The sequence below is a fragment of the Eleutherodactylus coqui genome, chromosome 9 (assembly GCF_035609145.1).
Source record: "Eleutherodactylus coqui strain aEleCoq1 chromosome 9, aEleCoq1.hap1, whole genome shotgun sequence".
In the NCBI taxonomy this organism is placed as follows: domain Eukaryota; kingdom Metazoa; phylum Chordata; class Amphibia; order Anura; family Eleutherodactylidae; genus Eleutherodactylus; species Eleutherodactylus coqui.
In genome coordinates this window covers 113,453,353-113,597,531 of record NC_089845.1, presented here as the reverse complement: position 1 = coordinate 113,597,531, position 144,179 = coordinate 113,453,353, and the positions used below count along the sequence as shown (strand labels likewise).

Here is a 144,179-nt window from a genome sequence, read left to right as displayed (position 1 = left end):
CATTCTGCCCTCTACCATGTGACCTCTACGGTGAACTTCTCTTGGTGGACACTTTATGGTGACTCTTGTGCCCACTTTTTTTGCGAAAGACAAACGTTGTATTTCTGTACTGATCAAACCTTCTCTCGTTGCTCCAGCCAAGAGGACTTCTATCCAGGACTTCTCAGCCACTTCTGACGAGGTCCAGCAAAACATGCCTAATAAACAGGGTGTACCACCTCGGGCATCACCTCTTCTGACCAGACCATGATGATGCTTTCTCCCCATCCTAACCAGCTGGTGCACAGTTGGCTGCTCCCTTCTTGGGTTCACCTGGACCACCTTCAGGGACTCTGGATTACTTTGGTGATCATGTGCAATTCTACAAGAGCCGGTTGTGGAGTCTGGCCCTCTTTGATGAGAAATGTGTTTTATTTTTGCCCCCCCCCTTTGTTTACAAGATACTTGAAGGGGTCACAAAAATACCCCTAGAATCTCAGTCTTGGAGTGAGCAAGGGAAGCTGTTTTGTGTTTCTTTTCTCTTTTAGTTCATTTTTTCCTTTCTCCACCCCTCTGTTTATAGTTTGTGCTGGGCTGTGATTAGGACTATTATCCCCACAGGTTTTTGTTTTGCCACTGCAGTCAAGTGATCCTGGGCGGGGGCCTGTAAAGGCACATATGTTTCCCTTATTTGGTGTTACGTAATTGTTCTCTGCTTGTTTACAGTTTTGCGCTGGCTTGTGCTTGTATCCTGGTATTATTGTTTTGCCTGGCAAAGCTTGTTGTTGGCATTGGTTGATGAAGGTCATAATTTTTTTTTCTTTTTGGCTAGATGAGTTGGACAGCCTGAGATAACCCCTTAATAGGACCGGCTAATGTGACTGTTGCCACACGTGTGCTGCAGCCAAACTAGACTTCTAGGCAGTTTCATCCAGTTTCTGCGTATTTGCTGGTTGCCGACACGGTTCTGTATCTGTCTGGTTTTACGGTAGTCGGACACATCTGGATAATCTGTTGATGAAATACAATTCTTCTCCTCGTGGGAAGTAACATTTGTATCATTTATATTGGCTGCTGCACGGGAACGGAATCCGTATTTGATTTTATATAACTTGTTTTGTCGGACCCCGTACATGATGTGGGAGAAAAGGGGCGTCTAAAACCCTTGTTGGGGTGCGTTCACATGTTGCAGAAGTCACACCATTGTTGCGGGTCCACAACATGTTACACAGCTTCTATTAAAATGGTGAAATCTGCTGTGGATCTGTACCAAAATCCGCCACGTGTGAACATGCCTTTTTTTTTTTAAATTTCAATGTCCAAACCTTTGCCTGCTACGCGTTGCTCATTCTAGCTCTACCAGTTCTACTCCTCCCATCTATAGAATGGCCCATAGAGGGGGTTGTCTGGAATGATAGGAACATGGTTGCCTTCTTTAAAGGATGAAGAGAGAAGGGGGAAACAAAATCGCCTTTCCTGCCCTCAGGCTGTCTGGGTATTGCAGCATGGATTCATTAAAATGAGTGGGATGAGCTGCAATACCCCATGCATCCTGTGCATTGATGTGGCACTATTTTGCAAGGAAAGGGGAGAAAAAAGGCAATCATGTCTTTATAATTCCAGACATTCTCTTCTAAAAGGACCAGAGGTTTCCAAAACCCACTGATCTGTGTTTTTTAAACTTGTGATCCAATTTTACTGGCTTTTTTTTTTTCTCGCTTTTTCCCGGAGTGGATGTATGCTTATTTACGTACACACATAAAACTCTGCTATAGCCTGTTCTTCTCATATGGATGTTTGTATATATGCAAACGGTGAATCCAAAATTGGCAAAAAGTCAAGGGGGGAGGGGGGGTCAACATTCAATATGTTTCTAGACCGTTTAATGCTCTGTTTATAGTGTCTAAAGGATCAATGGCAATAATGTGACTTGATATATCATTCATGTGATGTACAGTTGGTACATGGAATGAACATCAGTATTTAATTTCTCTGTACAAAGCGGATGCCGATAGCTGGAGGACCGCGGCCGGACGGACAATCCTACATACCCAGACTAGACGTTCTCTCAAGGAGTTACGATGTTCATTCCCTCGTTTGTTACAGATCTCTTCTAAAATGTGAAAAGCGGGATTTTTGGTTCCGGATGTAAATGGATGGACTTCCCTGATGATTGGTGCTCCTACTTCTGGTCCTATAAATCTAACGTTTTAGACCTGAGGGTTTTATTTTTTGGAAGGGCCATATAGTGTCAGTTCAGCAGGAAGCTTTTTGTTTCGGAAGCTCTGTACAGGTTTTTTTTTTTTTTTTGGGCCGTGCATTTAAGCTAATGAAAATTAAACTTGAACCAATGGTCATCTATGGTTTTTGTAATGACCGTTGGAAAGTGTACCCTTCGTACCGAAGTGACGATGATTGTGTTCCTGGAGTTTCAGGAGTTATAAATAAAATGTGTACAATAAACTTTCTTTTTATATACAAGCTTGTGTGGGTTTGATTTAATTCCCCTTTAACTGGGAGCAAAATGAGAACTCCACCATTTAAAAAAAAAAAAATTGTCAGAAGCCGTTTAGGGTTTGTTCACACGCAGTGGAGAAGGTGCGCCGTTGCTATGGGTGCGCAGCAGACTTCATCCCTTCTACTAAAAGGCTATGTTCACACGGGGTGGATATGCTGTGGGATTTCCACTGGGCAGTTGATAAACCGTCCTGAAATCCGCAAAAATAAAGTTGTGGATTTCGTGGGGATTTTCTCGGCTGTTGGTTTCTGTATGCAGATTTTTCACTGTTACTATGTTAAGTTCTGCTGCAGAAAAAGACGCTTCTATTCTGCAACATTAAAATCCCTTCTGTAAGCACAATTACACAGTGGATATTCTGCACTGTGTAGACAAAAAAATCTCAACCTCATTCATTTATCTGGGATTGCAAAACACTGCAGATTGTATGCCCAGTGGAGAATTGGCAGCTAACCCACGCTAAGGCCTTATTCCGACGTGCGTATATCTGCTGGGTTTTCACGCCCGGCCGATGTACGCTGTTCCTCTCAGCAGGGGTAGGAGCCCCCTCTCTGCCCCTCGCCACTGTTTGCAATGGGAGGGATGGGGCAGAGCTAAGTCTCGCTCCCTCACATTACAAATAGTGGAGAGGGGCGGAAGCTCAGTGCACTGCTCCCATCCCGCTTCCTTCTCCACCTGTAGAGACAGCGTATATCGACCGGGCATGAAAAAACGCGGCTGATATATGCACATCGGAATAAGCCCTTGAAATGCATTCACATGGGTGTTCCCCCCCCCCCCCCCCCCCCCCCCCCATGCTCCTTGAACGCATCGCCCATTGATTTCAATGGGACCTTAATTACAGCACATGGCTCTCGCTTGCTGTGTCCTGTGCAAGGTGGTTTCCCACTGAAATCAATGGGAAAACCTTTCCGATCCTTTTATTGCATGTGAAATTCGCACAAGAGGATCAGAATTTCTCCAAAACGAGGGTTTTTTTTTCCTTTTTCTCCTGAAAATTGCCTTGCATCCACGGTACGGCAGATAATGAGCATGCTATCGGGGTACACCCTGAAATTGTGGCTTTGCAGTTGGTTTCAGCCTTTTACATTACAAAGGCTGAAATCCTGTTGAGCAACATAATCGGCACCATAAAGGGACACCATGTGGATTTAGAATCTGCTGGAGTTTCCATTGACTCCTACGGGAACAGGAGTTAATGGAAACCTTCAGGCCTCTGCTAAAAAACTGAAGATGAAGAGAAATTTCCTCTTCTAGCATGACAATGACCCAAAGCATACATCCTAATCAACAAAAGAAGATCAAAGTTTTGGAATGGCCCAGCCAGAACCCAGCACTGAATCCCATTGAAAATCTGAAGAGGGCGCTACACATCAGATGCCCTCACAATCTGACAAATTTGTAGAGTTTATGCAAGGAAGAGTGGGCAAAGATTGCCAAGTCAAGGTGTGCCATGCTGATAGACTGTACCCAAAAAGTCTGCTGTCAAAGGGTCAACCAACAAAGTATTAGTTTTAGGGTGTGCATATTTATGCAATCACATTATTAAGAAAAAATAGTTGGGTAAAAACAAGAATATAGACAAACCCATGATGTAATAGGGGGGCAGGGAGATGAGGCAATAACAACATGGCTACCACACAACCTTTCAGAAACTGTAATGACCGCACTAATCTAATCAAAGTTTTAATCCCCCACATACCGGTAGTGGTGTATTAGGACAACAAACAGCCCCATTATGGCCTATGAGACATTGACTTTTTTCAAATCAAAACTCATTTAATTCCTTATCCTTGCAATTTCTGAAAACTTGTGTGGACAAGAATCGATATATGTAAATGCATGTCAATATACTGCCTTGGTGTAACTCAGACAGCAGGCAGAGCGCTGTCTGAGTGTCTTGTGTGCAACTTGCATTCACAGCCTTAAGGCTGGGGTCACACAGGGCCGAATCCTGCCGAAAATCTCACGGTTTGGCCGCAGCGAAAAAACGTGCGATTTCCAACGGGAAAGTGCTGCTTCAGAACCCACAGCACTTAGCCACGGGCTTTGGAGCGGCTTGGCTGCATGCTTTTCTGCTGCGTCTGGCGCTCCCATGGAGGAGAGTGTGGCTGCAACGGGGAAAAAAGATTGACATGCTGCGGCCGGGGAATCTGTGCTTCAGTGCCAGCTTCTGCAAGCTCTGCTGCAATGGATTCGCCGCCCTGTGTGGATGAGATTTCTGACAAATCGTGGCTGGCTAAGCTCGGGATCAGTGACCGCAGGCGGATTTGCCGCAGAGACATTGCGGACGGAATTTCCGCGGCAAAGCCACCCTGTGTGAACCCAGCCTTAGGCCTCCTGTCCACAGTTGTAGCGATATCACGCGGTAGATCACCACCACGGGAGCCCACGCAGGGGAGAGCTGACGGCTCAACGCGGAGAGCCATCTGACAGCTCACCTCGGAGAATCGTGGCAAATCGCAGCATGCTGCGATTTAAATCCCGCGAGCAGAGAATCGCTATGATTCTCCGCTCGTGGACAGCGGGGCTGCGTTTTTCATAGTAAGCCTATGGAAAGCATTCACTGCGTTTCTTACGGCCAGATTATCGCTGCGGGAAACGCAGTGAAAAATCGTCTATGGACAGGAGGCCTTAGGATACACTAATAGTCCCACTGATCGCATATTGCACCAAACAAGCCATGGGTGTTGTTTAACCATGTTGTAAGATGTTCAATTGAGCAAGTCTCTTTGATCTTAGCATCTAGCTCAAGACAGGAAGCGGAAGCCATCTGTTTCCAAGATCTTGCAATCAGGGATTATGCAACAATGCAAATACATAGGAAAGTCCTGGCAGACTTGTTGCCCAAACATATAGGGAAGGGGGGGGGGGGGGGGTCATTAAGCTGATGAAGTGGTTCCAAGGTGATAGAAGCATGAAGAAAATCAGCCCAAAAGATATGAATAGGGAACCAACATCAGACTGGCAGCAATCCTAGTGATAAGCGCTAGGACAACTGTCAGACACCACTATAGAAGTATAGGCTGTCTTCACCTAGCTGCAAAAATGTGCAAAATAGGCTAATAAAACCTATTGCAAAAATGATTAGAATCGCCTATTATGTGCAGGTACTCTTTAAGATCTGCATTGCAGGTCAATATTACACTGCAGATACACCATGTGGATGACATTTCTGAAAATCGTATCGACTTTACTGTTATTGTAATATCCTGTTTATTTTCCACATGCAAATCCACAAAGAAAAATATGTAGTGTATCTGTCCCATCCGAACATACTATGAAGGATCTGTTCATACCGCATTTGGCTGATATAGTGTGCATATATGCTGCATAATGGCTTCTATTGTATTACAATGTATATGCTAGAAGTAAATCTGAGCCCATGCTGAGCAGCTTTAGGCTGCAGACTCTAGTTTTGACTACAGGCCGTGTATACGGTCACGTCTTCCACATATACGCTCTGTTGAGAACATCTGGCTTTCTTGATTGGAGGGGGATGGAGGTGAGGACAGATGACAAATGGCCTCTTTCGCGCACTGTTCTTGCCGTGGCCTCCGTCCCCGGCTCTCTGAGATCCACATTCCTTGTACTGATTCCCAGGATTAATGTCAGGCTGCAGTATTTAAAGCTCAGGGATTTCATTGTGCCATACATTATGAAAGCGAACACCAGTGTTCTGCATCGGCTGTCTGCACATGAGTGTCAGGCCTTCTGTGTGGACTATATACGGGGCAGATTTTGCGCCATTCTGGCCTGGTATTACATATAAAGCTGTGCGCAGTTACCATATACACGCCTAGTCTTTTCATAAGGTGTAATTATGTGATATTTTTATTTGCAAACCCAGCATGCTGCTTCCTGGCGTACGTCTTTGATATTTTGTTGTATACCTTGTGACCACGATTGGCCTTGGTGTTTGTGCCACATCACACACCGGCATTTTTAGTAGAGGTCAGTATAGCATTTTCAAAAGGAGTTTAGTCACGCTGCTAAACTCCTTCCCACCTCCCTTCTCTGGCCGCTGTTATAGGCTCCCATAGGAGTCTATGGCAGCAGTTGTTTTCCGTCTGGGAAAGATAGTTCCAGGACTATCTTTCCTGCCTGTCGTAAAAGCGCCCAGCTGAAATGTGCTATCTTGGCCACTTTTACGCAGCGGAAAATCGTCTGATCTGATGCATTGGATTCAAATGCATCAGATGGTAGCGTATATCGTCCGGCCATGAAAATGGCGGCCGATATATGCTTGTGTGAATAAAGCCATAGGGAGAAGACTGCTTGTGAATCCCTGTTTCGCATCGGTTGCTTAGATCGTTCATCAATAGCTGATTGTCGAGGGTCTGCCGCTCAAGATTACCTGGCGATCAGGTCAGTGTCTTTGTGTACTGAGCTGTTTTGCTGCAGGAAGCAGATTGCACCGTACACTACGCAGTGGCCTGGATTGGCATTGCAGGATGCATCCCATTCACTGCATTTGGACTCAACCTGCAGTAGCATACTAAGGCACCTCGCAATGTATGGAGCTGTCTGCTTCCTGAAGCAAAACTGCTTAGTGCAGAAAGACCTCAGCCTGGGAAAACAGACGATTCCTGGGGGTCCCAAACAGCAGACCTCTGCAAATCTGCTGTTGGTGTCCCATCCTGAGGATAAGTCATCAATAACTAGTAGTGGGGCAACCCCTTTAACCATAGATCCTAAACTATGGTGAACTACATTTTATTTGAATTGCAGGGTGATCCAGCTCTTGTGTGGCTTGCCCGATGGGCAGAGTCCAAGTCATCAGACAATTTGTATCCACAGGCTTTTTTGTGTTATTTCCATTGAGAAATAAGATAAATTCTCTCAATGCACCTTTTTATGGCACCAAGTCTTAGCTGGATCTCCGGCCTTTGCTGGGAATGTTATTACATGTGCAGACATAAAACGGCTTGAGTGCGCTCACACCATCTGCTACTAACAAGATATGTATTCTAATGAAGGCCATAAATTACAATCAATAAGGAGAATGGAACAGCACTTCCATTTATCGCACCACTATATCCCACTGATGTTCTGTGCCGAAAAAACACAAGAGTAAATGCTGCTGGCTAAATCAGTTCACTTAACCATGTGGTTTAGTTCATTAGCAGGCAATTACGGATGCACGGTAATGGCAGTCAGCATGGCAGTTTACAATGAGCTACGTGTGCCCACATTTTAAGGTTACTTTGAGGTCAGTTCTTGCCATGGTTGCTGCTAGCGAGATAATTGTTCACATTTTTTTTCTGCTCTTACTGCAGTGTGGACTTGCAGCTGAAGTACGTATGAGCAACCTATAATAACTGGTTATTGGGGATCGCTAATCCCTATGCCAGCTGTGCCCACCCTGATCCAGTCGCAGATGAGTTACAGCCAAAATGGTCCCAATGGCAGACGTAAACCATGCTATTGCTTTAATATCTTGGAAGTAGCCGAGTTTAGAGCCGATCCCCCAAAGCACTGATTTTCAGATCACTGGCACAATCCCTTAAGATGTTGGCATGAAAGGTTCCTCTGACTGGCAGCTGTGGTGACTGACAATAAGAAATCTGAGTGCCCTAAAGAGCCCTATAAACATCAGATAAACGAGTCTTACCGTCTCAAAGATGTTGTCCATAGATTTAAACGTATCCCTAAAAGAGGGGATCAGTGGGGATCCGATCACTGGGACCCCCAGCAATCATGAGAATGGGAGTCCTGTGTCCCACCCCTTCCCTTATACCATCACCATATGAATGGAGCAGTAGTCAAGCAGTTTCATTGATCTCAATGGACTGCTGGAGATAGCCAAGCACTATTTTAGCCTTTTCTTTGTCAGTCCTATAGAGGTAAATAGAGGGGTTCATTCATAGGTGGGGGGCCATGGGATACCCATTTTTGTGATTGGTAGGAGTCCCAGTGGTCAAATCACCACTATTCAGACACCTATCCCTTATCCAGGAGTGCAGCTGGGGGAAAGAGAAAGAGGGGCATGTGCCCTGGGGGAAAGAGAAAGAGGGGCATGTGCCCTGGGCGCAATGATGGGAGGGGGGGGGGAACTAAGTCAGTCAAAGGATTGCTGCTGAAGATCAGTAGAAAATACTACCTTTAGGGCAGAAAGACCTTTGTGATGTGATGATCATGTTATCAGTCATACACACAGGAAGAGTCTGACTCCAAGCCATACTGTCGGAAGATTTTCTTGCAGTTTTTCCTACAGTACAGCAAATTAAGATCCTCATGAGCAGGTAAGAGAGATGTAACACTGTGGGGGGCATTTAGGAGGATTATTACTGTGTGGGAGAAGGAGGGGGAACGTAAATCTTGAAAACTGTGCCCCTGATATCTTAAGTAACACTCCTGGCTGCTACATTTGTTTCAATTGGTCACTTATTTCCATGTTTGCATGGCATTTTTCAAAGTGGAATCTGCACCAATCTTGTATATAAAACGCTAAATCTGTTTGTGTCGTATACAAATCCGTAATTTTTGTTGCCAATAATAACCAATCACCGCTCGGCTTTCATTTCCTATACTGCTGAGGTAAAATGAAAGCTGTGCTGTAATTGGTTGCTTTTCACGGGTATATCACCTAGTTGCACATAAAATCCACAATGAAATTCACATCTGAAGTCTCATTAGTTTTAATAGGAATCCGCACTGTAGTGGATATAGTGTGGGTTTTTCTGCAGGCGGGCTTGAAATCCGTGTGTGGAAGAAATAGATGTGAGATGTCGCTTCTTAACATGGATTCTTCATTGGAAATTTACACACAGATTTTTCCCATGGACTGTGCTAAATCGGCATGTAGATCTGCGGCAATCACACGGATTTCTGATGTGGATTTTCATTTAACTGTACCACCCGTGAACAGCTTAAGAGAGCCAGCAATGTAGTGGAAAGGTACCGATTGATTTTCACCAGCAGCCATGAAAAGACGTTGCACACAGGGGCTCCAGTCTGAATTTCTGCACTGGGGTCTGTGAGCTTTTGGCTACACCCCTGTGGGCTTAGAGTAGGGCCACAAAGTGGTATGGTGACCGTACAGCCAAGAACCGTGCAGGGATATCGTCTGGAGCCATTTCCAATCTATTGTAAAATGGCTGCAAAATTTTGCGGGTAATCAGCGACTTTCCCTGCAAGACCAAAAAAAAAATGAATTATAGACTACACCAGCGCATATTTCTGCTGCATCGTGGCTGCCCAGAAGCCACACTGGGGGGCGCTACCCTCAGATGTCCAATCCTGGCTACACAATGTAGGAACAGAATAAGCAAAAAACAAATGACATTCATGAATTGGTCAAGAGAAGGGCTTGGCACCAAACTGCAACTTTGCCACAGGTGCAGGAAGACCTATCTTATCTGTATTGACAAAAAAAGACACAAAAAAACTTGTAAAAAGAAAAAAATTCATTCCGTTCTTTTCATCGGTCCATGTGAAAACCGCCTGTGTGAATAGCCTAATTGGCTATAATGGGTCAATGTGCTGTCTGCAAAATACATGGACAGGAAATACACCCACGTCAATGGGCCCTAAGGCTGGATTCACACTGGTGTATGCATTCTTATGTGCGCCCTCCAGCGTCGGAAAAACGCGTGAACGGGCACACATATCTAACATTTGTGCGCCTGTTCAGATGGCACAGGGCTGGCGCATATACGCCAAGGGTGCAATGCCTCTCGCCAGTTCACCTTCTCTCTCCTCCCCTCTGGCTGTTTGCAATGGGAGGGGTAAAGGCGGAGCTAAGCTCCGGCTCCCTCCCCGGCCCTTGTCCGCACCCAGTAATGGGAGAGGGTGGAGCTTAGCTCCGCTCTCGTCTCGCCCTCACCTCGCCCCCTCCCATTGCAAACAGCCAGAGGGGAGGACAGAGAAGGGGGAGCGAGTTTAGCAGTCACGCTGCTAAAATATCTCCTACCTCCCTTCTCCGGCCACTGTCATTGGCTCCCATAGGAATCTATGCAGCGGCCGACATATTCTAGGCAGAAAGATAGTTCCAGGACTATCTTTCCTGCCTGGACGGGAGCTTTTACGCCGCGGGAATACGCCTGTGTGATCTGATGCATTGGAATCCAATGCATGAGATGGTAATGTATATCGGCCAGCTGTGAAAACTCTGGCCGATATACGCTCGTGTGAATAAGGCCTAACACTGATATAGAAATATACAGCAAAGGGTAAGATGATGTAACCGCAATTTCTAATGGTCGCTGTATGGAGTAGATGCCCAACTGCAGGATGCTTACACACACGGAATGGCCCTTTCATAATTTCAGGCTTTCTTGTATGGAAATTACACCTGTGACCTCGGAGTGCAGCATAAAATCAAGTAAAGGCCCATTTACACGGAGCGATGATCGCCCAAAGATCGCTCAAACGACAGTTTGAGTGACAGCTTTGAGCGATCATTTTGCATAAACTAATAAGTAGCTACTTAAGCGCTATTTAGTGTGCAAATGAAGCCTTAGCTGAATGCAGTTAATAGGCAGAGGGATCTTATCTGCTTTCAGTTCCTTTGTTCTCCAACGGAAAGCAATGCTATCAGCATTACCCGTGCAGAACTGCTGATAAGGCTGAATGACGATTTTTAGGTTGGCCTGAATTTAACGATCAGCTAGCAGTGCATGAAATGTGCACGATGGCCGTGTGTTTAGACACAACGATTATTGCTCAAATGATTGCTTGGTCAGATGAATCCAGATTTCTATTGCACCATGTTGATGGGAGGGCTAGGATTTGGAGCAGCATGGATCGATGACCCTTTCCTGTTGGGAGTCAACAGATCAGGCTGGTGAAGGTGGAGCAAGGCTCTTTTTAGACAGAGCAATTGTCGTTTGCACAAGCGAACAAATCGGTGACATGTGTGTTAGCTCGTTCGCTCTCATGCCGACTTTTTAGACAGGCAGGTTCATCATTGACTTGTTCAATCGTTCAGTGTTTCACATATAGAATGTAATTAAACTCAACGGGCAAGCTATGCATTTTATGCCTGCAGAAAATGAGCGACGAGCAAGAAGTGAACAATCCTCGTTCGTCATTGGCTTCCGCTTCAACCAAATGAATTATCATTCACTTTTGCTCATTTAAACAATTTTATTTTTATGATAATCATCTAAAACCACCTTACTGATGTGGGGAATGTCTTCTTGGCACACCGTGGATTCTGCGATGCTGTGGATGTGTGGATGGACTCTGCGATTCTGAAGTTCCGGAGGAGGTCCTACACGCTACTAGATGAGGACCTCTAGTAAAAGTGGCCATCTGGTGCAGATAATTGACTTCCAAAATCCACAACATGTTTGTGAAGAGAAAATGTAAATGAAATGTTTTGCTGCTCAAGAAGTGAAAGGCCGTGTTTGTTTAGTGAAATACCACAACTAATCAGCCAGTAAATATTTCTGATAGCGGCCCGACATAACGGGGAAGTTAATCATTGCATGTCTGTTACTCTTTGGAAAATACTTGTTTTCAGCTTACTCAAGGTGAAAGTCAAACACTTCCTGAATGTGCTCTAATAGTGAGATAATAGTCAACCTTTCTGAGTAAGAAAGCAACTACCGTATTCTTCAGCAGCGGTATGCCACCTCTCCTGACATGTACGTAAATACATATATCACCTATGAAGAAACTAGAATCGCCTATGAAGAAAAGGGTTGTCCGAGTTAATTATGGCAATACCTCTCCCCGCTCATCCCCACCGTTTGTTAATGACCTCTTTACAGGCTGCAGTCCTGAGCCGTCTACAAACAGACTGCTGCAGCCAATGCTGATCGTTGAGCGCTGTCATTGGCTGCAGCAGAAGGTTTGTGGGAAATCACAGACTGACTGCAACCAAACACAGCGGAGGCCGGAGCCGTCAACGGGGGACGAGTGTGGAGCGGGAAAAGGGGAATATCAGCGGATTTATTTTACAGCATGGGGGATGTGGTGAGAGGGCTTTACAGAATTTGAACAACCCCTTTTAATCCTCCTGAAAATATAGAACCTAATTGATAACTAGACTTTGTTTACAATTTCCATTATCAATGTTTCCCCAAGTTGTGTTTTTCTTTAAAGTCCAAAAAGATACTTCGTCAGAGCTAAGGGTTGGTTCACATTAGCATCGGAGGACGACCTAGCGGAGCAAGCTGTAATATTTTGTGCTGTAAATTCCAGCAAAATGCCAGACTGCTGCCTTAACCCTTTCCAATCCATTGTCTGACGTCTAAAGACATTCTGATTTAAGGCTGTACAGGTTCCGATGTCAGAAGACTTCCGGCAGGGTATATTTACTGTATATTACTGGCAGCTCTGTTGTCGAGGGCCTCTTCAGCATGTCCAATACTGCAGTACTGGCTCTAGCCAGCAGATGGTGCCATTGTATAATGGCAGAAAGAGAAAACCCCCCTAGGAAACCCTGAATCCAAAATTAGATTGTAAAGGGTTAAATCGAATGGACTCCATTTTATTCAGTAGAGGTTTGTTCTTCACCGTTCAGTTCCGTCGCAATAATTCGGCCAGGTGGTGCTGTTTTCTTGCTCCACAGGAAACTGATGCTCGGAGTTAAGGGCAGAAGATTTGTGGTCGGGTCGAGATGCATGTCTGTATTGCAGATGCAATAGCGTAGCCGAAATCTGTTTGTGTGTTCCCAGCCTTACTGTAAGTACCCTTAGTTCACTAGCTGCACGACTCCATATCCCAGAGGCCCAATGTCCACAGGCGGATCTGATTTGCGGAATCCGCATGGATCACCTGCGCAGAAGATCCGCAAATCAAGCCACACATAGTGATACATGGGCAAGTGAAGTAAAGCATGCAGATTTAATTTGCGGACCTCTTGGTCCAGAAAAAAATCGCAGCATGCTCCATTTCACTGCAGATCCTGCACGGAATGCTTCCATTGAAGTCAATGTAAACCATGGCCCATCCGTAGTGACAGCTGCGGACGGGCCATTGAATACGTGACCTCACCTAGCGACCGAGTGGCGTCATCTTTACTGCTCATGTGCCGGCCGGCATATACGCTGGCGCCTTCTTCCCTATCAGCAGTTCCTCCAGCAGTTTCTCTAGCCTTTCCTTCAGTCCCTGTTTTGCTAATACTCCGTTCCGCTGCTCCAAAATATGGTGCAAATTTTGGTACATACAGCGATTTTGGTGCACTTTTCCAGTCCATTCTCTATGGCATACTTAACCCCTTGGGGTGAGTTCCTTACAACTTTATAGTCCTAATACGTTTTGTATAAATCATTAATTTTGGTTGTTTAATGGGGACTTTTTTGAGTCCTAGAAAGTGAATTAATGTGAAATTAGAAGTGATGCAATGGATTGAAAATGTGATGAAACTTGTATCATAATCTGTGGATCTATTGCTAAAGGAAAAATGTTGTTCCTACCCCCCCCCCCCCCACCACCACCACCTAAAAAGAAATTAAGTGGGAGCCTTGCCCATTTCAGTCCTGTATAGCTTGCATTAAAATATTTCTGGAAATTCTATAGTAATCTTACTTTGTAAATATTCTCAAGTTTCTGGTGCTGCAGGTTAACTGTAACCTTCAGAATTGGGAATGTTGCGCTCATGAATTGTAGCATCTGAATTCAACTAGTAAATCTTGAGAATATGCTTAGTTGAGCATGAAAAGTTGCCTGTTCTCTGACTTCCTCCTGACCCCTTATGAGGCATGAAACAAAAGTATCTGGCAGATGTATTTATGAATGTAATATGTCATCATATCATACAGGAACAAACAGAACCTACCAATGTTAGTGGGATATCTCAGTAGCTACAATATGTTAATACAGCCTAATGCATAATCATCGACTACAGAATTAGATACTTTTTCCCAGCAGTTTAACAGTTTTTGCTTCCTTACTAAATGGGAAAATACTTGGTAAAACTGGCATAGTATGATAGGCTGAAAAAAGACACATGTCCATTTAGTTCAGCCTATTACCCCAATAATGTTGTCCAGAGAAAGGGAAAAAAATCACCAATGTGGTAGAAGACAATTTTCCTCATTGAAGAGAAAAAGTTCTATCCTGACTCGAAGTCTGTCAATCAAATAATCCCTGGATCACTGACCCTTCTGAAGTAATTAGCAACACTACCATGTAATATTGTAACATTTAAGAAAGGCGTCCAGGCCCCTTTAGAACTTTTTTAGCATATTCACAATCACCACGTCCTCAGGCAGAGAGTGCCATAGTCTCACTGCTCTTACAGTAAAGAACCCCCTTCTATGTCAGTGTAGTAACCTTCTTTGCTCTAGATGTAGGGGACGCCCCCTTGTTAGGCCTCATGTCCATGGGGAAAATCAGGCCCGCCGTGGATTCTTCATGGAGAATCCCACAGCGGGTCCCTCCTTTCCCGCAGACATAAGGCTAAAAAGAAGAATTTACTTACCTGTCCGGACGCTGCGGATCTGCCCTCCGTCGCGGCCGGATCTTCCTTCTTCGGCACGGCGGATGTGCTCGGCACGCCGGCAGTGGGCCGCGTCCATGCGCCGGGCACTCTTTTTTTTTATATATATATATATATATATATATATATATATATATATATATAACTCCTGCTCTCCCGCGCGTGGAGAGCAGAAATTCAGGCGTGAGTGTACCGTAGATCTGGATGGCTTCAATAGAAGCCTGCGGGAGCTGTCGCCGCGGGAGACCCGCACGAAAATGGAGCATGGCGCGTTTTTATTCCCACACACGCAATCCGCGCCTCAAGGGGAAAATAACATTTGCAGGTATTTAACTACCTGCGGGTGTCCAATGTATCCCTATAGGGCGCGGATCCGCGTGTGGGAAAAACGCTGTGAATTTAAAATTCTATTTTTACCGTGGACATGAGGCCTTACAGTCACAGTCCTGGGTATAAACAGATGACTGGAGAGATCTCTGTATTGTCCACTGATATATTTATACATAGTTATTAGGTCCCCCTCAGCCGTCTTTTTTCTAAAGTGAATAATTTTGATAATCTCTCTGGGTATTGTACTCCACACATTATAAATTTAGTTATGAGGACACGAGATAACCCATGTACGTGAAGCCCATGCTTTCCAATGGGTTCCTTCACATTGGCAATGTGTTCTCTGGTGATATCTTACAAGAGACAAAATTACAGCATGCTCCAGCTTGCCGCAATTTGCATTTTTTTTGTAGCCAATGTTTTCCTTTCGCATTGCACAAACTTGCAATCTTCATGCGGTGTGTTTTTAACATTTAAAAAGTCCTATTGACTTTCAAAATAAAAAATTGTGTGATTTAATCGCAAGCGGCCATGATGCGATGCATGATTATTCTCACAAAAAAAGCAGCGATATCGATGAAAAATCGTGGGAACACAGACACAATTTTGCAGCGATTTTTCTTGTTGCGAAATCGCTGTCACCCATGTGAAAAGGGACTTAAAGGGGTTGTGCCAAGTTTAAAACTTATTCCCTATCCACAGGATAAGTCTTTGAGTGGGATCCAACTGCTGGATCTTGAGAATGGTGGCCTGGTCTACCCCTGGATCAATGGAGCAGCTATTAAATATGTGTGCTGATGCTCCATTCATCACTGGACTGCTGAAGATTGCAGAGTGCTTTACCACTCTGGGCCAGAGGTTCCAGGGGGGCCCACGGCCATCCAAACCTACCTTACTGTAGGCGCCGTCTGTAACTGGCTGGCACTTGATCCAATCGCAGCACTTAGTTACACAGCACTGACAGTGGGGGAATTGAAGACCAAGGCAGGGAAATAACAGCAGCGAGAAGTCTGAAGCAGCTTGCCGCACCGCCGGGGAGAGCATTGCGCCGGGGACAGCATTGTGCAGGGAAACAGACGCGTTTTTTTTTAACCTAGTATATACTCGAGTATAGCTAGGCTTATACTTGAGTCAATAAGTTTTACCAGGTTTTTGTGGTAAAATGTATTGATTCAGCTTATACTTGGGTATATATGGGTAATTCAATTTTGGGATCCAGTGAAAAGGATGAAATAATAATGAAACCTACAATAAAAACAATTATATTAAAATGTGACATTGCTACAGAAATTCTTGAATAAGTGCGGTGTGGCATTGTTAACCCCAAGTTGGGGCCTCTCTCCACTGTACATGTGTCTTAAGATTAGGGCTAAATACCCATTTTGGCTTCCAACACAGGTCACCAGACAAAGATCTGTGTAGTTTTGTGACCTCGTAATTTAATAGAAGTCGACACAGGTAGCGGGTCAGCCACTGTTTTGTTAATTTTGTGCGATCTGCAGGTTACGATTATTTGTGAGCCACATTGACTTCTATTATATTTCGAGGGTGCAAGGATACATTGCTTTGTTTGGCTGCATGATTTATGTCTCAGCTATAGTTGCTGTCATTGCTTACAGTGTTGGTCGAAGCCACTAGAATCTTTTATCTATCTAATTCCAGGAATACAGTATCATGTAATTTAGAATGTTGTGGTCATTAAATAGTTAATGCAGCCCATGAGATAAATCATAATGCCAACCGCACAGGTCCAGCTCAATATATGAAGTAATTGACCTACACATATGACTATGTACGAGATTCACCGAGTAATATAATATTGCCTAATGCATGCTGTCCTTGACCGGCATGAGGATTGTGCCTCCGTCTTTCCACTTATTGCGGGGAGGAGGGGCGGCAGCTGTAGTCTTGTGGTTGGTTGTAAACTTACTACTGTCTCTGGGCAGAATGGTGGGGGACTGCATTAAATCCGAGTGCACTAGGCCCAGCAGCACTGCACTCCTCCTCGATGTGCACCCATGCTAACTGTCCATAGATGGGTTTGTGGAGTGCATCAGGCCTGTGTGTCTAGAATACAGCAAGTCAAATTTAGAATTCTCATTTTTCGTATTACAGTAGTTTGATTTTTGCAGCACGAAGAACTGAAGAAAATCTGGGATGATTCTGACAGTATAATGCACACAGTTGTGATATCTTGGAGGGTTAGAAAAAAAATTAACCCCTTAATGATGTGGCCCCTTTTTCTTCCCCATTTTCGTTTTTTCCTTCCCCCCCTTTAAAAAAAAATAAAAAAATACTAACTCTTTTATTTATCCATCAGGGTTGCTGTATGTGGCCTTGTTTTTTGCGGGACGAGTTGTATTTTTCAACGGTACTAATTAATGTGCCATATAATGTACTGAGAAATGTAAAAAAATTCTAAGTGGAGTGAAATGGGGAAAAAAACCGAAATTCCGCCATATATCTATCTCATTAAAAATGTCTATAGTCTCCCTGTTGCTAAAATCTGTATTTTGTCGGTAAGACGTATTTTGGAGTATCTCTGTGTACAGTTACAGGCAGAGAGCAGATGTGCAGTGAGAACATTAAGCGCAGAATCCACAACAAGGGGAGTTACAGGAGAGCATTGGCCGGGATTAGTTTAGCTCAGGGCTCTTTCCAGCTGTCACATGTATTGTACAGAATATTCACTATTTAACTGGATCTAAGGAGTCAGTTTGTAGCCATTAAATAGCAGCTCCTGCTCCACATTCCACTAATAGCAGGACCACGATTAAATCCTGGCCATTGCCTGGGGCTCATATTTTGAAGAGCTCAACAGTCTTTTCCAAATTAAGCTCTGTCCTTTGTGTATTCCAAGTGAACTTGGAGGGTAATAATTCTTCTTACTGCAAAAATAGATCACTACACCACTTTATTCTACATGTGGTTATTACATATCTGAGCATTCCTACCCCATTATGATAACAGGACCGGGGGGCCTCTCCTGCTGAGTGTGTCATCCTTACTTCTTAAGTCCAATGTAGATGAAATAATTAGGATAAAAACAACAGGAATGTTCCATTAGCGTAATTGTATTCATGATGGTACAAGTCAGGGAGTGTTTCCATGATCAAACTTGTCAGATAAATAATTAGAATGGCAAAGCTTTGTATTGGAGTTCCTCTTTAAAACTCAGGGTGGGACCTGGATTATGGCTCTTTATCACAACCTTATGGCGTGTATTAGAATAAATGTCTCTCTCTCCTCTCCCCTAAAGATCAAAAATGGAACAAGACAGGGTTGTCCGCTGTTCCCCTTCCTATATGTCCTAGTGATGGAATCTCTGTCCAATGCCCTCAGGAACAATTCCGATATCCAAGGATATAAAACTGGCACATCTGAACATAAACTCGCTCTGTTTGCGGATGGCCTTCTGATGTATCTTACCAATCCAAGGGTGGCCCTCATAGTAGCTTTGTCAGACTTTAGGCGCCTTGACCGGGTTAGCAACTTTAAAATTAATGCCCATAAATCTGAGATTTTAAATATAACTATCCCACCAGATGAAGTCTTGAACCTGGAAGCTTCCTTTACCCTAAAGTGAAAAGACGACCACATCAAGTACCAAGGGATTAATCTGTTCAGTGACCCCAATAATCTCTTTAACTTAAATTACAAACCGATCCTGGGTAACCTAAGGAGAGATCTCAAAAAATGGTGCCCCCTCACCATCTCTTGGTTTGGGAGAATTAATATGCTAAAAATGGACTCCCTTCCCAAATTTCTATATCTCTTCACAACCCTTCCACTAAATTTACCCAAAACTTATTTCGATAGGATTCGTCAGGTATCTCGGGACTTTGTATGAGGGGCTCTAGACCTCAGGTGAAATTCAAGACCCATATACGTCAAAAGAAAGCTGGAGGAGTGGGTCTCCCCAGTTTCTCCCTGTACCACAAGGCCTCAATTTGCAACTGTATCCTAGATATTTTACATAATAGATCATCCAAGCTCTGGGTTGAACTTGAATACGAGAACATCCCCTCACAACTAATAGGCTCATTCTGGCTCCCGCCTGCAGCATTTCGCAAAATTCCATCAATGTCACCTTTTATAAGTCGGCTTCTGGACATCGGGAACGGTTTTATGAATCGCCTTGGTCTGATATCTAGACCAGGCCCTCTCACTCCTCTGACCGGAACCCCAGATTTCCCCCTGATGTTTGAGGGGCCCCCCCCCTGCCTCCTGGGAAGACCCATTCTGCCCTGCGGATCAGGGATGTCATCTCCTCCTCAGGGGTTCTCCCTATGAATGAGATCCTCGGTAGTGGGGCTGCCAGACCTGGAAAGTGGCTACAATATCTTCAGATCAGGCACTTTATCCAGTCCCAGGGATCTATGGATGTTCTCCGGTCTCCTCTCTCCCAGTTTGAACAACTCTGTATGTCTCCCACACCGATCAAATCAGGGGGCTCGGTGATTTACCACCTCCTTCTGTGGGCAGAAGCTCACAACGATGCAGTTAGATGTGTGGGGAACTGGAAGAGGGAACTGGGGAAATCTTTTTCAGAAGAGGACTGGCTTAGGTCCCTTACACTAAGGCCTCATGTCCACGGGGAAAATCAGGCCCGCTCCGAATTCTCCATGGAGAATCTGCAGCGGGTCCCTCCTGCCCCGCGGACATGAGCGCTGAAAATAGGAATAAATGAGAATAAACTCACCTCCCATCCGCTCCGTTTCTTCTCTTCGCGGCGGCGCCATCTTCTCTGCGTCGCGGCCGGATCTTCTTTCTTCGGCTCGGCGGATGCGCATGATGACGTCGGTGACGTGCCCCGCGCATGCGCCGTCTCGAAGAAAAAAGATCCGGCCGCGACGGAGAGAAGATGGTGCCGCCGCGAAGAGAAGAAACGGAGCGTGTGAGTAAATTCCTATTTTAGGTCTCCCGCGGATCCGGACGGCTTCCATAGGCTTCAATAGAAGCCCGCGGGAGTCGTCCCCGCGGGAGACCCGCATGAAAATGGAGCATGGTCCAGATTTTTTCATGCTCCATTTTGTTAAAAATCCCTTTTATTGACCATCCGCGGGTATTTATCTACCCCGCGGGTGGTCAATGCATCCCTATGGGGTGCGGATCCGCGGGCAGGAGAAGAGTTAAAATCCGCTGCGGATTTTAATTCTTATTTTGCCCGTGGACATGAGCCCTAACTCACATCCTTACAATTTCATCCAAATTCCAAGAAACTAATTACAAGCTATTATCTCAGTGGTATAGAACACCCACAAGTTTGGGCAAAATATACCCCCAGACCCCAGACACCTGCTGGCATTGTTCTCAGGGAAGAGGCAGCTTCCTTCATATATCGTGGGATCAGAGGCGTAACTTGAAGCTCCTGGGCCCAAATGCAAAACCTGTAACAGGGCCGCCAACTATAATGCTTCATTCATAGTACTGGGCTCCCTACATGGAGAAGAGAGGTCTTATGGGCCCCCTAAGGCTCCTGGGCCCGCGTGCAACCGCATCCCCTGCATCCTCTATAGTTACGCCAGTTGTTGGGATTGCCCTTTGATATCCCCCCTCTGGCGTGATATAATAAACCTCTATAATGCGATCTTTAGAGACTCGGTGGTCCTCACACCGGAAGCGGCCCTGTTATCTAAACTCCCTGGCTCCATAGCCAAAAACAAATAAAACCCACCTAAATTCTTCCTAATAGCCATGAGACAAATAATTTCAAGGCTCTGGAAATCTTCCTCGACCCACACGAGAATCTTATGGCTGGAAACTATGGACCATATAGCCCAAATGGAAGAAATAATCGCGCACGACGAGAATAAAAGAGAAAAGTTCTACTCAACCTGGTCAGCCTGGATACTCTTCCGTAACTCAAAGGATCTGAAGATATGGCTTCAATCAGGCGTTGTCTCAATCTAATTTTTACTACTCCCATTGTCTATGCTGCCTTAATTGTGAGCTGTTCTAGCGATGCCGTTGGCACTCCCCACTTCTCTTCCCCCACCACCACCCCTTCCAACCCTCTTGTCTTTCTTTCAATTAATTTTTTCTCCTTTTCTATCCATCTTTTTACTTTTATATTTTGATACCTAGATAGATTTTTATCTTTTCTCATGAAACATTATTTTGACCACACTTAACGATAACAGAACCTGTGAGAAGTACACAATTTGATGTTAATGTATTTTGAAAACCTAATAAAAATACTTTGAACAATAAAACACAAGGTGGTCCTCGGAAAAGTGGTCCGGCACCACAGGCTTATAGAAGGTGTCTAAGAGAAAAGCTGCCTTTTATTGCCCATAACAACCAATCACAGCGCAGATTTCATTTCTTATACTGCTGAGGGAAAAGGAAAGCTGCATTGTGATTGGTTGCTAGGGGCAGCAAAGGCACTTTTTCTTTAGACAGCTTTCATAAGTGTGAGGTGTCGGGGTAAATTTCCATGGCCCACCCTGTATTACCTTAAAATTCTAATTGTCTTGCTGCATACAATATTTATCGTGTGTGTGTGTGTGTGTGTGTGCGCGTTTAGGATCTGTAGCAACCTGGGCATAAGCAGTCAGAGACAGTGACACTTGCGATAAAGTCTTTAGTCCAGGCTTGGCCTGGGTTTATTTCCAAGCAAACAAAAGCAAAATACAGGCCTTAACATCAGGCAAACATAACATAAATCCTGCTCGTCTGAGCACTTACTATACATGTAGCGTCCCTGTCTACACACTGGTAACAAATGGCTCCTGCACACAGCCAGCCAGGACTCTCAGACCTGCAGAGGTCTCAGCTCTCCCTAGGCCCTGTAGGCCCAGGCTTTATACGGCCTGGTACCAGCCCCACCTGGTACGTGGGAGTGACCATCCCACCCTTCGCTTTGGTCACTCCAGGAAAAGCCGGCCCGGATTATGTGGCTAGGAGCCACTTACTTGCTACACCGTGTCAGTAACTTAATGTTACTGACACCATACTGCCGGCTTCCTCCACCGAGCCCAGTCTGCTCGGTGGCACGTATCTGCCCAAGCGCTCCCCAGGGCAGCATAGGAGAGCATCCTAGGCGACACATACCTGCCCTCCAGCACCTTGCCGATCACCGTCTCACAATATATATATATACAATGTATATATATATATATATATATATATGTATATACAATTTGTGTATTGTAGTTATATACTGTACCTTATTATACAGGGGTATTCTTTTGCTTGATAGCTCGAACTTTCCTCAATAACTTTTCATTTCTGTCTGGTTCCCTATAAGAATTAAAATGGACGAACATTATGGAGCAGATTTATGAAAATTGTATAAATTTGCATAAATTTGTCGATCTGGGGTGCCCATGCCCCTCCCAAAAGCCCATCCAATGTTATGAAAAAGGGGTGGGGCCAACACTGGAGTAAAAACAGTTTTTAAGTGCTCGTCATTGTGCCTCCAATTTGGGGTGAAAGGGTATGTAATTGCAATGAGGGTGGAGCAATAAAAAAAATGAAGACACAGCAAGAACATAAGTGCGCATTCGGTGGAGCTGGGGGTGTGATGCTTACAGAGATAAATATTGTCCAAGCAAGAGAGTTTCCCTCGTGGGCACTGCAGCCTACAGAAACCATTGTGTCGGCCTTTGGGAGGCATTTCCATCAGCGTAAGACTATTCAAGGTAAGGGCTCCTCATGTTTCCATGCCCGAATTTTACCATTTGGAAGTGTGTAAATGCAAATGTACCTTTTTGGTTAAGAGACTGCGGAGGAAATTTACTAAGACTGCCATTTCCAACAGCAGTCTTAGACTAATTTCTCCCGGTCCAGTGCACACCTCTTATGTATTATGTGCATCTTTGCACCTCTGTGCCCTTAATGGAAATGTACATCCGGTCCAACCTGGCATTCATTTCTGCCATATTTTACACCAGTTTCTGGAGTAAATCATACATAAATCTGTTGGTCTGGAGCACGCCCGCTCCCAACAAGCCTCTCTCACTTTTTCAGAAAAGCGACAAGGCTGATGCAAAAAGTCAAAATGTTACAAATTTTTGGCACAAGTGCAGCTTACACACAAATTTCCAGGAATTAGTTTTTTGTTAGAGCAAGTCCGATGTCATCTTTCGTTCTGTGATGCACCGCACTGTAAGACACCTGTCAAGGCCTTCAATAGAGCCTTGGCCCAGAGATTCTCCTTTCCATTGATGCAACTTCCACCCATTCTGGAAAGTCCCACATTAAATCGATGAGTGAACCTGCCTGAGGCCTATTCCTCCAGACAGACCTCTACAACTTGATGCCAAACAATCATTTAACTCAGAGTGCCATACCCATGTACTCAGTTGAACAGCATGTGTTTGTTGGTCATGAATACTGGTGAACGGGTTTATTTAAACAACGTCAAAAGGCATTTCGGCATAAGTATGGTGGAGAGAGTGTATGACAAAATCCGTATTCACAAATTGGTGAAAAAAATGGTGATGAAGGTTATATTCAGCAAGATGGTGCAACATGCCACACAGCTAATGCGAGCATGAGGGAAACTGAAAGTTGTTTTAATGGGCAGTTAGTTTAGAAAAATCCGTTGCCTCCAAGATCAGGAGACATGACAACGCCTGGTTTCCTCCTGCGGTGTTTACTGAAGGGCTGTGCATACAGCAATAAGCTGCAAACAATTGACATTCTGGAAGATGAGATATGCTAGGCAGTTGCTGCCACTATTGATGTCACATTAGCAGATGTCTTTGCCAATATACAAAAGTGCTTGGATGCTGGAGGGGCCATTTTCAGCATAAGCTCTAGGCAGACTTTTTTTGCAACATACAAGGCAAATACAGATCAATTTTCATAGGGAACAATACAAGAATAGCAAAATTATTGAGGAATGATTGGGTTTTCTAGTAAGAGAATCCCGCTGTATATGTATATAAGACTGTTAGTTGAGCTCTTCAGACACTCTTCTTTAGGGCTCCTTCACACAGGTTTATTTTCACTGTTTTTAAAGCCTTAAAGGGGTATTTTAGAGACTGAAAATTCCTCATCAATCTGCTTTATGGGTGAAAACTGACAGATTGGGGAGGATACCAGCAGTCGGACTACATCTGATCCCAAGAACAGGGGTCCGGTTGGTCTTCGGGGGACTCTTGTTCCTGGGATCGGAGGTAGTCCGACACACTACCACTCCATTAATTTCAGTGACAGCGCCGAAGACTAAGGCCTGTGACAGCGCCGAAGACTAAGGCCTCATGTCCACGGGCAAAATAGGATTTAGAATCCGCAGCGGATCACCCGCATGCGAATCCGCATCCCATAGGGATGCATTGACCACCCGTGGGTAGATAAATATCCGCGGATGGTCAATAAAAGGGAATTAAAAAAAAGTGGAGCATGAAAAAATCCGGACCATGCTCCATTTTCTTGCGGGTCTCTCGCTGGGACGGCTCCCGCAGGCTTCTATTGAAGCCTATGGAAGCCGTCCGGATCCGCAGGAGACCTAAAATAAGAATATACTCACCTGCTCCGGATCTTCCCTTCTTCGCGGTGTCATCTTCTCTCCGTCGTGGCCGGATCTTTTTTCTTCGGGCCGGCGAATGCACGCGGCACGCAACGGACGGGCCGTGCACATCTGCCGGGCCGAAGAAAGAAGATCCGGCCGCGACGGAGAGAAGATGAAGCCGCGGCGAAGGGAAGATCCGGAGCTGGCGAGAGGTGAGTTAATTCTTCTTATCAGCGCTCATGTCCGCGGGGCAGGAGGGACCCGCTACGGATTCTCCATGGAGAATCCGTAGCGGGCCTGATTTTCCCCGTGGACATGAGGCCTAACAGTCTTGGGATCGGTGTGGGTCCTACTGGTCAGACCCCCACCGATCTATCTAAACGTGAGAAAAACATTTGGCCTCCAGAATACTCCTTAAGAAACACTGAGTGTTTCAAACGTTTTTTGTAGCTTTTTTTTTTATTTCCTAACAATACAAACTGGTCATTTTTCAGGCAGTTTCCAAGTGCATTTTAGAAACCTATGGGTACATCAAAAAAGAATCTGCTAGAAGCGTCAAAAGTTACAACAACTCTTGCTATGCAGTGCCTTTTATATTGCACTATAGAATTTAACAACTGGATGCAGAAAAAAAAATAGTGAAAACTTTGTGTGAAAGTGGCCATATATTGTGTAACCTGCAGACTTACAGACATGATGATTGTTCAGGAAATTAGAGGTACACAACTGATAGTTTGTGGTCAGTTCATGGAAGCCTGAACAATGCACAAAGGACCCACAATTACACAGGATATACACCCCTGAGCATTGGATGATAAGAAGCTTCCCATCTTTAAACAACTTCTCATTCTAGAAGGCTTTTCTTGGATACAATAATGTTCTGTATGGCCGTCAGTGAATGAGGTAGGACTAATAAGACAATGAAGAAAGAGCTTCATTGAAAGCCACACACAGTATTTAGTGTCAGTCAAGGTAGTTGTCTAAGTCTATCTCTGACACGTGTGCTTCTCTTAAGAAGCTAGAGAACAATCCTGACTGTAAGGGGCTTGTGACGTTGCTTTGATTTGCCGCTATAAGCTAAATGATCTGAAGAAGCTGCAGCACACACTGTGCCTGGTTAATAACCCCCCTTCCTTCCTCCTGTAGTCACATCTCCGATTAATGTAGCAAAGTCATCTTTAATACCAATCTGCTGTGATGGATTTCAGCGCTAATTCAAAGCTGCAAGCATGTGCATTCCGACATGGCCATGGCCAGACTCTGCAGACACCTTGGGGCAACTGTAGAGGGTGAAGATGGTGGGGATGCAGATTTATGTGAACGTAATGATTGCGACAGCGAACCAGGATAGTAACAAAAGACCCGGGCACATGCTGAATTTGTCAGTGGCTAGGGGACAGTTTGAGATCATTAGTTTATGCTACAGTACATGCTTCAGGAATGCTGAAATACACTGGCATAAAGGGTTAAAACCCTCTTCACTTTCAACATCAGAGGCATTGATCAATTTAGTTGGCCATAAATATTAGATAACTCTAGATAAAATATTTTGGGAATTTAACACTCGTTTTGTGTTGCCTAGGTCACATGTAACTGGTAATGTGCTTTTGCTAAGTATTAACTTTGGGTGAGCTGGTATTTTAGCTGTCTCTATATCCTATGCCAGTGATGGTAAACCTTTTAGAGACTGAGTGCCCAAACTGCAACCTAAAACCCACTTATTTACCACAAAGTGCTAACACATCAGGGGGCGGGGCTTATCACGACATATGATTTTACCCCCTTTGTTCTAAAAAGGACAGGGCCGCTTCAAAATAGACAGTGTGCAGATTTTAACTGCTTTTTGGATGCGGAAATGCTGAGAATGCCCTCAGCGGCAATTTCTGTGAAAAATTCTGCAGCATTCCCGCATCCAAAAAGCAGTCGAAATCTGCACCCTGTCTATTTTGAAACAGCCCTGCCCATTTCCGCTACATGTCAACATACCCCAGCAGTAACAGCGACACCCCACAGCGGTAATAGTGACACCCCCCAGCAATAATAGCGATCCCCCAGCAATAATAGTGACATCCCACAGTGGCCTCCAGTATAATAATGACCCCCCAGCGACCCCCCCAGCAACAATAATAGTGACACCCCCCAGCGGCCCCCCAGCAGTAATAATAGTGACACCCCCCCAGCGGCCCCCCAGAAGTAATAATAGTGACACCCCTCAGCGGCCCCCCAGCAGTAGTAATAGTGACACCCCTGAGCGGCCCCCCACAGTAATAATAGTGACACCCCCCAGTAGTAATAATAGTGACTTCCCCCCACGGCGACCCAGCGGTTCCCCAGCAGTAATAATGCCGCCCCCCAGCAGTAATAATGCACACCCCCACACTCCCAGCAGTCCCCCCAGCAGTAATAATGCCCCTCCCCCCGAGACCCACATACTTACCCCTCCTCCTTGTGGAAGCGCCGCTCCTCTTCTGTCTGATCGTTGGTGCACACTAACGTCAGTGTGCTGCCAGATGCCTCCTTCCCCTGCTCTCGTGGAGCCAAGTAGGAGACATCGGGAAACAGGGGAGGAGGATCCTGGCTGCACACTGACGTCACAGTGTGCGCCGGGATCAGCGCAGACAGCAGCACGCTGATGAGTGAATGCCTGCAGGGGAGCCGCAGCCCCTGCAGGCATTCACTAATGTGGTGAACGGCCGATAGTGACGCGTGCCAGCAGGGAGGGCTCTGCGTGCCGCCTCTGGCACGCGTGCCATAGGTTCGCCACCACTCTCCTATGCAGTATATCACTGCATGCATCACACCCAGTCATGGCATATTGTAAACAAATGTGTCATTGCATGCGTCGCATGCATCTGTTTGTTTTGATAAGTCTGGATCTGCCTGGAAATCTAAAGCATACTTTCTGTTTGCAGAAAGCAATCAAAGTATCTGTGTTGGTTTTCCCATTGCCCCGAGAGGTTGTATGTATACACAAAAACATACAAACACATTTGACGTGTGCAATGACACTGTTGTTTACAATCTGCCATGAGTGGATGTGATGCGTGCAGTGATAAGCTGCATAGGACATGCTTTTTTTATTCTATTACTTATTTAGCACTGACATATTCCACAGCGCTGTACAAGGATTGCCACCAGTGACAGTTCCCTGTGCCCAATGGGGATCGCAATCTACTTTCCCTATTTCAGACACACAATCGAGTTCATTTAACAGGTAAATAAACAATTCCTTAAATACATCACTGAAAAAAGCATTGGACAACGATATATTCTGCCAATGGCAAAGAGATCCATTAACTGAGCTCTCATTACTCCGTCTTTCACATTCAGTGTTCTGCATCATATATTCCCGGGTTAGCTACATGTAATTACTTAATGGTAAACTAGGGAGCAGCCGGTCACTAAAAGGAATTTTAAAGTCCTGATTTTGCACAAATGTGGTTATTGTCTAAAAAACAGCTAGTAGATGATACTATAAAACGTTTTCATGAAAGACCAGTATTCAGATTTTCTTGCATTACTTGAATGTTTTATTCTCTCATCTGCTTGGGTCACTTCACATTTTTTCCTATAAAAATTTGCAAAGTAGAATAGAATTGGAAAATACCAACCTCTACTATGTAAGACTAAAGCGGTTGGATGAGAAAAAAAAGCTATCCAGAAATAGCACCACTCTTGCCAATGTAAATGCAATACCAAATCGTGATCTCTCTCACCGGTGCTGAATAGGTTTGAGGGCACTAAGAACTCCCTTAACCCCTTGAGTGGCACGCCCAGAAATTTTCCGGGACGAGCTCCACTGCTGATAACGACATAGCCCGGAAGATTTCCGGGCTATGTATCGATATGGGAGCTGCAAAGCACAATGCCATAAGCTGTGACAGTGTGCTCTGCCTGCACAGTCCCACAGAGAACAAAGCAGGACATATGCCGGCAATCTCCTGCTTCTAATGTCCTGTTTTGTTTACAGGTTACTATAGAGACCATCGGCTTGTCAGAAGCAAGCCGATGGTCTCTGTTGCAGGGAGAGCTGCTGCTTGGCTGTCAGAGGACAGCTAGGTACCAGCTCTTACAGCAGAGATCAGAGATAACCTCTGATCTCTGCTGTGTTAACCCTTTACCTGCTGCAGCCCTTCTACGGCACACAAACTGCAACAAAAATGACCTGATAACTTTATTCTATGGGTCGGTACGATTACTACAATACCAAATGTGTATACTTTTTTTACTATAGCACTTGTAGTTTTTTTTTCAAAGACATTTAATTTTTTAAAATTATTTTCTGCTGCATCTTCTGCGCGCAGTAACTTTTTTATTTTTCCATCGACGTACTTGAGCAAGGGCTCATTTTTTGCAAGACGTCCTGTAGTTAACGTTGGTATTATTTTGGAATACATATGACTTTTTGATCGCTTTTTATTGCATTTTTTCTGGGAGAAAGGGTGACTGAAAAAGTGCATTTCTGGCGTTCTTTATTTTTTTTTTCGGATTACGTTCACCGTGGGGGGTAAATAATGCACTATTTTGATAGATCAGTGATTTAGGGACGCGGCGATACCAAATATGTATTTTTCTTTTATGATTTAGATTTTTTTATTATAGATATGGCAAAAGGAGGGGGATTTAACTTGTATTACTTTTTTTCCCCCAATCTCCCTACAAATTTTTTCACAAAAGTTATGCAATACATTATATATACCCAAAAATGATGCCATCAAAAAGTACAACTTCTCCAGCAAAAAACAAGCCCTCACATGGCCGTGTCAATGGAAAAATGAAAAAGTTATGGCTCTTGGAACGCGACTGCAAAATTAGTTGAAATTAAGGAAGTCTGTCACCTACTTTTTGATATGTCGTTCACTTTCTGCAGGCATAAAAACCATCGTTGGCTCGTTCACTCATCGTTCGGTTAAAACAGCGCTTGTTCAGTCCTTCTCATTCACTTATAACTAGAGATGAGCGAGCATGCTTGGAAAAGGCAGTTACTCGAGTGAGCATCACTCTTCTCGAGGAACTGCATTCTTGTCCGAGCAGGCTTAGGGGGGGGGGGGGGCGAGTCAGAGATCCGCTCGGACGAGAATGCAGTTAGTTACTCGAGAAGAGCGATGCTCGCTCGATTAACTGCCTTATCCGAGCGTGCTTGTTCATCTTTACTTATAACACTTTTAAACACGGCAATTTTTGTTTGAATAAGCGAGTGATGTCCCTGCTAATTCGCAGTTTTCTCATCGTGGAGAATCGCTCACTTCTCGCTCAGTGCTTCACATTCCTATGAGAAATACTGAGCGGGGAGTGTTTAGGCGTAACAAGAAGTGAGCGAGCCACTGATAATTTTTATGCAGGCTGAGGCCTCATTATATTAATGAAGAATAGCCATGATCAGGTCCCAAGCTTAATTACCGTTTTCTCACCCATTCACACGGAAGAACTTCTAAGAGCTTAAATAGAGGCAGCTGTCTTCTATCCCAGGCGCCAAATGCTGGTAATCTCCCTCCCTTTTTTTTCAGGTCACATAGGACTCTACGGGAGCTTCTAGCGTTTTTCATCAAAAGATAGGTCAAGACCTATCTTTTGACGTAGCATAAAAAATCCACGATCGAGAAACGGTCGCCAATGTTCTTGTTTTGACAGCGTTTTTTTTTTTTACATGATTGAAAATAGCTGTGCAAAAAAACTCGTGTGAATGAGGCTTGAAACTGAGCGACAAACGAAAAGCGAAGAAAAGTGCACAATGGCTTGCGTTTAGATGTAACGATTATCCTGCACTTAATTTGAGCAAAATTTTTGGGATTATCGGTATGTATAGATTGCCTTTATACAGTGAATGGGAAAAACTGCCCAATTCTGAATCATTTCTCGTTTGCATGAGCCAACGATGTATCTGTCTGTATAAAAAGACTGTATGAGTGAACAGATTAGTGATGACGTCACTTGCTCGCTCAAACAATAATCAACTTAATCAACTAAAAGGACATTGAGAACTCCCAGCCTGGGAAGAGACCCTGAGTGTGTCGAAACGTCGCCATTATGGAAGAATAAAATTATATTTGGATTTATACGCCTGGTATGCTGTCACTTGCTTCGTATATAGCCTGGGAAGAGGACCACACTGGAGTAAGAAAGGTGTGAATAGAAACCTGCATACTATGAGGGTACAATGTGATTGTTCCCAACAAGAGAAACCACGTAATCTTGTAGATATGATACCTTTTAATGGCTAACAAAAATACATGATGTTACAGCTTCTGAACCAATGCAGGGTTCTTCTTCAGGCTTAAACCTCTAGTTTTGTTGGTAATCCGTCTGAAAGCAATCAGCCAAAAATGAAACCAATGAAACTAGAGGCAATTATTTCCATAGGAATCAACGTAAATCCAATTAATTTGTTCTAGGCATTCTAATTTTCGGTGGGTGGGGCTTGAAATATAAACCCCCCTCCATCCCCTGAAAATAAGCGCTAGCTACACTACATGAAAAAAAAATTGCTCACCTCGCAGGCAGCGTCCCCGTCCCTCTCACTGCTCTCCAGGTGCTCCGGCAGGCTTCTGTATGAGCTTCATCGCTGAAACACCATTCTCTTCCTGACATTGGTTGAATACCCCGCCTCCAGGGAGAGAATGCTGTGATTGGCTCAGGAGTGCCATGGCTTAGCCAATCACAGCCGTTGCTTGATAAGCCAATCACAGCCATTCAGGGAATGACATTATTGTGATTGGCTGAGCCGCAGCGCTCCTGAGCCAATCACAGTATTCTCTACCTGAAGGCGGGGTATTCAACCCACATTACCAGGGTGAGAATGGTGTTTCAATGCTGAAGCCGGCACGGAAGCCTGCCGGAGCACCTGGAGGTCTGCGAGAGGGATGGGGACTCCGCCAGCACTAGGAGGGGCGAAATCATGGCTAGAAAAATTGGCAAAACTGGAACCTGGCAAAAGGAGGAGACAACAAAAGTAGAGGTTTGACTATATAAGTGAATGTACAAAGATTTTGTATGTATTTTTATTCCATTCATATCAATTTACATATGCAGATGTTGAAAGCAATATGGTCAGCTTTTGAAGTCTAGGGTTTATTAAATCATACTACCTTTCTACATAAACCTGTAGTATCTACTGGCACATGAAGGAAAACTGTTTCCAGCATTCTTAGTGCACATCCACAACTGGCCTCCACGCTGCAGATTGCCTGTGGAAATCTGCAGTGGTTTACAGTACAAGCAATGTGGATCAGATTTTAAGGAATATCATCTTCACGCTGCAGAAACAATCTGCAGAATACATTGACTGCAGTGTGGATTTTACATCCCTTGTGGATGAGCTCCTAGGCTCGGTTACCCTACATTTTACCTGTATCGAAAAAGTCCTACATAAATTTTAATGGAAACCTATGTTCAAAAGACACATATCTGCCATGGATTTCTGGCGTGGATTTTCATGTGAAGATACCATGTGTCCACATGTGGATTAGTCCCATTCAATAGGGCTTATTTGGGTACGTATATTCTGATGTGGATTGTGTTTCAAGAATTGACAGTCACACCCTACCCCTGGTGCCTGAGAGGGGCCCAAAGAACCCTCAGTAGAAGACACCAGTATTATACATAATGCATGGCAGATTAGTTCTGTTACAGATTTGGGACCCGGGAACATTAAGTTACGCATGTGCTAAGCACCATAGTAGCTGTGAAAAAACTCTTGGACTGGGGGTCCCCTGGCAGGGACTTCTGTAGACTTACCAAGGCAGAGACCGTGGGGCTCCCCAGCTCTTTCTTTTGGAGGACTACCGGGAAGCATTTGAAGGAGATACAGTCACAGACTGCTCCGCTACCGTACGACAGGTTGGAACATAAACTCGGAAAGACCACATTGTTGCTTGCTCAAGCAGAACTTAATTTACAGGAACTTCGGCAGTACACCGGTAGCGCTTCTGTGTGTACTTAGTTCACCCCATGTTAAACAGCGTAGGTGAACCATGCAGGGTTATGGGCTCAAATTTACAGCTCCCTGCTTCAGCTTAGTTTCTGTATTCAGCGATGGCCATACTCCGAAATCTAGCGTTCTCCCTTCTGCTCACCCGAAAAAGTATGGTGTCACTGTCCAGACTTCTGTTTATCCGTGGAGCTTTAATATATTTGGAAATGCCCTAGGTTATGGCGGTTCTGCCCCTACACTATGTATCCCCATTCCCGTCAACAACCTGGAGGCACAATATGGAACAGCTACAAAACCACCCATTTTCTTATTAATCCTAAAGTCCACAACCAATATAGTATGCCGATACTACGGTCTGCAACACAAGCATGAGGCAAAGGCTTTAAAAAAAACCTGTACCTGTCGCCCTAGTAGGAATGTCCATGAATGGGACATCAAATATAAATTGTAGTGCCAAGCCACCATAATACATTGTATGTACAGGAGATGTCAGATGGAACATGGTAGGTTCTCTGCCTTGCAGCTACTGAGTGGCAGTCACAATGCCCGAATCTGAGCAGTTCACCCATAACAAACATACTTTGGAGCCAGGAAAGATAATTATTCAGTAGCTGGATGTCCTCGCTGTGCCCCGAATAGCATGTGGACTCTTCCCTCACTGGATATAAATAGCTTGTTTTGCTTTGTCTAGTAATGAATCCTGGAGAACACACAGTGATGGCATTTTATCCCAAAGCAAATTGTGTTTAACTTGCTGTCACCCGGCTACACATTATAGGAAACCGTGTACAGCAAACAGTGTCCACATGTCACAGGTGGTGGCGTAGCAACACAGATTCAGGATACGATGCAGCAGAAGGAGTTAAAAAAAGTATGAAAAGTTTATTTGCAAACAGAGAAATGCAAGTAAACAATTCCCCTTTACCGTAGATCCACCTATCGCTAGCTTTATATAACTAGGATAGATAATAATACTCTATACATAATGCGTAATAACAGTAACATTTCGTGGACAATGACAATCACACTGGATAATTAACGAGGCAGTATGGCCAAAGACAATACAGAACTTCACTTTTGTGATAACCACCCCAACACAGTCTGTAAAAAACTTATTATGTAACCGCCTATTTCTGAAAATATTGGCTTCTTTATAGTAAACTATCAAGGGTGCCAATAAGGTTGACCACAGCTGTAAATGATCATTGGGCACCCACACCCTGGCACCAGTTGCTTTTCCTTGGACCACTTTTAGTAGGTACTAACCACAACATGCTGGAAACACCCCACAAGATCTGCCTTTAGAGATGCATTGGCCCACTCGTATAACCATCACAATTTGGCTCTTCTCAAAGCCGCTGGGTGCCATTGTCATGAGATAATCATAGTAACATACTGTGTAATGGTTCAGCCTATTACTCCCCAGTGTTGATCCAGAGAAAGGCAAAGAAAAAAAACAAAACAGGACGTAGAACCAATTTTCCTGATTTTAGGGAGAAAAAAATCCTTCCCGACTCCAATCTGGCAATCAGAACAATCCCTGGATCATCAACCCTTCTGAAGTAATTAGTGACTCTAACATATAAAGTTGTAATGCTCAATAAAGACATCTAGGTCCCTCTTAAATTCTTTTAGTGAGTTCCCCATCACCACGTCCTCTGGCAGAGAGTTCCATAGTCTCACTGCTCTTACAGTAAAGAACCCTGTTCTATGTTGGTGTAGAAGCCTTCCTTCTTCTAGACGTAGAAGTTGTCCAACATGCCCAGTCAACATTCTTCACTTCACCTATCAGTGGATTTAGGGCGAGTCCACATGCACTGGGCATTGTTTCACTGAAATATGTGCCAATATGCATTTTTTTCTGTAAATTTGCTCTGTTCTCAAATGGCTAACACTCTTCGTGTCTTTACCTGGAACACCGCACAGTCATTAATAATTCAATTTTGAAGCCATGCTGATTTGCTTGTATTATTTATGTCTGCACAGTTTTGTTTTATGCTTGAGCAGGACACAACTGATGATATTTTTTTGCTCAGGTCAGGCATCCATACCACACAGCATTTTTTAGTCCGGCTCCCATAAGTAACCATTGGGTCATCTCTGGCATCATTTTTTTCTGTACCATGCAGGAGGGAAGCAAAAGTGGATCACTGAACAAAGATAGTGTCTGTATAGGCAGTGCTAATCAAAGGTGGAGTGTTTGTTCTTTCTGTATCTATTCTCCTTGGAACTATATTAAACTGCAGCATAAGACACCTAGTGTGTGAACCATCATCTGGGTCAACAGGCGAGATGCATGAATTAGCAGCTGGTCTGTACATAAAACACACCTGCAAAGTAGCCACTGTTCTCAGAACATATCCGCGTATTGTACCTTATAGCAGGCGGCATAAGGCCATATGCAAGTTGTGGCTGAGAAGCTTGGGCACACCAGACATGAGACAGCACACGGACACTTGTCTATGTGCTGTCCAATATGCAACGACTCTGCACATTGAATGTGCTATTCTCGTCTGTACAAAAGGAAAGGAATAGGATTTCCGTTGATTTCTTTCACACAGACCATTGGTCCATATGAAAGAACGTTTGTGTAAGTAGTTTCATAGGTTATTATAAGTCTATGTGCTTTCTTTTGTCATTGCAGTACTCCAGGGTAGCATCTCTTAGAATCTCTTCAAACATTTTACAATAGAAGTTAGACTTAGATCCCATTTACACTGACAGATGACTGCTCAAAAGTCTCTAAAACGACAGTTTAAGTGACAGTTTTGAGCGATCATCTTTGTATAGTCTATAGTAGCTAAGTAGCTACTTAGGAGCTATGCAGATGGAGCGGGACATGGCCGCTATCGTTCAGCGAACAATACAGCTGTTTTGCATAAGAAAATAGCTGCATTGTTGTCCGCGCTTACAGCTCGCGTCCCACTGTAAACTACCAGCGGGACACGGGCTGAAAGAATCTTATCAGCACTGCCAACTGCACCGCTGATAAGAGTTCATCGCTCAATTCAAGAAAACTAGAATTGAGCAAGGAGCGACTCGTGCACAAAAACTGCACGATGCCCGTGCATTTGGACCCAACGATTCTCGCTCAAAAGACGGCTTTGAGTGTATTTTGAGCGAGAATCGTTGGGTCTAAATGGACCTTTACTGGCTGGTAGTTTTCGGGTTCACTTTTTGTCCCCTTTTGAATCCTCACACCCCATTTGCTATACGCTAAACCAGTGGAACAGACCCCATCACTATAAATTCCTTAAATATAAGAAACAACGATCTGTCTAACACAATACTTAATTCCATTAGAACCAGGGAGTGTTCCAGCCATCAGGACCCAGTGATTTGTCTTTTTAAAGTAGCTCTGTACTTCTTTCTGGGCTAAACTGGTGACATTTACAGTAGTGAAGAGTTTACTTTATCACTCTGCATTTCATTTTCCTAAGTCCAGTCTCACACGGCAGGATTTGAATTGCAGAATCCGCAATCGTCACCCACGTGGACGATACGCAGTATTCTGCATTCATTCAAAAATAGAAATGAAATTTCAGCATGTTCTATTTCTTTGTGGATTCCGCACGAACGGCTTTGATTGAAATTAATGGAGGCTGTTCGACCTGCGGCCCATCTGCAATTGACTTTGCGGATAGGTCGTGGGTACCCACGTCAACGCCTAGCAACGACACGGGAAAAACAGTTTTGAAAAGAAAATCTGTACTGCGCATGTCCGACAGTGGCTCCCCAGAGCAATCCACAATACAGATATTCAAACGTACGCACGGTCGCTGGCCAGGGTCAGGGCTGGATTCCACTGTGGGCTCCCGCATGCGGAATCTGACCCGTCTGTGTGATACCAGCCTAAGTGAACACACTTGCGGAAAAAAATATTTAGTAGATTTGCTTTTTCCTCATCACTCTCTACAATTTTTTCGTACATTATTTATTAAAGATCTAACGCTTTCAGTATTAATCTTTTTACTATTTATATAGTTGAAGAACATTTTAGGACTAGTTTTACTCTCCTTGACAATAAGTCTCTCTGTCTCCATCTTTGCTGCTTTTGGCGTCAGTCAGACGGGCGTTTTTTCTCGCGATTTGCGCATGCGAATGCGTACGGCGATTTTATAGAACCATTGCTTTGCAATGGTATCGGACACATGAGCGCTTTTTATGCGCTCGTCCGATAAATTATAGAAGAGAAATCGCAGATCGCACCTATCTGCGATTCCTGTTCTCTTCTCTATATGTGCTCAATGGGGCCGGCAGCAGCAGCGCCGACCCCATTGAGAACATATACTAGACAAATCATTCTCCTCTGCCACAGCTGTAACAGCTGTGGCAGAGAAGAATGATGTTTGCCCATTGAATTCAATGGAGCCGGCAATACAGCCGGCTCCATTGAAAGCAATGGGCTGCTGGCGAGCGCGGGATGAATTTTCGGGAAGGGCTTAAAAATGTAAGCCCTTCCCTGAAATTCATCCAGAAATGTGTAAAAACAAGCAAAAAAATATACTCACCTGGTCCAGGCAGACGGAGTTCAGCCGCGGCCGGCCGGCAGTTCTCCTGAACTGCTCTGAGTAGTATTCAGCAGCCGGGGATTTAAAATCCCCGCCTGCTGAATGAGCTGCCTCTGATTGGTCACAGCCCCACCAATCAGAGGCAGCTCTCACTTACCCATTTATGAATTCATGAATGGGTGAGTGAGTGCTGCCTCTGATTGGCTCAGCGCAGGGACCAATCAGGGGCAGCTCTCAGCTCGCAGGGACCAGGTGAGTATATATATTTTTTTTGTTTTTACACATTTCTGGATGATTTTCAGGGAAGGGCTTATATTTTTAAGCCCTTCCCGAAAATTCATCATGAGATCGCCCACAGCCCATTGCTTTCAATGGAGCCGGCTGTATTGCCGGCTCCATTGAATTCAATGCGCTGGACAGCGCTGAACTGCTCCAGCCCGTTTCTATTGAAACGCGGCTAGGAGCAGTTTTTTCGGGCGATTTTTCGGCTCTGGTCACGCGATTTGCGGATGCGCATCCGTCATGCGATCCGCATATCGCGGGAAAAAACGCCCGTGTGACTACGGCCTTTATCTGATTTTTACATAATTTATTTTTTCCTTATAAGTTTTTAGTACTTCTTTGCTGCCTTCTTGTTTTAGTAGTTTAAATGCTTTCTTTTTATTCTTTATCGCCCCCCTTTACGTCTTTATTGAGCCATGTTTGTTTTCTCCTATTCCTAACCCTTTTATTCCTGTAAGGTATGAACCGCTGACATTGAGTATTTAGGATGTTTTTAAACATTTCCCATTTATTGTTTGCACTCTTATTTTTGAGGACATTGTCCCAGTCAATAAGGTTAAGGGCATCACTGAGCCGATTGAACTTTGCCTTCCTAAAGTTTAGTGTTTTGTAGTTTCCTGATAAATCTCCCTACTGAAAGGCAAATGGAAATGTATTATATTATGGTCATTATTTCCCAGGTGCGCTCCTGCCAGCACCCCTGTTATTTTGTCAGGTCTGTTGGTTAATATTAAGTCCAGAATGACCGTCCCTCTAGTTGGGTCCTGTACAAGTTGGGTAAGTGAATTATCTTTAGTTATTGACAGAAACTTGTTACCTTTATGAGATCTGCAGGTTTCAGCTTCCCACTTTATATCTGGATAGTAAAAGTCCCCCATAATAATTACCTCATTGTGCTTTATCTATTTGCCTTAGTAGTAGATTTTCGGTGGCTTCTGTTATATTTGGTGATCTATGGAAAACCCCTATGACTATTCTATAATTGTTTTTCCTTCCATGTATCCCTACCCATACAGACTCCATATGTTCATCTCCCTCACATACGTATATCTTCCTGTAATGTGGGCTTTAAACATGATTTTATATAAATACACCCCCCCCCTTCTGTTTTCTTATTACCCCTTCTGAACAGACTGTAACTCAAACCCCATCCTCCTACACCAACTCTGAAGCCACTTGTTTACCTCCCTAATCTCCTGCTGCCTTTCTGGTGTGGCGCGAGGTACAGGTAGTGTTTTGGAAAATACTACTTTGAAGATCCTTGCCCTGAGCTTACATCCTAGTTCCCTGAAATTGTTTTTAAGGACCTTCCACCTCCCTCCCGGTAATCTGTTAATCTGATCTGCGATGTATCAGATTTGAGCGTCAGGAAGACAACACACTGTTCGACAATCCTGGTCTCTGTGGCAGATTGCCCTATCCGTCACCCTAATAATTGAGTCATCCACTACCAGGACTTGTCTAGCCTGCCCTGCACTCCTATTCCCCTTCTTACTAGAGCAGACATCCTCCTGGTGGTCAGAGGGCATGTTGTGCTGCAGTTCTAAACCTGTAATGGCTTCCCCCTCATCAGCTAACTATGCAAACTTGTTGGGGTGTGCCAGTTCAGGACCAGCCTTCCTGCATCTCTTCCCTCTTCCCCTTCTAACTATTACCAAGCTAGCTGCCTGCTCCTCCTGGTCTCCCAAACTACCATCCACCCCCACATCTACCGCTGCGAGTGTCCGCTCAGTGAGCAGCAAACTCCTTTCCATATTCCCAATAGATCTCAGAGTTGTGGTGCTCTAGGTGTGCTGAACGGCTGTGAAGAAAGTTGCACACGTCCGCAGACTTTTTTTCACTTCAAATTCATGTTTAGAACCTACAACCTCACCCTCCACCATGCCAAACAAGTCTACTTCACCTCTCTCATCCCCTCACTATCTCACAATCCGAAATGACACTTTTCACTCCCTTCTCAGCCCTAAACTTCAGACTCTCTCTTGACTCATCCTATGCTGCCAACTACTGACCGATCTCAAATCTCCTCTTCATTCCAAACTACTAGAACGCCCGGTTTACTCCCAACTTATAAGCTATCTATCAGAAAATTCTCTTCTTGACCCCCTACAGTCCGGTTTCCACCCCCTACACTCGTCAGAAACCGCCATGACTAAAGTGTCAAACGACCTCCCGACAGCCAAATCGAGGGACGATTACTCCCTACTGATCCTCCTCAATCTCAAAGCATTTGATACTGTTGACCACAAACTCCTCCTCAGTATGCTTTGCTCCATCGGCCTAAAGGACACTGCTCTCTCCTGGTTCTCTTCCTACCTATCTAACCACTCATTCAGTGTCTCCTTTGCTGGCTCTATCTCCCCTCCTCTTCCCCTTGCTGCTGGGGTCCCCCCAGGGCTCAGTCCTCGGCCCCCTCCTCTTCTCCATCCATACAGCCCCTATTGGACAAATCATCAAGAGATTTGGCTTTCAGGACCATCTCTATGCTGACGACACCCAGTTATACACCTCTTCCCATAACATCACAGCAACATTCCTCCAGAACGCCATAACTGTCTGTCAGCTGTCTCTAAAGGCCCATTCAGACGAGACGAATGTCGGGCAAACGATGCCCGACGCTCATCCCTGCAAGTACTCACTCACGTGCTTTCGTACAAGAGCGAGAATCATTGCTTCACAGCGGGCGGCGTTAGGAGATTTTGTCTCCTTGTGCTCCGCCGCCCCTCTCCATTCACCTAACCAGCAGCCATTGAATACTGAACGACTGCTATTTACACTCATCGCGTTCATCGTTCAGGATTTTAAGCTACATAAAATCCTGAACGATGATCGTTCATTGTAAACAACAGCTGGTCAGTACTGAACGGCTGCTGCTTAAAGTGAATGGAAAGGGGCAGGGGAGAGAAATCTCCTCCAGGTACCCCGCCTTCCTGCTGGCCGCTCTGTAAGCAAGCCAACGATACTCACTCCTGTGTAACCGCACGGGAATGAGTACTTGCAGTGTCAACATCATTTGCCTGACATTTGTCCCGTCTAAATGGGCCTTAACACTATGTCTTCTTTCTACCTAAAACTGAACCTCTCAAAAACTGACCTACTGGTGTTTCCGCCCTCTACTAACTGACCTCATCCTGACATCTCCATCTCAGTGTGTGGCACCACCATAACTCCCAGACAGCACGCTTGCTGCCTTGGGGTTATATTCGACAAGAACATTGCAAGAACCTGCCTCTTTCGCACCGTGGACACGCGAAAAATGCTCACTGTTGCCCTCATCCACTCCCGCCTCGATTATTGCAACTCATTGCTGATCGGCCTCCCCTGCGCCAGACTCTCCCCTCTCCAATCCATCCTGAATGTGGCAGCCAGGCTCATCTTCCTGTCCAGCCCCTACTCAGACGCCTCTGCACTGTGCCATTCACTGCATTGGATGCCCGTCCAATACAGAATTCAATTTAAACTCACCACCTTCATCCACAAAGCTCTCCATAGCACTGCGCTGCCCTACATTGCTTCTCTCATCTCAATCCACCACCCAGTCCATGCCCTCCGCTCCACTAATCAAACCAGATTAAGTGCTCCTTTAATTCGAACCTCTCATTCCTGCCTCTAAGACTTCTCCAGAGCAGTGCCAGTCCTCTGGAACACACTTCCAAAAGCTATCCAGGCAATGACTGACACACTAAACTTCAGGCGTGCTCTAAAAACGCACCTCCTCAGGGTGGCATACCATATCCCCTAAACCAAACCCCTCTGTACTCCACCTGATAACATGCTCGCTGTCCTACCGACTGCCGTGATCAAGCACCCCCTGCAGTCACACCGATTCAGCCACCACACGGCTTCATGTCTGACCATTGTCTATGTGTATAGCATCCCACACTCTCCACCTCACCACACGGTGCACATCTCCAGCCCCTTACCTTCTGTATCCCCCCCATTATTTGTAGTATGTAAGCTCATTGGAGCAGGACCCGCACACCTACTGTTTCCATCAATCGATTACTAGATGTAAATGTGGTTTTTGTATCTGTTCTCCCCTGTTTTGTAAGCGCTGCGGAATATGTTGGCGCTATATAAATAAAGATTATTATTATCTCGCACAGCAGCATGCACCCACGAATGGCTGTTCAGGAACTGCATACATGGCACAAGATATACACTGGACGGCATTGTCAATCATGGAGCACATTCTAAATGGGGACTGTACAGATAGATTAGATGACAGTAATATATAAATTCTAATAGATAAACAGTAATTAAAAGCAAGTGACTTTCCCCAAATCCCTGACTCCAAAGTTACTAATCCCAAATCACACACTTTAGAAAACAAAACACAACCGGATTTGAATTGCGGATTCTGCGATCAGCGTTGGTGCGAACCTTCTGGGGTAAAAGGCGGGCATTGAAAGGCATGCATTTTAAAATTTTCCTGCACACTCGCGAATACGAATTGCGTATTCCACGTGCGGAAGAAAAATTGTGCCATGCTCTATTTTACCGTGGAATCTGCGCAGACGGCCTCCAACGATGTCAATGTAAGTGTCCGACCAGCAGCCCATACACAATTGACATTGCGCATGGACTGCGGATTCCCGTGCCATTGCTAAGCAACGGAGCAGGAAATACAAACAAAATAAAAAGTCTCTACTGCGCATGACCGCCTATGAGCCTCCGCGGTCATTTGCAGTACAGTTAAATAAGGTACGCAGTGTCACCGGCTGGGTTCACAGCTGTAATCCGCTGCAGGCCTCCTGCAATACTCCTGCTCCTCATCTGTTTGGAAAGCATAACTTTATATTTCTCTTTAGATGCGCTGGAGCAATAAGAAATGGTTGCAAAGCGATATCTATCCTGTCAGAACAGCGTGTACAGAGGAGCAAAAAAGTACAAACATAGAGAACAAAAATACCAGTGAATGAGCCATAGACCACAGACATTGTTTGATTAAGTTTTATAATGTTAATAGGTTGCCCTCTTGTGGACAAAACAGGGTAAACCTGGGTTTATACTTCAGTATTGATTACACTTAGCAGGAATGCAATGCAAGGAATGGAAAAGATCTGGAAAAGCAAGGATTTTGGCATTGCAACAAAAACCAGACTGGTCGATGCAATCGTCTTTCCCATAACGACGTAGGGTTGCGAAAGTTAGGCGCTCAGGAAAATAGACAGAAGAAACATTGATGCGTTTGAACTCTGGTGCTGGAGGAGAATGCTGCGGATACCTTGGACTGCCAGGACAATGAACAAGGTAGTGTTAGATCGCGTTAAACCAAAAATATCACTGGAGGGCAAAATCATCAAACAGCAGCTCTTTTTTTTGGGCACGTGATGAGCGCTAACTCACTGGAAACAGTATTGATGTTTGTTGTAGTCTGTGGAAAGAGAAGATCAGGATGACAAAGAACAAGATGGCTGGATACAATGAAGGCCACCACCAACATGTCAATCACCGAACTGAGAGAAGCCGTGAAAGATAGGAATGTGTGGAGAACATTGATCCATAAAGTGACCGAAGGTCAGATGCAACCGAACGGATAATCAATCAATCATTGTCTACTTCCACAGTTTCCATCACAGAGTTAATAATAATAATAATAATAATAATCTTTATTTGTATAGCGCCAACATATTCCGCGGCGCTTACATAGACAGGGGGAATATAGACAGACAAAAGTACAAACATTACAGAACCACGGTTACATAGTAATCAGTTGATGGAAACAATAGGGGTGCGAGTCCTGCTCCAACGAGCTTACATACTACAGATAATGGGGTGATACAGAAGCTAAAGGGCTGGAGATGTGCACGGTATGGCGAAGTGGAGAGTGAGGGATTCTGTACACATAGACAATGGTCAGACATTTGGCCATGTGACAGCAGAAACTGTATGACTGCAGGAGCGGTTTATGATGGCTAGCAGGGATTGCAGTCAATAGGTCAGGGAGCATGTTATCAGGCGGAGTACAGAGGGGTTTGTTTCAGGTAAGCAGTATGCCTCCCTGAAGAGGTGCGTTTTTAGAGCACGCCTGAAGTTCTGCGAGTCCTGGATTGCTCGGATAGCCTTTGGTAGTGCATTCCAGAGGACCGGTGCTGCTCTGGAGAAGACTTGGAGGCGGGAATGAGAAGTTTGAATTAAAGGGGCGCTCAGTCTGGTTTCATTAGCAGAGCGCAGAGCCCGGGTTCTTGAGGTGCAGCTGACATGTTCAGGCGAGAGATTGGATGTAGGGGGCAAAAAAAAAGAGATCAGAGTTGAATATGATCCCAAGGCAGTGGGCATGTTGTCTAGGAGTTATGGTGGCGTCACACACTAAGATGGAGATGTCAGGATGAGGTCGGTTAGTGGAGGGCGGAAATACCAGTAAGTCAGTATTAGAGAGGTTTAGTTTTAGGTAGAGAGAGGACATAGTGTTGGAGACAGCGGACAGACAGTCAGTAATGTTTTGGAGAAAGGTGCAGAGATAACACGGGATGGTGTATAGCTGGGTGTTGTCAGCATACAGGTGGTATTGGAGGCCAAATCTCCTGATGGTTTGTCCAATAGGGGCTGTGTAGATGGAGAAAAGGAGGGGGCCGAGGACCGAGCCCTGGGGGACCCCAACAGCAAGGGGAAGAGGAGGGGAGGTAGAGCCAGCAAAGGAGACGCTGAAAGAGCGGTCAGATAGGTAGGAGGAGAACCAGGAGAGAACAGTGTCCTTTAGGCCAATGGAGCGAAGCATACTGAGGAGGAGTTTGTGGTCAACAGTGTGAAATGCTGTGGAGAGGTCGAGGAGAATCAGTAGGGAGTAATCGCCACTCGATTTGGCTGTCAGTAAGTCATTGGATACCCTAGTAAGGGCAGTTTCTGTCGAGTGTTGAGGTCGGAAGCCAGACTGTAGGGCGTCTAGGAGAGAGTGCTCTGATAGATAGCTTACAAGGCAGGAGTAAACCAGGCATTCTAGTAGTTTGGAGATGAAGGGGAGATTAGAAATGGGTCGGTAGTTGGCAGCATCAGTCACGTCCAGAGTCGGCTTCTTTAGCAATGGGGATATGATGGCGTGTTTGAAAGAAGAGAGAAAGATGCCAGAGGTCAGAGAGAGGATGAATATAGTGGTGAGATGGGAGACTACCACCGGGGAGAAGGAACGGAGGAGGTGTGAGGGGAGGGGGGTCGCTAGTGCAGGTGGTGGGGCGAGCAGAGAAGAGCAATTTGGAGACTTCTTCCTCTGTCGCTGGTCTGAGTACAGACAGTGAGCAGGAGCTAGATGCGGTGCTGACAAGACTAGGGTCAGGGCTAGTCTGGGGTTGGGAAGTTATTTCCTGACGGATGTTATCAATTTTCTTTTTGAAGTAAGCAGCCAACTCTACAGATCCGTCACCGGGGGCTGCGGTTTAGGGCTGAGAAGGGAGTGAAAAGTATCAAAGAGCCGTTTAGGGTTGTGTGATAATGACGAGACAAGAGAGGTGAAGTAGACTTGCTTGGCATGGTGGAGGGCGAGGTTGTAGGTTCTGAGCATGAATTTGTAGTGGAGGAAGTCTGCGGACTTTTGCGACTTCCTCCACAGCCTTTCAGCACTTCTAGAGCACCGCCGGATGAAGCGTGTTTGAGGCGTGAGCCAGGGTTGCCACGTTCTACATCGGATGGCTTGTGTCATGGGGGGCGCCGCTTCATCCAGGGCATGTTTAAGAGCGGTGTTGTAGTGAGCGGCAGCCAGGTTGGGGCAGGAGAGGAGAGAGATAGGGGACAGAGAGGACTGTAGGAACTCCGCAAAGAGTTCTGTTTCAATACCTGTAAATGGTATTGAAACAGAAACCACGATGCAAGAATTAGTTGTGAAGAGGCAAACGGGGACCAAAGGTGCAAGCTTTGATCTCCAGTTGACCTGGTTTCCATTTGTCTTATCTAATGCTCTTCTTCCTTCACACAGCGTTAGGGCCCTCTTGCATACGAGTATAAGTGTCGAACAAACTCTTCCCTGTGATGCTCACTCTGCACAGGAGCGAGTACCGCTGGATCGCTCACAGCCCAGCCAGCAGGGGGCGGGCGGCCGGAGGGGAGTTCTCTCCCCGCTCTTCCCTTTCCGTTCACTGTAAGCAGCGGCTGCTCAGTACTGAACGGAAGTAGTTCATCTTTTAAGCTGCTTGAAAGTGAACATTTCTCGTCCGGTCGTTCCCTTTCTGCATGCTGTTACACGGGACGATTATCATTCAAAACCCTGCGGGAGAGCGATATTTGTCATGTGTAAGAGGGCCCTAGAGCTAAGGTCACATCTGCATCAGGGGCTCCATTCACATCCTTCAGCACAGATCTAGTATGGAATCCGGATAAAATAGCGCTGCACGCTTCAGTTCTCCCTGGAGGAACCCCATTCTAGTCAATACAGTTTGTCCTGGAGCACATGGGGTCGCCATATAACGAATCTGGCGCTTCCGATTTTCTGGTCTTCGGCTCCGAGAACAGAGCCAAACAATGCAAAGAAAAAATGGCTGCCTAACATGATGAAATTCTGTTTATGTGACCCTCCAGTTTGAGGACAAAATTCTGTCCCGGGACCTCAGGGAGAGGGGAATATTATCTGCAGTTGTTCTCTGTCATCAGCTTAATTTTCCAGTTCTGTGTCCTGTTTTCAGCTGTTCAAGATGGCCGAGGCAAGCTGCAGACTACTTAGGCCGAATGCACATGGCCCGGTCGAATGACGCGTGTGGGATCCTACAGCGAAATCCGACCCTGTACCCAGTCGGTGACCCCTGCGTACCTGTCTGAAGTCGTCTCTTCTCTTTTCTGTGGATTGGGCAGCTTCCATTGACTTCAATGGAAGCCATCCGTGCGGAATCCGCACTGGAATAGCAATTGATTTCCGCTGGTGGACATGGAAAAGCGATTTTCCATAGCATGTCTATGGGAAGTATTTGCTGCGGAATCCGAAGATGGATGCCTACTCCAGATTCCGCAATGCAAATATGCCCATGTGCATTGGGCCTAAATCCCCACAGTGTGAATAAGCCCCAACATTACCAATGCACTGACCATTTTAATGTTTGTGCAAAAAGGAAAAAAATAACAGCAGGTCCTATTCTGGTGCGATGCTCAGACCAGAATCTTCCATTCAAGTCAATGGGTACGTTAAAAAAACCGAATGCATTCACATGGCATGCAAGTGCATTACGTTTTTCCCATGCACCTACTGACTTGAATGGGAGTTTAAAATGACATCAGTTGGGCCCCTCTCCTAATTATTTATGTGCGTGAAAACGGATGGAATTTGAATTACATAAATTCGTTAAAAACGCATACACTGAACAAAAACCGATGTAAAACACACATAACACTCACAGCCAATTGTTCAGTTTTTCACTGACTGTGAATACAGCCTTAGATTACCAATGCAGTGTACCTGCTCTCTGATTGGCCAGCACAACTCATGTGATCAGCACTAGCCAATCAGAGAGCAGTGCACAAGTATATATTACCAATAGCTAGATAGAAAATTGCTGTAGCCATCTTGGACCTCCAAAACAGGGCCCAAAACTGTCGAATCAGAGGGGCAGCAGAGAACAACAACCGCAGGTAATGTACCTCCCCCTCCTATTTCAGGACAGAGTGCCACTTTAAGGCTGGGTTAACCCAGGGCAGATTCCCGTTGGAAATCTCGCGGTTTGGCCACAGCAAAAACCGCGAGATTTCCGCCGGGAGAACCGCCGCGGTTTAAGCCGCGGCGGCTTTGAAGCGGCCCGGCCGCTTGCTTTTCCGTTGCGGCCGGCTCTCCCATAGAGGAGAGCGCGGCCGTGACATAAATAAACAAAAAAGGAAAAGTAAACAGACATGCTGCATCTTTTGAAACCGCGGCTGTGGTGGCCACAGCCACGGTTTCAACCGGATTTACCACAGCGGAATAGCCGTCCTGTGTGGACGAGGTTTCTGAGAAACCTCATCCACATGGGTGGCTAATCCCGAGACTAGCGGCCGCGGGCGGTTTTGCCGCGGGCGGATCTGCTGCGGCAGAACCGCGGCAAATCCGCCCTGTGTGAACCTAGGCTAACAACTGCCAAGAGTAGGAACTTGTTGCATGGGGATTTATAAAGCTGCAGCTTCTGGCAGACATTCAGTAAAAGTATTGTGAGTAGTGAATAGGGGGTTTGGTTGCTACTTTTAGGGTAGCCCTGGTTCTCATCACCTCCTGCCTATTCCTTTTACTTCATTATGTGGAGACATTTGGATTTAGGAACCAAATCCAGACCGTCTCGCTGAAGAAAATGACAGTAGAAGTAAGAAAACCCAACTTATATTGTAAGATACAACTAAATCCTCACCACTGCCTGCTAATAACATTATAGACATTTAGGATTTAAGCATAAATACTTCCAGAATGGATTTTTGCTATCGATATGCCTTTCGGATTCTATTAACGCTCAAATGTAAAAAAAAACTAATATAGATCAAGGCCCTCTAACTGGGTTATTAGCCGGGACTAAATGCAGATAAGAAGCATATATAATTCTAGGACTTTATTGAATGATCTGGCATAGGGACAATGGCGTAGCTGTAGGAGTCGCAACTGCGACCTGGCCCCCAAGCCGGGGGGGGGGCCCTCATTGATATGTTGGGTGTGTGCCCCCCGCCTTCTGCCCACCCAGGTTTGCTAGCAGCCAAACTTCAAGCCCCCTCGCTCAATCAGCTCACCTGAAGGCAGCACTTCTCGACTGCTCATTGGGGTGGCTGCAGACATAGAAGAGGAGTCTTGCTGTGATGCTTCCGGGTTAGGTGACTGAGCGCAGTGACATGAAGTTCGCACTCACAGCAACGATGGGTGGCTAGAAGACCTACGAGGATAGGGGGCCATCCTGGGGAGCACTGTTAATAGAGGGAAACATTTGGGGGCACAATTACTAAAGTGGCAACTGTTGCAGCCGTTCTGAGATTCCCACCTTGCTTTCAGGCCAAACCAGGGTTTAGCAGCATTCCTACCTCTCCTGGAGCTGAGAGGTGTGGTGGTTGCAAAATTAATGTCTGTCAGCACCTGGTGTTAAGTAGCTCTGCTGCTATTTAGTGGCCCAGGTTCGAGTGCAGGCTCGCACTTATCAGCGTGGTCGGTCTGCCGAGTAGGCAGGGTCCCCTCCCGGGTTAGGGGACGATAGGGAGAGCATTCCCCTTTAGTTTTCGTTTCCTTTTGCACAGTTGTGCCTTTGATTTATGTTATTGAGGTTGCACGTCCAGAGGACGCAACAGCAACATTTTGGGGCATGTTTGCTGAGGGGGGCTACGTTTGGGGGCATTTTTTACTATAAGGGGCCATGTTTGGTGGTACTGTTACTGAGGGGCCTACATTTGGGGATATTTTTACTATATGAGGTCACTCTTACTAAAGGGAGGGGTCATATTTCTGCGCACTATTACAAAAGTGCCACGTTTGGGGACACTTACTAAAGGGGCCACTTTTGAGTGCACTATTACTAAAGAGACCATGTTTGGGGGCAGTATTACAAAAGGGCCCACTTTGGAGGGCACTATTACAAAAAGGGGCCGCTTTTGGTGGCACTATTATTAAAGGGGCCACTGTTACAAAAGGTGCCACGTTTAAGGGCACTCTTACTGAAGGGGACACTTTTGGGGACACTATTACTAAAGAGGCGACTTTTGCCGAAACTATTACAAAGAGGCTATGTTTGGGGGCACTGTTACTAAAGGGGCCATGTTTTAGGGCACTGTTACTAAATGGGCCACTATTACTAAAGGGGCCACTTTCCAGGGCACTATTACTAAAATTGCCACTTTTGGAGGCACTCTTACTCAAAGGGACCACTTTGGAGGGGGGGGGGCACTATTACTAAAGAGGCTATGTTGGAGGGCACTATTACTAAATGGGCCACTTTTGGGTGTACCATACCTAAAGAGGCCACGTTTGGGGGCACTATTACCGAAGAGGCCACTTTGGGGGACACTTACTAAAGGTGCCATGTTTGAGGGCACGCTTACTGAAGGGGCCACTTTTGGGGGCACTATTACTAAAGAGGCTATGTTTGGGGGCACTATTACTAAAGAGGCTATGTTTGGGGGCACTATTACAAAAGGGGCCATGTTTGAGGCCACTCTTACTAAAGGGGCCATGTTTGAGGCCACTCTTACTAAAGAGGCCATGTTTGGGGGCACTGTCGTTACTATTAAAGAAATTGTCCAAGTGATATTATTATTATTTTTTTTTTGACTTGATGCTCTTGCCTGAAAATAATAAAATATGCTATACTCCCCTCAGCTCCGACCCTACTAGTCACATGATAACAGGCCGCAGTCAACTTGTGTACAGTACATCAAAGGTTACTGTAGCCAATCACAGAGCTCTGTTTTAAAACGCTGATTTCTGCAATTGGCTGCCGCATCCAGTGACTTCCCGTATACAGGCTGACTGCAGCCCATAAATACAGTCATAGACCGGAGCTGCCGGCACTGGACATATTTTCAGGCATGAAGAGCATCAATCCAAAAAAAGGAAATTACAACTCCGACAATCCCTTTAAGTTTATACTATTATTCACTCACAGTATAGTGGCATCATTCAGTGTTATCCCGTCACACCTTGGTGATGGTAACTAGTCTGAGTATGGTGCTAATATGGAGTGTGTGAGAGGGGACCGTGCAAGCTTAACCTTTGCACTTGAGCCCATGACTCTGCAGCTCCGCTCCTGCATGTTGTAAAGAACGCCATGTATTGCTTCACATTCAGTATTGCAACTAAACAAGTACAGTATATGTAAAGTCTGCCCCCTTCTGTCAGGTTTTAGAATAACATGTAGGAACTCCTTTTTTCTTTTTTTAACCCTCTCACGACCAAGGGTCATTGATGCGTCTGTGTTCAGCTTACATTCTCTAGTTCTGGAATCCCATAAGTATTAAATTGTATTTCATTTTAAGCCAGTTGAACTTTTTTTTTATGCCCCGAAAATTCCTGTAATTCACTATTATGTCTGTAATTATCATTTTACAGCTCTGATATTTACTAAAAAATCAGTACTGCGCAAAAATCTGTACTGCAGCGAGCTGTGCGGACCATCCGCAGTACATATGAAAAGAGAAGACAGCAGGTTCGCGCGAACGCCGCTGCTGGCAGAGCCGGATTCAGCATGCGGAATAAGGCTGTGCTGTGAGCAGGGGGCCTAAATGCTGTTGATGAGTTCACATCAGTATCTGACCTATAAGGCCTCATGTCCACGGGCATGCATGGTTTCCAACCGTGCCCGCAGCCATGAGGCTAAAATTACATTTACTCACCTGTCCGGACGCTGCGGGGCTCTCTTCTTTCTTCTGCCTGGTGGATGCGCTCGGCACACCTGCACCGTGTTCACTTTTTAAAAATCTCCCACGGATCCGCCGCACAGCCACAATGACAGCTGCGGCTGTGTCACAGATATGACTGCTTCCATTGACTTCAATGGAAGCCGTCCCTGCGGGATCTGCAAAAAATGGAGCTCACTGTGATTTCTTCCCGCGTGTGCGATCTGCACGCCAGGAAAAAAAATCACATCCACATGCATTTAATTGCCCTGCAGATGCTAATGCATCCCTATGGGCTTCTAGATCTGCGGAACTTACACGCAGGAGACACACGAGGACATTGGGCCTTAGGCAGCTCTCACACGCATCATTTTCTACCGCGGATAGTGCAGCATCCCGAGCGCCGCCGTAATTGCGCTACAACACTGTCATTGCTTTAAATGTGGCTTCACAGACCTGCACTTAAACGCGGCATTTCTTACATCGCGATTTTCGAGCACTGTTGGTTCTATTTTTGCACATTTTAGCATTTTTTTAATGCACCCTATCGCAATTATAGGGTGCGTTAAAAAGCACTGGCAAACGCATTAAAAAAATGCAGCTTGAAATCACGGCAAAATGCCGCGATTTTTAGCAGCGTTTTCTGAATGCATCTGCAAGAGTGACCTAAGGGTACATTCATATGTGGTGGATTTTGGTGAGGATCCGCAGCAGACTTCGCCCTTTTGAAAATCCTCTATGTGTGAACACAAGCTAAACATTTATCACTCTATCATTTATAATGGTTTTCCAATCTGTGCATAAGAAATGTTGGCTGTCCATGACTTTAGGATAAGTTGTTAAAAACAAAGAATGACTCAGGTTGGCAACCCTGGCACCACGGCTGCTTCCGTCCATACCAAGCATAGTGCTTATATAACAATTGTACCTGCTATTGCTGCTTAATCCCATTTACTAGAATGTAACTGAGTTGCACTAAGGCCATGTGAATAATGAATGTGATGTCACATGGCTGAGAAGAGCCTCTTCAGACAGCTGATTGGCTGGGGTCCTGAACGGCAGACCCTTTCCCCCACCCTGCCTCCCCTATGATTATTGATGCCCTATCCTAACAATAAGTTATCCATAATTTAGTCCCGGAAAACCATTTTAATAATTTTAATTACTACATAGATTTTCTCTTTGCTGTGCTTTCAATCTCTGAATCCCCCCCCCCCCCCAACCCGCCTTTAAAAAGTTGCACTTTGTGCCAAGAAGTGGTATAAATGCACTGAAATATATGGGGTTGTGTATTTAAAGGGCTTGCACCAGGGTCACAAGTTCTCAACTTGCCGATCAGTGGGGGTCTCAATGGTGAAAACCCCAGAGAATGCGGGTCCCGTGTCCCCCAACCATCTCATTGCGGGCTTAATGAGGAAAAGACTGAGTGGAGTGATGGCCACACTAGTTTGCTGCCACTGCATTCACTTCCAGTGGGACTGACGTAGATAGCCAAGACAGTCACGTTGGTGTGCCCACGCTAACTTCACTAGGGGACATAGGGCGATTATAAAAATAAAAAATAAAAAAAAAAGGGTCTCCCTGAACTCCACGTCACCGAAGCTATAAATAAGCACCATAACTTAGTTTATGGGGTTTACAGTTACAAACAGATTCCCTTTAAATACAGGAACCAAGAGCACCCCATTAGGGTATCCAGCAGTGACGTAAAGGTTTCGGTCCTACCCCATGATTTTTGCTCATCATTGGTTGCTGTTTGACCAGCGGCTTTGTCAGCGATACGCGAATAGATACATGCTGTACTCCTCAGAAGGAGCTGTCGTCAGCAGCTGTAACAAGCGAGTCTTTTGTAGTGTCGGATGGCTTAGTCTCGGTCTCAGGTGGGGTTTTGCAGGGCACAGGGATGTGGAGGGGGGTTCTTGGCCACAGTCAGTGATACAACAGAGATGCAGAATTTAACCAACCGTAAGTCCCGAGTCCTAGACACAGCAGAAGAGATCAGATCACACAGAAGACACCTGAAGATAGATGCTATCACAAGGTCAGTAAACAAGGGAGATAGAACAATACCTCCACAGTGCCACCTATTGGAAGGCAGCATTTCTGCAAGTCAATGTTAGATTCTTTATACAAGCCTTGTTACAATGACTGGGTTTTCAAGTCCCGGGTATTGTTACAGGGCTTGTATAAAGAATCTAACATTGACTTGCAGGAATGCTGCCTTCCAATAGGTGGCACTGCAAAGGTATTGTTCCATCTCCCTTATTTGCATATTACCCAGAGGAGCATTAATGGCCTTATAAGTCTTCTGACTCACTCACCTTCTAGGAGCTCTCCCTAAGGAGAAAAGATAGTGTTCCCGACCCAAGGTCAGTAAATATACATTTCAATGTATATGTGAAATGCAAGTTGTTGAGGTGTTGACATAAGTATGAACGAGCGTACATAGGGTTGCTACCAGGCCAGTAAATGACCATCTTGGCCAGTGTTTTTACTGGGAGGCTGGTAACTCTGCAGCATATATAGAGCAGGAGCTTTACAGTCCATCTGCTAAAATATGAGTTACATACAGTATGAATTTAGGACAGCTGTATTGGAGGATTACCTGCTGATATGTGCGCAAATCACGCTTTTAAACCGTATTTTTTTTTTTTTTAAAACCTTGCACGGTATTTTATGGTGAGAAAGGGGACAAGCCTAGGGCCATCTTCACACCTGGCAGAAATTCTGCAGCATTTAGGTGCAGATTTGGCCAATGCAGGTTTTCCTCTCTGGAAAGCCTGCAGCAGACAGGCTTAGGGAGTCTTCACATTTAGTGTAGGTTTAGAAGTCATGGATTTATCATACACAAAAAAAAAAATAAATATCTGTGGCCACTGTTCTGAACTACTTGTGTATTTTGCTGCTCTCCAAATCTGCAGCGGAGTTTGGCCTCTCCATAGAACTCTGTGGCAAATCCTTTGATAAAATGGGCTTTGTGTCTTTAACTTCCGCATTGCAGGTCAAGTTCCCAACTAATTTAGTGCAGATTTTTTTCCATAGTGTGGGAACGGGATTTTCAAGATCTCAGCCACATTGGCACTTCTGTAAATGCTGTGATTTTCCATACATCAAATGTGCTCCATGTGAACATGGTGTAAGAGTAAACTGGGCTCCAGCGCTCTCCATGAGCAAGCATATGCATAGCCATGAAGGAATTAGTGTAGGCCTGGCCCTGCCGGACTGGATGCGTGAGCATTGGCCTGGCCCTGCCGGACTGGATGAGTCAGCATAGGCCTGGCCCTGCCGGACTGGATGTGTGATCATAGGTCTGGCCCTGCTGGACTGGATGAGTCAGCATAGGCCTGGCCCTGTCGGACTGGATGCGTCAGCATAGGCCTGGCCCTGTTGGACTAGATGCGTCAGCGTAGGCCTGATTCTACCTGCTGATCCTGGATACTAGAGCAGATATCATGTGTTTCCTGCATGTTACCCTGTTCTCTTGCCCTCCCTCTACAAACCTCTTATTTGCAAATTGTATTGTTTGTCTGATCATGACTATACAGTGCATCGGTAATCTGATTTGTAGTCCAGGGCTTTATTGGATAATGGATTTCACTCGATTTTTGTCCCCTGTGAGCATATTAAGGCAGTGTTTCCCAACTCTGGTCCTCAAGGCACCCCAACAGGTCATGTTTTCAGGATTTCCTCAGTATTGCACAGGTGATGTTACTCATGTGAATGCCTCAGACATTGCCACAGGTGTTCCTACTATAGGCTATCCTGAAAATATGACCTGTTGGGGTGCCTTGAGGACCGGAGTTGGGAAACACTGTATTAAGGTCTCATGTACAAGATCGCATCGGTAAACCGTGTGTTTTACCGATTTTGTAAACAGCGGATCTGCCAGGAGAGACCGCATATGGCTTTGAGAGTACTGCCCATGTCCCCGTATCTCAAAAGAATACGCACTGACTTCTTAAAAAAAATAAAAATAATAATAATAATAATTCCCTGCTGTGTTTCATAGTGGCGTTGCATTTTAAACGCCACCCATACGCAATGTATTGCATATCGCAGAGACAGCAAATGAAGCATTGGCCAATGTATAGAGCTCATGTTGCGAGGTACACAAGGAAATAGAGCACATGGCGATCTATTACTCAGGCGCACTGACTCGGTGTCTACATGGATTATTAAAAGTCCATTGCCTCCATTCACCGCGGATCATGGAGCCGTGCAACGCACGCATAATATGTGGTGACATGGTGACATAGTAACATAGTTTGTAAGGCCGAATGAAGACAATGTCCATCTAGTCCAGCCTGTCTATCCTCCTGTGTTGTTGATCCAGAGGAAGGCACAAAAAAAAAACACCAAGAGCAGAAGCCAATTAGCCCTTTTGGGGGAAAAATTCCTTCCCGACTCCCTAATGGCAATCGGACTAATCCCTGGATCAACCCCTAATATTTCCTACCTGCCTGTATACCCAGATTAACAATTAACCTAAGATTTATATCCTGTAATATCCTTCTGCTCTACAAAAGACATCAAGTCCCCTTTTAAACTCCTCTATAGATTTTGCCATCACCACATCCTTAGGCAGAGAGTTCCACAGTCTAACTGCTCTTACAGTAAAGAACCCTTTTCTGTGTTGGTGATGAAACCTGCTTTCTTCTAGACGTAGAGGATGCCCTCTTGTTACAGTCGCATTCCTGGGTATAAACAGATCATGGAGAGATCCTTGTATTGTCCCCTCATGTATTTATACATAGTTATTTGATCACCCCTTAGCCGTCTTTTTTGTAGAGTAAAAAATCCCAATTTTGATAGCCTCTCTGGGTATTCCAGTCCTGTCATTCCATGTATTAGTTCAGTTGCCCTTCTTTGAACCCCCTCCAGCACTGTAACATCTTTCCTGAGCACCGGTGACCAGAACTGTGTGCAGTATTCCATGTGAGGCCTGACTAGTGCCTTATATAGTGGAAGAATAATGTTCTTGTCCTTCGCCCCTATACCTCTTTTAATGCACCCCAAGACTTTCTTAGCTTTTGCAGCAGCTGACTGGCATTGGTTACTCCAGTTTAGTCTACAGTCCACTAGTACCCCCAGGTCTTTTTCCATATCACTTTTCCCTAGCAGTACCCCATTAAGTGTATATTGGTGACATCCGTTTCTCCTGCCTATGTGGATAACCTTACATTTATCAACATTGAACTTCATTTGCCATTTTTCTGCCCAAGCCCCCAGCTTATCTAGATCCGTTTGTAGCCGTACATTGTCCTCCATTGCATTGATTATATTGGTTCATTTTGTGTCATCTGCAAATATTGATATTTTACTGTGCAGCCCCTCAATAAATATATTGAACAGAATGGGGCCTAGTACTGAACCTTGTGGCACCCCGCTAGTGACGGTGGCCCAATCAGAGTATGAACCATTTATTACCACCCTTTGCTTTCTATCTCTGAGCCAATTTACCCAGATACACGTTTTCACCCAATCCGAGCGGTCTCATTTTATATATTAACCTATTATGCGGCACAGTGTCAAATGCTTTAGAGAAGTCCAGATATACGAGATTAATAGACTCTCCCAGGTCCAGCCTAGAGCTTACTTCATCGTAGAAGCTGATCAGATTGGTCTGACATGATCGACCCTTGCTGGTGAGGAATTATTCCGTGGTTCTCTTTGAGGTATTCTTCGATTGTCTCTCTCAGAAACCCCTCGAATATTTTTCCCGTTACTGAAGTGAGACTTACTGGCCTGTAGTTACCAGGCTCACTTTTGGTCCCCTTTTTGTAAATTGGGACCACGTTGGCAATGCGCCAATCTAATGGTACAACCCCGGTCTTGATAGTATCCATAAATATTAGATATAGCGGCCTAGCTATCACATCACTTAGTTCTCTTAGAACCCTTGGCTGTATTCCATCTGGGCCTGGCGATTTATCGATTTTAATCTTCTTTAACCTGTTCCGCACTTCCTCCTGCGTTAGGTATGAGATATTTTGTGAGGGGTGCATTTTATTCCCCTGCATCTCGAGGGGCATTTCCTTTTCGTTTGTGAATACACTTGAAAAGAAACTATTTAATAGATTTGCCTTCCCTCCATCATCTTCACTAGAGATGAGCGAGTATACTCGGTAAAGGCAATTGCTCGAGCGAGCATTGCCTTTACCGAGTACCTGCCCGCTCGAGATGAAACGCTCGGGTGCCGGCGGCGGGCAGGGAACTGTGGGGGAGAGCGGAACGGAGGGGAGAGCGGAACGGAGGAGAGATCTCTCTCTCTCTCCCCCCCCCCCCCCCCCTCCTGCTGACTGCCGCTACTCACCGCTCCCCCGCACCGACAGCCGAACGTTTCATCTCGAGTGGGCAGGTACTCGGTAAAGGCAATGCTCGCTCAAGCAATTGCCTTTACCGAGTATACTCACTCATCTCTAATCTTCACCGATTTCTCCTGCATTATTTGTTAAAGGGCCAGTGCTTTCAATGCAAATCCTTTTGCTCTTAATATAGTTGAAAAATAGTTTTGGGTTGTTTTTGCTCTCTTTGGCGATCAGTCTTTCTGCCGCCTCCTTAGCAATTTTGATCTTATCTTTGCATATTTTGTTTTTTTTCCCTGTACGATTTTAGTGTTTCTTCACTGCGTTCTCGTTTTAGAAGTTTGAATGCCTTCTTTTTTTCATTTATTGCCCCCCCCTTACAGTCTTGTCGAGCCACATTTGTTTCCTTTTACTCAAAGTTCTTTTATTTTTAAAGGAAATGAACTGCTTACTGCTCAGTGAGCACCAAACTTCTTTCCATGATGTCAATGGCTCTCAGTGTTGCCAGTTGCCCATTTAAATGTGCGACATGCACGCATCTTGCACAACAGTATGCACCCTCGATCGGCTAATCAAGGATCGTATACATTGCACAAGTAGCACACTGGATGACATTGGCAGGCACGGAGCTCACCCTAATGGGGATCTAGAATTTACTTGTGGAAGTAGTGAAGATAGAATTGCTCACACTCCATTCACATGCTCCCACCTATGCACAACCACTCGCTCACTTGCTGCCACCTATGCGCAACCGCTCGCTCACTTGCTGCCACCTATGCGCAAACGCTCGCTCACTTTTTTTTTCTCTCCTTCCTCTCCCCCACTCAATCACCCAGTCCTGCTGCACTTACACGTTACACACAGACACTTACACATTCACACTCTAATACAGTTTAAAACCCCTCACTTAGACCCACAGACACACACACTTAGATTCACACACGCACACTAGGACACACAGAAAATACTTATCGGCTCCTGTAGCAGCTCCTCCGCAGCTCTGGTGACGTCACCTGCTCTCCTGGCGGCTGCTCTCTCTGCCCTCCTGCCGCACCGCTCCGGGACCTGCTGCTCCACTTCTGCCTTTTCAGTGGGCAATCCTCCAGCCGCGCTCCCTCTGACTCCTGGTGGTCTCTGGGCGCCTACGCCGCTCCTGGTTCTGCCTCTGGCGTCTGACGTCACTTGACGAGACAGTTGTGGACAGGATCCCTAAAAGGTTATATAGTACCCACCATTTATGGGGACTTTTCTGAAGAAGCTGCTGTGTACCGAAGAAATATCACCATTTCTGGCGATTCTCTCACTACTAATTCTATAGCTTCCTGGTGTCGTAGAAACATAAAATTTGGCATGAGCATTTTTAGGTCCCAAATAGGAAATGTAAAGGGGTCACAATCAGATTATTCAATTTTAAGTGAAAAAGTAAGTGGCCCCTTATGTAATGTAAATAACATCTGAACCGCACAAACATGCAATTTGCCACGACCATTCTTTACGTCCCAATAGGAAAAGTAAAAGGGGTTGAAATTTCAATATTCAATTCTAAGGGCTCCTTCCCACGGATGGATTCCCGCGGCGAAAATCCACCGCGTTGCCCGCAGCTATTAGGTTCTATTGAACCCAATAACTCAATGCTCACGGTGCGGAATTCCACACCGTGAAATCAGCTGACCTTACCTGCGGGTGTACGTGTGGACGGCTTCCATTGCAGTCAATGAAAGCCGTCTGTCACGCTATCTTCCGCTGTAGCACAGCAGACGATAGTGTGAAACCGCTTCCCTGACCACCGCCAGGCGCGTCGTGGCGCTGTGGGCGTGCCAAATGACGTGGCCGGCGCGTCACGCGCTCTATTGCGCATGAACCCCGAAGCCTCATGCAGGATGGAAGACGCCGGATCCGGAAGTATTGGGGTCTCTGGGGGGCGCCGTGACGGGCTCCGCCGCAGAATTCCGCGGCGGAGCCCGTCATGGCCGTGGGAAGCCGGCCTAAGCGTGAGAAACTGAAAAGCCGCGATACATGACATAGTACTTCTCAGAAACCATAAAGCCTAGGAAAATGATTTGTATACCGAGGAGAATCTACCTCACCTCTATGTGTATATACTGAGAAGAATCTTATTGAAAAATAGACCAAAAATGCTGTTGACAAGGCAACTGTTAAGTATGATCACTCAGCCAGCTGTGAATCCACCTAAAGAGTAGTGATAAATGGCTGTACATCCAAGTGGAAGAATGTCTCAAGTGGGGAACCACAAGGCTCTGTCCTAGGCCCAGTGTTGTTCAACATTTCCATAAGTCATCTGGAGGAGGGAATTAATGGAAAACTGATCAAATTTGCAGACACAAAGCTAGGAGGGATAGCTAACACTGGGGAAGAGGGGGTATTCAAAAAGATCTAGAAAAGCTTGCACAGTTGGCAACTAACAGAATGGTATTTAACAAAGAGAAATGCAATGTCCTACATCTGAGCAAGAAAAATGAAGAAAAGCACATACAGAATTGGAGGAATTGGGCTAAGCAGTGGCACATGTGAAAAAGACTGGGGTATACTAATAGATCATAGACTGAACACGAGCCAACAATGTGATGCAGCAGCCAAAACCGCAGAAACAGTCTAGATCACATGAGGTCATTATACCGCTTTACTCTTCCTTAGTCAGACCTCATTTGGAATACTGTGTCCAATTCTGGGCACCCAATTTAAAAAAAAACCAAAAAACAAAACAGACAAACTGGAGCAAGTTCAAAGAGTTCCAAGATGGCGAGCGGTCTGCAAATCATGTCCTATGGAGGAACGGTTAAAGGATCTGGGAATGTTTAGCTTGCAAAAAAGATGGCTGAGAGGAAACTGAATAGCTGTCTACAAATATTTGGAGGGCTGTCACACTGCAGAGGGATCAGCCCTATTCTCCTGGAAGGCTTCAGAGGCTGGACAGACGTCTGTCTGGGATGATTTAGTGAGCGGGGGTGGGGGTTGGACCAGACGACACTGGGGGTACCTTTCAACTTTACCATTCTTTGAATCTACCTCACCTCTGTGTGCTATGCTAAGGAGAATACAGCCTTTCAGTATATGCACACAGGGGTCAGTTGTAAAGTACATAAGGAAGCAGTCAAGGATGGAGCATGCCTTTAAGGGCTTATTTAGACGACCGTATATCGGCTCGTTTTTCATGCAGGGGAGGAGTTGGAAGAGCCAGGAGCAGGAACTGAGCTCCTGCCCCTTTCCCGCTATTTGCAATGGGAGGGGCAGAGCTAAGTGGCGGTACTTAGCTCTGCCCCTGTCTCACCCCCTCCTATTGCAAATAGTGGCAAGGGGCGGAGAGGGAGCAGGAGCTCAGTTCCTGCTGCTGGCTCTTTCATCCTCCTCCCGCTGCAGACAAGGACACCGTATATTGGCTCGGCGTGAAAACAGAGCCGATATACGGTCATCTGAATAAGCCCCAAGGCTGAAAAAGGGCTACAACCTCCAGTCTGGGGGCATATTTGAATTAAAAAAAGGGGGGGGGGGCATTACCTTTAAAAGGTAAAAAGTGAGGAGAATGGGAGGGACATCAGTACATACAGCCCAAAATGAATCTAACACTCCACTTCAAAAAGATTCTTTCGAAAGCCTCTTCAAACTTTTGTGCCTTGTATTCCCCTTAAAATCAAAAGTTAAAAGGAGACTGTATACGGATAGAAAAAAAAAAAATACAAGGTTGTTTTCTTCAAGATACAGCACCACACCTATGGACTTCAATGGAGTTGAGCTGCAATATCAGACAAAACCCATAGATAGGGATGGAACGGTTTCTGGAAAAGTATTTTTTCTAACCCTATACATCCCTTCTAAAAAGTTTAAGTTTAGCATTTATTTGGGTGTCTGTTATATGCCTCCTCCTTACCTGCAGATACCATAAAGACAGCTTGCATAGGGTGCCATCTAAAATGAATTCCAGCCTTGTAAGTGGTCTTTGAAGGTCACCGGCAGCCATCATGAGAGAAGCTAGTAGCATGAGTATATAGCACTTTCCCAACATATATACAGTATGTATTGAGCTCCCTCAAATTACAACTGCAGACAGCCCAAATTGTTGAATTCTGTTGCAGTTAATGTTGGGCCTTTGCCTGTAATAATGAAGCTTGTTCTTATATTTTACATATCTCCACAGTGTAGTGTAGTTTTTTTTTTAAATAGGCACTGCACTTTACAGTTCACATGATAGCCAAAACAGGATAGCTTGCAAAACCCCAAATTGCCCCAATTTATCCAAAATAAGGTTTTGGTGAAGGGGAAAAAAAAATTCCTCTAAAGTGCTGACAGCAAGGGGGTCTCCCTTCTAACTTGCAGTCTGTCGTGTAATCTGTCAGAGGGTGGAGAAGTAAAAAGTTCATACAGTAACAAGGCTGTAACTTCTAGTAAGTGTTTTATATCAGTACTCCTGTATAATGTCCTCCATGCTGCTGCTTCCTAGGCTATATAGGATCTGTTTATGGGAGTAGTCATAGCAGCTCGTCTATATGCACCAGCAGAGCTGCATACAGGGATAATTGTTAAAACAAATACCATATACAAGTTATAATGTCCAGAAACAGTTTTATTCTCCATGCACACATAATATTAGCCTATTCTAAAATATGTGTACGCTTTCAATTTTTGGTCACTAGTTCAACAGAGACTCCCCAACGGTGATCACAAGGTTGTGAGGCTCTGATAGTTTTTGGACAAGCAGAAAAAGCATTTTATTATTATCTGCACATGTAAACAGTTTATTCACAGACATTTTATTTTTTTCAAATTTTTTGCAATTAGTTTGTGCAATACAGCTTTAATAAAACAGTCATGTAATCGCTACACAGCCTAAACAGAAATAAACTACTTTTAGCACAAAACTATGATAAACCAGTGTCTGAACATGCAATGACACACAAACAATATATTTAGTGACTTACAATTGTTCACATTTTTTTGCTATGAAGCCATCCAATGGTGAAACACAATCACTATGTCCTCACCGATGGTTCAGCACTGTGGTATAAATGTGATAAGAATAAAGATGGGGCTTCCAGGTCTACAAGGCCACCCGATCTTACTTTATATGGATAGGACCCAATGAAATCTCAGCATCCACTAAATCATTGCTCCATGCAAACATAAAGAGCTCAAGTAGTGTCCTGCTTAGGTGAGGCTTAAGATGCAAAAAATTGCACATGCACATTAGCCTTTCCTATAAGGAGCTTCTCACTATGGACATACATGGTGCACATACCTAAAAAAAAAATAAATCTAGAAGTTGAAAGGAAGCACAATACTTGCTCCATGGACAGGACTCAGCAGAGAATCTACGTGCATGACTGTTAATAGGTGGTGGTGAGGGGTTCCTTTTGATGGACCCCAGGAAAGAATTTTTTTTTCTATTATTAATATAATTGTTTCTAAAGTAAGTGAATTATTAAAGCGCTAATTCATACGTAAGCAACTTTAGTATAATGTTAACAAGAGATTCTCAAAATATATACAAATATTTAATATATAAATGTAACAAAGTGTTTGACAAAAAGCAAAAAAAAAAAAAAAGACGGGAGTGCATGATGCGAGGGCATTTGCATTCACAGGTAGAAATCTGCTTCATGTTGCCAGCACACAAATTCATATTTTTTTTCCTTTCTCATTTTATTCAGCTTTTTTTCCACCTTTTATTTTTTTATTATCATAAACTAAAAAGGTTACATAGAATATTTGAAGCTTTAGAAATTTTAATGTAAAAATAAAAAAAAAAAGAAAAAAGTTGTATCATATACAACACAAACGCATGCATGTACGGAACAGACAGTTCTCCGCATAGCAAATGGTATTCTGTAGAGAGCAAACCTCTCGTTCCATAAATCAAATAAAATATACATAAAAAATATATCACCCGCTGTATTAACACTTTTGGTGCAGCAGTGGAAAAGACTAACAGGAAGTTCAAAAATAAAGGTTCATCAGGTGTAGAAGCTCCGCCTACTTGGTTGGTTAGTGCTACTTTTCGACACGTCAAAAAGGTCAAGTCCTTCTCCTGTAAGTGGTGTGAGGAGGTCATCATTTAACGGCTGATCTTCTTGGGGTATAGTGTTTTGCATATTAGAAGAGCCGTCCATCCACCTGGTCTATGCTGAACATATTGATTTTTTAAATTAAAGTTCATGTTTTTTGGAGTCTCAGGGAGAGACTGCCATTTCCATGACTTTGTATTGCTCAAAAATTCCTTCCTGGCCAGGCTTAGAAAAAGCAAAAAAAAAAGGTGGCCAGGAGCTTCTTGTTTAGCAAAGTGACAATGTAAAGTTGAATCGGTGAGGAAAACCTGTTGTAAAAAAAAATAATAATAATAATGAAGAGGAATATGACAAAGTAGGATATTCTGTTGGACCATCACCCTTGCCCCATTAAGGGCTTTGGAATAACAGCCACTAAAATCAGGACTATGGTGGTGAAACACATACACATTAAGTGGGCTAGGAAATAGTTATGTATGATCACCACAAAAGAAGTGTGCCAATACACTGAATCAGTACAGCAAATAAAGCAGAGTTGATATTGCAGCTGTGGAGGAAAAGGAACACAAGCAAAGCTCCTATGTAGGCTGCATCCCTGGTGGCCAAGTGTTTTACCTCTGAATGTAATTTACCAGAGCAAATTCATACCAGGGGAAGATCAATAAAATAGGGGGTGAGGTGCTCAGCTTTGGGGATGTACAGCTGCCGTTTAAATTATTCAACCCCATAGCAAATTGAGCCATTTTAAATTTGGAAAGTCTAAACACAACTAACGAGGAGCTTCTCCAACACAAAGCATCACTTTTAATGACTACTGCAGTCTCAATTCTTCAACGCCTTCATTACAAGTGTCTTTCGTGTCCAGTTTCCCTGAAAATAACCCCTAGCATGATTTTTTGAGGATTCAGAATGATTTTTCGATGAGGTTTGAACTATAAGCCCTGCTCCAAAATTAAGCCCTAGTTAGTTAATAAAGTCAATGTAAAAATTGCATCCAGGCAGCTGTACATGTAAAAAAGTAAAATATCTTTGTCTTATTTTTGTGGAAACAGGGCACTTCGTAGAGCATCCTTATCTGTTATGACCTGCTGCACACATGGTCCACAGCCAGGCACCAGCATCTGACAGTGTTCCTGAGGAATCTAAGCCCATTCCTCATGGGCAATGGCCTCCAGTTTACTAATATTCTTGGTTTTGCTGCAGCTCCTTTCAAATCCAACCAATGCGGTCCAAGTCAAGTTAGAGATGGCCACTCCAGAATTTTCCAGGATGTGTTTTGAAACCAATCCTTGATGGACTTAGAAGGATGCTTGGGATCAATTGTCCTGTTGAATGGTCCAATGATGCCGAAGGTACAATTCCCTCACAGAAGGCATGACCTTTTCTCCTAAGATTTCCAGATACTTGATTGAATCCCATCTTGCCCTCCACACCCTGCAGGTTTTCTGTGCAAGAGGCGGCAAACCACTCTAGAGCATCACCGCAATGCTTCACTGTAGGCTTCATTCTTCCACTGTAGGCTTTTGTACTTTTGGGTCAGTATAGATGTACCTCTTAGAGGTCAAGCATGAAGACCTTCAGCATTTAGTAGGCACCTTACTGTGAAAACAAACCAAATCTTGCTGCAAATCTCTTAGTCACTCGAGGCGCATTTGACCTTCTGCCTTAAAAATCCAGTGGCACCTCATCAAGCCCTTAATTAGCTGCATCAGATGTGCATGAGAAAACCTGATTTGCAGATTATGTTCTTACGAGGGGTTGAATAATTCGGAGACTGCAGTAGTCCTTAAAAGTGGTAATGTATTGAATTTGGAGAAACCACTTGTTATATTAGTTGAACTATTTAAAATTATTCGTGTTTGTAACCTTTCAGATTTTTGCAAAAACAATCACATTTGGCAAATAAAACTAACTTCAAATGGAGGTTGTCATGTTTATATTATACAGCTGTTAGAAAGCTTTAACTCAAGAAGACTGAATAACTTTCATTGCATCGTTAAAAGGTGTTTATCTTAAGTAACCCCTGAAACATGAAGATATCGTCAAGTATCCATATATGTTAAATTAGTGGTTGCCCCAACAGTTGGGTTCCCACTGATGGCGGATTTGGAATATCCTATGGATATACTGTACATATTAATGATGGTGAAACCCCTTTAATGATTCTTTTGTACAGAACAGCAATTCAGGGCAAGGAAAGAAAGGCTACAGAACTCGACAGATAAGCAAGTGGATTTTACATACCTCTTCAACGTAAGCGCTAAGACGACAACTTCTATATACACACCCATTCCTTAGGGTGGGTGAGCAAGGTCCTGGCCTGGTCATTTACTGGGAGTAGACCCTCTTCTGGGGCGTACTAGAGTATAGGAATGACACATGACATTACTAGTTTATTAGCACTGCTTATCTTGTGTGTTATGCAACATTCTGTAGAACAATATGGAGACCCTGTCATGCGAGTTGCAACAATTACTGGCAGGGTAGTATGTCCATTGAAAAAGTGTCACTATATAGATTAAAAAAAAAAAAAAAAGCAAACCCCAAAAACAGACGATTGCAGCTTTTAGGCAGACAATGAAAATGTAAAAATAACTGAAGCCATAAATTAAGAGCATTTTCTAGTTTTATATAAAGCACAAACACTAGGTTCACATCTGCGTTGCAGACTCGGTTGGGAGGTCAGTGCAGTTGTAAATGGCGGATAAAATAGTGCAACATGCAGTTTTGTTTTTTTTTAATTTACAGATTGATATACACAATGAGCAAGACCCAACAGAGCTCATGATACACTGCTCAAAACAAATAAGGGAACAATTAACATCACACATTGGATACCAAAGTCCATCGTCTCCAGACTCCTGTCTGTCACACGTGCTCAGTGTGAGCGTGCTCTCACCTGAAGAGTATAAGATGCTAATGGCTGACCTGTCTATTCTGGTGATCTCTGGCAAATACCAGTTGGGCCGCATGGTGCTGGGCTACAGGACGTCAGGCCCGCACACAAGGACATACATACCATACGACCTCTGTAGGGCCTTTGAAGAGAGGGGCCCCAGCTCTGATTGCACTGTCCCTTTTGCCATTGGATAGCAAGAATATATACAGGACCTTCATCCAAAGAGGACAGCGTTGTTAGCAAACAAAAGAGTTGTGAGAATTGGCCCAAAGGTCATTTTAAACAAATACCAGGCCTTCCTGTCCCGGGTGGCAAAACTGGACACCACAATGGGAGGGCCAGATTTGCGTTTTTGTAATATGGCCTTATCTCTTCCAAGTACGCCACTACCCACCCTCATGGAAGAGTTTCTGAAGGCTGGTTTAAAAACATGCATACCAGTAACCCGTTTGTGCCAGGTGAAGCACTGCCAGAGCTCTTAAAAATGACCTCAAAAGGAGCAGATCTGTCCTGATGCCCTTTTAAGGCCCTGTCTCGTGGGCACAGTAAACTTTACAAAGGCACAGATCGATGCGCCATCCTGGAGGGGCAGGACTACCTGTGCAAACTAATTGGACATATTGATATCCCTGCAGTTTAAGTAACTTGAAGTCATATTGTAATACTTAAGTGTTTCCTTTTTGAGCAGTGTATATAGTCAATTGGGTCCATATGGCTATTTCGTGTTAGCTGCGATACAGCTGGCACTGCCATTTTTGGTAAGGTATTCTTAGGCTAGGTTCTTATGCTAGAAGAGAAAATCATAAATGCAGACAGAGATAAGAGCCATGGAGAAGGGCATGAATGCAAACAAACAGAGCTGCAGTTTATAGCTCATTCCCATTGTTGTATCATTGCCCAACAGCGCCACATGTAAATGAACTCCGTTCATGAACTATTGATTTCCACTACAATAAGAATAGAAGCATCTACACCAGGATTTGTATTTTAAGATATAACAACTTGTGACACTAAGTTATAGAGACTTGTATTCACCTGATGGCCGGGGCACCTGCTGCTGAAAATACCAGATGGATGGAACAGATTTGCATTGACACTAAATATGCCGCTTATGAACAAAGTTTAAATGGCACCTATTTGGTAGCAATAAAAGATTTTTTTAAATCCTTCAGCAGATCAGTCACTGAGAAAGTCAAAACTTTAAGACATCCGATATGCTTATCTTAGAAACTCCTATCTTAAGGGTTATAGCTCCTTTAAAAATAGCTATATAGAATACAAGTACAATGACATTCCTGGCTGCCCACCTGATAGCCTTGGAAGAAATTCAGAATCTCTTTTACACCCGAGTTGTAGGCCAGTCCTTGCATGCGCACCACCGTAGCTCCATTGTGAGGGGGGATACTGCTGGCAGCAGCTGTGGCTGGGAAGAACCCGAGATTGCTTGGAGAACCAGGAGGACTGTAGGATAGAACATGAGACTTGAATGAATGAAAAAGTTAATGTGGAGGTTAAAAATATTTGGATATGATGGGGAAATAGACAGTGATTTTTTATTTTGGGGGGGGGGGGGTGTAGGTCCCCATTTAGGATAACAAATTCCTAGAATGTAAGACTTCAGATAAGTGCTACAGTCCCCGCTTCAATCTGTAGGTTTCAGGGGTCCTAACATGGCACCTCAATCCTTGCCAGTTCTGCAGGCATATCTTTCTATCGTTAGGTCACAGAAAGGAAGTCATTATTGGGATACATTAGGGGGAGCATACTACATATGGATTTAGAATACAGTTACGTGGTAGCTGAATCAAGCTCTATGCAGCGAGCTCCTCTACATAGTGGCCGCAGAATAGAAGTATGGATGTAAGCAGCACCACTTGGAGCTCTTTAAATGGACATCATGAAGTCTTCACGGAGTAAAATTCCAATATTCATCTTTATTTGTAAAAAAAAAACTCCATAAGCACAGGAGCTTGCATAGTGGCCACAGCCAGACTGTTTTATTATACAGTTCTCTGGCTGTAACCCATATAAGTGATTTTGCTTTTATTTAAACACAATTAGGAAAACTGGGTATAATTTTTCCTACTCTAAACTACACCCAAATAAACCAGACTCCTATCACACCATCACCAATATTAAAAAGGGGTATTCCCATCTCTTATTATTTTAAATGTGCTCAAAATTGCAAAACAATGCACTACGCTATAAAGATGTCCATTTCCAAAATGCTCTCTTCTCCAGATATTCCAGATTTTGATTCCTCTGGTTGTTTATGGCTTGCTGCCAGGAAAAGACCACCTCTTCTATAGAATGAAATACAAGGCCAGGGCTTGGAAGCTTTTCACCTAAATCTGATGGCCAGGATCTCCGGAGCGCATGCGTACTAGCTTTTGGCCCCATCAGTTACAGTTGTATTATTTTTTCCATAGAATAGGTGGAGTGTATCCCTGGCAACAACACGAAACAACCAGAGGAATCAATAGCTGCAATACCTGGAGAACGGAGCATTTTGGAAATAAACATCTTATTTACATCTTTAAGGGTTAAGAGTTATTGTTTGAAAATTTGTGAACATTCTGTATAAAAAGAATGGCACTTTGGCATTTCTACCATGGGCACCAGCACACTTCGAAAACTCCCTTTAACCCTTCTTCCCCATTCATGCATGCAGTCCCCTATAGCTCTGTATTATATATGGTGTGTACTTCTATAATTTGGCATGCAACAGCATACACCGTGTGCTTTTTAGATTTCCCTTCTGTCATAGATTAGAGGTGAAATAGTCTACACATGCTAAAACAAAAAGCTTGGCTTCACCAAGAAATACACCTTACCAGAATACAAATAGAGGCTTCAGTCACAAAGCAAAAACACCCTTAGGACAATCTAACTTCAAGATCAGGGAGCACCCACAACCACAAATATTCAAAGACCCTTCCACACCTTACAAAGCATACTGTGACTGAACGGTGAGAGGTTATTATTTTGCTTGCAATCAAATGTCCCAGGTTCATAAAGTACAAAAGAAAACAAACACGAAACTCTAAACCCGCACAGAAGTTACTAAACTGAACTTGGTTCCATTTCCTTAGTGTACTGCGACTTGGACTAGGGCAGGCAGCAATTATGTGATCAATGATCGCTGGGTAGACTTACAACTTTGCAGCCCCATTGACTTGAATCACAGGTTGCCACAACCACAAAGTAAAAAATAAATAAAAAAAATCTAATTTTATTTTTTTTTTGCACCATGCAGTCACCTGCAACACGCACCTTGACTCCCATTGACCTCAATGTGAATGCAAGGTTCACGGGGTTGTGCAATGGCTGTTGAGGTCAAATGTCAAAGAGTAGCCCTAGCCTTAATCAGAGCATACAATTTTGAAAATGGAAAGGAGGGGTGCTAGTACAGATGTAGCAGAGTGTAAGTGGACACAGGGCAACAATTACATTTAGCTTTCTCTACAGTGTGATCTGATTATGGCTAGGGCTAGATAACTACTCTTGGCCATGACAGTGGTTATGTGAACAAAAATTACAGCGTACCCCGTGACCTGACATGCACATTGATTTCAATGGGGTCTCGGCATAGATTCCATGATTGCAGGCTGCAAATAAGGAAAAAGAGCCAAGGTTGGATTTTTGTGACCTGTGGTCATGGCAACCCGAGCCTTGAACAAAACTGTGGCAGCATAAATGGTGAAAATTTCACTAGCTTCCAGGGTGCAGCAGGTGGATGTAGGCTGGGGGAGCAACTGTCCCCTTAGGTCCACCTGGCCAGATTATAGTCCCTATCTGCATCAGTATCTTGTGGAGCTACATGAATTCCTTCCTCCTGGCTCTGTCTCTTCTGATGTTCCGAGGACCTGCTGTCAGCCCATCCACCCTTCTGCAAAACAATTGCTTAGATCTGCTGCTGTATATTAAGGGCTTGCTCCTGGGACTGTACTTATTCACTCAGTTCTAGTGTGGGGTATGCTGCTACCTTGCTGCTTTCTGCACAAGCTAAAAAAGGCAGACTACCCATCAGTGAAATGGCCATCTAATCTACAGCCTGCATTGGTCTCAGTATAGTTCCTAGATCAATTCCTCACTGTTTTTAGAAACAGTTGCTATAACTTAATAGGAATCGGCAAATGAGCCACTTTATATGTAGAAAAAAAACAAAAAACAAAAAAAACAAAAACACACAAGCTATATTGTAATATTGTATAATCTCATAATATAATGAGTCGTTTATTGGCTTAAAATGTAGTACCTCACCCTACAGAGGGGGCTGGAAGGTGTAGTCTTAATCTACCACGCCTCATAAGATTAGAAAAACAAACAGAATTTGAGTCTCCTACATGGGTAACATTCTTCATTTCCTACAGAAGCTGCAGACCTAAGAAACAAAGCCTGACCTTGCACACAACTATTTTAACTCCAGGGCAACAATTTGGCAGGTTGAAAGATTTCTACTCATTCTAGAAGCTTTTACTGCAAGAGATTTATTGCTGCTCGCTCACCCATTAACCGTCACTGCCGCCTCATGCCCTTGAATTGAGGTCTACAATGTACCTCCCTCACACATTCACTAGGTCTTCCTAGCCACTGTAGGTTGGCAGTTGTCGGTTTATGCACTGCCAGTCGCCTGGCAAAACAAAGCTGGCCACTGGTTTGGAACGGAGAAGATCTAATTGATTAACGATATCTATGGCGCAAAGACTCTTCAGGTACAGAAATGTTGTATACCGTAGAGTGTGCCGTTTGAGCTCATACAATAGGATATCAGGTCATCTGGACTAATGCCAGCAGTTAAATCCCACAATTCATCCATTGTTCCTGGTCATTCATACCTTGGGTAGTAAGCAGTGTAGTTCATGAAGAGCTGGGCGCCACCTGGGTAATATGCTGCAGATGGTTGCAGGGCACGTGGATTGAGGAGTAAGGAGGGCTGGTAGATGGCAGCTGCTTCAGTAGGAATAACAGCGGTCGGTGCTTGGAATGTATATGAAGGGGGAGACAAACCTGGAGAAAGTAAATAGATAAATAAGAAGAGACTCTACACAGGAGGCCTATAACATCTTAGGTTCTGCAGAGGAGATCAAGGGAATTTCAGAACTGTCCAAGGAACTTTTTGTCTTTAAGTCATATACACAAATGTGGAACTAATAGTGACACGGGTAAATCATCCACATGTCCAATTTCTGTGTGGCGAAGTGAAACATGCCCTTACCCACTAAATCTGTACTTGAGGGAATGTTGGCAAACCTTCATACATATGGATGGCCAATTCCACCAAAATCAATGGGTTCATCTGACGTGTATATGGCTGCCTGTTACTTAAAATGGACCTATCCGCTTTTCTCCATGGATTAATTCTGGAGCTTATTTTCCAAGAACTCTGTGCTGTTCCTCTGCTATAACTTCCAGAATATTTTTTTTTGTTTTTAATCATACAACCACACCAACCACCACAACTGGGTGTTACCACCTCCCTTGCCAAAACTGATTGGACAGTGTCAGCAGGTGGGGACATTCCCAATTGAGAAGGGGAATGCCAAGTTGTTGACGTGTTCACACATTTCCAGGAGTAATATCAGGAACTGCACAATGCAGAGTTCTAAGAAAAGATGCTACAGAATTGTTAATTTTATGGGAACACAAGTACCGATCCAATGTTCACCACCTTAGATTACGTGATGCCATACTTCTCATCCCATTGAATGTGTTCATTAGGTCTTTTTTTCAAATGCAAGGAGGTAAAAATAAAACCCAACATTAGTAACCTCCAGTTTAAAGAAGTACATTTTTGTTTGAACACTCACCAACGGTTAAGATTCCACCCCCATAATGTCCCTCACATCCCCCACACGGGCATGTAATATATTCAGAGATGCCCGATGCAATGTTTAGGGAAATCTGCTTTTCAATCCTTTATGTTCCCTGCCTGTCAGACAGGCATAAAAACCACACCACCACAGCCAGTTAAGAGTCACTAGCCAGCCTACACGGCCTGTATATAGCCTGCAGATGCTACTCTACCGCTAGTCATTACATACTGTAGTTACATAGTTTGAGAAACCGCCACCATGGGTCCATCAAGTTAAACCGCTCTCTATCAATTATAAAATGCTAGATTTAAATTATTACACCCAGTATATTTATTAGATACGTAACTGGTCCTTTTTTAGATGTTGTCAGTCTCCATAATCCAACTATGAAATGCCCTATCCCAAGTGGTAGTGCTGACAAACTCAAGAAACCCCTTCCTGTATAAAAGCTTGAAAGGTGTCCTCTAAGGAGTTGTCTCCCCCAAGCTGAATTTTTCTAGCCTCTTATAAGAGAGAGGCCAACCATACAATTTAATCTAATTGCTTGCCTTTGAACCCTCTACATCTCCTATATCCCTTTTAGAATGTGGAACCCAAAGGCTGAATCCCACACTTTAATATAGATGGTAATTATATTGGAATCTCGGGTTTTATTTTCCTTTTTATATACCCGAAAATCTCATTTGCTTTTGCACCTGCTGCTTGACATTGAGTACTGCTGCTTAGCTACCTTGTAACCAGAATACCCAAGTCCTTCTCTTGTCCCCAATTTTATAACATTTAATGTAGGATTATTGCTGCCTAGATGCATTCCTTTATCCATTTATCACTACATGTAACTGCGGTTGGGTTGTTTTTCCCCTATGGAATATGTTGGTGCTATATAAGATTATTATTCTTCATTATTAAACTTAATCTGCCCATGCTGACAGTTTATCCAGGCCTTTCTATAAAATTTTACAATAGAGTTTAATTATCCTACATTTTATAATCACAGTCACCATCAATGATGACCTGTTGGGACTGAAAGTATTATGGACACAAGACTTTCACAAAAAAGTTTTTTATCTCCATTAGGCAACCTTTTGGGGTTTGTAGTATATAAACTACTGAACAGCTGCTATATTTTCTGTACATGGCCAGATCCTTAATGTGACTATCACTATGGAAGGAGAGAACATGACCCGCCCTCCTCCTCTCACCCCTGAAATATAATGCTCTGGAGGTATGAAACCCACAGGGCATAAACGCTGCACCGCGAACATGAGGCAACCTGAAAAATAAGAGAGCTAGAAACAGACATTTTGGGGCTATTTAAAGCGGAATGTCAGATTTTCAGATAGCAGTCATATCACAGCTCAGTACAAAATCACAGTCCTGCATAATTTCCTAATTAGATAAGCCTCCATATACACAAGCGGCAGAGGCTGCAACTGACCCTGGGTGCTGAAGCCCAAGAGGGCCCGAAAGGAGATGTACTATGTAAAATGTGTACCAATAACACAGATTAGGGTTTGTGCGTTTTTTCAGAGTAATCTTATTTACGAACACTTATCCCGTTAACAGGGAATCTATAGCCAGGACTTTGGGCCTCAAAAATGGATCATATCGGCTGCTGCTCCAACCCCTCCTGCACTGCAAATAATCACACCCGCTATGCACATAGAACGCCTACCTCAGCTGCTCACATGGCTGCATTCATGAAGCTTTAGTATGGAAGATACCGTGCATGTAGCCATGGGGTCCTGCCTGGCTAATAACCAGAGCAGGCGGCTTTGTTTGCAATTAGGGCATGTTTTCTTGTGGTGCACCAAGCAGGAGTTTGGGAGGGTAGGTGTACGGAAAGAGGGAGGGTTTTTACAAAAAAAAAAAACAAAAACAAAAAAAAAAACAAAAAACATGCAATCACTCTGCAGTTTTGCCATTAGGGCTGCTAAATAGTACCCAGATTCCCCTTTAGATTAAAACTGGTTTTATATTACACTACACACATTTGTTTTGTGGCAGGAGTGATATACATTTGACATCAGTAATTTGCATAGAATGCAGTTTCTTTATATACTTTATAGCCCTGCACAAAAAGAGATCAAGTCATCATTTACCTTTTTTTCACTGGCCGATAAGCAAATCGGCCGAAGTAAAGAAACTCTTTTGAATTTACATCTTTTACTAACCATTCCTTATACTTTCAATTGCATTTTGCAATTAAAAGGACCCAAAAGGAAAAAAAAAAAAAGTAAAATTTTGACTCATTGTGGTGGCACGGCACAATTGGCTCCCAAGATTAGCAAGATAGGTAGGAAATTGAAGTAATTTGACAAGGAAAAAAAATCAATCAAGTAGGCAGTTTGACTGCTCTGGATAAGAGCTTCTAGTCTACTAAATTAAATTAAAGGGGAACTAAATAGCTTGTTATAGTTCTGTTTTGTAAAGTCATACACTAGAAGTAAACAATGAAGGTTCCTATTAATTGACAGCAAGCAGAGCTCTTAAGTGCAAGAGCTATAATACTCAAAGCATCATTTAGTTGAACGTCTGTATGCGAAGGCTATATAGGGGGATTCTGGCACTTTAACTACTCAGGACTTATCCTCAGGAGAAGTCATTAGTAGTTGATCGACAGGGGCCCACCGCTTGGGATCCTCAGCAATCAACTGATCAGCCTGATGTATTGTTGTTCTAGGCGGTCACGGGAGGAGGGGGGGGGGGGGGGGGAAATAGTAAAAGCCGGCTCATGCCCAATCAAATCAGTTGGAGCACTGCCTCTCATAACACTTCCAATTCTGGCTGCAGTGAGGAGCCAGAAGTGTAATAGGAGGTAGTACTCACCATTGATTTCAATGGGAGAAAAGCTGATTAAAAACTTCCTCCCCTGACCACATATGGTGACGACAATCAGCTGATCGGCAGGGATCCCAAGCAGCAGACCCCGATTAAATGCTGATGACCCTTCTTCAGCATAGGTCATCAGTAGTTGAAGTCCTTGAATAGGTCTTTAATAATACTATATGTGCCTATCTGATGGACCTGTTATCACACTGAATGGGTAATAAATAAGCGACCACCACTCGGTCCGCAAACATCTCCCAAAATAAAGAGCATGTACCAGTTTTCCATACTTTCCCATTAATGGAATAATCATTATTGGGCCACGTTTGCTTTAGTTCCCCTTTAAAGGAAGAAAAAAAAAAAAAAAGGCAGCATAAACATCCCACTGATGCCCCAAAAATTATTCACCACCAAGGAGTTGCAGCTGTTGATTTGTCGTTTCCCCTTCATGAATATTAAGTCCAACCGGCTACACCCCAAATTCCCACAAAAGGAGAAAGCAGTTCCAGCACCTACCAGCTCAAAGCGCAGAGAAGCGGCAAGACCCTCAGCCCAAACTTACATGGTAACTTACATGGCGGTGGGGACAAGCCATTTCGATTTAAAGTTCCCCCCATTAAGACAAAGTTCATCTCCTCAGCAGAACACTGAAACACCTCCACATATCTGTCCTTCATGGTCTTCTTGTGACACTTCTGTGCTGCCAGAAAAGCTCTCTCTGCCGACTTCATCTGAATGAACGAGTCTCCCGATGGACGTCCCTGGAGCAGAAAAAAAAAAAAATTGCAAATTTCATTGACTTTTTAAGAAATGCAGCCAGCTTTGACTTGCGTAGTTAGGACTTTTTGGGGTGCCAGTTCTCCTCACTGGGTCTGCTGTACTGCTCATTGATATTTAAGAGTGACACAGAATGGTTCGTTATACTCCTGAAGAAGCTGCAGCCAGCAGCGACACGTGGGGCTTCATCCAGCAGGACTCTACAGCCATTTACCATGTGGCGTTTTTCCAGATTAGGTGTCGGACACAATTTAAGTGCCAATATTGGAGGTCACACTTGTTCATATCAATGTAGATTTTTCATGCATATGCTTCTTTTTATTATTAGAGGTTATTATTCATACAAGACTCATTTATAGGTGCCTATACTCTTCCATCTAGCATTTCAGGCACTGGCATTGCTAGGCTGTAGGAGCTTTACTATAGGCATGCCGCTTTGGTCTGACATTTTTTTTTACTCCTTGGCGTTTTTGTTGTGCTTACTGAATAAAGTTTTTGTACTTTTATCTTTTATTCTGGAGTTCGCGCCTCGTGTTGCTTTTTATTAGTATACAGCTTTTAAGAAACTCTCTTGCTAAAGTCTGTCTCACAAAGAGAATGCAGCCAACAGCAGCAGCGTTGAGTGTATCACTCCGCCGTTTGTGGCTGAGGCAGTTACATGGTTGTCACAGGTGGTGAAATGTCACGATGCCAATCCCCAAACCGCAGAGTGATTCTTAATGCCATCGCCATCGGCTGCACTCTGAGAGACAGACCAATGCGAATCAAAGAATTTGCTGAGCACAAAATTCATCAACTGGAGAGAGGAGGAACACACGAACAGCGCTTCTCCTAGGCGTAGTGAATCGGGCTGAGCGGCAACATCACACAACTTATTGGCAAGGTTGCACCGTTTCTAATGTGTAAAGCTGGCCATACATTTTAGATGGCGCTGGTTCGCCTGACAGCTGTTCTTACCAACCCCCCCCTGTGCATATGCTTGCTTGTGCTCGGCTAAGCATGCATGAGTTCTTAATGCGGAAAGGAGTGTAAGGCACTGCCAGACTCCCCTGGCGGCAGCTTCTGCCTCGGGGAAAAAAAACAAAAAACCAGGATCATCCATGTTGAAATCCAACAGCCTGTTTCTACTTTCCCAAGTGACCTTTGCAATTGGAGCAAGGTTGAGATAGTCCCACACACATTAGATTAATGTGGTCTGACTGCCCAACCATCTAAAAGGTGGATTTGCCACCTTAAGACTCAATGACAGAAAGTAACATCTGCAGCATATTCTTTCCAAACTTTGTCAGCGTGCCTTGGCATTTAGCCAGCAGGAAAAATAACATCCTTATGTCACAGTTTGACATCTTGCATAATATGGATGAAGTCTCAAATGAGCAAGCATCGCAGAAACTAAAGCGTTAAATAGGGTAGTTCACGGATGTAATCATTAAAGTGCTTGTCATTAAGTAAATGGGAGTTGCCCGATGCCAACAGTCTCGGCGTGGTATTTGCTTGGTGACCTTGGATAAGGTGTTATTACATGGTAAACGTTGTGTGCAGGCTGTTGTAATATGTACAATACGTGTGAGCAGCAGTTTTGGCCATTACATGCCAACTCAAACCATCCAATAATGGAGAATATTTGATAGTCAGGCACCCATCTGGAAAATACTTTTAATGTATTGATTTCTGTTGAGAAAAACTACGCAATCATTGCCTCTTGCCAATAAATGGCGGAGCACTGCCACATGTAATTAAGTTAAAAAAACACAGATGTCTAAATTTGCCGTTAGACAAATGTTTGGCCGCTATATGATTCAATTTCTAAAGGATAGTGTTCTAAGCAAAGTAAAAGTTTTTGGAACCTGTAGTATTTGATACCACAGAAGCTGTAAGAGAAAATTTTTAGGCCAAATGTACCCAGTCTTCCTCTCCAATAAAATACGATAAAACGTACACTTCCTCTGCATGAATACCCTTCTAATGGCTTATTTCTTTGCAGAAATCATGTAATGACTGAATATAATCAGCTCTGACCTCTCCTGCAGGACTGCCCGTCTTACGGCTCTGCCTTCTCAGTGGTGCCCCCTGTTGTAGGTGGCCCTCCCAGCACACACCTGAATAATCACAGCCTTTTTTGTAGCCAGAGTTGATCTGCCGCAGACATTATTATAACTGTACAGTTCATCACAGCAAGTAGCAGGAACTGATCATGATATATCTACCTGGAGTCTTCTAAAGAACTAACACTCTCCCACCACAGCCCTTTGGCACCCCTACTTTCAAAAAAAAAAAGTCATAACTTATTTTTGCAACAACCAATGAAGGCTTTTTTTTGCAGGACAGGTTGTAGTTTTCATTGGTACCATTTAGTGCACCATAAAAGTGTATTGAAAAAAAAAATTCCAAGTGTTATGAATGGGAAAAGAAAGCTTTTTTTTATATCATTCATAGGGCAGTTAAATGTTTTTTCCATGGATCAGTATGATCAGAGATATCAAAATCTGTATGGTGGCTTTCAGTTGCCATCTGCCATCATTTTTACCTTTGTAGCTGTGAGGTTTTTTTTCTTGCGCGGAGAGCTTTTTTTTTTGTTTCTATTTGTACCATTTTGGTCTACATATGAACTTTTTATATGTTTCTTGGAGGAATGGGGGGCGGGGGGGGGGGGGGGGGGGTGACCAAAATTGCACAATGCTGGTGTTAACTGTGTAGGATGAATGAGAAATTTTTATAGACTTAAGGCCCTTTTACAGTGTTGAGCAAACCATGCCCGACACTTGCTCCTGTGTAACAGTATGGAAGCGAGTCTACACAGGAACGAGTACCGCAGGGGGCCAGATCAGCTGGAGGAGAGTTTCTCCCTCCACCCCTCATTCATTGTAAGCAGCGGCTGTTCAGTATTGAATGGCTGTTTACACTGAACAATGGTCATTCAGTATTTTAAGTATGTTTAAATCCGAACGAATGGATTATTCTCGTCCAGTTATTCGGTTCCTGCATGCTTTTATACGGGACGATTATCGTTTAAAACCCCGCAGGAGCCTGAACCACCAAAGTGATAATCGCCCCATGTAAAAGGGTTTTTAGACTTTTATAGATGCAGTACTACCAATTTACATTCATTTTTTTGGCACTACCACTGCAAAAACTGAGGTTTAAAATTTGTAATTTTTTTTGTAAATGAAGAAGTTTATTGAACTTCATTTTTTAGTTCACATAAAAGACTTGAACTAGTAATCCGATTTTGTGTGCAATATACTGCGATCTTCAGTACTGCAGTATATTGCACGTCTTCCTATTAAGCACCATTAGAGGCCTTCACTAGGCCCCAAGCTGCCATTGCAATTGAACGGCACTGAGCAACCCTGTTGCTGATCAAGAGGCAGCATGACCCCTCCCTCTGTCAGTCCATCTAAATAATTAAATGGTCAGCATAGGGGTTACCTCCAGTTTCAGGACACTCCAAGATAGGAGTTACCTTCAAATTCGGACATTGCTATAGGCTGTCAGCCAGTTAACACTTGGCAGCTGTTGTGCAGGGACCAGGCTCTGTACCAGAGCCCACTCCTTGTATTGGCACCCAACATCTGCCGTGAATTTGGTGACAAGTGCAGTGTAAAAGCTGAATGAAAAACATGACGACATGTGGGGGAAATTATTAACTGTCTAAAAGTAACACCACCTTGGCTGGCCATAACAACCAATTACAACTTCCATTTCTCATGGTGCTCTTAGAAAATAAAAGCCGCACTGATTGGTTGGCATGAGCAAATCTTCTCCTTTAGACCAGATTTCATAAACCTGCCTTGTAACATGCATTTAAAAGACGGAAAAACAATAGAACAAGTTTAGCTGAAAAGCCCTGCAGCACATTAGACATGTCTAAATGACAATTGCGAACTGGTGTCTAGAAGTGGTTCTACTGGTTTTTATGTCCTTGTTTGAGCAAAGACACCAAACAGAAGGTCAATATAACATTCAGATAAATCTTGTTATAATTCTCCTAATTCTGCTCCTTAAACAAGCCATTCCCTACCTAACGAGTATGAATAAGCAGACTGAAGCTGAAGTTACAGTACTTAAAGATCTGATGTCACCCTGCAGTTATTACACGTGAAGTCACAAAGCAAGACACGGATACTATAGTGGAAAAAACAGTCACTTTCAGTTCATATAGCTTATGCTTAACGCAACACACTACAGATCGGCATTTTGTACACCAGTCTTATGTTGGAAGATGCATGCCTCTTAATAGGTGCCAGAAGGATTCTACGGCAGCTACGAGCTAGTGTAGATATGAGCTATTAAAAAAATTTATGTAAGTTTTCTAGTGTAAATTATAATTTATGAGACAGTTCAGTGGCCCCGCCCCCTGTTGCCAAGCTCCACCCACTTTAAACAGCAGGAAGGCTACTATAGAATTCAAGTGTTGCTTTTTTGGTGCCAAACCTTGCTTACATGAATTTAAAAAAAAAACAAACAAAAAAAACCACGGCTTTAATGGCAGAATTTTAGTGCAAATATGATAAATTCCACCTTATGTTCCTTCTGAATATGAAATTATTGGAGACATTGAAGCATCTTTGAGAACGTTAATGAGGATGATTGGCTTATGCCTCATTGGGTGCTTTTGCCTTTCTTTGAATTAACGTTAGGGTGGTGTAATAGGCCGAACTGGATGGACGTGTTTTTTTTCAGCCTCACATACTATATATGTTAAATGCCCCAGGTTAAGGTACAGGTGAGCTGTCAAATTTACATTTCCTGTATTTGGTTAAAAAAAGTGCTTCACAAGTACTTGTGTGAATAAAGCCTAAAAGGGGTTGTCCTGCGCCGAAACGGGTTTTTTTTTTTTTCAATAGCCCCCCCGTTCGGCGCGAGACAAACCTGATGCGTGGGTTTAAAAAAAAAAAAAAAGAACGGATAGTACTTATCCGAATCCCCGCGCTCCGGTGACTTCTTACTTACCTTGCGAAGATGGCCGCCGGGATCTTCACCCACGGTGGACCGCGGGTCTTCTCCCATGGTGCACCGTGGGCTCTGTGCGTTCCATTGCCGATTCCAGCCTCCTGATTGGCTGGAATCGGCACACGTGACGGGGCGGAGCTACGAGGAGCAGCTCTCCGACACGAGCGGCCCCATTCAGAAGGGAGAAGATCGGACTGCGCAAGCGCGTCTAATCGGGAGATTAGACGCTGAAATTAGACGGCACCATGGAGACGAGGACGCTAGCAACGGAGCAGGTAAGTGAATAACTTCTGTATGGCTCATAATTAATGCACAATGTACATTACAAAGTGCATTAATATGGCCATACAGAAGTGTATGACCCCACTTGCTTTCGCGGGACAACCCCTTTAAGTTTGTTATTCAGGATCACAGAACATACCTGATGGTTGAGCACCATGTGTACTCCATGTGTCCGAATATCAGCAGAGAACTCGCCCAGAAATTCTAAAATATCCTCAATAGTGGCAGCATAAGGAAGCCCTCGAAGCCGTATGCAGTCTCTGACATTGACCGGAGGGATGAACGGCTGAGGTAGTACAGGAATGATTGGGGGTGTAGGGAGTGGGATAAGAGGTGTAGAAGAGTATCTGTTCAAAACCTGCAGGGACATAGAATATAGATTACAAAAAAAAAGCCACAGCGTTCTAAAAACTATATGGTTAGTGCTACCTGGAGAACACACACTGAGAACTAGGGTAACATGAAATTGCTGAAAGATCTGCTTAACCACCAGAGGGAACTGGCCGTTTTTTTGTTTTGTTTTTTTTTTAATTGTATATTATATATTTTTTTTAGCCCTTGAAAACAATGGTTGGGTTGGGCTGAAGGGCGTGAAAAATTTCACGAAGTCATCAGGTTTTGTGCCGGATGAAGAGAAAACATGAGGCATCCTAACTCCAATTATTGCACAAAGGCTTTGTGAGCCATAGGCACGGTAGTGAAACAGTGGAGGTGTAAAGGCAGAATTCGCATGTGAGCTCTGTTAGCCGAATAGCCATCAATGACCCCTCTGTCTCACAAGGCATCAGCATTCTAGATAGTGGATGATAGGTGGGATCCTGGAGCTTCATGTTATGCCCCTAGTAGGGCAGAGTTTAATTTGCCTGTGAGCAGATCAGGATGACACTGACAGGGCTTGGCATCTTTACCCATCACCACTCCTTACATGTCTGTTTTACCAAATACTTGTATTCCCCATTAGATAATTCCAAAGCATCTTTTCTCATAATTCATGACCTCCTGAACACCCATGAATGAATTGGCAACCAGACATCACCATTTCCCTTGTCGAAGTCTGGCACCATCAGCACTACTGGACGATGCTAGACAGTGTAGGGACATGCAGTTATCAATTTAGCTGCTTTTTTTCCCCAGCAGGAACAATAGAAGAACGGCTAACACAGATCTATGAGAAGACTCTATAGAATGGTTATTTAAGGACTACAAGTATTTGCTAAAAGATATCAGGAAAGCCGACATGTTCTTTTTATTAGATGCACAAAACTGCTTCCTGGTTCTTCAATAAGGAAACTTCAGGTCCAGTGTCTCCAAAAGCTCACATATGATATAAATAAAAGGACAGTACAAAAATACTATATCTAGCCAATAAAGGGTACAAATCCGAACAACTTGCACTTGGTAGTTTGCCATTTCAGTTAATCATATGGAAATGAAAGATCCGACATACCTGCTGCACCTCTGCTGCTGTGCTCCTAAACAGCTCAATATACCGCTTGCCAAGCAAGTCCTTGTGCTTCTTTAATGCATTCTGTGCATATTCCTCACAGGCAAACAACACAAATGCATCTCCTGTCGGCCTGCCGTCAGGGTAAGTAACAAACAAAATTCCTTCTTTGCCTCCAGTTACGGGACAGTGTTGGCCAAAAAATGTTAGCACTTCCTCAGCGGTGGCAGTAAACGGTAGTCCCCGCATGCGTACAATCACCTGGTTCTCTTTAGACAGAAACTGAGCAACTTCATTGGATGTACCTTAAAAGTTTGAACAAAAAAAGTAGATTTTATATTTAGGACCATTAGTGTTTTACCATTGTTAGCTGTGCATTTAAGCACCAGGTCAGAAGAACTGCCCACAGAACAATGGAGGTCATAGACCTCGAAAGATTCCATGCTACATTCACAGTAACAGTGCTGGAATAAAAACGCCAATACTGGCAAGAGGTGATCTACATATTGAGATTCAATTTAAAAAATTGTAGTAAACGCTCATTTTTTACCCCCTAGTCTTAGACCCCCAAGGCAGATGTTTGGAACTTGTTAACCACATTCAGCTCTAAGTGATGGTTTGGAGCAAAATTCAGCTTTATAATACACTAGTGCTGCACACCACCTCTTTGTGCAACACGCCCTGTGGTTAAAGATCACACTATCATGCAAGTAAATGTGGTCGTGTTGCAATTTTGCCAAGGCCACCACCAGGCAGTCATAAGAAATCTCTTGCAACTGTTGGGTAACATTAGAAGGTGATCCAACAGGGTCAACGCATGCCATGCCCAAAGTCACCATTTAAAGGGGTTGTCTCACGGCAGCAAGTGGGGTTATACACTTCTGTATGGCCATATTAATGCACTTTGTAATATACATCGTGCATTAAATATGAGCCATACAGAAGTTATACACTTACCTGCTCCGGTGCTGGCGTCCCCGTGTCCATCTAATTCTGATGTCTTCTTGCTTTTTTAGACGCGCTTGCGCTGTGCGGTCTTCTCCCCTTCTGCTCGGTCCAGGCACGAGCGGCGTTCTGGCTCCGCCCCTTCTACGCGTCATCGCGTAGCTCCGCCCCATCACGTGTGCCGATTCCAGCCAATCAGGAGGCTGGAATCGGCAATGGAACGCACAGAGCCCACGGTGCACCATGGGAGAAAAGCGCAGTGCATCCCTGGGAAAGGACCGGCGGCCATCTTGGGAGAAGATTTTTTAAAGTCCTTATTTCATTGCATCGGTAAGTAGCAAGCGGCTTAAAAATCGCTTTACTTTGCTATTTTATGCCAGGGGGGTGACAGGGGGAATGGGGTAAGGTAAAATGTTGAGGTTTGCCGCGAGACAACCCCTTTAAGCCCTAGTCTAAAATGTGGAGAAACCATCTACAGTAAAATTGCAATGATTTGCTAATATTTAAAGGAGATGTCCCGAGGCAGCAAGTGGGTCTATACACTTCTGTATGGCCATAATAATGCACTTTGTAATGTACATTGTGCATTAATTATGAGCCATACAGAAGTTATAAAAAGTTTTATACTTACCTGCTCCGTTGCTGGCGTCCTCGTCTCCATGGTGCCGACTAATTTTTGGCCTCCGATGGCCAAATTAGCCGCGCTTGCGCAGTCCGGGTCTTCTGCAGTCTTCTATGGGGCTCCGTGTAGCTCCGTGTAGCTCCGCCCCGTCACGTGCCGATTCCAGCCAATCAGGAGGCTGGAATCGGCAGTGGACCGCACAGAAGAGCTGCGGTCCACGGAGGAAGAGGCCATCTTCAGCGGTGAGTAGAGAAGTCACCGGAGCGCGGGGATTAAGGTAAGCGCTCCGGTGAGCTTTCTTTACCTCCCTGCATCGGGGTTGTCTCGCGCCGAACGGGGGGGGGGGTTGAAAAAAAAAAAAACCCGTTTCGGCGCGGGACAACCCCTTTAAGTCTGAATATTTATAATAGTGCCCATTTGCATGGTACAATACAATGTCTGTAATTTATATATGGTCATAACTCAGGACTCCCATGACTAGCTACACAGCAAGGAGTCAAGAACCACACGTGACTCTCAAGCCACTGATTGAGGACGGCTGCTCTAAGGCTAGGAACCACCCAAAACAGATTTTTGCCCTTAATATTTACCTCCAGCTATTTTCAGGAAATCTTCTCCAGTTGCTTTGTATACCTAAAAATGTTGGAAGAGATTTGTAAAAATTTAGTTTTACATTTCTACAGAAAACAAAAAAGTGTTAGGTTGAATATATCTGGGAGCATACCTCAATGTATCTATTGCCCATATGATGCTTGTGTCTCTGCAGCGCCAAATCTCTGTGCTCCTCACTGACAAATCTGACCAATGCTTCACCATTTCTTCTTCCCTGGGCATTGAGACAGAGGGCAGCTCCACCCCTATACATGCATTACATAGAAAATTATACATAGGACACAATCTGGTTACAAAGACCCCATTTGAACCGTGCAAATGTTAACCATATCAGAAGTGGACAAGAATGTGGAACAATGAGCGCAATTTTCAGACCAGACCACAGTTGACATAGTCATTAAGGGAAATAGGCAACCCTCTAAATCAAAAAGATCCAACCAGCAACAAATAGGTTCACAGCAAACTAAAAAAAAAAAAGTTACATGCAGAGATCAAGTAGATCATAGCACCGTCAACAAAATTACGCCAAAAAGAACAAGAACAGAATTTCAAACCATACTAAAACACAGCGACCAGAAAAAGTGGAGAGGGAGGGGGTGGTGAAAAAAAACGCACATACTCCGCTGAAAACTACAGTAAGGCATCTTGTTTAGCAAAGACCATAACCTGCCTTGTAACCTGCACTAATCTTACCTTAGGTAATGCAGGGTGTATACAAACCACCCCTTTAAGATATGGGAATTTCCCAACTGGGAAAAACAAAAAAAAAAACACAAAAATAACTAAATCACATACATACTGCATAAAATCTTGGGGAATTTAGGGCAGAAGTAAGAAGGGCAGAGGGGGCTGTCAAGTATTTAAAAAAAACAAAAAAAACATAAAACAAAAAACACTTACTTTGCGATATTTAAGCCCTTGAAGAAACGGGCAATGTCCTGATCAGAAGACTGCCATGGTAAACCTCTGGCTCGGATTATAGTGTTATCATCAATTATCTCCAGTTTGCTGCTGCATAAATAAGCAAAATCAAAAGGACATCAAGAACGACAACTACATATGATTTTGAAATCTAAGGGGGCCTCCATTTCCAAAACTGTCAAACTTAAAAACTGGCCTGGTTTACAATATAGCAACCAAGTCATAGGGCACCTTTATCTGAGCCATGGCAGTTTTTCAATTATTTTTGAGCTCCAATTAGTAACTATAGGCAACCAACTCAGGTTTTTCTGTTAGTGTTAACAACGGCTTAAAAATCAGAAGCCAACACTCAGTCGAAACCTGGAGCTGAAGTACACATACGACAACTGTGCATCAGCTAGCTGGATCAAGTTAGTAAAAGTTAGTTATAGTCAATGGGGTCTTGCCGTTTTGGTTCAGTCAAGAGATTGAGACTAATCGGGCACAGAGTTTCCCCTTTCCTGCTCCATGAACTAAGCAGTGCAGATGTAAAAGCACGCATATACTGAAGTCAATCTATTCAACAAAGCAGAAATAAAATTGGATACAAAAGAAAAGTATCGAGGACTCACCAAGTGCCAGATTCAAATTTGTAGTTTACTCTTTCAGGGTCTGCAAATTTGTGATCTAAAAATAACAAAACAATCTAACTTAGAGAAACACGAATACTACCAAATAAAACCAAGGAAGTTGTTAGAATTACAAAAAAAAAACAAAAAAAACCCCACAGCATTCAATATAAAATATATATAGGAAATGAAACTTGAACTCTTTAGTGTTATAGACCGTATAAATGTGTCATCTACTGTATTTTAGAAAAGCCAATTTTTCAATACCCTACTTGAGATCAGTTAATACAGAAGGGAGAACCCAACCCAAAGACCCTCCTCTACTAGCTGGAGTGGGCATCAGCTACAAACTGATTTAAAGGAATTTGTGTTATTATAAATGCAAGACTTAACCCAATTTCCCGATAAATGCTGGTTTCAAAGTTTTCTATTGGACCATGATGGGGCCTTGCTTTATTACAGGTCCAATATTATGTCTGAGCTTGGGCTCACTAAGGGATTCTCCTGGTACTTTGGTGGGCCAATCTGACCCTGGCTACAAAAAGGACTTTGTATGGATCTCTGTAATGCTTCACTTCCCCTGCTGGAGGTACTACCTTGAACATTTAGAGCTAATGCCCACAAAACGCATTTTCACCGCGGTTCCTGCGGTGGAATTCCGATGCCATTAGGTTCCATTGAACCTAAAAGCTCACTGCTCACATGTGATTCTCCTGCAGATTTCCACCGCAGAAACAGCCCCATTCATAGGTATGGAACAGATTTACAGGCACTGAAGTTTCTGTATCAAGTCTTCAGCTTGCGAACTTGCCCTAAAACCTAATCTGTCTAATCACCAATTGTTGGGCAGCCAGATGTTAATAGTATCCACACCTAGAAATAAACAAATAAACAAAAACAAACACGGCATGACCTTCTTGTGTACTTACTGTAAGGTTTTGAAATTAGCGTCACAATAATGTCTCCCATAGTGTCCACCTCTGAAGCTCCATGAGGCACCTGCATGTCCTGTTTTTCAAGGCCCAAATCTGAAGACTGATTAAGGAGAACTGGAGGCAATTCTAGCAATAACTTTTTAAATGTATGATCAATGATGGAACAAAAAGGGTGACAAATCTGGAGCAAAGATATAAAAATAAATGTAGCCAGAGTTCACAAAAAGTATTCCAGTTACTAAACAGAGGCGAACATTTACAAGGTCATCACAGAGACCTAGAGGTGAAACTTGTAGTACCTGAGCCCCAATGTAAAAATCTATAAACAGGCCCCTATCTATAACATGTGTCATTTAGAACACTGGTGTGGACTTATGTGGCAGAGGGACCCTTGAGCTCCTCAATATACCAGGAACTGGTGCAATGGCCACCTCTGCACACTTTATAGCTACCTCCCTATATAGACAACCCACCACTCCCCAAAAAAGGAGTATATAGTCCAACAATTCTATTGAAAGCTTATCTTGCATGAATCTCTAATTCAGAGACTGCCTCCAGGCCTTTCAGCATTCTCTTAGAGGCAATAAATCTGCTGAAGGCATTGGAAGAACAGCAGCAAGAAGTTTTAACCACCATTAACCCAAGTCCCTTGTGAAGATAGTGAGGGCAATTTAAGGCTCTGCTCAGTAGCATACTGGGGAAACACAACCCAGAACAACCGCAAACCGTCTCCAGATCAAAACCATCAGGTGCGCCTACATAACATTTCAAAGAGGAGCAGATTGTCACTTAGCATGTAGCACTTAACAGCGGTTTTACATAGACTTGCAGGTAAAACTACTAATCTTAATACAGATGATAAATTAATCTCTGCCACATCACTGAAACTCATTTATAGAGCAGTAATAAGAGCGGTGACCTGCCAGGAACATGAATTATTCATTTTTAAAATTAAACTTTATTTCTTCAGTGTTTTATCTGCCGCTTTTTAAACCAGTTTGTTAATCTTAATCAGGGAGGGAAGTGTAAGATCCGGAGGGGTAAAGCGCCTAGGACGTGCTCTACCCAGACATGTTCTCGGCATAACTCATTAGCATGTACAGAGACCCAGCCCTTCCATTACCACCATCATGTTGCTGCTTGCAGAACTCTAAAGACATCAATTGGATTTTTCAAAACATTTGTTGTGCAATGAGGCAGACAAACAAGTTTTTTCTTCTCTATCATCATCATCACGCAGTTTAACCAACAGCTACTTGTTGGTCTTTATTCTCAAAGCAAAGATTAAGTACATTTTGACATGCAACCCAGTCACTAACTATACCCCCTTAGGGCACTTCACACAGAATGGAATATTCTGCAGGGCGCTGTGGAATAATCCGCTGTGCAGAGAAATCCTCATGTCCAACATGTAAAAGGGGCAGAATTCTCCAGGCAATTCCACGTCAAATCAGCACGCTTACAATGCAGGTCGGTACTGGTGCATTATGTCTCCACCACCAGAATAGGTGGAGACAAACTGCACCCCCACAACTTGGCATTGGCTGGCCACCAGAACGTAGGCCTTCAGGATGGATTCATGTGGCAAAGAAAAAAAAAAACAACCCACAAATCAATCCACCAGAAGATTCATGTTTTGCAGGCAGATTTTGATGTGGATTCTACCACTGGATTACTGCAAATTATGCCCTCTGCAAAGATCAGAACTCGCAAAATCAACATGCTTTGTGTGTGGATTTGGGTTTGAATTTGCTGCATTAGATTTGTTCTTGTTGATTATTGCCTGTAAGAATACACCCCTAATGCCCTAAGGGCTAATTCACATAGGCATATGTGGCCCACATATTACACAGTACATACGCACACAAGGGTGTAGCCGTAGAATGGCTTGTCCTTAGGGTAAGCCATCAACAGTAGATCGGGAAGGGTTCTGATGCAGAGACCCTCACTGATCAACTGTTTGCTGGGCTTCTAGCCTCATACACTGAGCAGATTTCTGCTGGAAGCAAACAGCTCCATTCTCATTGCAGTGGCCAGACTTAAATAGGAATTTTACCAAGCCTGGTCACTGCAATGGGAACAGAGACATTCTGTTCCTGCAGAAACCAGCTCCATGCACAAGTGCATCAGCTGGGGATCTTGAACAGCTGATTCTTGCCGACGTAAACTATTGATGGCATATGCTTAGGATAGGGCATCGATCGTACAACTGGGCAATGGGTTGTACCATGAAATGAACTTATCCCCCGCCCGCAAGAGTGGATAAGTATCTGAACAGTAGGGCTCCAAACACTGGAACTCTCACCGATCATAATGGAGGATCCGAGTGTCTTGGAATGATTAGAGCGGTGGTTGTGCACTACTGCTTCATTCATTCCTATGGGACTGCCAGAGATAGCCAAGTAGAAGTGCTCCATTATCTCAAGCAGTCCCAATGAAATGGATGGACCAGTAGCACACACTGCTCCTTTCACTCCGAACACTCTGGATCCCATTCTAAAGATGAGTCAGGATTCCAGTGATTGGATCCCCACTAGTGAGATACTTATCCCCTATCCACAGCATAGGGGAGAAGTTTCTCGTTAGTGGGTACAAGGAGGCCCAGAAGCCCAGAAGCCTCTACCACATATGTCAGTACTATAAAAAACACCTGGTAGGCAAGAGGCTCATTACAGAACTGATGTTGGGGTTCAAGTTACATGCCTGCCCACCTTTCAAGTCTATTAGTGCACTTTAAAACAGGATATGATCCTGCATGGTCCAACATGCCATCATAGATAGTTCTATCGAATATACTTCCTACTTCACAACACTGTTACTCACTGCAACCCATCGGAACTCAGCTTTCATTTTCATGAACTGCTTTGGTAAAAGTGAAAGCTGTGCTGTGATTGGTCGCTGTGAGCATCCGGAAACATATCTATGGAGTCACAAAAAGAATCTTTGAATGCGACATGAAAAAGGAGAGGAAAATCTAATTCCCACATCTGCTGATGGCAAGAATACATTGGGTGGATCACAGAGATCCAATCACGCACTTAAAACACGATTTTTCTCTTCAGGGAAAGGCGGTTACAAGCTAGGCGGAGTGACTCAACCGGGAACAGCCAAACTCCAGTCACCCCGCCACAAGGCATCCATAAACAAACCAAACTTGCTCAGCAGGCTTGACATATATAGGACCTGTCATGTTGCTTGCTGTGCTGTCCCTACCCTGATGTCTCCAGTGTTAACCCATAAGACAGTGTTCATCTCTAGCAGATAGAATCCAATAGTGCACATCTTTAATTTCAGTTACCAGTCCGAAGAGCCTTGACCCTCAAAACCCAATTAGAACCGATTAGCCAAATTAAATACTAAGAATTTAAGCATTTGCTGATAAAACATGTAGGGCTCCAACTTCCTAGTATAAGTATAGAAACTTGTCTCCTAAGTGTTCAACCTCAAGGACAAGGTTCTTTCCATACACACTTGGAAGAAAACATTTATCTTAGATCTACTCAGTTTGGATTACTTTTTCTTTTTTATAGGTTTTGTTAATGTCCACCTGATACATCTGATTACAAACATCCATTCCCATTGGACGACAATTACTACTTTGTCTACACACTGTGTAAAGTTATACTTCTGCCATATCTAGGATGGAGCGCGCCCCCCCCCCCCCCCCCATCTCCATAATAAGAGGGCTGAATCCTTAAGGGCATGTTCACACAGGGTGGGTTTGCTGCGGGCGTTCTGAAGCTGAAGGTCTACAATAAAAGCCACAACGTTTGGTGCAAAGTTCACTACGGTATATCCAATGCTAAAATGGACATGCTGCGAATTTAAATTAGTCAATTTCTTTATGGGTTTTGAGCAGATTTGTTCCGCAGCGTGGATGAGATTTTGAAGCCTTCATCCATTTTGCTGCTACTATAAATGCCGCTGATGTGGAAGGTCTGCATGACAAATCCGCCCCGTGTGAACATGCCCTTAGGGACCAGGGCTGAACGCAACTGTAGCTGCATCAGCATTTACTGTTGGTGCCACCCTTCACTAAATTGGCACCTAGCAGGAAATTTCAGTGTGCCGTGCACAATATTGGGATAATGTTAATTATTCCAACTTCCTTACTGTGCACAAACATGACAGACTTTCTCCACCTTCTACTGAAGAGGAATAGGCCTACAAGATACACAAGTTGGAGAAATAGATATACTCTGTTCACATTAATAGTGCATAGATTTTTAAAATGACTCCCTTATAAGCAACAAGTATTTGAAAGACACCCGGGAGTTGGGATACATTGGGAGGCATCTTCCAAGGACTGACTTTTTGCAAAGTAGTAATCTTTGTTTCTGATACCATGACATCCACTTAACAAGTAAACACAAGTATGGATGGAAATCCAAACTGGAAGACAAAAAGGATTAAACTTTCAGGTTTTAAGCAGGGTCGATAGTGTCAAAAACGAGAGGAATTCAGATATGAAATCCAAGGAGCCGAGAATCAGCAGAAAGACTGCAGCATTTCTTTCTTTGAGGAAGTCACCCGGAACCTTCCTCAGCAGAATACTCGCTGTGCAAACAAAGCAGAAACACATCCGGGATGTGTTCACTTAATAGTTTGGTGTTAACTGACCCCAACTTGCTATATCGTTTGAATGAGCGAATGATGTCAGTTCGCTTGTGCAGCTTTTATATAGGATACATTGTTGGCTCACTCAAAGGAGAAAGCATTCACATAGGCTGTATAAATGAAGGAGAATGACTGGTATTTTAGCCAAACGATGAATGAATGAGCCATCAATGATGTTTAGTCCTGCATTAAATGGACAAACAAAAAGTGAACAATTTGGTGTTCGGTCGTTGGCTTCGTTTAGACTAAATGATAGTAGTTCACCTTCGCTCATTTGAATGACTAAGACAAATGGTTCCAGGTAAAAGGGCCTTTTAAGACAGATTCCATAGGTTAGTTGCATGAACTCCTAGTATTGTAGCCCAGAGAACAGTCATTCACAAGCTTATCCTAACATGAGCCATACTCAAAAGTTTCCATTCAAAGAAAAGTTTCTAATCTAGAGAAACAAAACCCACCATAACCAAAAAAATTCTAGGTTGGTTTTTAGGTTCACCGAAACAAGGAAGTGCACAGCCTTTAGGGTCTAGCCGCATCTACCGGATTTGTTGCAGAAATTTCTGCGACAGTCTATTTATCTGACTGGAGCCAGTGGGAATCCATGTGTTTCCACCAAAACAGTCCAATTCAGATGAATGGAACAGATTTTCATTGATCAAACACGCATCGCAAGGAGAGCGCAGATCTAGAAACCATTGCGTCACGCCATCCGCAGGTGGGATGTAGTCAAGTTGTGACGCAATAGGATGCAGCAGAAGCCCCGACAAACAAGTTATCCAACTGCTGTGATAGCCTGTAAGCTGCTAGTGTGACTGAAGGCATCAGACAGCTTCATGTACGCTGGGCCACAATGCTGCTGTCCCCGGTATATGAAGCCCCACTTTCTGCCTACCATTCTGGATCTGTGTTCCTATATGCCATACCAAGGCCTATAGCACAAGCCATTTGGGAGATCCGTTCATTCCTGCGTTCTCTGTTGAGACCTGATCTTCATTTTAATCATCAAGCGAAAACCTTGCCCAATATTTCCTTAGTAAAGGGGAAACCTTTCCTTACTGCAGAGATCCGAACATCCTTTAGACAATGAAAAGACATACGAGAGTGCAGATCTGGCCGAGAAGCAATTCTTTCATTTATGGCTTTTATCATTGGAGGTTTTCTTTAAACACAGTTCTCTCAAAATTAAAACCATGAAGGACTTGAATCTGAAAGCGTGTAAAGAGGTGCTTCAGGATGAACTGCCGGGCATTTAGCACAAATTACTAAAGAATTAGGGTTCGTGCCAGCGAGCGTCACGGTATACGCCTGCGGATTTACACCGCGGGCCTACCGCGATTAAAAATAAGTGCTTGCTGGTGATCGTGGAATTCTGTGGTATCCATTAATGCTATATTAATGGAGACCTCCCGCAGCGTAAATCCACGGCAGATAGGACATGCCATGATTTATTTCCCACTGCGGAAACCTGTGGTAGAATTCCATGTGAGCATTGGCAGGCAGAAAGCCATTAGGTTCAATAGAGCCCAATAGAAGCAGAATTCACACATGGATTTCTGCCACGGGAAATGCAATAGAAATCTGTCCATGAGCATTCACCCTTAAAGCAACAATGCCTCTTCTTGACTATTATAAGGGTCCATTTGATGTTTGAGGAGTGAACAATGTCAGAGTTCGCTTGTGCAGCCAGTGATGTATCTGCCTGTATAGAGAAATCATTCTGTCATTCACTGTATAATCGGTATTTAAATTGAACAATTTTAGTGAGCGATTGAGCCGATGATTTTTATGCCTGCAGAAAACGAACGATGACCGAAAAGCGAGTGATTCCATGTAAATACAGCCAAAAATTGAATGACAAGCGGTCATTTTTGCCCAGTTGAACGATCATTCCATGTAAGAGTGCCTCAATGCACTAATTTGTCTTCCCTTTACTAAATACTCCCCTCTGCAATCCAGCCTGAATGCAGCAGCCAGGCTCGGCTCATGTTTGTCCAACCGCTACACCAATGTCTCTTCATAGCGCTGTTCACTGCATAGATCGCCCTTTCACTAAAAAATACAAGTTAAAGTCCTCGCTCATCCATAAAGCTCTCCACAGTGCTGCACCACCCTATACATCCTCCCCTCATCTGTTTGCCACCCCTTACCTCTGCTAATAATCTTCATAATCTGCCCACTCCCATCTCCAAGACTTCTTGAGCGGCACCCAATCAGGTTAACCATCAATATCCAATTTTAAATATGCCCCAAAAATGTATCTCTTGAAGGAGGTCCATCATATTTCCTAATTAGGCTCTTTTCCATTTAGCCCTTTTCTAAGCCATTGCTCAGAACCTGACCCCCCTTCAAACGGTATTCCTCACATTCCATGCACCCAAAGCCAGTTCACATCCGTACAGAAAGATACTACCTGGTGAGTGACATATGTAGCGTATGGTACCCCATTTAGTATAAAAATATATGGCTAGACTATGAAAAGCAGCACATTTTCCCTTGCGTTCCACCCATTTCCTTATAGATTGTAGGCGCTCGTCAGCAGGGCCCTTACTCCTATTGTCTGAGTTATGTAGTTTACTACTGTGTGCAGTGTGATTGTACATACGCCCTATAATTTGCAATATGTTGCTGCTATATAAATAGGGATTATTCATTGTAATTACTGGTATAACTGTAAATGACTAATAACTACACCACTGTCCCATATGAAATATTAGTACACGGAAGAAAGGGCCAATTGTCTATACAAAGGTGTGAAACGCTGATCAGCTCCAGGGTAAATAAGCTCTCCACCAACAAGCAATGCCAAGAGATAAATGCACTAGAGCTATAGCAAATATGATCACAAGGTGTAGAATTTTCTTGCACGTTCAGAAAACAGACTTGTAATTTTCAGTAGAAGTTCAAAGTTCCTTCTTGCTCAGGATGATCTTTTTAACATCCTCTTAAGGGCTCCTACCCTATCCTGCGTTTAACGTGAATGTCAATGGGACTTTTTTTTTTTTTTAAACGTTCCTTTCAAAGACTTCCCCCAACTCAAAACCTATGTGCCCCAAAACCAGCAGCTAAGAGAAGTATGGTACCAAGATGTACCATGCAATTATTTTACTTGGCAAGTTATTAGCTAGGAGTGTTACAAATAAAGGAACGTTGTGTGAAGGTTTGATAGACTCGAGATAAGGCTATGAAGAAACCTTCTGCTACCAGCAGGTCACAGTAAGCTTCGGTACCAGACAATATTTTTTCTTCTGCTGACACTGACATTTCAAGGAGAAAATTCCTCAGAAATGACAACCGTGTAAATCACCTAGAAGTCCGAATAGACATTTAATTGGTATAACCCAAAAGTTACATACTGTAGAGGCTGCAACGGGGCCCTTGGTAAGAATCTGCTGCTAAAAAGGGTTTCATGGCAACCCATCACTTTTAGCCAATTGTCATTTATGCAGTTTCCTGTGTGCTGGTTCACTAGTGTGAACAATTTGATGTATATTAAATGCAAAAAGGTGGGAGGGGGAGGGGGGGGGGGGGAGAAATCAAGCAGCTTTACAGGACAAAGAACACGGATATGGCACATGACAAGAATCAACAGAGGAGTGTCAAAAGTAGAACTGCTATTACAGGCTGCAAGCACAGCAGCAACACTTTCCAGATATTCACCGAATTACAGATTATAAATGCAAACAGAATATCTGATAACGCAATCTAACTAGTTTTTTACCTGGCAGATAAGTAGGGCATAAGACTTCTATTCCTAAAGGCCCTTTTACACAATGATTATTGCTCAAAATTCACTCAAAAGCCATCTTTTGAGCGATAATCATTGCGTGTAAAAGTGCCCATCTTTCACTTTTCTGCCGAAGGATGGTTGTATGCGCGGCATAAAATCCATTGTTCCGCAGAAGAGCCGATAGCAGGGACTGCCCGCTGTGTTCTCTGCTGGGAGCACTAATAGCATTGTCTCAGCCATCAGCCCTGCGGCAAAACAAAGGGAATGTATTCAGAAAACAGCGGGTGGTCCCGGTGTCTCACATGCATTAACATTGGTATTAATGCTAATTAGTGGCTTTAGTCGTTTACACAACATGATCGCTCAAAGCCATCTTTTGAGCAATCATCTTTGTGTGTAAATGGGCCCCTAGACCCATGACTTGAAGCTTGAGTGCTCTGGTGTAAGATCTGTACAAGGATCAAGATTGCATTGTATGCAATGACGTGTGACATTAACTTTACACTGTAGAGGAGCCATCAGTGTTTGTTTAGTAACTAGCTCCAGGGGCATTACATAATCGGAAAACCAAGATATGGCATCACAATACACCTGGCTGTTCTCTTACGTGCAGATGAGTCTTTAAAAAGGAATGTGTCGGGAGAAAACTACCTATTGTTTAAATCCTGTTTTTATATTACACATTTAATAATAATTCCGATTTATAAAGATTTACTACATCACTATTAAAAAAACTGAAATCCTGCAGATTCCACCTTCTCCACTGGGCATCACAATAGGCCGACATTTTCTGTTGTGTAGAGCTCACTTCTTAGTAGTCATGTCATTATCAGCATGAGCGGGGTTAGAATGATAGGCAATAATATGATATACTATTTACAATAGGGGATGGTCATAGGTCATAGATGCAGTTGCTTCAGAAGAAATTCAAGAATTGCATGTTCAATACAGGAATGGCTCAAGTTCACCATAGCAAGAGTCACTAATTCAAGGGGTGGTCTTGATTGCACATGCTCTTGGATGTGGCTGCACCTCTGCTATCCCCTACCGTAACAACTGCTGTGGAGCAATTTCCCTCCCAGCTACAATGAGATCACATGACCAACTGAAGAGAAGAAAAGGAACTCCTGAAGTTTTCAGGTAGAAAGGAAAAACTAACCAAGGTAACCTTAACAGACTTATGTAGAACTAGCTACATAATAAAATGTTACCGGAGGGGCCTTTTAAGGATTCTGTATGAAAGGATACAACTTGCCATTGCTGTTACATCAAGTTCACTTGTTTCACAGGATCCTGGGCAGCATTTCTTGAATTCTTTTCTCAAGTCAAAGAAGGAATAAAAACATTCAGGAAGAAGGATATTCTGCGAGAATAAAAACAGAAGACTTTCAGAAATCATTTTCCTATACAAATCATATTATAAAATGAAGAAATGACGTTAGGTTTCACTGAGTCACTAGGTATGGCCATACATATCTTAAAAAAAGAACATTAAGGGTAAGTGCACACATGGCAGGCTTGTTGCAGAAGGTTTGTGACTGTCCCCCATTTAAATGAGACTTTCAGAAATCCATGCACATGCTGCAGAAACAGCCCCATTCAGATGTATGGAACAGATTGCCAGTGGCAAAAATTTCAAACAATCGGAGGTAAGCGATAATCGTTACGTGTAAAAGCTACCATCGTGCACTTTTCATCTGAACAATGATTTTAAGGTGAAGTTAAAATCCATTGTTCAGCAGCAGAGATAAAGTATCTCTCAACAGACCGCATGCTTTGGTCTCTGCAGGAGTTGGGAGATTGCATTAAATTCTGATGGGAGCCATGTGAAGAACAATGCAGCTGTGTGTAATTAGTAACACTCTGGGCTCTGCAGACAGCTCCTGGAGGCCCATTTACATGCAAATGAAGATAAAGTGTTAATGGGCATTACTGGCCATTAACAGTTTATGCAAAAATATGGCTAAAACTTTTAATCTTTAAATCGCTCGAAAGATTCTTTGCGTGTAAATGGGCCTTAAGGTTTGTCTCCTCTCCATTGGTTTATATTATATTTCCACGATCACATTATTGTACTCAGAAAGAGGAAGAAAATCCCAAATATTACATCATTTCATGGCTAACAAAGAGTGTTGCGAGGGTGCATTTACACAGGCAAGTGCAATATTGGACTTGCAATCCTGGTGGTTTTATACGAGTGATGTGTGTTGTGAAAAAAAAGTCGCATTACACTGGCATCACTGCACATGAAAGAAAAAAAAAAAAAAGACCGCCAGTGTAGATGCACCCTTACAGCGAGTTTTCAAAACTACTTTGGTTACTTGGGTCAGGCTTCTACATAATCCATGATCACATTGCACTTTTATAAGATGTTACATGTAATGATAAGAGACACCAAGAAATGTGATTATATAATGTATTGTTTCCTGCTTAACAAGTAGGTCGTACAGAGAAAAAAAAATGACATTAGTTATATGGAAACTACAGAGCAGCTTTCTTTATATTTCCATAATCAAGGCGTTCTGTCTGGCTGCAGTCAGAGCGGTTGTCCGCCTCACCAGCAAAAACTGCATGTGGTTCTCTCTCCTATTACTGAGATTTGGCATCAGGTGCACCAATTTCAATTGTACCCAGAGCCTCAGGATGCAGAAACTGTTGGTAAAAAGGGTATTGCAGGAGGTGAAGAGACAATAAAAATCTATGCTCACCTATCTCATGTCTCCACTGCTCTAGTCTATGCTCACGCCCAGATCAAGAAGCTACCCGACTGTTGCAGCCAGTCAACGGCCTCAGTAGCCATTTAAGCCAATAATTGGTCACAATGTTCACATGACTTGTTGACCCAGAGGTTGATCAGAGACCATAGGGAAGCCTGCTTGGTGACTTGGGACAGTATTAGTGGCTTTTGGCCAAAAAAAAGAAGAAGGTTCAAGGTGGTGGGGAAGGGAAGGAGTTATTAATATCCAAGTGGGCTTAATGCAGGGTAATTAATATGGCCCTACTGGAGGCGGAGCAGGCTGGAGATGGTTTTGCTCCACCCGCTCCCCCCATCACCGGGAACAGGCAGTCGTTCACAGATGAACTGCCTGTTAGAGCAATGCAGCGGCAGATCGGTGATTTTATGGTCTGCATGAAAGATCCGATTGTTCCGAAACAGAAACACTTTAGTGTAAATGTATATAGGGCGGATCTGCGGTCAGAAGCTTCACAGCAGCATACAACAGGCTTAAATGTAAGGGAGATGGTAAACAAATCCCATCCATGCGCTTCACACACATTCACCTGCAGACTGCATTTTTTAAAATCCACAGCATGGTCAATTTGTGTCACGGATCTTACCCATTGACTTTAATAAGAAAGTCCATTTGATATATTGTTGAGGAGCACCTGCAGATCTGCAAATGTCACAAAAATCAGCAGGAAAATCCAGATTGGCGAATCCACAGCATTTTGATGCAAGTTTGCAGCTGCGGATTTCTCCTTAAGTTTTGCATGGCTAATCACCTCCTGTGCCTTCATCCTTATAGACCAAATGCATCAGTTTTTAAATGGCAAACCCCACCGATTTATAATGGTATTGACAGCTAGAAGAGCCCTGCATACGATAACACTGACTGCACAGAATCCGGAACAGGAGTATATAGTGCAAGAGCCACATTTCTAACTGCAGCTCTACAGCCGGTTGGAAGGTTATAGTCAACCAGCAAATGCTTCTACACCGTGTAGCCATGAACCATGTTTGGCCAACCAAATTTTTGTTTATTTTTTATAAATGTTTGGCCAACCGAACTTGGCTTATGTTTACACAAGTGTCAAGCAAACAATGTAAGCTTACTTGATTCTAATTAGTGAACTTGACAAACCGGACATGGAAGAGCTCATGGGGGGGGGGGGGGGGGGGGAAAGGAAAGAGCAGTCAAATCACTTGTTTAATTTTCCAAACTCAACTGCATAAAGTGTACATTTATTTATTTATTTTTTAAAGACGCCATATTACTGAGACATTCAATGTTTCTAGGCAAGAATACCTCCATAATACATCATCCAGTGGAACCGGGTAGATTCCCCCCCCCCCCCTTCAGACTCGAGTCTGGTATGTCCATAAAGATGGCTACAGGCTCCATATTAGGACTTCTGCACAACATCTGGGTTGGACGATCTGGCATATGCCCATCTACTTGAGCAACTCACACAGGAGGCTATAAGGAGGTTGGATTTACAGCAGTTGGAGTAACCATCCCCTTACATGGCACCTGCGGCCTCAAGGCTCAGTTTAATCACCAGCTTCACATGGCTGCATTTTAACGAAAAAAGTAATGCAAGGATTGCTTGGAATCATGTAACTAATCTAAATCTGTCTAGAGAGATTTGGTTGGAATTGTATAGATACACATTTTAGGCCAAATAACTATACAATAACGGTCAACACTTTAAGTCCTGGATAACACCTCTTACACAGATGACCTCCCTTAGAGTAGGAGCTGCACCCCCACCAATCAGATATTGCAGACCCAGCTTTGACGTAGGTCATCAATATAAAAAGGTCCAAGATGACCCCATTAAATATTAAAGACCTGATTAGATAACAGCAGTCTTATAACCTTTGTAATAGTGACTTCTAGGGACCCCACTCCGGTTTGTAAGTGCAGAATTCAGTTTTTCAGATAGGAAGTAGTTATGCGGCAGCTATCATAGTCGGCCATAATAGCCCTCGTGCTGCTCGCTCATCCAGCTTATGAAGGACGAACCTTGATAATAGGTTTCTCATCACCTGATAACTGATAGACTATGCTGAGAAAAAGAATCAGTTTACCATCATTTAAAAAGCTTTACAAAGTTCAGCCATATTGGTTATCCAGTGTCCGCCATAACAAAGCAGAAGAATATGCTCATCTCCCAGTAATAGAGCCACAAGAGTTGGTTACAGTTCCCGTCCAATTTTCTAACTTTTTTTTTTTTATATTTTCCATGGAATAGAAGGCGATACGTGGTAAATAGTCATCTTCAAGGAGACTGCAGCATTCACCTATATAAGGTCAAGCTGCAATACCAGACTGAGCCCATGGACAAGAGTAGCGCTATACTGGCAGCAGGGAGTAGACATTTAGTAGTTTTTCTAAATTCTTAACCGCTTTAAACCTACATTGTTTGTCCCATTCCACCTCTGATAGAAGGCTTGCCTGAGGAACAATTTCTCCTACCATTTTTAGGCTTCGTTCACAAGAGCATGTTTACGCGCGCACAAAACTGCGCATCTAAGAACTATTGGTTCTCTATGCTGTGTTCACATGTCTGTGTTTTCTGCAAAAGATAGGACACGTGTGCACCATAGACCCGTGCTGTGCATCAATATTCTCCATGGGGAGTCCCCTTATCACTGAACACTGACAGTACTATCACAGTGTTCAGTGACAATGGGAATCCCCGTGGGGAGTAAAGAATCCCCTGCCACAGCTGTGACAGAGTATCGCGATGTTCTGCCATTGCTTTCAATGAGGCCGCCGCTGCTGCTGGCAACCCCTGCAGTGATTTTCAGGGAAGGGCTTTAAATATAAGCCGGTCCCTGAAAACTATCCCTAGCATGTTTAAAAAAAATATACACTCACCTGTCCACAGCTGCTGGGGCTCAGGTAAGTCTAGCCGCTTGTCTCCCTGCACTGCTCTGAAGCCCTTTCAGCAGGAGGAGATTTAAAATCCCCACCTGCTAAAAAGGTTGTGTCGGATTGGCTGAGTGCTTAGCCAAATCACAGGCAGCGCTCAGCCATTCATTAAATGACAGCTGAGCGCTGCCTGTGATTGGTCACAGCGTTCAGCCAATCACAGGCAGTGCTTAGCTGTCATTCAATGAATGGCTGAGAGCTGCCTGTGATTTGGCTAAGCACTCAGCCAATCTGACACACCCCTTTCAGCAGGCGGGGATTTTAAATCCCCGCCTGCTGAAAGAACTTTAGTACAGCTCCAATCTGTATAGCTAGTGGCACACCAATTTCAAGCAAAACACTTGCTGCGGCCCTTGTATCCTATCAAACGCCACTGAGAAGTCATAACCCATACTGCTGTGTAGATAGTCCCAATAATCAAATCAGCCGTGACGACTTTGCCAATCTTCATTAAGCTTTATTTGAGCTTGATAAAGAGGTTTCAACTTTGCCAGTCACTGCCGATTTTAACATGGAGGAATAAAATGAACTTTTAAATTGTCTGCACCATATCTGCTGCCACTCTTCTTTCTAGAACTTTTAACACAATGCAGGGAGACAAGCGGCTAGACGTGTCGGAGCCCCGGCAGCAGTGGAGGTGTGTGTGTGTGTATATATAATATATCTCTAGAGATCTAGATATATATATTTGGGATGCTAGGAATGATTTTCAGGGAAGGGCTTATATTCAAAGCCCCTACATGAAAAATCACAGCGGGCAGGTGTCAGCATCCCATTGCATTCAATGGGGCCACTGGCAGCAGCAGCCTCATTGACGGCAATAGGCATGCAGCTTCGTTCACGTGCGTGGACTTTTGTGCACACACGCATAGGCAAAACGACACTCGTGTGAATGAGGCCTTAAGGAGAAGCTGTCACCTCTCTGGATATTTCCCTTCTTAGTAAATACTTGTATTCACCATGAAACGCTGCCACCTTATCTTAGAAGTCTACACTACGCAGTTCCTCTTATTCCTCCAAGAAAATTATAAGACAGATAACTGGGTGTTACCGTTCACCGTGTCAAAGGGGCGTGTCCCTACATTGCCCATCCTGCCACCACTGATTGCACAGTGTTGGGCGCCCGTTACAATTCTTTGCAAGAGCAAGTGATGACAGTTTGTGCAGATTGTTTATACAGGCAGATAAATGGCAGAAATTTCCTTTGCTGATCAGTCGTTCACTGCACCAGTAAGTGTGGACGACTGAGCGGTCACATTTTAAGATGAGCGAATTATTATTTTTTGCCTAGATCAAGTTAACACAAACTGTTCATCATCCAATTATTGGCCGTGTTTATACTGAACAAGTAAGTTTGAATTCACATGATGCGATTTTTAAGCGATAATTGTACATGTAGAAGGGACCTTGGACAGCAGGTACACCCCCAAATGGTAACACCCAGTTGTACGTTTATTCACACATTTTTGGGAGGAATAACCGAGCAACGGCACAATGCAGAGTTATGGAAAAAGTTTATCCAGAGTTATTTCATGGATAAAAGTATTTATTAGAAAAATCAATAAATAAAAGCTACCTGTCTGAATTGGTGCCAGGGCCTTTATTAATCTCCCTTACGGAGTAAGAGCGATATATTCATACCATCACTATCCATAGCTCGCTGGATTTGAATCATCTTTTTATTCACCACACCCTTAAATTCTCGTAAAAACTAGATAAAAGCTCTACCACTCCTATACCTTGCATAACAAACAAAATGACGGTGCGGGGGGAAGGTTACAGCATATGTAAAGTCCAAGAGCAGGAACACTCAACCGCATATTACTTTTTGGAGAAGTGACAGAATGCGGACAGAAGCTCCCCGCTACGTCCCATGTGTATGACGTACAAATATCCTGCTATTTGCCATGTTTTTATTACTAATGAAACCTCTGCTCTAGGAAATCGGAATAACCAAAAACCCAGATTTGTTGGAGTCTCCCCGGGCATCACGCTTGCATCAGCTACAGATAAAGAACAAGCCTCTTTTGTTTCAGCGGCGTTTTCAGGAGGCTAAGCTCATTCTAACACTACGCCAAGCAGAGGAACCGGTCATGCTTGTCCAAGTCTCTGCGACCATCTCACTTTCGGATGCACCTGCAGGCCAGGACTAGAGACGATGATTAACAGCTCCACGTGTACGTTTCTGGTTAGGGCTCATTCTCTACTACTATGGGAGATTCCCAGGCTGACAGAGGTGACACTTCTGAGACCAGGCCTAAAAGGTGCACATAAGCAGACACTAGTATTACAAAAGGCACATCTCTAGAGGTACAACATGAGTCTTCTGGGCCTGCCACCAGTGAGGGATGGCAGCAGAATGAAGATAGCCCACATTTATACTCACTGAATAGAGAAAGAGCCCATTACAAGGGAAGCGTCTGACTGCAAGTTTCCTATTAAGGCCAGAATGGGGTCAGCATTTTGTAAGGGGTCATATCTGATGAGACAACCCTTTTAAAAGGGGTGAAAATGATTTTTTTCTTCATTCCATTATGCACTAGTCCCCCAGTGTATGCATATATGTGTGTATATCATATCTCACTAGTTGCGCTTTTACTTGTTCCTTTCTATCCGAAAACTCCCGGCTTCCTCCTCCGATGGTCATGTGATCTCATTGTGACCATCTGAGATTTACTTGGCTTTATGTGCTCTCAAGGACTCAATTTTTCAGCCAGCATAATTCCTGTATGACAAAAAAGCATGGACTACCAAACACTCGGGAAGGGGGAAGAGGGGGAAAAAAAAAAAAAAAAAAAAAAAAAAAGCACACTCACATGAAAGTCACATCTGCATACGAGTGCGGTGCAATTTTTTTTATCCTCCCTTAATGGACACCACCCTAAAAAAATAAATTGTACATTGCTACGATTCTGCAATCTTACAGCATCTCTGCGACCGAGAAAAGCCACTCCTGTAAACACATTGCTAACAAGGGGCTCTAAGTCTGTGCGTCTCGCAAACTTGTGCCATTAAAACGCCCGTGTGAAAGTACGCTTCCTGATTAAAGGCTCCTGTCACACAGTTATAATAAAGGAGGTTATAGTTCAGTCTCCCTGACTATATGTTTTGGGTTCCTTTACACGGGACGACTAGCAGGCGCTTCAGCACCCAACAGCCGTCCCAGCAATCATTGCTTTTGTGTCTTCACACAGGAGAGAGGATAACTCAATGAATGGTCCGCTCCGTTTCCAGAGATAGTTCTGGCTGCCTGCCTCAATTCACAGAAAACAGGCAGTCATTAACAAACAACTGCCTGTTTACACAGGCTGATCAGCTGATTTTTAGGTCTGCGGAAACTAAATGAAGAGCTGATGTGACAAGTCTGCAAGACCAAATGACACTGAGGATCTGTGTAAATAATGCTTATGCCCTCATGTAAGCCAATGCAGTCAGGAAATACTAATCGCTCCTTATCACAGGTTGGGCCACATTTCCATAAAGGACGATGGCGCCCATTTATCATTCCTATGGGACACTTTAAAAATGCATTTTATAAGGACCAATTATAGAAGGCTACAAACCTGCAATGGTTAACACAACAATGGACAAAAAGCAACAGTAGCACCCAGTGCTGGTGCCTGAGGGGGCACAAAGGCTCCTCTACCACATATAATACTGGTCTATGGCATAAGGTAGTTGGGGGCCGGTTATATTTAGCATTAAGGCGCATTAAGGGTACTTTTACACAGGATAACTATTGGGTGCTTGAACACCCGACAGTCCCAACGATTATCATTTCTGTGCTTTGTAACACAAAATCTCTTCAAAGTAATCAGGCAGTTTGTAGAGTAACAACTGCCTGTCCACATGGGCCGACAGTTGCTTGGCTTTTAGACAAGCTAAAAAACCCAAGTGACTTTGACAAGTGAGCAATTGCCACGTTGGGTCCCGTGTTCACATGGAACAACAGTTACCCATAATCGCTCTTTTGAGCAATTACTCGAGCAACTATCGGCCCATGTGAAAGTAGCCTAACCGACTTCAGCCTTAAGCATGAAGAGGAAATGGTTTGTAGAGGCCTTCAGGCCTGGAGATGTGAAAAAAAGTGACCATAGCGATAGTTTTTTAACTTTGTTCACTCTTTTGACTGAGAATCCTGATGGATTCACATGGTGCAGTTCTTGTATGTATTTTGGGTTCACCCAAAACTGGGATTAAATCCCCAAGTAGAAAAAATCCAAAGTTGAAGAAATATTTTTTTTTTTCTACTTTTACACTCATTGGAATCCAAAAATGCACGCAAAGACTGTTGTATGAGGAAGACCTAAAGCTAAAGCCATTTCCCGTTTTCAGGAAGGTATTATGTACTGTGGGAACAATCTACGTGACCAGTTGGCCTGTTCACTGCCCGGCAACTGCCAAGTTTACATTGACAAACTACACTACTCAAAAACACGCATCAGATTTTTAAGCACAAAAGACAAAAGCTCAGTGTGAACCTAATCGTATCGGTTTAGAAAATGGGGTGCCAATGGTGAACCTGATAACTCTGGTGTTCACTAGAAAGCACCAATCAAGATGTAGTGCTGGGCTGTGAGCACAAGTCCTACTACAGGATGTCCGGCCCCCATGGAGTAGGTTTTTCAGGGTCTGCATTTTTCTGACCAAACTAATAGCCTTTTGGAGGTTATTTTGTAGGACTTTGGCCATGTGCGATTCCCTTCTACTGCCTTCATATTATATAGACTGTTGGAAGACACAGCAAGTCTTATGATGGCATACATGGATGTGCCATCCTGGAGAAAACACAACTACCTATGCAACCCAATTGTGCGGCAGGTACCGCTGCATGCTACCAGTACCAAAAGGAAAACTAGTGAAGAATGAGTCATGAAGGATAAGGAGAGAGGAAGGCTGCCTGTTCACGGGCGTTGCAGAATCCTGCAGCGGATCTCTGCCGTGTGAGCTGCCGCCCGGGAGCAGGAGCCGGCAGATGGATCTCCGCCGGTCAGCCTATCTGACAGATAGGCTGACTGTGGAGAATCGTGGCAAATCACAGCACGCTATGGAGAGCTTTCACTGCGTTCCCCGTGGCCAGATTATCGCCGCGGGGAACGCAATGAAAACCCACCCGTGGACAGGCAGCCGAATGGTCTGTGGCCACTACCTACAAAACCATTCCTTTTCACGGGATGCCTTTCCAATGCACCTGCAGTCACTTTCATTTGCACTGCAGGAGATAAAATTGATCCACAAAACAAAACGATGGTCTGGCACTTCAGTTCTTGACATGTCAGAGAAGAAATGAAGGCAGAGTTGTGCTTTAGTCGCCCTGTCTCTAAGAAACAAGTAAAAAGCGATAAAAAAGCCATATGTACTGCAAAACAGTACCAGTAGAAACTAGGATGTCAGACAAAAAAAACAAAAACAAAAAAAAACCTCGTATAACTCAGTGGAAAAATAAAAAGGTTATGGCTGTCAGAAGATGGGGCAAAAAAAGAACAAACCTATATATGTTTGGTATGGTAGCAATTTTGTTTTTTCATTTCATTCCACTTAAAAAAAATTCTAAGTTTTAGTACATTACATAGTACCATTAAAAATTACAGCTGACAAAAAAAAAAAAAAAGTCTGACATCTATGCCGATGGATAGATAAATAAGAGTTACGATTTTTATTTAAAGAGGGGTAAGTGGGGGATCCACGTCTTTAAGGGGTTAATCCAGTGTTGCCCAACTCCAGTCCTCAGGGAGCGCCAACAGGTCATGTTTTCAGGATTTCCTCAGTATTGCACAGGTGATGTAATTATTGTTGGTGCCTCAGACATTGCCACAGGTGTTCTTACCATAGGATAGCCTGAAAACATGACCTGTTGGTGGTCCCTGAAGACTGGAGTTGGGGACCCCTGGGTTAAATGACAACATAGTTCTGTCCTGTGTGCTCTGTGTTTATATGGAGGGGATTGGGAAGACTATCCTGCTGCATAGAAATGTGGGTGTTGGCTTGAATGCTGATAACAGCTGTTCACTTTTTAAATCCCCCAATCGAAGTTGGGGGTGCTTAACGGCCCCCCATGATGAGATCACAAGGTGTTCGGTTGCCATGGGAGCCTGCGGCTTTCTGAAGCTCCCACTTCCTGTACAGCAATGGCCAATTACCTACCAAGGCATGCCTGTGGCATGGCTTCATATGTCTGTCAGATCATGGTAAAATGCAAGTAAACAAACTAAATAGAAATTATAAGTTTAAAAAAACCCTTTCCCATACTTCTAACAATTTGTATTGCATAGAGCGCACAAAAAAATGAATGTTTGCATGTTTTGGTCATCCCATATAAAACAAACAAAAAAAATCTAATAAAAAGCAATCAAAAGTTGTATGTACTCCAAAATAGTACCAATATTGACTACAGGACGCCCGCAAAAAACAAGCCCTCACACAACTAGGTCAATAGGAAAAAAAAAAAGAAAAAAAAGTTATGGCGTTCAGAAGACTCAGAAAAAGTGAAATTAAGGGCTGCAGCCTTTAGTGGCTGACGGAGTTCTCCTATTCCTAGCTATTAATCACCTATCCTCAGGACAAGTCATCACTAGCAGATCTAATGGTTCCGCAATGCATAACCTCTGCAATCAACAGTTTTCCCAAGCTGGTATCAGTGTATATAGAACAGTTTCTGTGGAGGCAGACTGCCCCGTATGTTGCACAGAGGCCCTGGCTGGTATTGCAAGCAGAGTCCTATTGGGGGTAATGGAAGTCGGTCTGCAATACCAGCCAGTGCCACTGTGCAATGTATGGGGCTGTCTGCCTCCACAAGTAGTTGATCATTTGTCACAAGCAGCAGACTCTGCCAAAAGTTATTGCTAACCTAGCCTGAGAAATGCTTATCAATAGCTAAAGTGGGAGAACCCCTTTAAGTGACTTGGGGTTAGATTGTGATGCTAAAGTCTTCACTTAGTATTTTTTTGAGGAGTGCATATTATATATTTTTCATCTACTGAAGATACTTCTGATATACAAAGAGCCCCAATTGCTACAAAACTCAGTTAAAATCTGATCACACCACATTGTGTAACGTGGAATCATTGGAAGCTGAAAAGGAGAGAAAAAAAAAAAGTACCTAAACAAATATCCTACATCTCCTTGTCCATGGGGACTTGGCCGCCATAATAAGTCATAATTAGAGATTCTATTCTAAGCATTTTTGTTGTCAAACATGATACCGGATTTATCCAGCAACCAAATCTCCAATTAACTAAACTGCACACCTTAACGAGAAGAAAAAAAAAAAAAGTGTCACATGGCCATCTGCTCCATAATTGTGAGACCATGCAGAGTTTCAGATTCCAATCATTTATCCCATGTGATCAGTACAGGTCCTGTTCCGAGGCAGTAGAACCAAATTCCACATTTAATATTTAGCTGTTCATCGCGTTTAACAGCCTTGAGCATCTCTATAAAGTGGAGCTGTGCTCCACGTCAGGACAGTGGGCATTTCATGTCCGATTCTGGTCCATAAATTGGACATCCTGCGATTCTTTCCCCCACATGGACCATCGGTCTATGAAAAAACGCCTTTATGTGTAACCTAATGGGCTATAAGGTATCCAAGTGATGTCTGTGAAACACTAAGCGGGCCATTAATGTAGACACACACATATAAAAAAAAGTGCACAATACCTTTTTGGAGGCCTCAGGGTGCAAGACTTGTCTAATGTGAAGCTGCCCATCAGTGCACAAGCAGAACGACGTCCCCACGCCAATGTTGATCTCGTTTCCTACAGACTGGTTAAACTGTAATGCAAGAAAAGAGAATGTTGAATTCAGTAATTGAGAGCAGCATGTAACAAACATATCCCACTAAACACACAATCCCACACTTTATATACTCCAAGTACTACAAAGGCATACTGCACGCTGGGGACCAGGGGACCGCTATCTGTGGCTCTACGGCTGCATTCACACGGGCAGGTTTTCACAGGAGTTTTATCCATTTGCGAGATGGACAGAACTCGTATGTGAAAAGAGCCTACTGATTTCACTTTATTCACATGAGCAATTTGGCTGATGGCACAAGAAACTACCCCAAAGTACCACCCCACAGGATCATTCAGTCATTTTCATGCTTGCATGAAATGCACAATAAGTGAATTATCGTCCAATTGCTGGCCGTGTTCACACTAGATTATTGTTCAAATTTGAACGATCCAGCAATTTTCTTGAATGATAATTATTTTGGGTGAGAAAGCACCTTTAGCCTTGATTTATTGTAAAACAGAAAAGACCATAATTATGGTAATCTACCAGTCAAAAGGAGGTAGAACAACAGTGTTTAAAGTTGGGGAGGGGTTAAATGTGCGTAATGTGGTTAAGTGTTGAATGGACCCAATGAGAGAACATTAACTTTCATTGATCCATTCACATCAGAGTGCCAACAACCACTTGACCGTGTTTGCTGTGCAAGTTACACGCGGAGCCTAACGGCACCTGTGATGTCACCATCATGTACTCAGTTACAGGCTCTTAGCTCCTCCCCCTGATCACATGCTGGTGACATCACAGGTCCTTTATCCTCCTTGTGCACTGAATGAAGGGTTAGCATATTAACATCTTCAGCAACACTTCTGCCCTAATCACCAATGCGGTTGCTGGATTTGTGAATCAGCCAACCCAAACAACCAATCACGTTGCTGAATAGGGCAGAAGTGTTGATGAAGATGTTAATATGCGAGGGGTTATGGGTGGACTACATCTCCCACAAACCCCTGTGGCCTCAGTTGCTATGGATATAGCAGTACTCAGTCTGGTAGTTTGTAGCTGGTCGTGAGACAGCTGGACACCTGTGGGGAGACTCCAAAAAAATGACCTCTGACAAAATGTACACATACATAGCTGGCAGTGTATATTAAAATCAACAACATTGAAGCATAGTCCTTCACCACTATTTTCACATCTCCTGAATGTGATATGGCATCTGCAGTGCTAATGCTGCCAACACCAGTCCAGCCTTCATCTAATTGTGAACCGTTGTCCAGTGTTGTCACAAACAGTTGCTGTGTAAACATGTCACCACAGGAGGGTTCAATGCCACCGTGAAGCTAATGCAGCTTACAAGACACAGCGACGAGCCATGATTTCACCTCAGCCACCTGCTGTAGTTTGTAAATCTTGTGCAGCAGATATGCGAAAGCTACGAGTGAACATGTCTCCTCAACGACCTGCTGAAGTTTGTAATTCATGTGCAGCTCATATGCGAAAACAACGTAGAAGAGAGGTGTGTGTGTGTGTGTGTGTGTGTGTGTGTTGCGATGCATGTAGCAGAGCTGTGTGGCGCAGTGCGCCAGAAACACTGGTACTATAATTTCCTAATTACTAGTTTGTATATACATTGCGTATAATACATTTCAAAAAAGCAGCAAGTTCTATTTTACCGTGTATTATATGGTATAGAGCCCTATTGTTCTCTAGGGGTGCATAATAAATGCCATCATTAAGCGAAAGAGTGGGAAATTTAAAAAACAAAAAACAAAGAAAAAAACAAAAAACAAACAGGAAGACTGCTCATGGCAGCATGCATGAGATACACTGTCATGTGCAGTCCAAAAAAAAAAAAACAAAAAAAAAAAAAAACAAAAAAAAAAAAAAACACAGCCATATGCAGTAAAGCGCCAGCTCACACAGCAATGAAACTGTTATATGCACAGGGTTTTACGCATATGATCACGTGAGCCAGCCCTAAAAGCGAGACATTTCATGAAAAATTTTATAAGTTACAGCCCTTCTACACCGAATGATTAACATTAAAAAAAAAAGTTTAATGAGTGAAAATTAACACTAATCGTTCAGTGTAAACATGGCCGACAGTTGCACGATAAATTTGCTCACTTATTGGTCATGTCATGCAAACATAAAAAGTACTATAGAGCTATGCAGGCACAGCGGGACATGAGCAAACTGTAGTGTTCTCTGGGCTTACAGCCCATGCCCCACTGTGAATTCACAGCAGGAAAAAAGGCACAGAGAATCTTTATCAGTGCAGCCGGCTGATAACAGCTGATCGCTCAATTCTAGCAAACTAGAATTCAGCGATCAACGACTCGTGCACGAAGAATGCATTTAGACAGAACGAGAAGTGCTCAAAAGATTATTTTAAGTGATTCTTGTTGTATCTAAATCAGCCTTTAGGCCTCACCAATACAACCGTGTATATTTTGGAAATCTGGAAACACTTTCACTGTTACTATTGTTTCATACCGGGTGCCGTGTATCACTGTACACCACACTAGAATCACAGAAACTGCCAGGTTACATGTGGTGTTCTAACATATTGAGCCTGCATAAACCGTAAGTAGATTTGGGTGGGTTCAAAAGTTGCGGAAAAGTTTACTATCAAACTGAATGGGATTAAAAAAATAAATCCCTTTCACCTAGAGTTTGAAAAACAAAAGCTACCCATTTTCTACTGCTGTACTGTAACTCTAACCACGCACCCTTAGGAGGGTTATAATACTGCTCAGCGTAGGATGCTACATTTAGCGCTAAGAACATAACTGGACTCGGTCATGTGTCATAGAAGCCTTATCGAAACCATTTTATGGTACTCTAAGCACTTTTGCCTAGAAACCAAGAAAGCTGAGCTATAAAAACCATGTTACTTGGCATGCATCTACTCCATCTCACGGGCATCCATTATTGTCCAATGCACTTATAAACAAGCAAACAAAAAACCCACCAAGTCATATAGACATGCTAATGCCAAATCACATGATTGTTGAGCAATTTAATCCAAAAGTCATGAAAGATAATGTAGGATCTGTCATTCTTTGCTCCTCTTCTGGGAATGCTTCACTCTACATTTTGCCAATTAGTAAATTTAGAAATTGAGATTGTAGGACAAAAGCCATTGGCCCAGTCCATATCATAAGAAGCTGCCCAGATCAATTCCTCTTCCTCCACCAAACTTACACTTGGCACTGTGCATTCTTCTGGCACCACCTAAATCAGTTCATGGGGCTGGCAGGTGGTGAAGCATGTCTAAAGACGAAGCGTCCAATGGTGCCGACACTTGGCATGGTGAGCTTAGACTTGGATGTAGCTGCCAGTCATTGGAAACGTGATCCATGCACCTCAGAGCGTTCTTGGGCTGCTGCAGTTTACACCACCGTTACTTACAGATGACATTGCAAGACTAGCAAGCCAAAAACTTGGTCTAAATATACAGTAGATGAGAGAACAGTATGTGAATACCTCTCAACCCCATTACATCCGTTAGTTTCCTATTCTATTTCTGTTACTGGTACACAAAAAGACATAGGAGCGGGCAATGGTAGGCACAACGGGGTGCAGATGCAGGTTTGTTGTAGGGCATGTTACCGCTATTATATACCGCGGATACCTATATATGAAAGTCTTCTTTTAGTTGGTCATTTAGCCAGTGGAGCCTACATTCATGTTTTCTCATTGCAATCACAAGCAGAAGGCTCAGTGTGAAGGAAGTCCGCTGAAGGCCCTTTTACACGGAACAATTATTGTTCAGTTTTGCTTGTTTAAATAATATTTCGGATAATTGTTCAACAAAAACAGAGCCAACGACTGAATGCCGAATGATAAATTACTTGCTCATCATACATTTTATGCAAATTATTGTTGGCTCATTCACTTATAGTTCAGTTTAAATACTGATTGTTCAGTCATTCGTTCATTGTACCAGTGAATGAGAACGACTGAACGAGCAAACAAATTTATCTGCCCAATTAAACAGGCTGTACAAGCAAACTGACATTGTTTGCTCATTTGACCATAGGTGTAAAAGCACCATATGGCTGCCCATACACAAGCGAGTGCGATACCATACGTTTTCACACTGAGGCGTTTTGGGCAAAAATGCCTCCCATCACTTTAGTAAAGTAGCCATCCTCCAGGGCAGCTTCCAGCCACATAAGAGGATCGGCAAGGATTTCCTATTGTTTTCAATGGGAAACCTTGCATTGCACTCATGTGCGCATTGTACACCGTGTGTTTTACTGTCCCATTGAAATCAATGGGAGGCGAGTTACAAGGAACGCGAAAACATAAGACATGCATTGCTTATGTATAAGACTCCATCCAAAAGAACGGTGTCCATATTTCTGTGAAATTTGTGCGTCGCGCAGCGCACAAGTCTCTCGGCAGTGTGAGACCGGCCTAAGGTTGTTGAGCTACAAAAAGCTAAGAAAAAAAATTATTATAAGTTTCTACTGAAAGACATCTGTTTTTTATATGAAGTATCAAAGCATATACTGCAAAGTCTTAAAAACGGAAATGTGTCTTTACACTTTTTCATGCAAGTTTCTTGCATGTGCGAACCGTACGTGACAGTGCCAACATGGACGGGCTCCAAGCCCACAAGGATGAAGTACACGAACAGCGGAAGGCAGTATGCGATGTGTGCTGTAATATTTTAGTGATCGACACATCAAATAAAGACCACAAGCAGGCAGGTATTTCACTTATGTTAAAAAATGGGCATGAGAGGAAATGTTACTAATGAGCACTTCACTACCAACAGCTCTGGTCTCCGGGTAAGTACCCATTACCCAGGCAGCCGCTTCCCTTTATTGAAAGACAGCTCTCCGATTGCTACCACAGTCATTAGTATATGCTTTTTCTAAAATTCTTGATCAGTGAGATGATTAGCACACTAGTTTGGCACGTCTGTCCTATAAGCCAACTAAGAGTTAACATATTACAAGGGCCGAATACAGTGCGACCGGGTAGAGTTACACGTTGGGTGCCAAGCAGTTGTCCAACACAACGTACCCTGTACCAGACAACTAGATACTGGGCACGTGCCCCAAACCCTCCACTACGACTGCCACGTAACCCTTCACATACATATTACACATAGCAACTCCCTCCTCATCCGGCCAGCTCGTATGTCCGCAGCAGCATCCACAATAGGTTTGTCACTGCATTTTTAGTCATTGAGGTTTGAGAGAAATTAGACGGACAATCCGTGCGCGTTAGAGGGAAGTCATTTCTCCAGATTCACTCAAAATAGCGGTCGGATGAATGAGTGATTGGCTAACAGATATTAGGCCTAGTTCACATCTGCAGTCAGTTTTCCTGTTACACCATAGGAACAGAAGAAGTGATCACCACTTCTAGACGGATTGTTCATGTGACAAACAAATGGCGGCAGACCGCTCCCATTGGTTATGTGATCTGTAGGGCTTCAGTCACGCCATCCGCCATGTTTTCCAGATAAAACAGTACATGTGAGTTCTAACACAGATTTCATCATCTTATCAGAAGCGTTGAAATCTACTCTTAATTTGTTGCAAATCTTAACATGCAGAGAATTTAAAATCCACAAATCACTTTGTGCCGCAGATATTTTTCACAGGGCATGCATGGGAGTTCTTGAAAGCTCATCCACACTTATCCCATAAGAGGCTTTTCCACAGCACTACGTATAGATGCAACTTCTGCTCTTACTGCTGCCGACCCAAACTTACAGCATCATAAGCTAACCGTATAATTACTTTAGGTCACAACACATGTGGCTGGACTGGGAACTGCATCCGTAATAAGGATGCTAAAATGTAGCTACATTGAAAAGGGGTTATCCAGGCAGCGCCCTCTGGGATACACCAGGGTCGGAGCGGAAGTAGTGGTCGGCACTCTTAATGAGCTGCACTTACAGTTGAAATCAATGGGAGCTGCACTTGCAATTACGACCCCGTGGATCCATCCAGGCGCTGCCTGGATAACCCCCGATTAGCACTTATTTTGAGAGTCACTGCAATTCAGTTACAAAAATTCCCAGCAAACAGGTGATTTTGCCAGGGCAAAGAGTCAGCGGATTATGCAATGCAGTATTATATGGTGGCCATCCATTAGGAACAGCTGGCAAGTGACATCTTGTGATCAGTCATGCGGTACCATGATGGTCAGGATCTGCTTTTAGATAATGTGCTGACCTCTCCTCTGCGCAGTAGAAGGTAATATTTGGCAGTCAAGGATCAATGTGGCGACTTGATTGACTAACAGCAGGCAGATTGTGGCAGTGACAGAAGTGTGGAGCCAATATTTCTAAAACGGTCGTACGTCCGGCTGTGACCAAGCCACAGTGGAAAGACACTGGACACACGGCAGAAGGTCATCTGTAATGACGAGTCCCATTTCCTGTTGAATCATATGGATGGCCTGGTCTGCATCTGGTGTAAAAAGCATGAAGCCATATATGCTATGGGTGCACCATTGTGTTTCAAAGAGGCTGGTGGTGCAGTGTCATGGTCCGGGAGAGTTTTCCTAGCATGACCTAGGACTGCTGGTCACCATACTACAAATCCTTGACTGGTAAACACTACAGAGAGCTGAACATCTGCATGCATATCTTCAGATCTTCCCTGACTGCAGTGCCATCTTTCAAAAGGACAACACCCCATGGAATTGTGCTCTGATCACTAGAGATTGGTTGGAGGAACACAGCAATGCATTAGCCCCCAAACTCACTGGACTGTAACCCTATTGAACATGTTTGGGGTATGCTAGAAAGGGCCGCAAGATCTGCTCCTACTTATCCACACTATGTGCACCAACTGGTGGAGCTGTAGCAGCGGCATAAGTGGAGTTGAGTATGGAGGATATTACAACCTTGTGGAATCTGTTCCAACATCTGAAAACAGGGATTGTGCAAAGTGGTGAACCAACCTGTAATTGAGTGGGTGTTTATGATCAGTTCATATTCACATACTGTAGCCAGAGCTTTGTTGATAAGGATATATGGACATGCTACAGCAGCTCTGGTAATCACTAGAGCATGCCCCAACATGCCAGGGTAAAATAGGTCTGCAAAAAGGTCTATAGGTGCCATATTATGCAGAGTCTGAAGCCTGCACTATAGAGCCATAAAATGTGTATGTTCCCTATACTCTTAACTTAAGAACAGAAAACAGAATGTTGTTGGACAGCAAAAGAGATTTAAAGATGGGCTTAAAGCTAACTTTAAAAATGGTGGCAGAGACATTGAGAATTGGGAAGCCCTGGCCCTCGAGCGCTCAATTTGGGGGATCAGCCGTTACCAACAGCACTGTGAGTTTCAAAGAGGCACGAATGGATGATTAAAAAGAGAAACATTTAGAGGAAAGAATGTCAAGCCATCCCTTGTCAGACATTCTTCTATTTGGAAACCGATGTCCCCACCGCGACAGAATCTGCGGATCAAGAATAGGTCTCTATAGTCACCTACGGACCCACCGCTAAGCCCTTATACTTGGAAGGCCATCGTGCTCGGCCACGAGTGATAGCCTATGATGATTATTTTGCCTAACATTCACAATATCCATGTACTGCTGTAGAGTCTATAGACTTCCAAGAGAAAAAAACTACTTGTGTTTTACAGGAATTAAAAGCAGCTCCACTAATTTACATTTTGTTTTAAATTATATTCAAGACAATGGCTTAAAGGTGGAGTGTTAGAGGGCAACATACATACACCCGCTGCTCTAATAGTGTTCTGAGGTCTAGGCATGCTGGGAGCTGTAGTTTCAAGCTACAATTTAGAGACCAGTAGTCCAATGCTGATCATAAAGATAGTGGTGACTGATTGAAAAAAGGAAAATCCATTTATCATCTTCAAGTCAAAGACACATTGGTGAAGTCAGGTCTCAGCCCACTACTAGCCCAGATGCAGTGGATAGTGGCCAGCATGGAGTTTGCTGCCGATTTCACCCTATGCATTGCAAAGGGCCAAATCCATGGCTTTTGCACAACATAATGAGCATGTTGAAAATTCTGAAAGCCCCATGCACAAGTATGGTACTATTATTGGCAGTGCAGAATCTATACAAATACAGACTGGCACTTGGTTTTACCATAAATTGGCATGAGTGCTCAAACCATTGATAATCTAGTGAGAATTCATCGTGCCATGGTCTTTGTGGTTAATAAAAGCCAATTGCTAAGTGTATTTAGTGGGACATCCCTCTATCACCCATTCAAACAGCAAGGCGATAAATGTATGATCATTTGGGGGTCCGACCACTGGAGATCATGAAAACTGCAGACCCCGAGTCAATGGAGTGGTGGTGCACAAGTGTGAGACTGATTTTAGTTGCAATTAGAAAACAGCACCAGTTTGAGTGGAGATAGTAGAGCACTGTGCTGGCTACCTACATTCACTTCTATGGGATTAGAGGTGGTAGCTGAGCACAGAGCTCTACTATCTTCATAGAAAGTGAATAGAACACCATTACTCAACTTAGTGCTAGGAATCTGGGATACCATTCCCACGATTCCTGGTGGTACAAGCAGTTAGGCCCTCAGCGATCATACATTTATCACCTGGCTTGTGGATAGTTGATAAGCAAATTGACTGGGAAAACCCCTTTAGGACCGTTTGGTAAATCACTGTTTAGCCACAAAGTTGTGCAGCCATTAAATTGATTTTAAATGCAATCACTTTGATAACTGCGCCAGTCTACATATCAGCACGGTTTTGGCAACATTGTGGTTGCAGTGTCTATACCAGCCTTATGTTAAGGAGGAAGGACTCCGACTGATACATTGTAGCAAACTAGCTGAGATGTTTGTGCAGCTGATGTATTTAGCGCAAACATTGTCGAGACTTGATACAATTGTATCCACTCAGCTGGTTTATGGCCTCTGGACATAAACAGTCTGACTGCAAACTAGTATCTAGAAGATAGCGAGAAATTGAAACAAAGTACTTTACAAGAGTTGTAGAACTTTATTTATAGGGATTACTTCTTTATTAGTGTGCTATTACAAGGCAGTGGGTTTTCCTTTTAAAATGCAGGCGGATTTACGTTTATTGCAGCCGCCGCCTAGTCTTGTCCGTTCAATCACTATGATGAGTCCAGGTGCCGTCAGCAATCAGTATTTCTCCACCTGCATTTTGCTAGAGAGAAACGCTGCCATGTAATAACAAGCTAATGTCCCTTCACACAGCGTAAATGCTGCAGAACTTCCACAGCAGATTTTTCTGCGGAAATTTGTTAACATTTACAGAACAAGCCATATGGATGAGATTTATAAAAGTCAGCAGCGTTTTTGAAAAATGCAGTGGATTCTAGATCTGCATTATGCCCATTTATGCTGCAGATTGCAACCGTTGTAATACAAGGGGTAAAACCGGCAGTAAATCCACAACAAAGTCCTCACCATTTAGGTGTGAATTTGTCCCATGCTTGCTGGGGGTCAGCACGTGCTGTATGAAGGCGGCCAAAGGGTGGTTTCACACGGGCAAGAAAAATCAAGCGATTTTCGCGTGATGCGAGAATCAGTAAAAAAGCAGAATAATAAACCAATGATTTTAAATGGTTTCCTTCCCATTAGTGTTGTTGAGGGAACAAAAAAATAAATAGCCGCATTGCTCCATCTGTGACAGATTTTTTTTTTTATGTCCCACGTTTACTTGTTAACCGCAAGCAACTTGCATTTCGATTTTAAAATTAAAAAAGTCCTATTGACTCACTATATAATAGCGTCAGGATCGAGCTATAAAAACCTGCAAGAGAATAGTGAAAGGCAGTGATGATGTCGCATTAAAATAAAGCAGTGCTGCTGCTCAAAAACTGGGAAAGAATGCGATTTTGTTGCAATTCTCGTGGAAAAAAAAAAATCCATCGCCCACGTGAAACTAGCCTTAGAGTCTTTTCAGGTGTTTTCTTTATTTTTTTATATGTTGCATTTTTGTCTGCACAAACCCCATGGCTAGATACCACCAGTAGGGAGTTAGGGCTCATACACACGAACGGATTTGAATTGCATATTACGTGGTACATCACAACAATTCAAATAAATAGATTCTTGCATGTCCCACTCACAGTAGCATTTCTCATTGTGTATAACACTTGCGTAAAAATAAAAAAAAATAAAAAACACGAAACCAGGAAGACTGCATACGACATGTGCAGTCCAAAGTCACTGCGATTTACGTAATGCATGCAGCATTTTACACATAGGCTCCTGTGAATGAGTTATTAAGTCAATAGGGCTTATTGTGGTATATTTTGGGGGTCCATGAAGGTTTTTCTTCCCTCCCAAAACACAGCACGCCCCAGGTTTGGTTGTTATTGTAGATGTTTTTTCTATAAGGAGATGAGAAAAAAAAAAAAAAGCCCCACCCAAAATAAATACTTGTAATAGACATGAAGGTCACGTGTTTGTTTTTTCTTTAAAGCACATGCTAGAAAACACAGAGCCAGAAAAGTGTGTTGGAAGGCCAAGACTAGAAAACACTTTCAGTGGCTTTGTAGTTTGCGTAGGTAAAACTGCAGCAAAACCGCTTGGGCTAATTGGGTTAAGAGGCTCCCATTGACTTCAATGAGGCGTCGCAGACCTGCGCTCCAACGCAGCATTTCTAACGCTGCTATTTTAGAGTGCTGGGTGTTCCATTTTTCAGCGTTTTTGCCTTTAACGCACCTCATCGAAATGATGGAGAGCGTTAAAAAGTGCTGTGAAACGCTGTACCATGCGTTCAAACACGCCAGATGCAAGACACAAGCAGATGAAGCTTTACAAGAAAGATGCTGGTTTCTTAGGTTGGTTATTTTATGGGAGGCGCATCTTCCAGTATGCGCAGAATTGGATGTGTTAAGGCAAATGAAAAAATAAGAAGCTACAAATCGAACGTATGAAGGGATATTCATAAGTCTCTACAGACCAGCAAGCACCCGGCTGAGGAGGTCTGGGCTTTAAGTGCTGTGAAAAGTGTACCTAAAGAGTCAGCGAATCCTGCTTTATGGCAATACTAATGGCCTGCATGCAAACCATACATGACAGGGTCATTTGCATGAGTGTTTTATGTCCCTATAGCCATTCGCTCAGTAAAACCTTTTGTTCGTGGATGATACCAGGGACATAAAAACGAACTGCGTATAGTAAACTGCTGAAGGTGGAGGCTATAAAGAAAAAAAAAAAAAAAAAAAAAACAACAATTTTTTAAAATGTATATTATATATAAAATGGTGTAGTTTAAACTACCCCCCCCCCAAAAAAAAAATAAGTAAATAAAAAAAAAAAATACACACACACACACAATCAGCAACAACAGCGCCAAAGATTACAGCTTCTGAGGACTTCACTTCCCAAAGGTGTCAAATAATCCTCCAGAATAACCTGTCCCACCTCCAGGAAAGGCACCACCCGGATCTCTGCCCTTGTGTGATTACACACTACCAGCAGACAGATTATGGGCGGGTAACGCCGCAGTTCTACAAACCCAAGTCACCTGTCTAGTTAATGACTTTCTGTGGGTGGAATGACACAAAGAACTGGAAAATCGTGTGTGAAACAAAAAAAACGGGATACTGGCAAACGCTTAAATCCTAAAGCTGGAGGCGGCCATTGTGTCAGGCAAAACTGCAAATAACCAGGTGTTGTAGCCATGGTTAACAGTGAAAGGGTTAATGGGAGCCTACGAGCAGGAAACAGTCCCAACAACCGCCATGTTCACGATTGCACTTTTATAACGTAACATGTAAGACACACTTGCAGCAAGGGATGAGTTAATGTGCGCACACGAGCGCACGCACTTTGTTTACTAACAAGGAAGTCCTGACAACTGCCGCAGCCCTTACTACCGACGGTACAGAGACCGGGGGGCACATTATAAATATGGCATATGCTAAAACTAACTACTCTTTAATATATGGAGGCGTTTGGCATTAGCAGAAAAAAAATTGAAATGTTGCATTGTAGTACGGGCAAAAATGGCGACTTTCTGTATAAAGTCAGGACAAAAATTCCGCACAACACGAAATACCGGAATTATTGATCACGTCACTACATTGCCATTTTGCTCCCCTTATCCGTCAGCACTGTAAAGTTGTCACAATGTAAATTCTAGCGCCCCTACAACACATTATGACCCCCCATTTTACACGTAATTACAACAGCCAGACTCCTGCGCCCCAAAACACCGCCATACAAAATAACGACCGTTTGGATGACACACGCATCACTAAAATTTCCATTTTGCCCTTTTCTCTAGAGCTAGCGCTGCTGATACGTAAATTTGGCGCAACGCTATAAGCATTCTAGTACCCCTTTATAACAACCCCCATTCCGCACGTGAAGCCAACGCCAGCTCTACCCTACCATGTGTCGCGGTGCACCGCCAACCATCACTATCTCACGCAGCAGCCGGCGGCCATTATTTTGGCAGCTATATAGCCACCCAGCACCAATTTAGATCAGCTACATTTTACTACCCGCTTCTATATATAAAATGCCTAGACGTAACTCCCCCGTGTGCGCCATTTTTTTTTTTTTTTAAACTTACATTGACACCACACTTGACTGATAATCAATCATAACCCCACCCAGCATTGGACATTTCAGAAAATGGCACAACCCAAATCCATTCTCTGTTATGGAGTGCTCCACCTGTGGTCTAGGTGGCAGTGAAGGAGTTAATGACCCCCTCCTGGGGGCGCCTCACCTGCTGCAGGGCTTGCTCCAGCTGGGGGGCCAGGTACAGGCTCTCTGCCTCCAGCTTTGTGGCTTCCTTGCATTCTTCTGTCAGCTCCAGGTGGTCCGGTCGGACCCCAACTTCGTGCAGCTCGCCCACCTGGAAGAGAAAGCAGCACAGAGGCCTTCAGCAAGGTGCCTGCAGTATGAGGTGCCTCTTCAGGGGTCCGCAGGGGCCACCAGCCGACCACTCACCTTCTGGTTGGCCAAGTCTATCACCTTCCACAAGAGCTGGATGACCTCCTTCTCATCGGAGCCCAGTTTAGCACAGTTTGCCCCCGCAGTGGTTGTGAAGAGAATCACCAGGTAATCCGGGGAAGCGGCCGTCATGATGAGGAACAAGTGGCAAAACAATTATGTACAAAAAGAGATAAAAAAATAATAAACTTTCACCTTCCCCCCCAAAAAAGTGAAAGAAAAGCCCCCAAATGCAGCAGCACCCTACACCTTTGAATCACCTCCACCTATAGACATGGAGAGGACACCCTGGGGACCTGCACTCACTCTGCAGGAGGATCCAGGTGGGGGAGGGGAGGGAGAGGCCGGTTTTGCCTCTTTTTTGTTTTGCACTCCTGTGTGAGGACCAATACAATGCAGGCTGCGCCCCTGGCAGCGGCTGGTGACTTGTCATTGGGATGGGTCGGAGCCGCCCCCTCCCACGTGGTCTCCAGGTAAGAGATACCTGGCCAGGTCGGCTCGGCTATTTCCGTCAGATTCCATTCGGCTGCGCTCGGCTGCAGTCTCTCAGGCTCCCCCTACAGGCACTGAGGGAAATGATTGCACTACCAATCTGCGTGGAACACGTAGTTTTACACTATTGTCAAAGGGATCCAGAAAACATGTCTTAGGGCTTATTCAAACAGGCACATGGAAAAGTGAAAGCGCAATACGCAGTGAATAGAACCTATTGATCTGAATGGGTTTGTTCACATGAGCGTAATTTGATGGTGAATTTCGTTTGCGGAAAAAATACGCAGCATGGTCTATTATTGTGTGTATTGCACACAAAAATAGCACATATTAGGGCAAAAATAGGAGCGTAGGAGCGGAGTTTATTTTTTTTGCTAGAGGCGTAGTATCACATCTTGTATCCAAGCTAGCGGCAGTACAACAGAGTACTAGAGCCTCCATGCCCTCCCGTATCACATTTTGTATCCAAGCTAGCAGTGGTACAACAGGGTATTAGGGCCTCCATGCCCCCATATCACATCTTGTATCCAAGCTAGAGGTGGTACAACAGGGTACTAGGGCCTCCATGCCCTCCCGTATCACATCTTGTATCCAAGCTAGCGGCGGTACAACAGGGTACTAGAGCCTCCATGCCCACCTGTATCACATCTTATATCCAAGCTACAGATGGTACAACAGGGTACTAGAGCCTCCATGCCCGCCCGTATCACATCTTGTATCCAAGCTAGAGGTGGTACAACAGGATACTAGAGCCTCCATGCCAGTCCGTATCACATCTTATATCCAAGCTACAGATGGTACAACAGGGTACTAGAGCCTCCATGCCCGCCCGTATCACATCTTATATCTAAGCTAGAGGTAGTACAACAGGGTACTAGAGCCTTCATGCCCGCCTGTATCACATCTTATATCCAAGCTAGAGGTGGTACAACAGGGTACTAGAGCCTCCATGCCCATCTGTATCACATCTAGCATACAAGCTAGAGGCAGTACAACAGAGTACTAGAGCCTCCATGCCTGCCTGTATCACATTTTGTATCCAAGCTAGAGGCGGTACAACAAGATACTAGAGCCTCCATGCCCGCCTGTATCACATCTTGTATCCAAGCTAGAGGTGGTACAACAGGCTACTAGAGCCTGCATGCCCACCAGTATCACATCTTATTTCCAAGCTGGTGGCGGTACAACAGGGTACTAGAGCCTCCATGCCCGCCCGTATCACATCTTGTATCCAAGCTAGAGGCGGTACAACAAGGTGCCACAGTTTATATCATGGAATTTTCCACTGTGGAAAATGCGCAGCATCTCCGCTATATGTGAACGGACCCTAATTGTGTATTTTGATGTGGAATTGCAGTCAGGTTTCAAGCCATTTTCAAGTATGCATCACAATTTGCAGGCAGCCTACAGAATTTGGTGCAATATTTCCAGTGGCTTACAGTGTGTCCTGTGGGCTAAATGTGTTGTCTGGGACTTTCAGCATTTTTTCTATTGATGATCAGCACGGATCTGCCGCTCAGGATCCTCGCTGATCAGCTGATTCCCAGTGCTGCTGTCACGGACAGCGCAAGAAGCAGACCCTCCAGTGGACCTTTGACGATCATCTATGGATGAACTATCCTCAGGATACGTCATCAGTAGAAAAAAATGTCCAAAGTCCCAGACAGCTTCTTAAAAGTGCACTTGCACAGATACTCTGCCTCCTGATCTGACATTGGGCGAGGAGAGATAAGATAGCCATACAGCCTGCTCCACTGTCCTACACTGCTAAATAAAAGGTATGCAGACCAGCCCGAAGTAGTCCAAAAGGACCCTCTTTTGGCCTCCTTCAAGTGATTGGGAGCTTTCCTGGTGGATATGTCAAATGTGTTCACAAAACAGGATGTGGATATTGTGTCAGCTGTCTACAGCTACAAAAGAGAAGCAATGCTCAGGTGCAGTCCATAAGCTCTAGCATCAAATAGGTTAGACTGACCCGTCACTTCCCTGCAATTGGGTGTGGGCACTTTCCCATGTATTGTAGTCAGGTACTCCTAAAACTAGTGTCACTTTTGCTTTTACCAGAATTATTAAAGAGGTTTTTACAAAACCACTATTGATTATCTATATTCAGCATAGGTCATCAATAGTTGATCAGCAAGGCCTGCCACTTGGGACCCGATGCTGTCCGCGGGCGCCTGATCAGCTGTGGTCCTGAGCAATGGGCTTGTGAAAATCCCTTTAAATTCCTCTTTGGATGAGCAAGCTGTGCAGTTGCCTGAAAAGACGTCATGCTCCCACAGTGTACCTGATAGAAGGTAATGCTAATCATAGGGCTGGGCCCATTGCATTATGTTTTAAAGCAAGCATTGTAGTCTAAAGGATATTCCAGAAATCAACAGTTATGACATGTCAATCACATTTATCACAAACTGGTAGGGATTCAGCAGCTGGGACTTCCATTGATCAAGACCAATAGGGTCCCGGTCATTAAAAGGCTGTGAGCAACTTGTCCAAACATTACTGTGATGGGAACAATACTGTATATGAGGTGGGCTGGGAGGATAGAAACAGCGAGCATGGCTAGGTTACATTGTTTCTGTAACCCCTGAAGTCATTGGGATGTCCGAAATCAGCATTCTGTTGCAAGCTACAGTTTCTGCAGCTCCCAAATTAGGAAAACAACATTGACTTCTATGGGAGTAATGGGAACAGCGTAGTGAAGCCTGCTCGGCTGTTTCCTTAAGTCCTGACCACCCCAGCCACTGCATTCAGTCAAGGGACAGTGGAGGCCGCAAGTTGAGATAGATGCGGGTCGCAAAGGTGAGACATACATCTATTAGAACCAGGTTGACAACTCGGTGCAGGTCCAAGATACTGAACTACCACTAATTTCATTCATACTAAATGCCATATAGGTCTGTTTTGGGAAACCCCAAAAACATGGGATATGGGCTGCCAACTGAGAGTGCCAATTCAGGTAAAAGTACAATGTCCTTTCTTCTAGCTCAACTATGTGGGTTCTTTGTGCTGGAGATCTGATTTAATATATGAGAGTACTATCCAACCTTTGGTTGCTACTCAAGTAAAAGTAGTTATATTGCTGTTTGCAGTAATATCGTTTAGATTTCGCCACCAAATGTGTGGCCCATCCTTGAGTTTGCAATGGGGCCAAAGGTGTGATTTAAAACTCCGGGGCCGCTGTGCCAAATCTGTAACAATGCCCTATCAACTGTATGCTCTTTATAATACTGGTGTATTCTAATATATGGCACAGGGCTTCTTGGACCCCCTCAGAAACCATGTTGTGGGTGCAACTGCTACTTTGCACCCCCTATAGCTTCACCCTTGTATGGAGCCTTATGAAGTTTGGCTACAGTTATGGGCTTGATCTATTATTCTTTAAATGGACAACATAAAGTTTTCCATGTTGATTGGCACTCGCAAGAACCGACATAATTAAGGAAGTCAGACATAGAATTTTGTAACAATTTACTGAAAACATCCATTTTTTTGGAGTGGGGGGGAGCTGCAAAAAATGTGTTATATCATGAACTTTTTAGGTTCTTTTCACATTTCAATTGTATTTCCAGCGTGAGTTCTGCCTCAGCAGAAAATTTCGTAAGATGGAAACCTGCATAGCACCTTAGTATGAGATGGAAACCACTTTGGTCTTCGATTCATATGGTTACCAACCCTGACAGTCTGTTTAGCTGGATAGCAAAGCGCCGAGAATGGAGCAGCGGCATAGAAGATGGCGACAACAAAGTTGCAGGTGAAACCTTTAACATACAAATGCAAAGTTTTTGTAGCACCAAACTAATTAGCTGTCAGTGAAAAAGAGTCAAAGTGAGAAGACATTGTGTTTATTGTCTGGCTGGCACACTTCTGTGATGCTGAATGTTGCTCTGTTTACCTTTAAGGGTGAGTTCACAAACTGCATACTTTTTCTAGAGGAAAAATCCCATGTGTTAAAATGTGCAAATTGCTATAGGGCCATTAACACGGGACGATTATCACTCCAAATTTGTTCGAATGAACGAAAATGAGCGATAATCGTCCCGTGTAAATGCAAAAAAAATCACTAGATTGCGGGCTTGTTGTTCCGTGTAAACGTACCCCGCGCTTTGCCTCTCTCTAGCAAAGTCAGAATCCTACTGCACACAGATGAAGGGCAAAAACCCTGAATCAGCTGTCTGTGCATGAGCTCTAACTTTCCTTTCAATTCCTGGTCATTGTTACAAGGCTTGTATAAAGAGCCTTCCAATAGGTGGCGCTGTAGAGGTATGGTTTCATCTTCCTTATTTATTGTTTTCAGGTATGGGGAACAGGAATTTTTTAAAGGGGCAACCCCTTTAAACATGAAAGAGCAATACAAAACATAACTTAAAAATACAACATATGCCACCAAAATATATATGAAATTTTTAAAATAATGGATAACATTTTGAATTGGCCATGCATATAAGATAAGAGTGTTTGGGTGCAGTCAACTGTCCTTTGAAGGCAAAAGATCTTTTATTTTCCAAGAAGACCAGCATTGTCAGAGATGTCTGGGAGCTGCTTATTCCTCTGTATTCAAATGAACGTACACAATTCACAGGTTTATGGGGCAGATAAGCTGCTGCCAGACACTGCTTATCTCAGAAGTGTAATATAATTATTGATGGGAGACATGGTGGAGGGTCAGCTCCATAGATACTACACTCTTTCTATCTGCCATTAAGGCTGGGGTCACATGGGACGGACATCTTGCAGAAATCTCATAGAATGACCGCACTGAAAAACCATGAAATTTCCACGGGACAAGCGCAGCTTCAAAACCCGTGGCCTTTAGCCGCGGGTTATGGAGCCGTTTTGCCGTCGGCATTCCGCTGTGGATTTCTCTCCTCACAGAGAGGAAGGGGGGCTGCTGCAGAAAAAAAAGAAGCGACATGCTGCTGAATTGAATTCCGCGCCGCATGTCAGTTTTCGTGTGGCTTTGCCGCAATGGATTGGCTGCAGCGTGTGGACGAGATTTTTGCTAAATCTTGTCCACTTTGGTGGATAATCTCGGGATTAGGAGCCGTGGGCGGAATTGCCATGCAGACTGCTGTGTGAACCCAGCCTAGAAGTTTTAGGTGGGTCAAAGAGTAGCAGTAGTACAACAGCAGGATGGGTTAATAAAATAATTACAGCCTAGTGCAGTACAAAAATGAGTGTTGGTTGTGAGTATAAGGGCTCCTTGACCAAGTTTTGCGCGCGGAATACGCTGTACCAATCTGCCATAGGCTCCTATGCTACCGATCACACATACTGTGCGAAAGATCGGGATATATTCTATCTTGGCGCGTATTATGTCACATACATGCCACAATAGTTTATGGCAATTGGCGGCTTGCAGTAGCTACACAATGTCATTGCCTAGTTGCTGCATGCCATGTGACTGTCTTCTTTCCCGAGAGCCAGATGCAGGTAAACTCCCTCCCCCTCCTTTTTTTCAGCTCCCATTGGAGTCTATGAAAGCCTCCAGCATTTTTCGTAAAAAAAAAGGTCAAGACCTATATTTTGACCCAGTGTGAAAAATCAGCGACCAAAATTGGTCGACGATTTGATGTTTTAATAGATGCAAATTTTTTCACGCCCCCAAAATTCCCCCATGTGAATAAATGCATTGGAATCCAATTCTTCACATGGTCTCAATTTTAGGCCGATGTTTTATCACGCGCCAAAATAGCCATGTAAAAACGCTCATGTGAATGAGGGTTAGGGTGGCTTTACACGAGATGCCTATCGTCATAATAATCGCTTATTACAGTGCATGCAAACAAGAGGCGTTCCGTGTAAACATGGCCGCTAACAGGGTGACAAGTGATAATTCGCTGACTGCGTTTCAGTTCCCCTAAAAAAAAAGTTGCTGGTTGATCAAAAGTCGTCTGGTGTGAAGTCACAGTTGTTCACATTTGAATGACTTGTGAACCACTTTGCACGGACTTGCTCCTCGGCGAACAACTTGTGAACAAAAAGCGCTTTGTGCAAAAAGTTTCAAACAACTGTTGTTTGTACATTTCACTGACTTTTCTGAGTGATAGTTCTTCAGGCTTGGTGCATACCGTACGTGCGTTAAAAAAGTCTGTGTTACGGCCATAAAAATGGACATTCCCATATGGCATCTATAATCGGGCCGTGTATTCATATTTTTGCTCCGTGAGGCATGGCTATTAAAGGTCACGTGGCAGACCAAACACCTTCCCTCTGCTTGTGTCCACGAATAGAGTAGTTTGTTTGGTGTAAGTTCTTTCAGGGTGTACTTGAGTAGTATTACCTTGTCATAGCCCCCAAGAGAACGCATGGTTGCCAGATGTTTTGGAAAGCCACGTCAAATGTTGGAGGCGCCATAGAGGAAAAGGCGGTTTTGGGCGGATCCCATAGTGGTGCAATGTGTGCGGAAGGGACATTTTCATACCCTCTATGAGAATTTTTATAAGCATCCTGAAAAATGCCATATTTTCTGCAGAATGTCTATTCCGACATTTGACCTACTACTAGTGGACCTGTGGTCTGGCATCACCTACCTACCTGGAGTAAAGTGCCAGAATCATTAGCCCGTTCACACGATCGGAGGTGAGTGTTATCCAGCTCTCGTAGGAGTCTATGGAAAGCAAGCACCAAAGGTCAGGTCCTATCTTTTCTCACACCACGGACCTTAGAGCTCTTTCACACGATGGTAGGCAATTGTCGGTCGGCTGCGTCACGGCTAGAGCGTGACCAAAAATTGTGTGAACGAGAGGCAATTGTGACCAAATCACAGCTGCATCTCCAGTTTGTGCGCCAGTTCAGACGGCCCTGGTCCGGCGAGTATACGCCGAGCCCGGGTAGCCGTCGGGCAGGGGAAGATAGTTTAACTCTGCTGAACTGCCTTCCCCTTTCCACCCCCTCGCCAGCTCTGGGCAATGGGAGGAGGCAGGATGGGGCAGGAGCTAGTGTGCTAAGTTCCCGCCCCTTGTTGGCTGCCAACAATGGGAGGGGGCATGATGGGGCAGGAGCTTAGCTTAGCTGTCACCCCGCCCCGCCCGCTCCTATTGCAGACAGGGGCGGAGAGGAGGAGGGAAGGGGGTGGAAGTTTAGCAGACATGCTGCTAAACTCCCTCCCACCTCCCTTTTCTGACAGCTCCCATAGGCTCCAACAGGAGTCTATGGGAGCCACCACTGTATTCCAGCCAGAAGATAGTTCCTGCAGGCTTTTCATTCGCCTTGTGCTATCTTTGATTGGTGCGAGTATTTAGCGCGTCCAAAATTCCTTCATGTGAACGTTTCTATAGGAAACCATCGGTTGTTTACAGAAGCGCTTTTTTAATGCGCCTCTAATGCACTAAAACGGCGCTTGTGTGAACGAGGCATAAATTCATTGCAATGTAAGTGATTGAGGTATATAACTAGAAAAGTGAAATGTTCATCCAATGCGACATTAAACTCTATGCTTTAATACTTATCTTGGGTCCCAAATCTATCTGTAAGGGCAGTGTCAGACAGCTGTATGCACAACTACGCTTGCACCCTATGTAACGTAGTCACGCCTCAATATGTTTTTTTTTTTCTATTTGGCCATTCCAACTTTGCGCCAGAGCACAGGAGTTTGAAAAGAATAGCGTGAAGATAGATGCCGCCCGATCTTTCCCGCATGTAGTTAATACTGCGCGCAGGAAAGATAGGGCAAGTCCCATCTTTTCTCGCATTGTACAATTACCAGGCAAGAATCCCAATAGTGAGAACAAAACCACTGAAATTCATTGAAATCAGTGGTTTTGCTTTGTTCCGTTAATGCGAACGTGATTATCACAGCCTCATAATGCGTGAAAAACACGAACGTCTAAATAAGCCATAAGGGTGCTTTTAAATGGAGCTATTCATCGTTTGCACGAGCAAACAATGACGGAGTTGTTCATGCAGCCTGGTCGCACCCAAAGCCTTCTGCAGCAAATCCAGCCCATAGCATGCTATGAGAAAACACAGTTTCCTGCCCACGAGCAAAAATCGATTGCAATTTTCCGCTTGTGGGGGAGAAAACGCAGCATGTTGCAATTTTGTGCGGACTACACATGGCTGACTTCCATTGAAGTCAATGGAAGCTGTCCGTCCTGCAGCCATTCTGCAATCATCATTGCAGAATGGCCACAGGAGCTGCTTCATCGCCATAGTGACGGTGCAGCGTCCTCTGCACTGCGCATGTGCTGTCCGGCGCTCCAGCTGGCACATTCGAAGCAGAGGAGAAGACACCGGACAGGTAAGCTGGGGTCAGCAGCCGGGCACCAGGTCGAACTCCGCTGGGGGACTGCATGGTCCAACCCGCCCGTGTGCAGGTGGCATTATCCAGTATATTAAAGCGGCCCTCTGGTTTCGGACATGGCTGCATCGCCTGTCTGACTACCTGATGCACAATGTTCCTTAGTATTCATCAGTAGTCTAAGGCCACTCTCACACGACGTCATGTAAAAACACGTTTTTTACGCAGTGTTTTACTGCATGCAGAGCTGCGTTTTTATGCACTTTTGGCTGCATTTTTACTGTGGATTCTTGCGCAGTAAAAATGCAGACAAACAAGCTGATGATGTCATAACTTCTTGTTCTCCCTCCCGGTGGTATAGCAACTGACATGAAAAATGCTGTAAGGGCAAATGTGTTTGCGGAGCTTTTGATTTTAATGGATTCGCTCTCATGAGCATGTTTCTCAGGCGCAATTCCTACATGTGAGAAAAGATAGGCCTTGCCCTACTTTTGTTGCCCATATTTGTTATACAAGGCTCTGCTAAACTCCCTCCCCCTCTCCACTCCTTGCCGGCTGTCAGCACAGGGAGGGGGCGGGACAGGGCGGGAGATTAGCACACTAGCTCCCGCCCCACCCATTGCCATGAGCTGGCAAGGGGTGGAGAAGTGGGAAGGAAGAGGGAGGGAGCTTAGCAAAGCTAAACTCTCTCCCCGCCCAATGGTATCCTGGCCTGGGATGCATACTTGCCGCACCCGGGCCATCTGAATGGGCGTTTAAATGGGAGATGCAGCTGTGACTTGGTCACTGCTACCTCTCGCTTATGTTAATTTTCGGCATCGCTGCGGCTGTGACACGGCCAGACGGATATCGCAGCGCCCGTGTGAAGGAACCCTCATGATGTATACTAATACACAGTGTGCATCAGGTAGTCAGAGAAGCGGTGCAGCCATCTTTGTTTGTCCAGGCCTGGAGGGTCGCATTAAGCTGTATTAAGGGTAAAAGTAGTATAGTTGAGCAAAAAACAGGTTGTATCTGCCATAGCAGTCATATTTGTAAAGCATTTGCTTAATTTATTGTAAAGTCAATATTAGTCTCAATTACAGCCGCTTTATGTGTATATCCTTTAAATGAAGATCAAACATTAATATGTAGAAGAACCCGGAGGGAAAAACTGACACCAGCCCTTGTGTCTGGAAGACAAAACCTGACTCCAAAATGTGAACCACTTTGATCTTTGCTGTGGGCCACCTTCTCTTCTAAGTACATCAAGGATATAGGTAGCCCCCATCAGTGAGTATGTAAAGAATGACCCATTAATGTATACAGGGAGCAAACGCTGGCCGGAATTACTAATGGAGCACAAATTGCTGAAAAAATTAAGGACTATGACAGAAAGGTGTCAGAATGTGCAAGACATCACCGGCTAGACTGCTGATATCCACCTACAAGAGCACGTGAGCATTGCAACTTGGGCCATGGAGTGACGGAAGAAGAAGAAGGTGGCTTGGTGTTTTATATCATGTGGATGCTTGTGTGCCGATTCAGTTTACGATTCAGCAGATGGAGTAACCAAAGTTTAAAATGAGAACATAGAGATAAAGTCGAATAATTGGATAGTAATGAGTAGACAACTGAATTTTTACCTTAGATTATCTAGTCATGGTCTACTGTATGAAAACATAATATTACCTGTTGAGCAAAATCAATAATTCTTTGCTATCAACACAGTCTCATAGAGATACAGATTACGGAACATGATACACAGTTTCTCTTTGGGGGTTAACACTTTTTTACCTCTAGGGTCACTTTCTATTTCCCTTTGTGAAATATCTCAGTCCCAAAATTAGAAGTGTTTGATGTTCACCGACTAGTGCAAATGACCCTCAGGCACTCAAACACTCAATGCCCCTTATGGTTGTGTCTCTTTTTCTCCAAATGCAATTAAAAACTGTTATAACAGGCCTGCTGGGTAATTATTACCTGTCCCTGTCGGTGTAACACCTATAAGACTTGTAGAGGCCGGCCTCACTTATGGTTCGCTGCGCAGGAGTTGCAGTTTCTACCATTTCCTTCCGCAGCGCTGCCCAGGGACGGGAGGGCTACTCTCCACTCCTCTCTGTCTCCTTGCCGTCGCTAATAGGCCGTTCCGTGTCCAGGGCTGCTGCGGTTCTGCTTTTCCTTCCACCTTTTGGCCTTGCAGACAGCAGCTCTCTCCTCCGATGAACAGTATGCAGCTAAAACTACCCCTTTTTTCTCAGGACATCATCCAATCAGACAGGGTCCAGTAAACATGCTCAATTCTGCTGCGCTAAATTTTGGCCCACACTACGATTTTGGGGCATTTCTTCCATTCATCTCTATGCCAACATTAACGCCTTGGGTTGAATCCCTTCCAAGTATACCCCCTTTATGGCAGCAGTATTCCCTAACGGCAATGGCCTCTTTCAGCAGCAAAATGCACCTTGTCTTGCTGAAGAAATTGTTTGGGAATTGTTTTAGGAACATGACAAAGATCAGGGTGATGACGCGGCTTACAAAATCCCCAGATCTCAATCCGAACAAGCATCTGTGGGATGTGCTAGAAAAACAACTCCAATCCGCATGCGCACCACACAATTTACAGGTCTTAAAGGCTGGCTAAACATCTGACATGTCACAGTGATGGTAGTGACCGCTGAATGGGCACAGCGCTCATATATTTTACCAATTGTTGGGCCCTGAGCACCTGGGGCTCAGGGCTGTTTGGTGGCACCATCATAATGTTAGTCATGTGTTTTTAATGTTATCGCTTCTAGGTGTGTATAGTATTGCGTAGAAAAAGAAGAAGCTTTAGGCGGGGGCCACACAACAATTCTCGTGGAATGGCCGCACCGAAAAACCACAAGAATTCCGCTGGAAAAGCGCAGCTTCAAAACCCGTGGCCTTATCCGGGGGTTTTGTAGCGGTTTCGACGTTCGCATTTTGCTGCAGCTTTCTCTCCACATAGAGAGGAGAGAGGCAGCTGCAGAAAACAGAATAGAATTAGCATGCTGCGGAATTGAATTCCGCGCCACATGCCAGTTTTCATGCGGCTTGGCCACAATGGATTGGCCGCAGCGTGTGGATGAGATTTCTGCAAAATCTCGTCCACCTTGCTGGCTAATCCCGAGATTAGGAGCCGCGGGCATAATTGCCAAGAGGGCTTTCCAGACAGAAATTCTGTGGCAATTTTGGCCTGTGTGAACCCAGCATTAGGGCTCCTTCACACGAATGTACACACACTTGTGCGCACCTCAGCGTTGCGATTTTATGAGACTAATGATGCATTTTTGTGCAAGTATCGCGGTGTTTCACTTTTTCCGCCTGCAGGTGTGTTCATTTTCTCGTGGCAAAGAAGAAGCGCCGCTTGAAATAGCTGATTAGTTCCAGATGTGTTCTTTTTCTAGTAGAATTACGCAGACTATTACGCATCTCCTTGTGTATTGTGCGCGCATTTTCACACCTTCCATTGACTTCTATGGGGATCCTTGGTGGGCAATTGCACAGAAAAGTGGAGCATGCTGCGTTTTTTTTTTTGCGGCACCAAAATGTGTACGCAAAATATGAATGAATCCTTTGAAGTCAATAGGTTCTGTTCTCCACGTATTGCGTGCATATATTTTACGCGCAAAAATACACCCATGTTGAGGAGCCCTTACTGCTGTACTTACTGGATTGGATGGCAGAAGAGTAAAAGAATAGTAAAAGTGATTGTTGTTCGTAATCACAGCACAAATCATAGACATTTACAAAGTATTCTTTTCAAGAGCAAGTTAACAATTGTACTAGAGTATTAAGCCTCCATCAAGATACCATATCATAAGTAAATGATACGTAGGTGATGGCGGCCGCCCCGGACAAGAGGAGATCTTGGTTCATAAAAACACTTTGAAGTGGAGAACAAAATAATCTGCAGATCAGAACATTCAAATGCTGAATGCCTCCTGCAAATGTCTTTTGTGCCCTTTCTTCTTGCTCAATATAAGAACACAATGGAATTGGAAACACAGACACAATTTAAAGGCCCATTTACATGCAACGATTATCGCTCTTTTAAACGGTTGAAAGTGAGCAATAATAGTTCCGTGTAAATGTGGGCAGTCGCGCATTTTTCGTTCAATATCCGTTCATCGTTGACCTTGAGTCCGCATAAAATCCATCGTTTGGCAGTTCGCTTTTCACTTGGTTTAAATGACAATCGTTCAGCGATTCGTGGGGAGGAGTTATCATTTGGCGGGGCGTACTTTCTTGCGTCTAAAAAGGCAGAGCCATTGTTTGTTTGTTTTTCAGTGATTACAAGCTTGACACCTAGAGATTATTTTAAAGGTCAATTCACAAAACTCCTTGTTTTTTTGATTGCATAAACCTACAAATTTTTTCACAATGCCAATTCACAGAACGCCCATACTAGACCTTGTTTTTTTTCAAGGATTACCTAACCTGATGGCTCTTTCACACAAGCGTATATTGGCCGCGCTTTCACACTCGGCCAATATATACGCTGCCCATCTGATGCATTGGTTTACAATGCATTAGTTCAGATGGGCGTATTCCTGCAGCTTAAAAATGTCTGGCCGGCAAGATAGCGCATACGGTGCGCATTCTGGTTGGGCTTTTTTAAGCTGGCCAGAAAAGATAGTTCAGGAATAGAGATGAGCGAGCACGTTCGGATAATGCAGAATATAGCAGTGGCTCCCATAGACTCCTCTGCTAAACTCCCTCCTCCTCTCCACCCTTGCCGGCTGTTTGCAATGGGATGGGGTGGGAGCTAGTTGCTAAGCTCCCACCCTGTCTCACTCCCTCCCATTGCTGGCAGCCGACAAGGGGCAGGGAGGGTGTTGGAGCTTAGCACACTAGCTCCCACCCCCTCCCCTTGCTGAGAGACGGCGATGGGGTGGAAAGGGGGAGGCAGTTTAGCAGAGCTAAACGGTCTCCTACCGCTCAATCGTATTCTGGCCTCGGCAAATACCCGCCGGACCTGAGCCCTCTGAATGGGTGCACAAATGGGAGATGCAGCCGTGACTTGGTCACGGCTGCCTCTCGTTCATTCGATTTTTGGTCGCACTGTGGCCATGACACGGTTGTCCGAAAATCGCCTACGCTCATGTGAAAGAGCCCTGACACCTAGAGATTCTTTCCAATTTCAGTTCACAAAATTGCTTGTTTTTTTGCACTCAAATTATGCACACCCACCTAATTAGATCTACTTTCTCACTTGCTGATTTTTTTTGGCTGAGCACAGTGACCAATCACAGGCAGCGCTAAGCTGTCATTCAATGACGGCTGCGCGCTGCCTCTGATTGGTCACATCGCTCAGCCAATCAGAGGCAGCACTTTCCGGAGGCCGAGATTTTTCAATCCCCAGCCTCCAGAAGACAGAAAATGACTGCATGGGTCGGAGAGAAGAGCCGGACGCCTCTTCCAGGTGAGTAAAAAACATTTCTTTACAGCTAGGGCTGATTTTCAGGGAAGGGTTTATATTTCAAGCCCTTTCCCAAAAATCATTGCTGCGGTGGTTGCCTGTAACCCATTGCTTTTAATGGGGTGCCAGCAGTGCAGGCCCCATTGAAAGCAATGGGATAGCATCACAGACCTCTGCCACAGCTGTGACAGCTGCCGTCCCCGCGGAGATGGAGGAATCCCCTGCCATAGCTGTGTCAGGGTAGCCCGATGTACTTCCTATATCTTCAGTGGGGCTGGCGCTGCTGCCGCTGGCCCCGTTGAAAATAATACACAACAACGCAGATTTTTCTTAGCACTGCGAGGCTTCAGTGAAAACATCGCAAGTGAGTATGAAACCATTGAAAATCATTGGTTTCATAATCATGCATTTTCACGCACTCTTGCATTGCCAGAAAACATATCGCTAGTGGGTATGAACGGTTAAACGAATTTTGAGCAATCGTTGTGTAAATGGGCCTTTATGCTCTTTTAGACATAATGAGAAGCTCAGGATTCTCTTCTGCCCGAGTGAACGAGCTGATGACGTGGTCCCCAGCCTGTTTTGACTGTACGATTGTTGTTGAGAATTGTGCAACTCCCGTGTGCTAGTTGTTCAGTGTTACATTCCTATGTGAATGATCTGTGTGTGAACTGCTGGACAAGTGCGCAGGCCGGCGCTGATTTTTACGCCGGCTGAAACTGAACGACGAATGAGAACTGTATGATTATCATTGTTCGTTGTCTCACATTTAAACTAAACGATAATCGTTACGGCTAAACGCAGCATTACTAGATGTAATGATAGACTTGGAAATAAATATACTTCACTGAATTGAAAAGATCCCATATCCTATTGAGTTATTTGGAACTTGTTTTAGGGCCCTTTTAGAAAGAAATTCAGTCCGCAAGGCAAGCCATTGGACATGCACAAAAATGGAGCATGCTGCGATTTTTCATCCTCAAGTGGAAACCGCAGTTGGTTTACGCTCATGTGCATGAAGAATAACTTTTTTATAGCATGCAATGGGCAGTATTTGCTGCGGAATCCAGAGGCGGACGCCTGCTCCGGATTCCACAATGCAAAACCGCCCATATGCATGCACCCTTAGGTTGTGCGGCTGGGACCTGTGGTTCTATGAGGTTCCAGCAGCACAATGCCACACGTGGGATAATTGAACTGTTTGGGTATGGAGTTTTCCAGCCAGCTAATCCCTGCTGGTTTGTTGCACATATATACCAGCCCCTCTGGCTAGAGGATGTTGGTCATTTATTCATCCTATGTTATTCCCACTCAGAGCTTGGTGTTGTTGCATGTTAGTCTGAAGTGTTTCTCCCGCCTTTCCTGAGGACGGTATGGACACCTGTATTCCCCGTTTGCATTTTATGCGGGCCCTTTCTCCCATTCTCTTGCAGGTGCGGTCTCCAAAGATCCGATGTCATGTGTGTTGTCAGGTGGGTGATGCCTGACACTTTTCCTTTTATGTCAGTTCGGTGTGCGGACACTTGCTCTGGCTATTGCTTAATATCTGTATGCATGCGCTTTCTGAGTGGGGCTTATGTCTGTTGTTGGTTTGAACAGTGACATGTTCTGTGTGTCTGTGCAGGTGGCTCAACAGTCCTGTTCTGTGTGGTATGCATTACCTGGTGTGTTGGTGTGAACTGTGTCCTGTCTGTTTGGATCGTTTAACATCAAGGGCAAGTTAGGTCCCTAGGTTCCAGCGTGGGGCTGTCCCTATTCACACGATAGCCCCGCATGCAGGCAGTTTCCATATGGAAGTTGTCTTATGAGAGTAGGGACTCACGAGACAATGAAGACCCTTGTCGTGGGCTTAAGTATCTTAGCCAAAATGCAGACTAATATCTCCCTCGTACTGTATCTCCTCCATCTGTTTAAGCATGCAGGCATGCTAGGTGAGTGTTTTGGGTCATTTGTTAGTCCTTTTGGTATGCCTGCCTGGGAGTCCTGTTCGAGTTTGCCAGTTCAGGTGTGAACTAGATGTAACAATCGGCCCATGTAAACAGGCAGTTGTTCGTCTGTGAATGGAGATGGGTGACTGAAGCAATCTCTGGCTGCTCCGTTCCATTTGCCGAGCAATCATCACTCCTGTGTGAAAGCACAATAGTGATTATTGCTGGGACGACTGTTGGGTGCTAAGGATCTGACCCTCGGCCGATGTAAAAGGGCCCTTTGTTATAATCTCAGTAGGTCCTGTAACATCTCAGTCTGATGAAGAACTGCTATGTGCTATAGATATATATAATACTGACATCATAATGTGCTGTGAGCTTTTTGACAATATAGGCAGACTTTTACTATGTAAAAGAATTTTGCAAAATATTTTTTCTGCTACTGGCAAATGTGATGAAATTAAAAATCGAACCTATACTCACGAATTGGATTCCCCACCACTCTTCCTGTATTCCTTTACATGACCGCATTGGTGACTTGTCTGTATATACAGTTAACTGCTACAGCCAATCACTGGCTTCAATGTTGTGAATATGGGCAAACAACCGGCCTGAAAGTACCTCTGGCACCATTACGTTGGTTGGGGAACAAACATAAAGGCTCTAAAAATCAAACCTGCTCTGGCAGTCCCTTCCGATCATCCCTTTATCTCCTCCTACACATACTGCAAAAGACTTTTTAAACTTTGGGCAAAGAAGACGTAATGTCTATAAAAAAGCAATCAAACTGCAACTGTAATTTTTTTAAAGACACTTTGAAAAATAAAAGCTACAATCTTGGATGTTGTTGGGGCCAGAAGACCCGGTAATGTCATGGGTGACACGTGACGTGACGCTGGAGTACCCAATTAGCTTTTTGGCAGCACAGTGAGTAATTTTATGTTTTAACATTTGGGGTGAAATTGGAAAACCCTTCTGAAGAATGTTCCTGAATATCTACGGCTGGCATTAATAGATACACTAGCACTATATGTTCAGTGAAAGATAACAGTTGCTGGACTTCCCAACCTGTGGCCTCATTCATGTGAGCGTTTTTATGCGGCTATTTTGCCATGATAAAACATCAGCCAAAAATTGCGACCATGTGAAGAATTGGATTCCCATGCATTCGTTCACATGGGCGATCGACGACTGTTTTCGGACACCGATTTTTCTCATAGCGTTAACAGATAGGTCTTGACCTATCTTTTGACCACAAATGCAGGAAGCTCCCATAGACTCCAATGGGAGCTGAAAAAATGGGAGGGGGGTTAAGCTAATAGAAGGACTTCTGCTGGCCGACGTAATTCTGTGTTGCAGCGCATGTTTCACTTGATACACCTGTGTGAATGGATGGGAAAACGCTAATTCATTTTGTGACTCAATAGCAGCTATTCATCATTATTGTGATTGTCAGCCACGTACGACCAACATGAAAACGCACACGCTCGTATAAATGAGGCCTTAGACAGATCAGCATGCATCGGAGGTTCAGTTCAGAGCCTCCATCATAGATTTCCGTCAAAGAGTAACTATTTTTTTACAAGCTCTTGACATGTCAGATTGACATGTTAAAAGTTTTGATCAATGAGCGTCCCACTGCAAAGCTGAGACCCCCACTGATTGCTAGAATGAGGGGGCTGCAGCGCACACCCGAATGCCCCTATGGCTATCTTTGCTGCTTTTTGGTTCCTCCTGGCAGCTGAATCTAAAAAGCAGGAAAGACAACCAAAGGGGAACAGCGCTCTGGAAAGCACTGCAGCCCCCTCGCTCTAGCAACCAGTGGCAGTCTGAGCAGTGGGAACCCCTCTCTGTGACATGTCAAAAGTTTGTGAAAAGTGCAGTTACTCTTTAAAATTCAAATTGAAATAGCGCTGCGTCCAACTGTTACCAGAATTCCAAACCTGTTGGGAGTTTTTAGTTGCAATTTGCATGCACTTTTTCTTCTATAGAAAACTATGTAAATCACGTACGACATATCTGAGATTCGGTGGAAATTTAACAATAAAGTCACAAGTCTAAAACAGTCACACAGCAGGATGCCCCAGGCAAATCGTTTGCATTTTTTGGTCATATGGTTGTCTAAGGGTGCTTTCATGCTCCATTCGGCGAGTCTCTGTAGGGAACCGAACAGCGCCAGGTGGTCCCCATTGACAGAGCTGAACAGTGCCGGATAGTACCAAATGATAGAAATGAACAGTGTCGGGTGGTAGAATCATAGAATGGTTGAGTTGGAAGGGACCTCCAGGGTCTTTGGTCCAACCCCCTGCCAGGGCAGGATTCACTAAATCATCCCAGATGGATATTTGTCCAGCCTTTGTTCGAATACTTCCATTGAAATAGAACCATAGATTCCCCAATGGTCCACAATGATGGAACCGAACAGTGCCGAATGGTCTCCAATGATGGAACCGAACAGTTCCGGGTGGTCCCCATTGACAGAACTGAACAATGCCGGGTGGGCCCGCCTGCCTGTCTTTTGGACGGAGAAAGAAACCACATTTATGACGGAGCCTCCGACTGGAGGTTCCGACGCAGATGTGAGACCACCCTTGCTGTCGTACAACACATGTCGCTGTGAAGCCCTAGCCTTGTTTAATGATAATCTTACTATAAAAAAGAAAAGTGTCTCAAATTATGCAAAGAATAAAAAGGTTGAACAAAAACAAACCCTGAATTCTTGCGAAAGTGCCCTACGGTGTCAGGGGTGCAAACCACACATTAACATTGATTTCAGTATATTTGGGAGTGTCTGAAATTGCTGTGCAGTGTGTCATACGCCTGCAGGGTGTAGTGATGTGTCCGTGAATTGTGCATTATGAAATCAGCACTGTAGTACCTGAGTAAGGTGTAAAGTACTTCCTAAAGATTGGCATTTTCTATCTCACGCGTTGATAGCAAGTAATGAGAACTAAGGAGCTTCATATACGTGTACCAGTTAATGATGGGCACTGAGCTGAAGAGTCTCTAAAAACTATTGAACTGTGTATGGATGTAGTAGAGATGAGTGTTTCATTTGGCACAAACTTATGAGACACACATCTTGGTTATCATAAAGTTTGCTCCTTGAGTATTTTTCGATCTTTTTGTCTGTCGTTTCAATGGTTACTGAAGTACAGTTCTGAGTATTTCATCAGTTTTAAAACTTTTATTGACAAATACATGAAGTTTAGGCAAAGTCTCAATACTTCCAGTGTTGACACTTTTTTTTCCCAACACTTCTGCGAATCACCCCAAATCCTGACTGATAACAACCCATTCTTGCCTAATTGGTGTTTGGAGTTTATCACAATTTCTGTGTTCTTATTTGTCCACCGGCTTTCGGAGGATTGATTACAGGTTCTCAATGCAATTGAGATCTGGGGAAATTCCTGGGAATGGACCCAAAATTTTAATGTTTGTTGGTCGAGCCACTTAGTTATCACTTTTGTCTTGTGACATAGTGCTCCATCATGTTGGAAAAAGTATTGTTTATCACTAAATTGCTCCTTGATAGTTGGAAGAAGTTGCACCTGTAGGATGTATAGATACCATTCTTTGTTCATGAAAGTGTTCTTAGACCAAATTGTCAGTGATCCCAGTCTCTTGGGTAAAAACCAACCCTTCAGGAGTGGCAGCAGACCGGTGTCAGAGCATTTTGTACGCACAGTGAGGCGAAGGCTTTTGCAGATTAGTATGATGTCAAGATGGACAGTAAAGATGTCACTTCTCTCCAAGAACAGACTGACATTCAGCAGGAAGTACCGGGATCAGACTTCAGAGGACTGGGGTAAACACAGGCGTAACTTGAAGCTCCTTGGACCCAATGTAAAACCTGTAACAGGGCCCCCAACTGTAATGCTTTATTCATAGTACTAGGCTCCCCAAATGGAGAAGAGAGGCCTTATGGGCCCCCTAAGGCTCCTGGGCCCGGATGCAACTGCATCCCCTGCATCCCCTATTGTTACGCCAGTGGGGGTAAAGTTATTTTCTCTGATGAAGCCCCTTCAGACTGTTTGGAACATCTGGAAGAATGATTGTCTAGAGAAGCGGTGAGCGCTACCAAGAGACCTTTTTGTGTGTGTTTGCTTGTCGTCCACAAGAGTGAGCTCACTTACAATTTTGTCGAAGAGCACTGCCATGAATATAGCATGGTATTCGCAGGGCAATGATGCAAAATAGCATTTTTCTCTGCTAAATAATGCATTTACCTTGCAGAAAAACTAGTATTGTACTTAAAGGGTTTTCTGGGAATACACGTAATATCCTTAGGATAGGACTGGTTGGGGTCTGACCTTCTAGGACTGCTACCAGCCAGCATACATGTATTTAGTTTCAGAATCAGCAGAGCTCCATTCTACTGGCAAAAATAATCAGTGTAGCCATAGAGGTCAGTTATAAATTTTAGCTGCCTGCAGGCACTACTAGGGGGAGCTTTGATGTTAATTGCATACAGATTTAATGTTAGGTTGTGTTGCTGGGATCTGTTGTTCTACGGGTTTCCAGTAGCACACCTTCTCAGCTGTGGAATAATTGAGCTGGGGTTTCTCCAGTCAGCCAATCCCCACCGGTCTGCTTAACATATAAACCAGCCCCTCTGGCTAAAGGTAGTTGGTTTTCTCATTTCCCTGGTGTTTGCATTCATGCATGTAGTTCTCTAGGTGTGAGCAGTGATGTGTAGTGTGTGTCTGCGCAGGGTGTCAGGCAAGTGGTGTGAACAGTCCTATTCTGTTTTGGATGCATTCCAGGCTGTGTTAGTGTAAACTGTGTCCTGTGGGATCACTTACCATAAAGGGTTTGGCAGGTCCTTAGGTTTCAGCGTGGGGCCATCCCTACTGGGATGATCGTCCTGCTTGCAGGCAGGATTCATAGGGTAAGTTGTTTTGTTAGAGTAGGGACCCGCAAGACAATGAGGACCCTTGAAGTGGGCTCGCATGCTTAAGAATCTGGGCCAAAATACAAACCAATACCTCGTACCATATCTATTCCATCCGTGTATGCATGCAGGTATGCCAGATGAGCGTTTCAGGCATTTTTCAGTCATTGTATATGTCTGCCCGTGAGTACAGTTTACAGTTCATTGTCCTTTGGTATTCCATGTGTGCCTTTACATAGTATTTCAGATTCGCAGCCAGCACATTCCTAGGTGGACGTGACAACTAAGCTTGCATAATGGTAGCTGCAGTGTGTCAAAATTGTATCATTTAAAGGGCACGTTTGATCGGTAGAGTTCTGCCGCTCAGAATCCCTGGTAATGAGCTGATATTAGGTCAGTTATTGACGGGCACAAAACTGGGAGCTGACAGTTCCATTTGCAGTGTAGCGGCTCAGGTTGGTATTGCTTTATTGTATTACATTGCATTCGATGGCAGCTGGGCGTGCAATTAACAACCCATGCTACTGCAATGCGGATGGAGCAGACAGCTTCCGGCTCTGTCCCCACAGATAGGCCACCTGCAGGCGGCCGTGTCAGATCCCGCTGCGCCTCACCTGCTCCGGCTCACCTGCTCCCACATCTCCCAGCCCTTCTATGTGTTAGCTGCTGCCCAGCTGGCGCATGCACAGAACGGAGCCGGCGCGTCACTAGTGATATTTCTGTGCTGGCCTCTGCGAGACCCGCACAGAAATAGAACATGCCGCGATTTGTTTTCTGCAAGTTTTCACGCAGACAAATCTCGACTGTGTGCATAGGATTGCATCATGTAATGCAATCCTATGGCAGCGGGCACGGGCGGAAATTCTGCGGGAAATCCCGCCGCGGAATTTCTGCCCATCTGCAGGCGGCCATAGGTGGACAGATATTAGCTGATCACCAGAGCGTCCCGAGTGGCAGAGCCCTGCTGACCAACTATTGGACTATCCTCAGCATAGGTCATCAATAGTAAAGTCCCAGAAAACCCTCTTTAATTCTATGTCTATGCAGGGGATTTGGCGTTCTGCATTAGAAAAACAACATTGCAACAAACAGAAAGATATACTAAAAAATAAATCAGCAATTTGGTATCAGTTATTCGCTACATGTCACATTCTTGCTGGAGACTTTTTCATTCTTCTCACTTTTTAAAACACTTGATTGCTTGTATAATACACTGCCATACTTCTGTATAGCAGTGTATTGTGACTGTCAGTGGTATCCTATTATGTTGTGGCTTTTATCAGGGCCTATTAGGAGTACTAAGATGGCAGACCTAGGAGCCTTCATTAAGTCCCTGGCTGCCATTACAACTCATCAGCAATCACAGGGAGGGGGACATGATGGGGTGACAGAGGGAGACCCCCTCTCTGTCAAACTGCTTAGATTCAGGTATAACACAGCCAACATTCAATGAATATGTAGTGGTCTCACCTCCTCTGTGACATCTGATGCAGTGCCATCCTAATGCACTTGCCCGGGGGCCCCCAAAGCATAGTGGCCCCATACTAATCTATTTATCTTAACATTTCAATGCACCTTGTATCATATATGAAAATGTTGTGTGGTAGAATATGAACTTGGCTCCAATCTGTCTATGCCACATGTGAAGACTTTAATTTTGTCACTTTCTGTTTCACTCTTAGGCTGGCTACCCGTGGGAAGACGCCCTCATGCTATTTCGGGCAGATGTGGGCATTGCTCTGTTCCTCCTGTATGAATAGCCTTTAGCCATTTACTTTCCATCAGCACTGCAGGAGTTAATCCTCCCCAGTGCTCTTAGCCCAGCTGCAGGGTAATTGGGTATTACTCGCCTATTTAGCTGCACTGGGGATCCTCCTCCTTGCCCGAGTATTGGTGTATATTTGAACTTGTTATTTGTATAG

General features: G+C 44.0%; 2 protein-coding genes across 4 annotated transcripts in view; one reads left to right on the top strand and one right to left on the bottom strand.

Moving 5' to 3' along the window:
- Nucleotides 1–2,460, top strand: part of LOC136578343 (GSK-3-binding protein-like) — a 3,523-nt gene extending 1,063 nt beyond the window's left edge. The window contains exon 1 of the mRNA XM_066578345.1: nucleotides 1–2,460. This exon is cut by the window's left edge and continues 1,063 nt beyond it. The gene's annotated coding sequence lies outside the window, so the exon portion shown is untranslated.
- Nucleotides 2,461–61,518: 59,058 nt separating this feature from the next.
- On the bottom strand, nucleotides 61,519–121,612 carry ESRP1 (epithelial splicing regulatory protein 1). Of its 3 annotated transcripts, none has more exons than XM_066578344.1 (16): nucleotides 121,277–121,612; nucleotides 121,053–121,181; nucleotides 108,284–108,397; nucleotides 96,213–96,327; nucleotides 86,615–86,713; nucleotides 85,689–85,743; nucleotides 85,057–85,167; nucleotides 84,269–84,401; nucleotides 84,135–84,177; nucleotides 81,981–82,282; nucleotides 80,673–80,891; nucleotides 75,096–75,282; nucleotides 70,715–70,886; nucleotides 67,184–67,337; nucleotides 65,222–65,336; nucleotides 61,519–63,285 (listed from the first exon to the last, which is right to left on the bottom strand). In XM_066578344.1, exons 1-15 carry the CDS (start codon nucleotides 121,409–121,411, stop codon nucleotides 65,253–65,255), a joined length of 2,052 nt encoding a protein of 683 aa, XP_066434441.1. In that variant the 5' UTR covers nucleotides 121,412–121,612; the 3' UTR covers nucleotides 61,519–63,285; nucleotides 65,222–65,252. The 3 variants fall into 3 exon arrangements, with proteins under 3 accessions (XP_066434441.1, XP_066434440.1, XP_066434439.1); XM_066578343.1 differs by having other exon boundaries at nucleotides 75,084–75,282; nucleotides 85,057–85,164; XM_066578342.1 differs by having other exon boundaries at nucleotides 75,084–75,282; nucleotides 121,277–121,611.
- Between the last annotated feature and the right edge of the window lie 22,567 nt (nucleotides 121,613–144,179).

Bases quoted from the DNA above. Each gene is read 5' to 3' on its own strand.
- ESRP1 (XM_066578342.1), bottom strand. From the start codon at position 121,411: ATGACGGCCGCTTCCCCGGATTACCTGGTGATTCTCTTCACAACCACT. The intron at 84,178-84,268 runs GTATGCTCCCAG...CAACATTTTTAG, and splicing joins TGGGCAATAGATACATTGAG to GTATACAAAGCAACTGGAGA. The intron at 70,887-75,083 runs GTAAGTTTGGGC...TACTTTCTCCAG, and splicing joins ACCGCCATGTAAGTTACCAT to GTTTGTCTCCCCCTTCATAT.